Source organism: Cyclopterus lumpus, chromosome 7 (assembly GCF_009769545.1).
Source record: "Cyclopterus lumpus isolate fCycLum1 chromosome 7, fCycLum1.pri, whole genome shotgun sequence".
Classification (NCBI taxonomy): domain Eukaryota; kingdom Metazoa; phylum Chordata; class Actinopteri; order Perciformes; family Cyclopteridae; genus Cyclopterus; species Cyclopterus lumpus.
In genome coordinates, this window is record NC_046972.1 from 1,870,878 (window position 1) to 1,990,254 (window position 119,377).

General features: G+C 43.5%; 6 protein-coding genes and 4 non-coding genes across 19 annotated transcripts; 7 read left to right on the forward strand and 3 right to left on the reverse strand.

Moving 5' to 3' along the window:
* Window positions 1-600: 600 nt before the first annotated feature.
* Window positions 601-4,332, reverse strand: haus7 (HAUS augmin-like complex, subunit 7). 2 transcript variants are annotated; one of them, XM_034538129.1, is made up of 9 exons: window positions 4,212-4,332; window positions 3,451-3,566; window positions 3,305-3,375; window positions 3,130-3,191; window positions 2,545-2,735; window positions 2,025-2,136; window positions 1,683-1,895; window positions 1,304-1,415; window positions 601-1,213 (listed from the first exon to the last, which is right to left on the reverse strand). In XM_034538129.1, exons 1-9 carry the CDS (start codon window positions 4,266-4,268, stop codon window positions 1,116-1,118), a joined length of 1,032 nt encoding a protein of 343 aa, XP_034394020.1. In that variant the 5' UTR covers window positions 4,269-4,332; the 3' UTR covers window positions 601-1,115. The 2 variants fall into 2 exon arrangements, with proteins under 2 accessions (XP_034394020.1, XP_034394021.1); XM_034538130.1 differs by having other exon boundaries at window positions 603-1,213; window positions 2,545-2,585; window positions 4,212-4,308.
* Window positions 4,333-5,333: 1,001 nt separating this feature from the next.
* si:dkey-93l1.9 (uncharacterized protein LOC562339 homolog) lies at window positions 5,334-14,551 on the forward strand. Its single transcript, XM_034538225.1, has 4 exons — window positions 5,334-5,435; window positions 6,367-6,601; window positions 13,741-13,876; window positions 13,959-14,551. Exons 1-4 carry the CDS (start codon window positions 5,373-5,375, stop codon window positions 14,041-14,043), a joined length of 519 nt encoding a protein of 172 aa, XP_034394116.1. The 5' UTR covers window positions 5,334-5,372; the 3' UTR covers window positions 14,044-14,551.
* A 765-nt stretch (window positions 14,552-15,316) lies between these two features.
* Window positions 15,317-21,341, reverse strand: emd (emerin (Emery-Dreifuss muscular dystrophy)). Of its 2 annotated transcripts, none has more exons than XM_034537324.1 (7): window positions 21,227-21,341; window positions 20,694-20,772; window positions 20,449-20,544; window positions 17,910-17,944; window positions 17,803-17,822; window positions 17,079-17,138; window positions 15,317-15,604 (listed from the first exon to the last, which is right to left on the reverse strand). In XM_034537324.1, exons 2-7 carry the CDS (start codon window positions 20,770-20,772, stop codon window positions 15,427-15,429), a joined length of 468 nt encoding a protein of 155 aa, XP_034393215.1. In that variant the 5' UTR covers window positions 21,227-21,341; the 3' UTR covers window positions 15,317-15,426. The 2 variants fall into 2 exon arrangements, with proteins under 2 accessions (XP_034393215.1, XP_034393214.1); XM_034537323.1 differs by having other exon boundaries at window positions 21,141-21,309.
* A 2,323-nt stretch (window positions 21,342-23,664) lies between these two features.
* On the reverse strand, window positions 23,665-71,548 carry flna (filamin A, alpha (actin binding protein 280)). Of its 5 annotated transcripts, XM_034537322.1 has the most exons (49): window positions 71,283-71,548; window positions 66,058-66,529; window positions 55,875-56,126; window positions 54,725-54,822; window positions 52,953-53,100; window positions 52,495-52,613; window positions 52,054-52,131; window positions 51,161-51,323; window positions 50,853-51,053; window positions 48,293-48,430; window positions 47,575-47,701; window positions 47,358-47,494; window positions 47,050-47,246; window positions 46,328-46,441; window positions 45,805-45,948; window positions 45,593-45,716; window positions 44,497-44,657; window positions 44,319-44,409; window positions 43,930-44,099; window positions 42,178-42,295; window positions 41,805-41,917; window positions 41,449-41,598; window positions 41,023-41,341; window positions 40,470-40,643; window positions 40,218-40,380; window positions 39,372-39,532; window positions 37,030-37,197; window positions 36,791-36,914; window positions 36,546-36,702; window positions 36,260-36,449; window positions 35,379-35,402; window positions 34,490-34,737; window positions 33,784-33,858; window positions 32,989-33,088; window positions 32,765-32,905; window positions 32,563-32,691; window positions 31,846-32,019; window positions 31,132-31,293; window positions 30,840-31,043; window positions 30,557-30,709; window positions 30,301-30,423; window positions 29,551-29,817; window positions 29,339-29,476; window positions 29,042-29,157; window positions 27,942-28,074; window positions 27,656-27,832; window positions 27,355-27,573; window positions 27,067-27,264; window positions 23,665-25,045 (listed from the first exon to the last, which is right to left on the reverse strand). In XM_034537322.1, exons 2-49 carry the CDS (start codon window positions 66,425-66,427, stop codon window positions 24,861-24,863), a joined length of 7,635 nt encoding a protein of 2,544 aa, XP_034393213.1. In that variant the 5' UTR covers window positions 66,428-66,529; window positions 71,283-71,548; the 3' UTR covers window positions 23,665-24,860. The 5 variants fall into 5 exon arrangements, with proteins under 5 accessions (XP_034393213.1, XP_034393208.1, XP_034393210.1 ...); XM_034537317.1 differs by lacking the exon at window positions 71,283-71,548 and having other exon boundaries at window positions 32,569-32,691; XM_034537319.1 differs by lacking the exons at window positions 35,379-35,402; window positions 71,283-71,548 and having other exon boundaries at window positions 32,569-32,691.
* A 28,784-nt stretch (window positions 71,549-100,332) lies between these two features.
* Window positions 100,333-104,836, forward strand: rpl10 (ribosomal protein L10). Its single transcript, XM_034536289.1, has 6 exons — window positions 100,333-100,488; window positions 101,568-101,626; window positions 102,130-102,237; window positions 103,816-103,954; window positions 104,152-104,314; window positions 104,637-104,836. Exons 1-6 carry the CDS (start codon window positions 100,466-100,468, stop codon window positions 104,790-104,792), a joined length of 648 nt encoding a protein of 215 aa, XP_034392180.1. The 5' UTR covers window positions 100,333-100,465; the 3' UTR covers window positions 104,793-104,836.
* Window positions 101,006-101,138, forward strand: LOC117734232. The gene has a single exon (XR_004609803.1). It is a non-coding gene; the product is annotated as a small nucleolar RNA SNORA70 (small nucleolar RNA).
* On the forward strand, window positions 101,831-101,963 carry LOC117734233. Its single transcript, XR_004609804.1, has one exon. It is a non-coding gene; the product is annotated as a small nucleolar RNA SNORA70 (small nucleolar RNA).
* Window positions 103,323-103,455, forward strand: LOC117734221. Its single transcript, XR_004609792.1, has one exon. It is a non-coding gene; the product is annotated as a small nucleolar RNA SNORA70 (small nucleolar RNA).
* LOC117734231 lies at window positions 104,407-104,541 on the forward strand. Its single transcript, XR_004609802.1, has one exon. It is a non-coding gene; the product is annotated as a small nucleolar RNA SNORA70 (small nucleolar RNA).
* Window positions 104,837-105,725: 889 nt separating the features above from the next.
* On the forward strand, window positions 105,726-116,804 carry dnase1l1 (deoxyribonuclease I-like 1). 4 transcript variants are annotated; one of them, XM_034536285.1, is made up of 11 exons: window positions 105,726-105,892; window positions 108,279-108,357; window positions 109,134-109,301; window positions 109,565-109,653; window positions 111,674-111,763; window positions 111,864-111,976; window positions 112,059-112,171; window positions 112,319-112,476; window positions 114,319-114,415; window positions 114,603-114,611; window positions 115,778-116,804. In XM_034536285.1, the coding sequence occupies exons 1-11, from the start codon at window positions 105,741-105,743 to the stop codon at window positions 115,808-115,810; spliced, it is 1,101 nt and encodes a 366-aa protein (XP_034392176.1). In that variant the 5' UTR covers window positions 105,726-105,740; the 3' UTR covers window positions 115,811-116,804. The 4 variants fall into 4 exon arrangements, with proteins under 4 accessions (XP_034392176.1, XP_034392175.1, XP_034392177.1 ...); XM_034536284.1 differs by having other exon boundaries at window positions 114,603-116,802; XM_034536286.1 differs by lacking the exon at window positions 105,726-105,892 and adding an exon at window positions 108,072-108,088 and having other exon boundaries at window positions 114,603-116,802.
* The last annotated feature ends 2,573 nt before the right edge of the window (window positions 116,805-119,377 follow it).

Genomic DNA, 119,377 nt, shown 5'->3' on the forward strand with positions numbered 1-119,377 from the left:
AGGCTCAGTGCTGTTCACTTGCAAAGCATGATTGGCATCATGCTTTGCACGAAGATGTCTCAACATGGATGAGGTGTTACTATTGTAGGACAACTCTTGCGTGCACAGCAAACAACGCACCTGGAAATATATGTTGTCAAAAGATCATAATGTTATCATTGGCACATAAAAGTTGAATATCAATTATCAGCTTACCTTATTCTGTTATCAGACCAAATTACTCCCAAACTGGTGTATGCCGTTTTCCTCCAATACTCATAATTCTCTGTCAATCTCCTCTCTCAAACCCCATAATGTTGATTGACACTCAGCAGCATATGTAGCAGAGTTAGGCACCAAAACGTTCAAGCTGTCAAACGTGTCAAACCAATGAAACGCTTCGTGAGGCACCAGTGACATTCGAAGCTTCGGACGTCATCAGTCATGTGACCGTTGTCATTTGATACAAGCTCCGACACTTGAGTCGACACACGGCGGTTCAGTAGACGGACGCAAGCTTCGGAGCGCTGGTATCGTTTGCCCATCTCTACCATATTCACAAAATGAAAGACAAAAAACAAGAAATGGCACTTCACAATATCAAACCTGTTGGAATTACAATTGAAGTTTAAAATGTTTACATTTATTCATTAATACAATGTGAACATTTACATTGAGTACAGCAAAAAACAAAACAATACAAGTTAGGTTGAGTAGGAATGTTAAATTATTTAGCATCAACAGACCCACTGAAACTCTTCTGCTCATGTTAGTTACATAGATGCTGCCAGCATTATGATGTGTTGGCACACTGAAGCTACCAGAGGCCGTCACTAACTACTTCTTACTGTAGTGCTGTTCATTCATCTAGATCGTTTTTGAGAGCTTAGCCATCCTAATGTCCCTAACATGGGACTACATGTCCCAACGCACCACAAATACAATTACAAACCTCAAAAGTCTCTTCCCCGAAACCGAGATCCAGTTAAGCTCAACAGGTGAGAGGAAACATGGGCTGAACTGTCAATAAATACTCTTTTGGGTCCCAATTGGTTTGACGTTTATAGTAAACACAACAGATGGGACTCTCATTAGTGCCACACTGTGGTCAGGGCTCTGCTCACTTCAGCTGACATTCAGCTGATGTTTGGAGGGTTCTTTGGACCGAGGTCCAGGGAGAGCAGCAGGGGAAACAAGTCTTGGACTCGCCTGGTGAGTTCCTCCAATTGGTCGGCTGAAAAAAAAGAAAACAGGAAACAAAGATTGAACCACGTGCAACAGCTTATATATGCGAGTGTGCATGTGAGAGAGAACATTCACGTACAGAACTTGCGCTTCTCCCCTCGGCTCCAGTAGTACGGCTGCGTTTGGAGCTGGTTCACTTCCTCAGTCATGGATACAGAAGCGTCTGATACTTCCTTTAGCATTTCCAGCTCCTGAGAAACGAGACGAGTGTCAGTATGGGGTTTCTCTACAGGTCAGGCTTGGGTAGAGACAGATATCTGCATCCTGTTTCTACAGAAATGTAGATTTAAAATTGGACCAAACTGTAATTTAACAACTTTAAACAAGTAGATACAGACCAACTTCTTCTATGAAATGGTGAGAGAAATTGAATTTTATGTTTAAATCCGTTGGATTGTATTTATCAAGGAGGTGCTCTTGGAATAAAAAGTCGGTTGTTGATCTTCTATGTGGAGTACCGTGATGGAGGCCAGCAGTAGCCGGTGTGTTCTCTGGAAGACTTCGGCCTCTGCGCTGAAGCTGGGGGCATCTCGGCTGCAGTTCGCTCTCAAGTCGGTTTCGAAGACGTGGCTGAAAGTGGCCATCAGCAGCTGGAGGTCGCACGCCGCCACGCGCAGCGAGCTGGGAGAGAAGACGCCAGGGCTCTGCGGCTCGCTGCTCAGGAATTCACACTGAGGAGAACAGAGACATCACTACTACCATGACATTCAGGCAAGTCCAGACATATCTATGGACATTAGCATTTATTACATTATTTCTGCTCTGAAAGAATAAACTAGCTCAGAAATGGAGCCCCGTACCTGTGACTGTAGCTGCTGCAGTGTTGACTGGGTCAGCTGGAGGAGGGCGGCCACGTCAGCAGCCTCCTCTCTACTTGGCTTCAGGGATGACTTGCTGCCCATGCGTAAAGCCCTGTGAGGTAAAGAAGAGCAATAAGAGACTAATTAGACTCATTGTAATTCTGCATTAATCTGTATGGAGATCCACCAAACCAGTCTTTGTTGGAAATGCTCTCAGTACGAATCCAATCTTTGCATTTGATTGGACCACTAAAAAGTGGGCGGGCTCAGTGTAGCACAATACAGAGCTACAGAGGACAACACACCTCCCATGTTGCTGATTGATTAATTCATGGTGTCATAATATTAATTGGTTGGTACTATTAAGCACACCTCATAATTTGATGTACAAAGACATACAGGTTTTGTATTTATTGTTAAATAGGGGCATAATGACTGGAATGTGATGGAAACTTTGAAAAGACAGAATGACAACATGCAGCAGATACAAACATACAAACAGAGAGCGCAGCATGCGTACTTGATATGTGCAGGCCAGGGGTCCAGTGTGGGTTTGAGCATCTGTGTGAGGAGAGGCAGATTCTCATCAGTGAAGAGCTCATTCAGCAGCATCTCTTGATCCAGGCGGTTTCCAGCAGACTTCTTGCAGCCAGGTACTAAAGTCAAAAGCTGCTCCAGGAACAGAAGCTGCCGGTGGGGACTCGCTTCACCCTGGATGAGTGGTGGGATTTATTATACAGATGAAAAAGGAGGTTTTCATCTCTATACATGTCAGTGTATCCTTTACGCATTCGGAGAGACACAACTCAGGGAGGAAATGAACAAACGTACGTGATGGTAAACAAAACGTTGTCACACATCGAAACATACAGATTACATCAACTGCTACAGAAGATTAATTTGCCTTTATGTTACATTACGTGGGAGGTTATCCATGGGGGATTACCGGCTCATTAAACAAAAGAAATTCCATGACTTTTCCACAACTTTCAATGATTTTGACTAATTCCAGGCCTGGAAAATGACATTTTGAATTTCTGCCACTTCTTCCATGCCCATGTATGCATCACAGTTACATGTCCACTAGCTTGATGCGTCCTCTCACCCTGATCAGGTCCAGGTCATCTGCTCTGCACAGCATCAGCTCCTGCCCAAGCCCAGCTATTTCTATGTGTGCCAGAACAGACCAGAGTGGTGTAAGAGTCCAAGTGTCCATCAATAGACATGCAAGAGTGTGACACTGTGTAGAAAAGTGAGCCTTTGGCACGCGACAATGTTACCTTTAGTCAAAACATCTGGGCCACTGGATCTCACCGCCATCGTCTTGGAGTTGGCAAAGTTTGGGTTGACGCTGTAAAGTGACAGGTAGAGGGATTGAGTTTTCATAGGTGAGAACAGGGCCGGTGTTCTGTGCATGTTATCCTACCTGCTGCAGATCCAAGCCAGTATGTCGGTGCGGTGCTGAGAGGGAACACACAGCAGCTGCAGCATGCCGTCGGCTTCCTGCAGGTACAGGCCTTCCACCAAGGGACAGGACACAGCCTCAACACAAACCAGACAGGATGTTCAATATACTCCATTAATCCTTCACGAATATCCACAGCAAGGTACAGTAACAGCAGTGATCTGCCAGGACTAATATAACTATTTTATGCATTAACTGCAGCCATAATAACACACATACATATATATTATGGCTGCAGTTAATGCATAATTAGTTAATGCATAACATAGTTATATTAGTCCTATATATATATATATATATATATATATATATATATATATATATATATATTATTATTATTATTATTTTATTTTTTTTTTAATTTAATTTAATTTTTATTTTACAATCTTGTTAACATAACAACAAATGTATCCACCACGCCCTCAACGTGAGCATCAATGACTTTTCTGATTTTGGAAAATAAAGCCTGGTCGGATTCCACCCACGGACCCACTGACACCGATCTGTGAAGTAGCTTCTGACTCCAAACTGACTGCAGCTATAACGCGTGATTTCCCGGTTTTGTAGGAACCGTTGAACGTCTCGCGTCAGTAACCGATGGCGGGGGAGCAGCCCAACTTCTCTGGAGCAGTAGCTCCTTGTGCGAATAAGCATTAACATTAACTAAACTTCATTCTGTTATTCATCTAAAATATCGTCCCATTACGTTATGCTTTTCTTACCTGTAATTCAGCATAAACATGTCGAACAAGTTGTTTTTCTTTCAAAGCACCCGCCATTAGCCAAGAGGGTTCCTCTTCCTTTTCTTCTTCTTTAGCTTTTTATGGCGGTTGGCAAACAGCTTCCGGTCGCATTACCGCCACCCACTGATCTGGAGTGTGGTCTTATGGAAAGTAAATCCATCCATCCATCCATCCATTTTCAATACCGCTTATCCTCATTAGGGTCGCGGGGCGGAAAGTAAATCTATTATGCTAAAACCAAACAAACATAAAAATAAAACGAATTCTCAGAGTCTACTCATTAGTCTTGTTGCCTCTAAATACACAGAATAATGTTCCAGGATTCATCACTAAAGCTTTTCCTGAGTACATTAATTATGTTTCCCTCTCCCATCTCTCTTAGCCCATTTCTTTAAATATCTCTCGCTGACTCTGACAGCACAACAACACATGGTCCACCGTTTCATCTTCTTCACAGAAGTCTCACTTTCCATTATTATGTTTTCTAATAACTAAATAACAGGGAACTATGAAGCTTCATTTTCTTCTTCTCTTGTTTTCTATTGGTGGTTGGCAAACAGCTGTGGGCACATTACTGCCACCTACTGATCTGGAATGCTTCGACAAATAAAATCATATAAACAAGAAATAAGTCAAGGCAAACGGGAACAAAAAACAATGATAATAATACTCAATGATTATGAAGATGATTCATAGTATTAATAACAATATTTTATTCAAACAATTATGGAATTCTGAATAATAAGTGTAACTACTTACAGTCTCTCTGTAATGTTCTCTATTACAAGACAATGTCCATGAAAGAATCTATGAAAGAAGCAATTGCTTCTGGAACAGTATTCTTCTTCTTATTGAAACATCATTTCAATCAACCTTAATGATTATGATTGTTTTTGTCTCACGTGGAGGGGACAGAATTAGAAACCTTTGTCTTCTGGGGAGAAACTGAAACCCTAAAAACATAAACATTCTTATTTATAACCTATTATTACTTGTTGTATTGAGTAGTGAGGTGAGAAGTTGAAGTGTAAGCTCAACAGAAGAGAGAGCCACAGTGGGAGGGATCTCACTAAAGTTGCCTGACTTGTTGAGCGACTTGTCTGGAGAACACAAGCTCACATCCAGCAACAAGGAGGGAAAATGGACCCCGAGAACAGACTGAACGGAGAGGACATCGCTCTGTATAAAGCCGGTGACATAGAGGTGAGCAACAAGCCCTTTAAGATGACTGCCCTCTTCTATTCTATTCAGTTTCTTTTCTATTTTCTGTTCTATTCTGCTCTATCCTATTCGGTGTCTTCTCTATTTTCGGTTCTATTTTATTTTATTTTTTATTTTATTGTGTTTCTGTTCCGTTCTATTGCATTGTTTCTTTTGAATTCTTTTCAGTCCTATTTTACTCTCAACAAAGGGGCTACCAACAAACCCATGAACCCTAATCTGTCCTTGAGGACCATGAACAGATCAGTGGCAAAAAAGTTGCATTATATTGTAATTACATGCATACGAGTATCTTATAGCTGTACACTGTGTCCGTTAAGAAATGTCTTTCATTTACGATCATGAAGGATTTAATTGCAAATGGCCCCGCAGTCAGACACAATAATACTACATATATGTGTGTCAAGGAAAGTGAACTGGGGGCACCCCTGTTAAATACTAATCTGTAATGTACACACAGAAACCTCAGTGTGAAATCAGTGTGCCAGCTGAGCGTAGAGATGAACGAAGGCTGCATAACTCAAAGAGAGTTGCTCCAGGGTGTGGCCTCTCGTCTACCTACAGGACCGGGCACATCCCTGAGAACAAGATATGGTACAAAGGAACCCACAGAACAACAGAGAACCTGACGTCTGACACTTGAGTTCACTCTCCCTACAAGGTTTCTAGGTGTCTCTCTCTCTCTCTCTCTCTCTCTCACCTGCTGCTCTGCCACTCCCACTTGTCCTCTGACAACCTGAGTACACAGAGATCATAGTAAATAGCAAACGCCTGTGTGTGGACGAACCCCAGTGACACATGTACGAGGCTCAGCGCTCTGAGGGAGAAGGAAAGAGCAACAGTGTTGATCACAAGCTCCACAGCCAGAGGCAGTAGAATAGCCCCTCAGACCTCATGTCCTCTCAACCCTCAGGCACCGACTGCCCCCTCTGGAAAGGTGCGTCGGCCCATTAACATGAATCACTATGCCACGAAGAAGAGTGCGGCTCAAAGCATGCTGGACATCGCCCTGCTGATGGCCAACTCGTCCCAGCTGAAGACCGTTCTCTACGTGGGGCCTGACTACCGTTTCTACATCCCCCTCATCGTCCTGCTGTCCCTGTCCATCATGCTGCAGGTTGTAGTGGGGCTGCTGCTCGTCTTCATTGGCAAGTCACCCCGACTCTTTGCATCTCCTTTGATGTCATTCCTCCCGTGTTGCACCTTTATTACATTCCTCCCATCTGGGAATCTGTTTTGAGGTTTTTTAGGAGGCCGATTGATTGTGATCAATCAAGAGAATACAATCCAATAAGCTGTAGCCTTGTATGACTGATCAATGCTAAATAGAACATTTTCCCTGCTGACATCTACCAGTTGGCATAAAGCTGTGAGATGATGTCACAAGTCCAGGTTCTTTGATTTGGGCTAAAAAGTGGACAAAGTTGTCCCTTTGTCATGTGGACAGGCGGACTGAGGATGCCAGAAGGTACCAGAGACCCAGTTCCACTTGGCATGTTAGTTCACACATGTACTGTAAGACACATGTTACTGCCAGCTGTGAACCACCAGGACGTCCAAAGGCCTTTACACATTGTTGTTTTCTTCCTTTGTGCAATTAATTTGCACAATTCTAAATGTATGTTTTTGTCACAAGAACACAGAACATGAATATTAAAAGCAGCACTATATATGTACACTAGTGTACACCAACAGGGAGGTTCCATAGTCTGAACAGAGACTGTTTTGGTTGAACCATTTTACTGTTGAAAAAATCAACTGGTTTCCTCATAGACTTCTATACAATCAGACTTCTTTATGAAACCAGAGGAGTCGCCCCCCGATGGTCAGTAGAGAGAAAGCAGGTTTTAGGCACCTGAGCATTGGCTTCCCTTTTGAGTCCCACAGGTTGCCACCTGAGTCTGAACCTTTCACAATAAAAGCCTGAGACATTTACACTGTGTGACTGTTAACCAGAGATACCTCCGATTCACTCAGAGCATTATGCTGAAAGTCAACACCATAGCTCACAGTAGATACAACAGTTTACCTCAGGCAGACTGCCACATGCTGCTCCGGGCCAACAGGATCCGATAGTCCATCTGCCTGTGAAAATCAATCAAGTGTTGCACCTGAAACAATAGTTTTTTGAAAAGTTTTGATGTGAAATATTCACAGGCGAGTATTTCACATTGTTGTGTCGTTCTTTAGTTTTTCTCATTTGCCCTGAAGGGCAAAGCCAGAAGTTCAGGGTTTACAGGGAATTCTGTTTCCTGCAGTAACGTCCAGTAGAAAGTAGTAATCAGTGTTTGGGTGGATTGTGTCAGAAAGAGCCAGTCGTTATAACTCAAACTTAAACAGGCTGCTGGCTGTAGCTTCATATTTCAAGAGTGGTATCAATCTTCTCATCTCTCTCAAATAAGTGTATTTTCCCCAAATATCAAACTGGGCCTTTAACTCTTCATTAGTGTTGATGGAGTGTTACATTTTCTTTGAGCTGCCATTTTAAGATCCCTTCTTTACTAAACTAACTTGTCAGACTTGCTGTACTACAGTTCAATCAGGAGAGACCAGTCTGATTCAATTCAATTCAATTCAGTTTATTTTGTATAGTCCAATATCACAAAAAGAAAATATCTACTCTGATATTGATGATAACTGTGTCTATTAGTAGTAGTACAGTCATAATAACTGTCTTTATTAATATTAGTACAGTGAGGATAACTGTGTCTTTATGTACAGTGATGATAAATGTCTTTATTAATATTAATACAGTAATAACTGTCTTTATTAGTATATGTACAGTGATGATAATTCAATTCAATTCAGTTTATTTGGTAATGCCCAATATCACAAATTACAAATTTGCCTCAGAGGGCTTTACAATCTGTACACATACGCTATCCCTCAGGATGAGGACCTCAGATAAAGAAAAGATAATTATTTATGATTAACAGATGATATGTGATGATGAAGTCTCAGAGTCTTTGGAGTTTGGACTCTACAGGGAGATTTGTAATGAATTTGTAAATCTCCCCGTGGAGTCCATACCTGGTGGTGCTGATGAGGCTGATAGAATGGTGAGTTGATGAAGCTAATGGATCTGATGATGACTGGGGAGGTGGAGGGGTGTGTAACAGCAACATGAATGACAGTCATATTGAAAAGAGACCGCAGCCAGATGAGAGGATAATCTCATTTTTTCCTTGTGCTTATTGGATAGAGGAGACCATCTGATCTAAACAGCTGATTTATTTTTTATTTGCACAATTCAAACAATAAAATAACAACAGAGATAAATGAATATCACAGTGCAGGAAGAGACAAAAAACCAACTGGGCTTATTTGAAGCCCCCACCTATATAATATTTAACATTTTACAAAATTACAAACATGAAATGAAAAATGCACAAGATAGACAACAAAAGAAAAAAGAAAGAAAGAAAAGAAAGAAAAATAATGTAATTATATCGACTCTGAGTAGGCATGTGTGTGCATGTGAAAGTGAGCATGGCTTGCGTTTGTTCAGGGATGTTGGATTCTACCCCTGTGTGGCATTTCCTAAGCAATGGTAATGCTACAAGTCCCATGAGTGAAACAGCTCAACATGTTGATACAACAGCTAAAACAAGTAAGACATGAACTCTAATCTCTTACAAAACAGCAATTAGACTTTCTTTTAGGCAATTTTTGAAACATTTTATAGAATGACATTTCTTTGTTGGTGGGAAAAATCATTCCATAATTTGGTTCCCTGAAATCTAATAGAAAATTGACCTCTGCTAGTCAGTAATTTAGGAGGATGAAGATGTGAAGATTGACTAGTTGAGTATGAATGAATCTGTGAATTAACTTTGAAGAAGGTCTTGAAATGATCAGGAATATTTCCTTCACCTAAAAGTATCTTACTCATGAAAATGCAAGTTAAAGAAATGTTAATGTCATAAATAGTAAGAATTTGCAGTTAAAGGAGCAGCTGAGATGTGAGACTGTGATCGGGTTGCAATCCTAACAAAACGATTCTGGAGGACCAACATTTTTTTCAGAGAAGTAGGAAAAGGAATTGCACAAACTATATTGCAGTATGAAAGATACGGATAAATTAAACTGTAATAAAGAATAAGGAGACAGTTTGCAGAGACAAGATGTTTAACCGTCTTTATGATTCCAATAGATTTGTTTATTTTTCTACTAGCACAGTCAATATGTTTACTCCAACTTAAACTTTCATCAATAATAATTTCTAGAAATGTTGTAGATGACACTTGAGGCATCTCAAGAGATTCAATTTTAATTTTAGTTTTAGAGTAAGATTTTTTGCCACTGAAAATAATAAAATTAGATTTTTTGATATTCAAAGATAGCTTATTTAATTTGAACCACGTAGCAGAGGCAGTTAAACCAGCATTAGCTTCCATAATCAGATAATTGAAATTTGAATGAGAGAGAACTAGGGTTGTGTCATCAGCAAACATTATTGGACAAATATTTTTTGACACGTTGGACAAATCATTAATATAAATTAGGAATAATAATGGACCAAGAATGGACCCCTGTGGAACCCCACATATTAGTGTAGCTTTGTTTGAGTAACAACCTTTAACACAAACAAACTGTCTTCTGTTGGCGAGATCACTTTTTAACCATTTGTATGCAATGTCATGAAATCCATATTCATGCAGCTTTTCCAATAGAATATTATGGTTTACTGTGTCGAAGGCTTTGGAAAGGTCTATGAAAATACTGCAAATAAATTCTTTGTTGTCAAGTGCAGAGATAACTTTATCAACAAGGTAAAGTAAAGCCATATATGTTGAATGATTTTTACAGAAACCATACTGGTGTTTGTAAATAATTGAATTATACTCTATATGAGACAATATCCTTTTTTGTATAATCTTTTCTAGTATTTTTGAAAAACAAGGCAATATAGATATGGGTCTATAGTTGTTAAAACAACATAGGTTTTCTGCTTTAAACAAAGGAATAACCTTCGCAATTTTTAAATCTTCTGGCCCTGACACCTGTTTTTAAAGACAAGGTGAAGATGTGAACAAGTGGCTGCAGTAATGACTGTTTCACCTGTTTGACCAGACAAGGTGAACAAGTGAAAGGAGAGGAGACAGGAAGTGGAACAGTGAAAGGAGAGGAGACAGGAAGTGATGACTGTTTCACCTGTTTGACCAGACAAGGTGAACAAGTGAAAGGAGAGGAGACAGGAAGTGGAACAGTGAAAGGAGAGGAGACAGGAAGTGATAACTGTTTCACCTGTTTGACCAGACAAGGTGAACAAGTGAAAGGAGAGGAGACAGGAAGTGGAACAGTGAAAGGAGAGGAGACAGGAAGTGGAACAGTGAAAGGAGAGGAGACAGGAAGTGATAACTGTTTCACCTGTTTGACCAGACAAGGTGAACAAGTGAAAGGAGAGGAGACAGGAAGTGGAACAGTGAAAGGAGAGGAGACAGGAAGTGGAACAGTGAAAGGAGAGGAGACAGGAAGCGATGACTGTTTCACCTGTTTGACAAGAAATGCAGAAATGTTGTCATGGCCAGCCAAAGAAAAAATCAATTATATCACTTATTTCTTGAATATCTGGGGGCATAAAATTAGAGATAATAGGGATATTTGTTGGAATAAAATCCAGTGGATTCCCATGACAAGCCGGAATATTGTTGAATTCATTAAATTTTTGAGCGATGTCAAATGGCTTGTCAAGAGAATTGCCACCATCCAAAACGACTGAAGGAAGCTCTTTGGTAGTCTTTTCTCTTTGCAGCACCTGATTTATTACTTTCCACGTGTTTTTTATATCATTTGAACACTTCAGAAATGTTTTACTGAAATATTTCTTTTTTGCAGATCTAATTGTATGGGTATAATTATTTCTACAGAATTTATAAGCACCATGAGTAAGAGGTGTAGGAGTTGAATGATATTTTCTGTACAGTTTATTTTTTGTCTTCAGTAGCTTCAGTAAATGTATTGTGAACCAGGGTTTACTAAATTGATTGCTTTTCTTGGTGGATCTACAAATTGGAAAACAATCATTGAAACTAAGGTTAATAACTTTCATAAACTTCTGATATGGCAAATCAGCGTTATTTTCCACATATAAATCTTCCCATGAAATACTGGTAAGAATGTCATTACATTTTGAAATATTTGATTTGCTCAAAATGATCAGGCAAGTCAGAATACAAGACTCCAGATTTAGTTCCTTCACTCAAAGAATTGGTTAAGATGTTATTAATCAAAGTCACGGAATTTTCTGTAACTCGTATTGCTTCATGAATAAAAGGGAAAAAATAACTAGGGTAAAGGATATTAAGAAAATCCCCAGTAGGAGTATGTAGTTGATTTTTTAGAAGGTTTATATTGAAATCGCCTAAAATGTAACAAAGTTTATCTTCATTGTCTATCAGGTCAAGAGAACAGGCCAGACTGTCATTAAAAACTTTGATGACAGAGTCAGGTGGGCGATAAATAGCACCCACAATAACATTCTTTCCACCAGGGATACCAGAGAGCTCTAAAAAAATAGATTCCACCGCATCCTTCTCTGACTTCAAAGTGAGATCATCCCTAATTTTGAAATCATAGTCACTATGAATAAACAGAGATACTCCACCTCCAGATCTATTTCCTCTTACAGGATGAACTGAGTTGTATTTTGGTATTTTAAAGAAGTCTCTTGAGTCCTCAGTAAGCCATGTTTTCTGAAAAATCATGCTTCAGTAAAGATAAATAATGAATTAATTTGTCATAATTGTTCGGAAGACTTCTTATATTCAGATGAAAAGTAGAGAATGTATTCCGTGGCAGAGAAACACATAAGTCATTAAACTGAGTTTCATCATAAAAACTACAGAGGTTAGAAACATCAACATTATAAGATTCACAGGTAAAGGAATCAAAAGGTGTAAAGGTCTGGCCTTCCAGATCAGATGTGTTGTAGATCATAGTGTATGTAAAGAATCATGTCTACAGATAAAAACAATATAAAAAGTACTTAACATATTCCTACGGTTGGAGACTAAGGAGCCTGACATTTCTTTGTTGATGTGGGCTTTGAGTAGGTGGATGGACAATAAGTTTGTCGTATCTCAAATATGCAATGTCACCTCTTCCTCGAGCGGCCTTCATTGCTGGGAGTAGTTCTTTTCTTCTTTGGTGGATGGATTCAGGGAAGTCCACGTTGATATACTTCAGATGTTTAGCTTTATGTAGAACAGAGAGTTTGTCCTGCAGCCTTAGAGATCTGATCACAATGGGTCTATGTGCAGATGGAATCAGCTTTCCAACCCGATGTCTCCCATCCAACTCTATTTTCAGATGATCCAGTTGTAGTTTTTCACTGAAGAGTTTTCTCACCTTTTCTTCAGTCAGTCGGGTTTTCTTTACCAGACTCTTTAATGCCATCCACCACAATATGATGGCGTCTGGACTGGCCCTCCAGATAGTCTGATTTGTCTGAGATTGAGATCAAACTTTTGCAGATTGTGTCCAAATCTGTCTTGTTTCATTAAACATTTTGAAACAGTTTTACATGACATTTTGAAATCATCAAAATCTTTTTGAGTCATTTCTAGACTCACTTTAACATCATAGGCCTGTTTTGACAGATCATCAATCCTCCTGTTTGAAGAATCAACTATGATCTGTACACATGTTTTGAAGCTTTTTCTTGTTGTTCAAGCAGAGATTTATAGAAGTATTTTTGCTGATCCAACAATTCACGCACTTTAGCCATGTTGACATATTCCTCAGTGGCATTGTTAGAAGCTTTGGGTGGCATGGCACTGTCCTTAGGCTTCACGGCCTACCAGGCCCAAAGATCAGCAGAATGAAGCCAGAAACCTCCACAAGACAGCAATAGATGTCCACAGTTTTGCTGTAAAAATGATTGGCAGCCCCAAACAATGGCCACAAATAAATAGTGAGTGAGCATGCATGAGGAGAGATTGGCAGATGTATGATAAATAAATTACAGCAAGAATATGGTCTTCAGACTGAATTTACGCAAGAGCTTCAGTCACATCAAACACTAAACTCTCTGGTGATTTCAATATTCTCCCTATTTGTAATATCCTTATTTGACATTTCTATTCAGCTACAAGCATTTGGCACCTGTGACTTTTAATTTGAGGTTTGGTCATTTTCTAACAGCACATTATGTAATCCATAACCAAGATCTCCTTTATTAAGTCTATTAATAACTTCCTTAAATATAAAAAGGTCTCTGGCTCCTGTTGGTCCTCCCTGTCTTTGTCCTTTTCTCTGTCATCATCTTCTTCTTCTGCATCGACAGTGAAGTACGATCTGAACGACGTGAGGAAGCACGCCAAGCTGAACTGGATGAACAATGTGGCCACCGTGTTCGTCTTCTTCACCGTCCTCATCAACATCTTCATCACCGCGCTGGGGTTTGAGGGCTATGCTGTCAGGTAGCGGCTGTTCCAGAACACACAATGAAGGCTCTCGTACTGTTGTCAACTCTAAGGACCTTAGTCTTGCTTTTCTTCACAGGTCATTGGTGTCACCGGCAGCTGTGGTATCACAGCCTCATCTTTCCATTCTGCCCAACGACCTCAACATGACCGGTGGCCTTTAGACCAGGTTCCCCTGTCGTCTCAAAGCCTTCACACCTGAAGGTCCTTTTGTAACTTCTGTACCAGCTCCCTGTTCCAATGACGACTTTGGGCAAAGATTGTCCAGCTGGAACAAGCTTTTCATTCCTCATTGGATTTAATGGGTCCATTCATGGTGAGAGGCTTTTGTCGATCCAGGTTGGGGCTCAAGACTCGTCAAGCAAAACCTCAGTGACCTTCGACCACAACCTCCATTCAGGATCACAGCTGGTATTCAACCACTGCCTCATCTTCTCTCAAGTCCATAGTGAGTTTTCTCCTCCAAACTGTTGCCAGCTCCTATCTTGTAAATATTATTCAGCTGTTGGATTGGTGGAAAAGAGCGCTGCAGGAATGAGTTCTAAAACCTGGGGATGAGTCCTGGTTCCCTCCGTTTTTGGTTAGATCTCTGAAATAAGGTCTGTGGATGTTAAGAGGTTTTAATGTTTTTTTTATAAATGTTGTACCTAAATAAAGGAACTCATGACTTCATATTTGACTGTGTTGTACTATTCTCTATATACTCTAACTTCCACCTCATTAACATTGTTTGCTTCCTTTCGGTATTCATCTACAATGTCATGTTTTACATCAATTTTAAACACTTTATTTCATTAGTTTGTATTCATAAAGACATTTAGACAGACAACAGCCTTTAGTTTGAGTCTGGACATGACGAGGACAGCTTGGAAATAAAGAGATTCGGTTGTGCTTCAAGACATCATCTCAAAAATAAGAGCAACGTGTGACAGAACAGCTGCTTAAGAAATCAAATGCAAAACCTCCACATAAAGGAAAACAATGAAGCAGTATTCGTTACTTCTCTTATTGTCAATAAACCCCATGAAAAAAAACTAAACTCAACAATCTTCTTACTTCCTACTGGAGATAGAAATCTTTACTGGCTCAAAAATATCTACGTTTCTGTAATAAAACAGGAGGAGATAGTGCATTTATTGGGGACTATTTTCAGCAGTTCAGTGAGACACACACACACACATACATATACATATATATATATATATATATATATATATATATATATATATATATATACATATACACACGCACACACATATACATATATATATATATACACATACATACATATATATATATACACATACATACATATATATACATACATATACATACATACATACATACACATACATACATACATACATATATATACACACACAAACATCTGTTATGAGCTTTAATCTCATAACAGATAAACATTCAGAGACGCAAAACTTGAACTATACAAGATGAATTTATTTCAGTGACGTGGTGACACTAAGAAATAGAGAGCATTTAAAAGTCGATGTGGTCAAACTGTGTGTTCTCTCTGCCGACCAATCAGATCATTGGATGTTAGAGGGAATCTCCTCCCTCCTCATCACTTGGCAGTAGGCGTAGTAGAGGCCAGCTGCCAACACCGCTAACAGCAGCAGCAGCCGGATCCCCTTCCACGCGCCACCTCCGGCCCGGGATCGCACTGCGCTGTGATTGGCTGTTCTGTTGGCCATCTGGACAGGGGGCCTGAAGCACAGGAGGGGAGAGGATATTTATTATTAATAATAATAATAATAATAATAATACATTTTATTTGTATAGCGTTTTTAAAAAAGGTACTCAAGGCTCTTTACATGGTAAAGTCAGAAACAATAGAAGCAACAACCATGTAAAACAAGAGAGATGACAATAGTGAGAAACTAAATACAAATATAGTAAACTAGCATCACGGGTAAAAAGCTGATTTAAATAATTGAGTTTTAGAGTTATGGAGAATGTCTGAGGTGATGGAGAGAGAGTTCCAGAGGGAGGGGGCAGCAATGGAGAAGTCCCTGTCCCCCCAGGTCCGATGCTTGGACAGAGTAGGGGGGGGGAGGGGTAAGGAGGTTGGGGTCAGTGGGTCTGAGGTTGTGGGTGGGAACATGTCGGTGCAGGAGGTCAGAATGTTATGCAGGGGTTCAGGGTTGTGAAGGCCTTTGTATTGGATTGTTTGCTGTTTGGGGAACCAGTGGAGATCTTGAAGGACTGAGGTGATGTGATCTCATCTGGATTAGGGGATCTGGTCTCTGGTGGATTGAGGGGATGTGATCTCTGCTGGATTAGGGGATCTGGTCTCTGGTGGATTGAGGTGATGTGATCTCATCTGGATTAGGGGATCTGGTCTCTGGTGGACTGGAGTGATGTGATCTCTGCTGGATTAGGGGGATCTGGTCTCTGGTGGCCTGATGTGATGTGATCTCTGGCGGACTGAGGTGATGTGATCTCTGATGGATTAGGGGGATCTGGTCTCTGGTGGCCTGATGTGATGTGATCTCTGGCGGACTGAGGTGATGTGATCTCTGATGGATTAGGGGGATCTGGTCTCTGGTGGCCTGATGTGATGTGATCTCTGGCGGACTGAGGTGATGTGATCTCTGGTGGATTAGGGGGATCTGGTCTCTGGTGGCCTGATGTGATGTGATCTCTGGCGGACTGAGGTGATGTGATCTCTGGTGGATTAGGGGAATCTGGTCTCTGGTGGACTGAGGTGATGTGATCTCTGCTGGATTGGGGGATCTGGTCTCTGGTGGCCTGAGGTGATGTGATCTCTGGTGGATTAGGGGGATCTGGTCTCTGGTGGACTGAGGTGATCTCTGGTTGGAGAGGACACGAGCAGCTGAGTTCTGGATGTATTGTAGTTTGTTGATGGTTTTGGTGGATGTGCCGTACAGGATGCTGTTGCAGAAGTCCAGTTGAGAGGTGATGAAGACGAGGATGAGTGTTTCTACGCCTTAAGAGGAGGGGGAGGGGCCTAGACGGGTGTGTTTTTAAGTGATGTGCTTGACGTGGTGTTCAAAGGAGAGGGTTATGTGTGGAAGCAGGAACAGAGGGGCCATCGAGGCAGAGGGAGACGTTGTGGTGGGATTCGTTTACTGATTTTAGCCGATGATGATTATGATGTGTTGCTGTTGAGTTCACTCCTGGTGATCAAACACACGCTTTGCTAATACAACACACTCACTCTGGTTCTTGGTCCGATTCCTCGTCCTCATCTGGCTCCATATTGCCTCTTCGTTTCAGCCTGAATGGACGAAAACTTAAAATTTCAATCTAGCGACATTTTAAAAACACTAATACAAAGTAACCACCGCTGCAGTAAAGTACTGCCAGGTGTACTTTACTGCAGTACACCTGGCAGTACTCCCCAGTGTTGTTACACTGCTGTATACTTCTTGGTAATGCCTTTTATGTTCCCATCATGTTACCATTAGCATAGTTGGCATCCAGATGTTGACATGTTAGCATGTAGCTGCTAACGTGTCTGTAGACTCTTGTGTCGGGTGACCGGACTCCCAAACCAGGACCCATCAGGGTTCCCTACATTCATGCAAACATCAGTGTTTTCACCAGGATGGAGGGCAATTATTTCATCACAGAGCACACATGCTTTGCTATTTAATTCAGTTTACTTTGTATAGCCCAAAATCACAAACTCCCCTCAGAGGGCTTTACAATCTGTACACATACAACATTCCTGTCCCAGGACCTCACATCGGATCAGGAAAAACTCACAAATAATAGAAAAAAACCTTTCAGGGGGAAAAAAGTGACATAAAAAAAAAAAAAAAAAAAAACTGTTTTTGGAACAGGCTTGATTTATACAGAGAAAGATTGTTCATGTCTGGAAGATACATTTGAAGACAAGACATATATACATATATAGTGTACTTTAAAAGTGTACTCACATGTCATAATCTTGTCTAACCTGTGGGAATGAAAGCAGGACAGTTTGAGAGATTATTTACGGAGCAGAGGAGTTTAGAGCAACACAGGAAACGGCATCAGGACTCACCGCACTGTGGTATGTGATGTAGGTCATTTCCTCTGCTGTAACCAAACAAAAAGATGGCAGGTGACACCTCCTGATGACGTGGTTCATATTTACAAACTGGCCTGTAATTCTAACAGATTTGGAATAGTTTGAAGCTTCAGGACAGACAAGGGGAGACGTTCACAAACATGGTCGACATAATGAGGAAGAGGAGTGTATTCAGGGTGGGAATAAATATGACTTTTACTTCAGCGGTTCACCCTTAAATACCACTCGTTTATTTGTCTCTTGTCATAGTTCATGACATCACCTCCCTAAATTAAATAAATATGTCACAATGTGCAATTCAATTAAAGTGATTCATCCAATTGAATGAGTTTGTATTTGTTTTATTAAATTGACTTTCTTTAATGAAGAGAACTTGTCAGTGGTAGCAAGAACTTGGTCTGTGTAGCAAGCGGGAGAGACAACTGTTTTTTGAGCACCAAATATAACTATAAACTATTATGACCGGCGGTGCCACCACCCTCGTAATAATCCTAGATGAGGGTGATGGCATCGCTGCTAGAGGTGAGGTGTTATCGTAAAAAAGCGTTAATACGCGTCCAAGCCAGGTATTACAGTCTTAGAAGGCTTCTCATAATGTCTGTTCTGAACACCTGATCTAACATCCTTCAAGCCCTGAAGACTTGACATGACTTGGACATGAGGAACGTGTTCTTCAGGGGGAGAGGCCTCAGCCCTGCTCTGCTGCGGAGCTGTCTGCTGGTACGTCTCTCGGTGTATTGCATGTAAACTTCTAATAACGGTTTCTACTGCTGATTCTCTTTGGAGCCGTGTTAAAAACAACACATTGACTGGTCGGTTGCTTCCAGTTGAACCGTTCTCAGAGTGAACAACAACAGGAGCCAGGGTGCTCCTTTAGATTGGGCACCCGAATTAACCCTCACGGCTGGACTGGCACTTTCCCCAGTGGGTCGACATAAATACATTTTTGGGGTTTTGTTGTCAACAACTCATCGCACACGCACACGCACACGCACACGCACACGCACCTACACCAGTGGTTCTCAAACTTTTTCTGTCGCGCCCCACTTCGGAGGAAGAAAAATGTTCGGGCCCCACCCCCCGAACAAAATTGTAACAAAATGTTTTTTGTGACTCCTCCATCTGTGCTTTTTCAAATAATAGAATAAATAAAATTGCAATCACTTTTAATTAAACCAGATTGCTCCATCAGACAAATACAAATAAAAACTGCAATCACTTTGTTAGAACAATGCAAATAAAGTTGAGAAAGCAAATAAAGAACTAATATTTGGCAAATAGCTTATTGTGGCTGCAATTAACATGTTTTACACTGAATATATTTTCAAGATAATAACAATAACGTCCAACCTGTGAAAAACTAAATAAAACAAGTTCAAATATTTGGCAATAAAGAGTTTTACACTAAATATATTTTCAAAACAATAACATGCAACTGGTGCAAAACAAACTTAATGCAGATATGTGTGAGCCATCAAGCTGTATTAGTATTAGTTCAAATTCACTCAAATTCTCAAAGGGATCAATATTCCCTTGATCTGTCCCACATCTCCAGCTTCCGAGTGAAACCACTAATCTTGCCAGCTGAGGAAAGTGCTCGTCTCTGCCTTGAAGATGAAGATTTAATTCATTATGCTTTCCAAATATGTCACTGAGATAGGCCAATTTCATCAGAAATTCTTCATCAGAAAACTTGCCTGCAAATTAATTATTATAATTGAATTAATAAATTTGACTCCAAAAAGTATATGCATGTGTAAAAGATAAATAAATGATGAACTGAGTCCACCTCCTCTTTGCAGAATAATATGTGTACAATTTCAATTATATTGTACTGTCCTGTATGACATGTCATGCATATGACGGATGTTTAATGTCTCTGAGCTCAAAGACTCGCGACAACACTTTCCCTCGTGAGAGCCACCGAGCTTCGTTGTGAAACAGCTGAAGGCTCCGCTCCCGTCTCTCCAGAGTGGAAAACAGTCGTGCTTTCAGGGGTCTTGTTTTTATTAATTGACCACGCTGATAGCATCGGTTAAAACCTCATGTAGTTCACGGCACATCTAGCGCCTCTCTGTGAATGACAGTGTGTCTATTGCACATTTGGAGAGGCCCTCTTGATCAGCGCCTGAAAGCCCTTCAATTTCCCTGCCATGGTCTGCGCACCATCTGTGCAGAAACCCACACAACTCTCCCATTTCAGCCCGTGTTCTGTCAGGTAACTGATCAGAAGCCTAACGAGCTCTTCATTTAGCTAAGCTACTAAGCTACACGGGAGTCGCAAAGGATCTTGGACGTCGCGATCGCGCATGCGCAAGCGTAACCTGTGAACGCCGTAACCGTAGCGTAAACATTTACACGTACTTTTTTAATATGTGAAGTTCTCCGCACTGCCCCCCGCCTGTAATACCTCGGCGCCCCACAGTTTGAGAACCACTGTCCTACACGGACATGTATAGACCCACCAGGAACCAGGAAGTAGGTGACACACAGATCCTGTGACGGCGCCTACCTTCCTCCCTGTAGTAGGTCTTGTCAGACAAGGGGGCCACTGGAGCACTCGCCATGGCCACTTCAAGCTTCTTCTCATACAGCTTTCGAGTGGAGTCTATGTTCACACAAACACATTAACAGTGCTTCAGTATCCTGAACGCAGTCGACAGAAATGAAATAATATAAATGTAAGGAGTTTCATCATGTGAAACATTAAAATGATATGGCGTACTCATAAAGTAAGGCGTGAGTGACCCGTCTTACCTACGATGGGTCCATGTCTGATGGCGTACTCAGCAAGCAGCTGGCTGATCTCCTCATCACTTCTCTCACTCAAAGACATCTGGGGGACATGCAGAGAGACAGGTCAAATAGACAGACAGACAGACAGACAGACAGACAGACAGACAGACAGACAGACAGACAGACAGACAGACAGACAGACAGACAAACTGCCAGCCTGTCATCCGGCTGGAAAACTTCAATAAAAAACGTTCTGAGCGCAAACTACTTTACGTAGTTTAAAATGTGTCAAAGCAAACATTTCGACCCTAAACCCCATTTATATTGCAATAATGTGATCGCTACACATGCTGCCGAGTTAAAGGAGCAGAGATTTGGGCGTTTTTTTGTTATTTGTATGTACAGTATGTGGCGCGAGCAGCAAACGCAAGCAGTTCCAAAAAGAGGACGATAGATCCGTTCACTCACCTTAGGGTTAGGGTTAGGACGCGACTTGTGGGCTGACAATGTGCGTGAAAGCAGGACGAGGCGAGCAGGCGGAGGGTGGAACTCACCTCCGATCCTCCGAGGACTCACAGGGTTCTGCTGGCGAAGGGACGATGGCTGAGTTCCATTTCGCTGCCTCGGGTTTTGCCTCCTGCCTCCTGCTTTTAGCTATAGCATAGTTCATGTGAATAGCATACTGTGACACATGAGAGCACTTCTTCTGTAAAGTTCATGTTGAAGACATAATATGTGACATATAAAGTCATATCAATTCCCCAGAAATAGATCACTGCTCTCTTGGATGCCCCATGCTATAGAACATGATAAATGGCCTTATGGTGGCCCAATGTAAGTCAACACGGCTTGCCCTCAGGGAGAAGATGGGACACAGGGCCGTGTGGGCCGATGCTGGGGACTTTAGACTGGACCTCTGTAGATAGGAGGGATCCTCCTCAAGATTATGGTCAAAAACAAGCTCTAGTTTGATGCTTTTTCATGCACTCTGGTACCTATTTACAAAGTATCTTAATGCCTTAGCCTTTGAAACATGTAAATGCGTAGGACCTAAAAAACGGCAGCTTACTCTCCAGATCATTATGATTAGAAGTAGGCCTATTAGTAGGCTAATTGATAGTAATTATTATTAGTACTGAGGAGAAACTGCTATCATAAAACATGTACTGACTAAAGAGAAAAACAGTGAAATGTATTCATGTTTTATGCAGTTTGTGCTGTCGTGAAATGTGCAGTGTTCACATCTCTATCATCTATCTGTTTCACTCTCTAGGGTTGTCAAATTAAATAAAAAGACACCTATGATGAAGAGGAATCTACATCAATGAATAAATCAACAGCAAATATCAACCATTATTGACAAATGACTGCAGACGCTAACCTCTTACACTTCCTGTGAAAGGTTATTTTTGGGGAGTTTTTCCTGATCTGATGTGAGGTCCTGGGACAGGGATGTTGTATGTGTACAGATTGTAAAGCCCTCTGAGGATAATTTGCAATTTGTGATATTGGGCTATACAAAATAAACTGAATTGAATTGAATTCCTTCTGTTTTGGAAGAAAGAGATTGAGTTCTCATGTGTTCCTTAGAGCGTGTCCAATGTCACCGTGTTGTCCTGCTGCTCTCGTGTTTGGTAATCCTCTTAAGATCCAAATAACCTGTTCCCTTTAACACACAAGCAAAATATCCTCTTCAGTCAGACATTTTCTGCAGTACAACTCCCTTAAATCAGTTTATGGTTCTCAGCTGTTTGGATTATATTATACCAATGCTGGGATCCAACGAGGTGTGTAATTTCAAATTTGGGAGAGTATGGGGAGAGTGGTCGTCCCGTAACCTCAAGGTAGCCGGTTGGATCCCCACTCTCCCCATAGTTCATGTTGAAGTGTCCTTGAGCAAGACACTGGACCCCCAGTTGCTCCCCGGGCGCTTCACTGCAGCCCACTGCTCTTTAATAACTAAGGATGGGTCCAATGTAGAGAATAATTTACCCATGGGGATAAATAAAGTGTACATTATATTATTACTGTCTCCATAGAATAAAGGCAGACAGCAACCAAAAATACCACTCGGCATCAAACTTGTGGCATCCGCCTTCATTGCCAAAGGCTTCGGCATGAGTATTGTTCCTTTCCCACTCGAGCTTGGGGATATGCCCATATAGTGGCCTCTCGTGCCCAGTGCAACTACACCTTTTTAAAACTCGTTGTTTCATGATAAATAACATCGTGCCAGCACGTAGGTTTTTAACCGCTTTCGCCAAAAGGACCCATTGTCTCTAATCACACTTTTCATAACCCCGAATGTAGTACTCACTTTTAAAATACTAATTGGAAATGAATAATGTTCAACCAACAAACTTCCAAAATATATTATATTTCTGAATCCTTTGGATTTTGTTTTACTGGCACATAAGAATAAATGTGAATGTTTAACATACTGGGATCAATGTGGAACATTCAACATTAACTTAGACATTTATTAATATAACTTTAATGAAAAATACCAGTTAAAGAATGAGAAGAGTCCTTACTCTGAAGTCCTACATGTTCAGAAGAAGAAAAAGTTACCAGGAGTATGATCATAAACAATGCTTTGAAGGCCTGTTTTTGACTTTTATATTCTTTTATATTTTTGACATCAGTGTGTACAAACCAAACCATTAGTAATCTAATGATGTCATTAAAACAAAAGGCTTCATAAGGCGTGTTGCTGCATCGCCCTCTGGAGGAATCGAGTCGGGCCTAATAAGGAGTTGGAGTTGTCCAGGAAGGGCGGTGGCTGCAGACCCGTAATGTGGTGCACTGGAAACCAGTGGAAACCTCTGTGGTCGCACACTTAACAGCACTACAAGGCAACTGTGTGCTGAGCAATAACTTCACATTTAAAGAAAAACATTGATTCAATTCACCGGTTTCACATTTGTCATAGTTTAGAATCTTCAATGTGAACCGGACAAAGTTTAAAAACACAAAACAAACAGACATTGGATTGACAGAAAAATACTTAGACAACTTTATTGTGTATCAAAATACTGTCTTACAAACACTTTAAAGCCTTTTTTATTTAGGAAAAGAGTATTATTTTTTGTTCTGAAAGATAGACTATGCACAAAGCGAGCTGGAAGGACAAGGGGGGGGGGGGGTAGAGATAAACATTGAGCAACAGCTGTTGTCTTTGGTTTTTTGGTCGATCAGGACGTGACTAAACCCACAACTTCATCTTCAGCCCGTCCGTCCAGCACAACGTTAGAAACTTCCCTTTTTAAGAACCTTTTATTGTGTATATGAGAGAGTTCCACACTCAAAGGTGAACCACCACAAGCGCATCGCATGTCACTGTTGACGTAGGTTTCTGAATCGGACGCTTTGTGAGTTTTACAACCTGATGAAGATCACATGTTGTGTCCCATTAAAACAGCAGCAGTGGTGCTGAGCACGTGTGACAAGCCACCAGTAAGCTACTGTGAAATGTGTCCCTCTTTTATTACTTCCCTATTCTAATCCATATCGCGACTTTAAGACCAGCAGTGACTAACCTGGATCCAACAGCAGCCTGGTTAGTCAAAGAGCGCCATGACAACCACGTGCTGAAGTGGCCGGTTATAAGTTAACAGTTCATCGGACTTTTATACGAACAATTCAAGACCTGGTGTCAAATGTGTGTCCGCTCACGTGGGTCAAGAAGGCCCATTACTTCGGTTCAAGTCCTGCGACTGTTCATACAAAACTAAATCCATCGTTTCTGTATGCAAGAGAAGCTCCTCCAGTGTAAACAGTAACCTTCCATCCAATGCTACGCTAAGCTATCCTATCATTGTACACAAGTTTAGACTAGTTAAAACCTCTTTTTCATCCCTAAATGTACTCAATGATACGATTCGGCAGAAGAATAAAACAAGGAATGGAGAAATTGATCAGAAAGAGAGCAATACGTGTCCATGCATTCATCTTTGGGAGATTCAGGACTTAAAATATTAACTGGTGGGAAAAACACAGATATCTGGCTGAGGATAAACACTGAAGCTTTGTTTTCTAGTTGGTTAAATAGTGATAAGACACAGAAAAAGCCAGAAATCTTAATTTGTAACAGGAGCAACTTTGAGTTGTAAACAATGATCGGTTAGACTAGATAGACTTTCAGTTGTGTTAAACAGTGGTTTAGGTTTGTGATGGTGGAGCTGGTGGTTAGACAGTAATGTGGTAGGGGCTGCCGGGGATGTGCTCGTCTCCCCACTTGACCACCAGGATGTACTCGCCCTTCTCTTTCAGCTGGTAGCTGACGTTGTACAAGCGGTTGCCCAGATGTTTCACGAGGATCTCCTCACAGGGGACCTTTGGACCATCCACACCGACTAGGAGCATGTTACGACCTGTGGGTAGAGACGGAGAACGTGAGTATAGACGCCAGTTTGAACGGTCATACCCGCCAGGCGTAGGCTGTGGGGCGATCATGCCGTGTGTGTGTGTGTGTGTGTGTCCGTCTGTCCACAGCTATTCTCTTATGCTACTGGACCCATCAGCCTCATCTTTCTTGTGCTCATTTATGACTACATGCTCAAGGACCTCTGGTGGTTGAGGGGATTCATTATTCCATGGATTGTTCATGCCAACTCATCCCTCCTCCTAACTGGCTGTATGGACTGCAGGTGATCAACAACTGATTCAGGAACAAAAGACATCTCCGGCAATAGGCTAGGCTAAAAAAAGAAGCCTTACGTAGTTTGTTGCCTTTATTGTGGCTCAAAAACTGACATATATTGAAATAGTTGGTCTCATGTTAAACCGGAGCATCTGGAGATTAATTCTAATCTGTGTGCAGCAAGACAATGGAGATGTTTTACCAGTCTGTTGGACCAGTGCTCTGAGATGTTGGAGATGTTCTACCAGTCTGTTGGACCAGTGCTCTGAGATGTTGGAGAGGTTCTACCAGTCTGTTGGACCAGTGCTCTGAGATGTTGGAGAGGTTTTACCAGTCTGTTGGACCAGTGCTCTGAGATGTTGGAGATGTTTTACCAGTCTGTTGGACCAGTGCTCTGAGATGTTGGAGAGGTTCTACCAGTCTGTTGGACCAGTGCTCTGAGATGTTGGAGAGGTTCTACCAGTCTGTTGGACCAGTGCTCTGAGATGTTGGAGAGGTTCTACCAGTCTGTTGGACCAGTGCTCTGAGATGTTGGAGAGGTTCTACCAGTCTGTTGGACCAGTGCTCTGAGATGTTGGAGAGGTTCTACCAGTCTGTTGGACCAGTGCTCTGAGATGTTGGAGAGGTTCTACCAGTCTGTTGGACCAGTGCTCTGAGATGTTGGAGAGGTTTTACCAGTCTGTTGGACCAGTGCTCTGAGATGTTGGAGATGTTTTACCAGTCTGTTGGACCAGTGCTCTGAGATGTTGGAGATGTTCTACCAGTCTGTTGGACCAGTGCTCTGAGATGTTGGAGAGGTTCTACCAGTCTGTTGGACCAGTGCTCTGAGATGTTGGAGAGGTTTTACCAGTCTGTTGGACCAGTGCTCTGAGATGTTGGAGATGTTTTACCAGTCTGTTGGACCAGTGCTCTGAGATGTTGGAGATGTTCTACCAGTCTGTTGGACCAGTGCTCTGAGATGTTGGAGAGGTTCTACCAGTCTGTTGGACCAGTGCTCTGAGATGTTGGAGAGGTTCTACCAGTCTGTTGGACCAGTGCTCTGAGATGTTGGAGAGGTTCTACCAGTCTGTTGGACCACTGCTCTGAGATGTTGGAGAGGTTCTACCAGTCTGTTGGACCAGTTTTTTTATTGTATTGTATATGGATGAATAAAGTACATATCTTATCTTCATCTTATCTACCCAATATGGGTATTATTATGATCCACTAAATGTTAGGCACAATACGAGATGAACAACTCCCTGTTTGTTATATTTGCCCCCATCTTGACTGTAAGGGAATTGAGGGAGATTCAACTCTTTCATGTTTAATATCACAATACCCATGAGCCTCAGCCGCCATTGCCACGGAGATAAAGTAGAGGTCAATCAGAGGAACAAATAAAGAAAGGTCAAAAGTTAACAGACTTAAGCTGCATATTATGTTTTTCTTTAACTTCTGCCTGCCGTGAACGACGAGCTAGAAATTATTTTATTCTTGGACATTTCTATCCATAATGCATCTTGTAGCAGAGAACCAGAGACCTTTTACCAGTTATTCATATTTTGGACTGATGAATTTCATGTTGAGTCGAGCCATACAAGTGCTTCAACTGGGAGTCACAGAACAGTCTGTGGGAAAACTGAACGAGATATTTGCTTCTTCCAGAAAAGGTTACCTCCCACTTCACAACTAATTAAAATACATTCATGCATGCACACATTAGGTCACAGTTAGATAGAACGCACTTCTTAACGTCACAATGACACACACCTGCTTTACTGCAGTCAACACTGAAGCTGTTCTTCTGGCCGATGAAGGCCTTGGTCAGGCCCTGGCCCTTGGCCATGACCTTGCTGGCATCGGACTTGGTAGGAGCTCCCTGCTGAGAACAGCTGATGGCCCGGGTCACAGGGTCGACCATGACAGAAGAGGTCTCGTGCATGCTGTGGCTGGACACGAGCTTGGAACCTGGGAGATGGAGGCGAGAGTGGAAGTTGATCTCGGGGGGATTTACATTCGGTTTTGAGCTCGTTGTAGAGAAATAAACGCGTTGTTCACCCGTGATCTTGGCTTTGAAGGGGCTTCCGACGATGTGGTAGGGGCCGCCGTATTTGATGGAAATCAGATAGTTACCAGGAGCCATTGGGGTGTATGTGACCTTGTAGCCCTCGGGGCACTCCACACAGTCCATCTTGACCTTGGAGGGCCCGTCGATGGTCACGGCTAAAGCACCAGGGCCCGCTTTGCTTGTGTTCACCACAAATTCACACGCAGTTCCTGGAGGACAACGAGAGGAGTTTTGAGGAGAGGATGGGGACACATGTAAGGTTCAGTAGGACTGAGAGGGGCAGTACGTTACCTGTGGTGCCTCCCTCCAGTCCTGCCCCGTAGGCCGACACCATCCCAGGGTCTCCGGCCTGGCCCGTTTCTCCTACTCGGATCTTAAATGGACTACCAGGGATGTGACTTCCATTGAACTTCACATCAATCAGATAGAGGCCGTTCTCTCTGGGGATGAACCGGACTGCATACTTATCTAGACACACAGGAAGGAGGGAGAGGCGAATGACAAGTTGTTCTCATGTCCAGCAACACGTTAAAGATCCCTTCAGTGTGCTCAGTCTGGACTCCATCCCTGTGGTCACCTTGGTCTATCTCAGTGACGCAGCACTCCTCCAGAGCTCCAGACGGGCTGTGGACCTTTGCGTCGATCACCCCCTTCGCTCCGTTCAGGCTGACGGCAAACGACGCCGGCTGGTTCACCTTCAAACCCGACTCCTGCTCGACAACACACACTGACACACTCAACACTGCATCATCATTATGTAACAGCCAATACTCAATACTGTCCACTTAAGAGCATCGAGATCACCACAGTATGGTCTTGAGACCACATGTGCTACTGTTTACCTCACCTGAAGGTTGCTAACAAGGCTAAAGAGGAGGGCTGTGCAGTGACAGGCAGAGGAAAGCAAAGAGAAAGAACAGAGATAGAAAAAGTGACTTCTTTTGTGAGAAGGAGCCCGTTTGGAGCCCGTTTGGACCGTTTACCTGTGTGTTTGTATGTGTGTGTACACGTGGAGGCGGAGTCTGTATTGTACTGCTAATGTATGAACGTCAGCGTTGTACAGGGGAAGAAAACAATAGATGGAAAGTCGTGCAAGATGAAAATAGAAATACTCGTGGTAAATTGACATGATGAGAAAGTCACATTTTGATGAATTATTAGAATTTAAATGTTTACTTAGTATCTAATCATTTTCACTCAACATGTAGAAAAGAAATGGGTGAAATAAAAATATTAACGTTTGTACTCCATCCATTTGTTTTCTTTTTCTGCCAGAAGAGTATGTTTCCACAGTATTCTTTGTTTGTGTGCAAGTGAGGAGAGAGACAGAAGAAAAATAGCCCATGTCAGACCTCTTTAACCCTTTAGCGCCCCGTGTCACTGTTAGAGGTGGGAGGCTGTTGGCAGCCTTTAGAATGAGGCACGAGAAACACACACAGTCCTCTAGTATCCCAGAAGCCCTTGCACTGCCTAACAATGCAGCAGCAGCTGTTGGGCAACCACAACCACATTGGCCTGCTCAAACATCCACTTCTCGGTTTTATACTTGAAACTATGACAACCTGTAAAACTGTTACCAACACTAACGCAGAACATATTGCTGCTGCTGCTGCATTGGAGGCGGGGTGCTGTGGCCTGGCGTGTGCACACGGATGTGTGTATGTCTCAGAGCCTCACCTGAAGACTGGCAACAGTGAGGCGGCGGGCGTCATCGGACGGCGAGGCCACGGGGACGACGAAGGGGCTGTCGGGGATGTGCTCGTCGTTGAAGCGGATCGACACCTCGTAGTCTCCTGCAGGGGTACGGGCGTCCAGTCACAAACTACAATAGTCACAGCAATACCAAAACAGTGGCAGGCCTCCTCGGCACACACAAAACAAACATGTATGGCAAAACAGGAAAAGAATGTGAAAACCTGCACTAAAGAAGAGAAATGTGATTCTCCTCCATGCATAAAGCCCCCCGTCTCTCACCGGGCTCCTGCACGATGTAGGACACTCCACTGGACCCGTCCTTGCGGTCCTCAAAGGCAATTTCAGCCTTGCTCGGCCCCTCCACAGCAATACTGAGACCTCCGGCGCCAGCCTCCCTCGTCCAGATGCTGAACTCAGCTACACACAAAACACGAGTCAGGTGTGCGGTGTAGAAGAACACACAGACTAATAATCCTAACCCCCACACCAACCTGGTACTCCTGCTTCTGCTCTCTCCAGGCCCGGCCCTCCGGCACGGACCTTGTGAGCCCCGCCCTCTCCGAGGGGGCCGACAGTGAACTGGAATGGGCTGCCAGGCACATGCACACCGTTGTATTTTACACACACGGTGTGCACGCCGGTCTCCGTGGGGACGAAGCGAATGCAGTAGGTGTTGTTCTCTCCCTCCATGATGTCAGCCTTGTGGACCTGGCCAGACGGGCTCGTCACCTGGGCCGTCATGTCCGCGATGCTGATCTCTGGAGGTTTGGGTCATAACACATGCAGTGAAGCTATGTAGCGTTTCATTTGGATATGACAATGGAACAATGTGGAAGAACTGTCAGTCAGTTATAAAGACATAGCTCGCTAAAGTTGGTCTCCATAAACGAGTGGTCATAACAGACCAAGAAACACGGGAGAAGCAGAACCCGGACTCAACTGAGAACTGAGTTTACTGCTTATGAACTTTGACTTGTTTGTAACCGTTCATCCATTCTACTTCACTAGGCGCCTGTATTGCTGTGGACTAAAGATGTGGTGCAGTTTGGCCAGATGGTGATGATGGAACCTTTGAAGTCACAAAACTGAATGAATTTCCTGAATCTGCGGGTCCAGACGAATCTATCCATTTAAGCCACGCCCATTTGCTTCTCAATTGTCTTTCCGACATTTTGAATTGTGTCCAAATCTGTTTTTTTGCTACTCCTCCTACATATTTTAAGCAATAGTCATGAAATTACCTGGAATCTTGAGGCTGAGATCACACTGGCTGCCGACGTTGGCGACCGATGCTGCTCTCCTCTTCCTGGTGATGCTTTCCTTCATCCTGCCCTCTCCCGTTACCTTCACTGTGAATGCACTCCCTACACACACACACAGAGTTTGGACTTGCCATCCTAACATCAGATGCTCTACCGTGCAGATGCACTGGGACACTATTGACATTCCATGAGCGACATATTGCAGCATAATCCCTGTCTGTCTTTAAGTAAGCACCTGGCACATGTTGGTCAGCAAACTTGATGTTGATGATGTAATTTCCTGGTTCAGTGGGAGCGTAGGTGACCTTACAGGTGCCGTCCTCCTGGTCCTCAGTGTTGATGTCCACTTTGCTTGGCCCCTCAATGGACAGGCTCAGGCCGCCATAGCCTGTGTGTGTTATGTGTGTGTGTGTGTGTGTGTGTGTGGGTGTGGAAGAAACATGAGAGAGAGCACATTAATAAGAAATATGGATGGCTGACAAAGAAATGCAGTAATATTCTTTGAATCCAGTGTATACCTGCTTCACGCGTGTCGATGATGAACTCGGCGGGTTCGAAGGTCCGGGCCTCGTTCAGGCCCTGTCCACTCACACGCACGCGGCTGGCGTCGCCGATCTCCGATTGGTTGATTATGACAGAGATGGGGCTGCTGGGAATATGGCGACCGTTCTTCTTGATGTTCACAAAGTGCTCTCCGATCTCCTTAGGAACAAACGAGATGCCTGTGACAGACAAAAAGCAAGAGGAGGGTGACAGCGTGAAACAAGGATGAAGAAGCGTGACAGCGTGAGACTTCCACCACTCACTCACCAACATGTCCGTTACGCAGCATCTTCAACAGGCAGGGCTCCTCGCGGCCCGAGGGCGTGGTCAGGGAGGCGGTCAGCTGGCTGAGGTCAAACTCCCCGATGTCCAGAGGGATGTCTGCGGCTGAGCCCACCTTCAGATGGGACATCCTCATGGAGTCATCACCTGAGGACACAGCAGGAGAGAAGACACACCTTTTACAGCACCCCCCATTGACTTGATCAACTGGTAAGGGTATTTGGGAAACTAGGAGGTAAAAAGGAGTTAAAGCATGACCCCAGCTTCGGTACCAATGGAATAAGGAGTTCTTCTATGGGCTTCTATGAGTGCAGGTTTAGTTTAAAAAGATCTCGCCAGAATTTAACGTATTCTTGTCCTTGGGTTATATGTCCGTTCCATTCTCGGGAACACCTGAAAGGAGTTATTTTAAATCTGTCACAAATGTCCACCTGTACTCAAGGGCCATTCATTTTATATCTCCTTGAGCGGATTTCTTTATATTTGGCTGATTAGATTTTGCACATTTTTGGCCATAACTCAATAATTCATATGCATTTGGCCAGAGCTTATTAATATGCACCAAGAACTGCACCTTTAATGTGTTATTCTTTTGTTCATGTTGTTACAAAGAGATCCAATCAATGTGAAAATGTCTCCAAAATGGTGGACTTGGTACTTCCAGTTTATAATTAAGGATCCGAGGACCGGTGATATTACCAGTAATCCTAGCAGAGAAGGGGCTGCCGGGGATGTGCTTGTCATTGTATTTGACCAGGATGCTGTAGTCTCCGGGCAGGACAGGCAGGTAGGACACGGTACAGGTCCCGTCCTGGTTGTCAACACAGCTGATGTCTGCCTTGGATGGACCCTCGATGGCCAGAGACAGACCCCCTTTCCAGCACACGATGTGAGCAGACAGTGTTTAGTGTGGTGGAGTTACTATTTACACACACACACACACACACACACACACACACACACACACACACACACACACACACACACACACACACACACACACACACACACACACACACACACACACACACACACACACACACACACACACACACACACACACACACACACACACACACACACACACACACACACACACACACACACACACACACACACACACACACACACACACACACACACACACACACACACACACACACACACACACACACACACACACACACACACACACACACACACACACACACACACACACACACACACACACACACACACACACGTGTGTTTCTATTCATTTCTTATTTTCCTTAAATCGTTATTTGTTTTTAATTGTGTAGTTTCCATTGCATCTTGACAATCAATTATATTGGATCACAACAAAAACAACAAATAGATGAAGAAAATACTAAAAAGTAAAAGGGTTAAACATTTATTGGTACAGTCAGTACATACCCTCACCGGCATCTTTGGTGTTGACAGTGAAGACTGCCGGCTTGTTGACGGTCCCGTGGATGAGGCCTGGCCCGTAGGCACTGACATTACCACTGTTCATGTAGTCCACATAGAACTGTAAGGGACTTCCTGTGAATGACAACAGATTCATCATGTTCAAAGTTATTAATTCCTGTTGGAAACAATGGACTATAAGTCGTACCAGGGATGTGGATGCCATCGTATTTGATGTCCATCTCGTGCAGACCGGCCTCAGTGGGAGCGTACTTGACCGTCACAGTGCCATCCTTGTTGTCTGTGATGTCAGGCTTGGCCACCTTGCCCGATGGCATCCGGACCTCACCTTCATCAGAGGACAGACACGCAGCGCACAGTGAGACGCCGACAGCATTGCTAAAGAGTGTGCTCACTATAGTGCAGACTTACCTGTGATCTCTCCCTTCTGGATGGTGAATGGGATGACGAGGTCAAACGGCCTCAGCCCCGCCACATCCAGACCGTTCATTCCCATCGGCCTGTCGGTTGCCTAGGAGACAAGAGGCCGGAGGTCAGATATGCAGCCCGTGGAGATGGGTGTGGTTACATTAACAGTCAGGGGGGGTGGGGGTAAAGGTTCCCAAACACCAACACAAAGACAATCACGAGATGAATAGGTTGAAGGTGGAGGTGACAACAGTGATCATGGTCAGGATGATGACACCGACACAAAACTGCGAGAGAGGATGAGATGAGGACAAAAACACTGCAAGGTCAAAGGAGGCTGACAAAGCACAGTTGGCCATTTTGTAAAATGTGGAGCGGCTGACACATTGATCGTTCTCAAAATGGATTTTTTTGGTCTCCTGAGCGAATCGACATGGAGCAGTGCTGAACAGACGGCTGCACAAAGAGTTAAATGTTTCATTCCTAAAGTGGAAGGAGAAATAGTTCCCATGTTGCCGAATAAAACCTGTGTGCACACTTTTGGAGCGGCAACACTCAGGAGAAGAATATCATTTAATGTTTTTTTAAACGTTGTATTGTGCAGCTCTGTTGCACTGTCCATGTGTTGAAGGAATCCTGTTTATGAGCTGGAGGAAGAAGAAGTCCCCTCAGAGGTAAAAACACCTGTAAAGAGAGACACTGATGCAGGCTGATGACAGGAGGCCATGTATGATGACGTGGAGGAGAGAAAGGAAGACAAAAAGGATGAGAGAGGCTGGAGGCAGAGGTTTTAGGTACCCAGGGCTGTTGAGCGTAGTACTGGGGCATTTGGCTCTGCTGCATGAGCTGGTCTGATGGAGCTCCTTCCAGCGCCTGAGGGGGGTGGGGTAGGTAAGGGTTGTGTAGGGGAGGGAAAGGGTCAAAAAGATGGAAGGGGATTGGAGGGAAATAAAACAGCAGTCAGAGTGAATTAGAAAATGTCTGGCGCAACCAGGACCCAATCACGAAGCTTCTGTGGATAGAAACAGCATCAGGGAACTTAGCATCCCTCACTCACACCTTTCTACTAAATACAAACAGAGCTGTGTGTAGGTTTATAATCCTAGTACATCTTGTCCTGTAATCACTGGCCAATATCCTGCTGAAGGGATTCCTCGTAAACCAATGCTAACGATAGCTTAAAGGGACAGTTCACATGTTTAGAAGTGTGCTTGTATGAGCTATTCTCCATACTCAGTGTGTATGTATATATATATATATATATATATATATATATATATATATATACGCACACACACATATATACAGTTATATACACTACCGTTTTTTGTTTTGTAAAATATTAAAGAACACTTTAACTTCAAGACTATTCTTAATAATTGCTCTCTGCCTGCAACTCGACCAGTTTTACTCTGTTGCATTTGTTCCTGTTGTCCCACTAAACAGTGCACAGGGCATTGCGGTGAAAGAGCATCCGCGTGTAAGTAAAAGTAAAAACACTCACCGTGACTTGGAAGGGACTGTTAGGGATGTGCTCTCCTCCGAAGCGGACGCAGATGACATACTCGCCAGGCTGCGGCGCCGTGTAGAAGATGTCGAACGTCCCGTCCTCGTTTTCAACGACGTCCACGTCGAGCTCCGCCCCCTCGGGCGTGCACACGCTGCACGTCACCTTGCCTTTCCCCGCAGCCTTGGCGTCCACAGTGATGACGGTCTGCTCGCCAATCTGGATAGTTGGGCCGACACCAGCTCCTGAAGAATCAAGAAGAAAGGGTCAGTGGTGAGATGTAGAATGCTTTATCTTATTCACACACACACACACACACACACACACACACACACACACACACACACACACACACACACACACACACACACACACACACACACACACACACACACACACACACACACACACACACACACACACACACACACACACACACACACACACACACACACACACACACACACACACACACACACACACACACACTACAGTTAGCATGCACATTCCAGAAACATGAGACCGAGATGACGCTGGATAAGGTCCATTCTTGTTATTTCCATCTACTGTATGTTATTACCAATGACTCATAGGTTGTTATCATACAGTTCCAAGTAGAACTGACAGCTATATTAGCCATTCCACCATGCCATCCTCTGTTAGTCCATTAGTCTGTCCAATCAAAAATGAGAGCCGTTATGACAGAGGAATTGGAAAAAGAGATGAGTGGAAGAAACTGCACTGGGAGAGAGAGAGATATAAGAGGAGAGGTAGAAAAAGAGAGAGAATGGGATGTTGAAAGCTAGTGCCACTATCCTCCATGCTGACAGGAAAGAGAAGAGGTAGAGCAGGTCCTCTGCATTACAAAGTCGTTCAATAGGCTTACCTAAACCGTGACCGCCGATTGAGACTGACAAAATGAACGGTGAGAAGCAGGGGAGGAGCGAGAGAAAACACAAGTGACAGTCAGGTGGGCGTGGGGGTGGTGGGAGGCAATAACTGTGCTCCAAACACTTGGATGAAAACAAACGGTGATGGTGGAGTGTGAAGCAGAGAGGGAGGGTGTGTGTGTGTGTGTGTGTGTGTGTATGTGTGTGTGTGTGTACACAGCGGGGAGTGTAACTGAGGAGCACAGCGTGAGGAACACAACATAACAATGCGTAATAAAAATGAGATAAGAGCAGCAGTACACCGAGAAAGGAAATCTTTAATGACTAAACCGAAAAATTTCAGAATTTATTTATTCCCATTTTGCAATCTCAGATCTGGTTGTATAGAAGTCTATGCTTCATGTGTTAAAGCTGCATTCTCTCTACTGACCACCAGGGGGCGACTCCTCTGGTTGTATAGAAGTCTATATAAATGACTCTACTTCTTTCTTGATTTATTCCCTCAGTAAACATTGTAAACATGAGTGTATGGTCTCAATCTCTAGTTCCATGTTGTTTACTGTTTGATTGTTAATAATTCCTGGTAAGTACATTTAGTTTTAAGCCTGTTTTTTCCTAGCCAAAATTAGCATCCCTTTTAATATCACGTTAACCTGAATTACATAACCAAGCCAGGTATCTAGCATCAGCATTATTTATGCTAACGGTACCCGGCGGTGCCGGACCTAGCTTCACCCTCTCATTCAATTATTGTCACTTCGGGCTCCAAAAAAAACAAACGGAATGATCTAAAATGATTGCAGAGGTAAAAAATGAAATGTATGAGTTCATTTTTCCAACGTGTGTATGAGCAGTGGTCTGACCGTCCGGTACACACCTGTGACAGTGCACTTGCTGGCGTCTCCGGTGGGCAGGGCCCTGATACGGTAGGGGGAGTATGGGATCTCATCCCCTCCATACTTAATGAGGATGGTGTATCTGCCAGTCATGTCCGGCACGTAGGACACCAGATAGGTCCCGTCATGGTTGTCACGGATATTGGCCTTCTTTGGCTTCCCCTCCGGGTCCTGCAGCAGGGAAAGTGACCAAAGTAGTTTTTTTAAACAGTTAACCAAAGTAATTGTTTCTTATTTTCATGATTTGCATTACATGTGATCACTCACAGTGATCTGCACCGCCAGCAATCCCTCTCCTGCATCTTTGGCATCAATGGTGAACTCGACAGGCAGAGAGGCGGGCACCCCGGTGGTGTTGAGGCCAGGTCCGCTGGCACGCACCTTACTGGCATCGTGGGTGGGGAGCACCTTCACCTTGTAGGGGCTGACGGAGGGATAGATGAGAGGGTGCATGAACACAAACTGAAGCGAAAGGGGAACATATTGACTGTACACAGATCTGTGTGTGTTACCTGCGTGGGATCTCCTCATCAGCATACAACACATTAATGGAATAGGGTCCCTCTCTGGTGGGAACATAGTTGACTGTGTGAGTCTGATCGCCGTTGTCCACCACTTCCACTGGCTCCACCACACCTAAACACATCAAAGAAGTGCAATACCTCAGTATTAAATATTTAGATGTGATTACACAAAATACCAGCTTTAATCGTGAATAAATATACACAGAAACGTTACAACACACACTTACCTTTGGGTCCTTGTACACGGACCTGCAGTGGGGCGACTCCAGCTTTGGAGGCGTCTACTGTGAATGCCTGGGGGATGTTGGCTCGGACATTGTTCCCCAGGCCGGAACCCAGGCACTTCACCTTGGTACTGTCCACTGTGTCACTGACTGGCACAGAGAACGGACTACCTGCAGACAAAACCTCAGAGAAGTTAGAACATAATTATTTTAACCTGTCTTTGCAGGTTAGCAAGCTGAAATTGTAACATTTTAAAAACCCTCACATTTGTCCTCTCATCGTGTCCGTCTAAAGAGTCAGAAAGTCTTGCTGTGACTTTCTGACTCTTTAGACCTGGGGTGTCAACTCATTTTCACCGTGGGCCAGATCAGCATCATGGGTGCCCTCAAACTGTAACACTGTATGATTGTATATAGAATTTATAATTGTAACTACTCCCGAACATATTGTTCAATTACTGTCTTTGCATTTGATTATTGTTTATTCAAGTGTAAAAATAGTGTACAAGCATTTATATAAATGTAAAAAGATATGTAAACCAATTTATCCATTATTATAAACATAAATCCATTTAATTTAGGGTTAAGAAAGACGCATTACTGTATCAAACGCACGTTATTACATTAACTTTGACATAACTCTGGTCCAACAAATAGTGAGCTGCTAAGTACATGTGACAGACGTGGTCTGGGGCAGTGGTTGTCAACCGGTCTGAGGCAGTGGTTCTCAACCGGTCTGAGGCAGTGGTTCTCAACCGGTCTGAGGCAGTGGTTGTCAACCGGTCTGAGGCAGTGGTTCTCAACCGGTCTGAGGCAGTGGTTGTCAACCGGTCTGGGGCAGTGGTTGTCAACCGGTCTGGGGCAGTGGTTCTCAACCGGTCTGAGGCAGTGGTTCTCAACCGGTCTGGGGCAGTGGTTGTCAACCGGTCTGAGGCAGTGGTTGTCAACCGGTCTGGGGCAGTGGTTGTCAACCGGTCTGGGGCAGTGGTTGTCAACCGGTCTGGGGCAGTGGTTGTCAACCGGTCTGGGGCAGTGGTTGTCAACCGGTCTGGGGCAGTGGTTGTCAACCGGTCTGAGGCAGTGGTTGTCAACCGGTCTGAGGCAGTGGTTGTCAACCGGTCTGGGGCAGTGGTTCTCAACCGGTCTGGGGTCTGGGGTCTGGGGCAGTGGCTCTCAACTGGTAACTTTAGCTGAGAATACTCACTCACTGAATCTATAACAACCAACAATACCATGGAAACAAGTCAGTGTCTTGAGGAGCAGCTTTTATCCACAAACTCAAAATTAATTAAACAAAAAGTGCAGATTCAAGTATACAACAGTAACTTTTCTTCTGATTACCTTATTAGTAGGTAAATACTGAACAATATTAAGCAGCACTCATCCTTAGTGTACCAGTGACAGAGCTGAGGGAGGAATTCATAATGGGAGAACTTGGGATGTTTTTAAAAGTCAATGCACAGACGTATGGATGCGATTAACGTGAAAACTTCGAGCTCATTCGCACAAGCTGAATGTTTTAACTCGGGCGAAACATGTGAGGCTGTGTCGTCACAGCCAATCAGCATTGAGATGCTCCGCCTGACATCACTGACGTCATGCTGTTGTTGAATCAGACAATATGGAGGATAAGTTGATGGTCTTGAAGCGGCCGTCCTCCAGACGCAGTTCCTGGAGAAGCTGCGTGCGTCTACAGATAATATTGTATATAATATATAATATATCATATTAATATTATGAACCTAGACACGAGGGCTTGATGGTCCGGCGTTTGTGGGCCTTGCACAACATGTACAAAGCAGAAATAGTGCTTATTTCTCTTATTAATTAACTGTTTCATTATATTACATGTCATTTAGCTGACTTACAATAAGTGCATTCAACCATGACTACAAACTCAGAACAACAAGAATCAAGTAAGTAACTTTTCTTCAAGAAAGCCAAAATGCTATCTATGGCGATAAGCCAACGCCTCCTCTCCGGTGCTTCGAGCGCGAATGATCACAAATAGTCCGGCGAGTAAACTCACGCAAGTAAAGCGATGTGAAAATTCACTTCTCTTTTTGAATGCAAAAAAGCACAGGATCTTTTTCTTAATATTTCTTTGCCCAGGCAAAGGTGATCATATGTCTTTCAAGCTGTCGCGGGCCACATAAAATGACGTGGCGGGCCGGATTCGGCCAGCGGGCCTCGAGTTTGACACCTGTGCTTTAGACGGACACTATGAGAGACACAACAGTTGCTCACCGTCTTTCATTAGAAAGCAATTGTTTCTTTAAAACGTGAAACATAATGGCAGTAAGATGTAAATGTCTGTTTGACATCCAGCGGGAGCCGTCCCGTACCTTTGATGGGCTGTCCTCCATAGGTGATGTTGAGGTTGTACTTGCCGGTCTCGTATGGGATGTACTCCACACTGCAGCTGCCATCCTTGTTATCAGTGCAGGACATTTTGGCCTCTGAAGGACCCTCCATTGCCAGCCCAAGACCACCAGTACCTGCTCCTCTGCAGAGGGAAGACGATGGACGTTGAAGAAACAAGCAGGACAAACGTTAGTGACATTTGCCTTTTCCACTTTCAACTCTTCCAAAGTCCCGTTTCCACCAAAAAAAGCTCCCGGTAATTTTGGTCCCGGGACTATTTTTCAAGGAACTAAAAGATTCCTCCATTTGTCTGTTTCCACAGCGGTCTAAAAACCAGCAAAGACTAGTCAAATTAGTCCGCTAACGTATGAAAAAGAAAAATGACATGGGACACCGGTAGCGTGCCCGTTTCATCTAAAACATAGAAGAAATGCTCACTGCGACGACATTTGGTGTTTATTGATTGTGAAAAGAAAATATATTTTCTTTTATATACTTTTCCTCATCAGTCTTTTTTTAGATGAATCGGGAAGCTGACAGCAAAGCCTAACTTTACTTTTAATGTCATCAAACAATACAAGTCAGTCCTGCTTGACAAGTCAGTCCTGCACTTTCAGAAAGTACTACCCCCGAACACGTGTTTTTTTTAATTCAGTTCAATTCAGTTTATTATATCCCACATTTGCCTCAGAGGGCTTTACAACCTGTACACATACGTCATCCCTGTCCCAGGATCAGGAAAAACTCCCTTTTTAGGGAGTGACATGTTCCTGGAACTTAACTTAGATAGTTCCCGCGGTTGAAAAGGGACTTGAGTGAATGCTTACCGGGTTTCCACAGTGAACTTGTTGGGCTTGTTGGTGATGCCGCCTTTCAGGCCGGGACCATGCACACGAACGCGAGCTGGATCGCAGCCCTCAGTGACGGCGACACGGAACGGACTCTTGGGTACCAAAGAGCCGTCGTAGCAGACCTCTACACTATGCGGGCCTGAGGCGTTCGCACAATACAAGGTCAGCGTTAGAGAATCTAATAACAACCCAGAGACACTCTGCACACATTGTTCTGTTTGAACTCACCCTCCTCGTACGGAGTGTACTCCACGTTGTAGGTTCCATCTCCAAGGTCGGCGATCAGGGCGTCCGTGCGGCTGCCAGACGGGTTGCTGATGAGGGTTTTGATGTGGTCACCTCCGGTCTGTGTGAGAGCACGAGCATCCACGGTGAAGTCTGTGGTCGCCTCGCGGAAAATCCCTAAAGCACACAGGACACGGGATATGTTTACAAGCTTAAACCGATTCAGATACTCTTGATGTAGACAATAGATGACGGTGCTCTCTCTTCTTTTTCTTTTTCCAAGTTAGACATCTGTAAACCACCGTGGGAACTCATTGGAGTCATTCAGAGAGGGTAATATCAGGTCGAGGGTTGCTGTGGTGCAAGAGACGAATTTTTCTGAAGTGATAGCAGAAACACTGTACTAAAGTGTATTTCAATGTGGATCAGTCCCTAGTGGCCATAGGATAAAGGGATAGGGATGAAAAATAAAAATCATACACAAAATACATCAAATCTAGTGCCAGAACACAAAATACTGTGCGAGTTAAACCAAATCTTCTACAGGAGATTTTACCTTTGCCGTCCACTCCTGGTCCGAACACACGCACTCCGCTGGCGTCGACCGCAGGCTCCACGGTGAGCCGAGCGGGGAAGTTGGGCACATCCTGACCGCCGTAGCGGATGGTGAGGGTGTACGAGCCGGGGTAGAGGGGGATGTAGGTGATAGTGTAGGTCCCGTCTCCGTTGTCCTGGATGTGAACCTCGGCCTCGGTGCCGCTGTCCGAGATGATCTCGATGGTTAGCTCGGCCGGGCCGGCGTTGGTGCAGTCCACGATGAACTCCCCTGTTTCCCCGACCTTGGCGCGCTCCAGGCCTGGGCCAGAGCAGCGGACCTGAGAAGGGAACGGACAGATATACATGATTAATAACTTTTTACATGTTAAACACATTGTATTATATGGATGTGCAACACCACCGTCGGTCAGTAACTGTGGCTGACCTTGGAAGGATCGGAGACAGGATAAGCTGTCGGGTTGAAGGGGGATCCAGGGATAGGCACTGCATCATAGGTCAGTTCAACCTGGTATGGCCCCGCCTCTCGGGGGATGAACTTCACCTGACTGGTCTCTGGGCTCAGCCCTGGCTCAACCTGGAACAAGACATTAGGAACAGGTTTATACTCTAGATAAAAGCACATATTAACAGCATCATATGTGAGAGAGGCCAGATTTAGCTCTAAATGAAAGACATTTAGAACTTAATGGAGGCAAATGAGAGGAACACACATGTCCTTTCAAAAATGGCCACCAAGCTTCTAGAATGCAAATCAGCAAATCAGTAAATGATGTGTCACACCTTGCTGGTCACTGGCTTCCCTGATGGTGAGGTCACCTTGGCGGCGACCTTCCCCTGACCCCCAGCACCTTTTGATTTGACAGTCACTTCCTGGTCTTTGCCTACAGTCATCTCTACAATGAGACAGAGCAAAGAGGTCACTGTAAAACAAACTATTCCAGATATTAAATGGTTTGGTTGAGAGTTTTTTTTATATGGGCAACTGCGAAAAGAGAAAGGAAAATAATGAAAAGACATGATTCAAATATTCATAGTAAGGAAAAATCATCAATTAAAATAAAACAGGTCTAACATTTCACTTCCACCCTGAAACGTCCTATGAGGATCAACTCAAAAGGTGCAGAAGAAGAGTGAGGGCAGGAAAGGTACGCACTGTCTCCCAGGCCTGTGACGTTGATCTTGCTGAGGTCTAGTGTGGGTGCCACGGCAACGCTGAAGGGGCTCTTGGGAATGTGATCTCCACCATAAGTCACAGCAACTCCCAGAGGGCCCTGAGGCAGGAAGGGGAGATAGATGTGATCACACCAATTCATATGTAGGAAAGGGTGCACACTAAGAAGCATGCGGTCTTGACTAACAGCATAACATATTAAAAGGACCAACACAAATCCCGCCTGTTTATGACTGACCAAGCAAATGACAGTTCTAAAATGTTCTGCACAATCAATTTATAAATGTTCATACTTTTGTGATGAGAATTATTCTATATAACCCTTTTTCCCATGACACCATACAAAATGTGTACATGATTGAATCCATTTTGAGGAATAGTTTGCCATTTTGGGAGTTAAGCTTACTCACTTTCTTGCCAGTCAGATTACAAAATCCATACCGCTCTCACGTCTATCCATTAACTATGGAGTTAGAGCCAGGTCAGGGAGACTGTCCCATAAGCAAAAGGCCGGTCTTAAAACAGTCCAGGGTCTGGGTTGCCCCCACGTGGTCAGGGGGCGGAGCTTGTTGTTGGGGACCCGGAGGAGCGAGCTGTTTGTGGAGGATGCGGGTGGAGGTTTGGGGACTAGTAGGTACGGAGGTGCATTTCCATTTATGCATTTCTGGGTGAGTAGTAGGACATTGTAGTCCGGAATGAGACAGGGAGCTAGTGGAGAATGGGTGTTATGTGCTCATATTTCCAGACTCATCAGGATCCTGGCAGCGCTGTTTTGAATGTATTAGTTTCTGGATGTTCTTGCCAGTGATCCCAGTGAATAATGAATTACAGTAGTCCAGTCTAGAGGAGATAAAAGACAAGCTTCTCTGCATCCAACAGGGTTAAAGAGGGGCAGAGTTTGGAGATGTTTTTGATATGATAAAAGGAGGTTTTGCACAGGTATTTTATACGATCATTAAAGGTCAGGTGAGGGTCAAACCTAACTCCCAGATTAGTGACTGAAGGAGAGGGGTATGACCTGACCATCAAAGGTGATATGAGTTATGCAGGATGACTGAACCTGGTGTGGAGTGCCAACAAGGAGGGCTTCGGTTTTGCTACTGTTTAACTGGAGAAAGTTGTTGCTCATGCATTTATCTCCCCAAGACAGACAGTGAGACATGACATGGCTGCAGAGGGGCTTGGGGCAGTTTTGATGTAGAGCTGTGTGTCGTCAGCATAACAGTGGAAGGACATCCTATGTTGGCTGATGACACGACCGAGGGGGAGCATGTAAATAATGAAGAGGATGGGGCCGAGGACCGACCCTTGCGGAACACCACAGGAGACAGGGAGCAGTCTGGACTTGTATCTTCCCAGTGACACATTCAGTTCCGCCAGAAAGGACTGGAACCACTTGAGTCTGACAGTCCAATGATGGTGTGGAGGCGCTCTAGGAGGAAAGTGTGATCCACTGTGTCAAATGCAGCAGTCAGGTCCAGGAGGATGAGGAGTGAGGTCATTAGCATTCCCAAAGATTGCTCTGTTTGTAATCCTAGTATATCTCAGGTGTTCTCACTGGTCCAGCTGAAGGCATTCCTCGTAAACCACTGCAACTTAGAGGGCTAGTTCAGATGTTTAGAAGTGTGGTTTCAAGAGGTCCTTCTCCATCGTCAGCATTTTATTGCAGTAGATGAGTTTGAGATAGGAGTACTAGCACTGCTGTAGACATATTTTAGACATCTAGAATCTCACCTGCTGCACAGGTGTGTACTTCACAGTGTGCGTGTTGTCATGGTTGTTGATGATCTCAAAGTCCTTGACAGCCTCTCCTTTGGTTGGGCCGCTGAAATTGCAGTCCAGGTTTGCCTTCCCTGCTGCTTTGGTGCTCACAGTGAAATGAGTGGGCTTGTTCAATTCAACGCCTGAAAGATAACGGGGATGTTAGCAAGTTGTGACTAAAATGAAAAAAAAACAATACGTCACAACATTTCCATCCATCCAACATTCCCAAAATGATCCATCTCACAGGAAATCTATTTTTTTTTTCTCGGTTTGATTGCAATAAACAGAACACAGGATGTTGGTATGAGCTGTGATCAACACAAGAGCACAGAATTGAACTACTGGATAGGTGTCCTCACCACTGCGGCTGAGTCCTGGTCCCTCTGCCTTGACTTTGCTGGCATCGTGAGAAGGATCCACTTTGATCCTGATGGGCGTCATGGGAATAGCCTAAGTAACAAACAGAAGCAATGCTGTGTTACCAAATGGAATACAGTCAATGTTGGATCCTACACACTCTGCAGGATTCAACCTCACCTGGTCAGCAAACAGGACCATGATGGTGTAGCTGCCGGCTCCAGGAGGAGTATACTTGACAGTGAACGTGTCGTTGTCGTTCCGAATGATGTCAAAGTCTATGTCGGCCTCTGCGGGTCCCACCACTCCGGGGGCACACTTGATTCCTATACTGATGTCACCTGAGGAGGGCAGGAGATCAAAGTGATTTCTGATGCTTCACAGTGCAGCCATTTAGCTTACTTACTTCAACTAATGAGTTAAGGGGAGGTAACTCAAATAAACACACATAACAGAAGGTTGGTCACTAGTGGGCGGTGGAAGCAGATAAAACACAACAATGACAGATTCTTCTCCACAGTCAGTGTATTACTACAGTATATGAGTTTGAAGGAACAGCACGGGAACAAAGCAATGAACTGCTGTGGACGTATCTTAGACAACTAAAAGAATACTTTCACCTTCACCCTGTTGTCAGACGGGGAACTGAAGCAGTAATAATACACTGACTATGAAGAAGTAGCTTATACAACTACACTTTAAAAACTATTCCTTTAAGACAAATGTATTAGCATCCAAAACCCATTTACACATCCACAAGACACAGAGCAACATTAGCTTCTATCTGGAGTCACGTCTGTCCATCAGATGAATGAAAGACTAACTAAGCTCGATTTGAGTTGAGTGCTCTCCACCAACTCCTGAGGCAAACATCTGGCCCACTAGCTGCTGAACGCTCCACTTTCTCCACTTGCTAGTTGGTAACTGGGTCATCAGTATTAGTCATTGGGCAGGTAGGTACACTGGGCTACGTTCTAGAACAGTGAGCGATGTGTTTACAGTCTGGGAAAAACAAAGCAATGAGCTGACAGACGCTCACTTGCTCTGGAAAGCTAAAAATAGCTAAGAAAATAAGTTGGATGATGGTCATCTATGGTGTGTAACTACAAGTAACCCCTTTAACATGACACATAGGAACTGGCATCGTTTTTGATGAACTAGTATTACATTCTGCAGATCTCCTGTCTAAGCTACGCATGTGGTTAATAAAACATTCATTATACAGTGGCAGAACATACTGAGATGTATTGTGTGAAAGGATGCTTTGTGTCTTTACCTTGCCCAGCCTCTGCACAGTCAACTGTGAAGTATGTTGGCTCGAAGGCCTTGAGGCCAGTCTTGGCCACCCCTGGTCCTGAGACCTTCACCTTGTTTGGATGACAGCCTGCTCCGATATTCATCTGTGATCAAAAAAACAAACACACAACCGCTTAGGAAGCTTTCCCGTGATGAGATACCCTTTGTGAAAGTGTGCGTCTGGGGACTCACTCTGAATGGGCTGTCAGGGATGTTGACTCCTCCCCAGGAGACCATGGCGGTGTGTTTTACTGGTTTACGAGGGGTGTAAGTACAGGCGTATGTGCCGTTGCCATTATCCTTAATCTGTACCTCCACAGGCGCACCTTCACCGTCCTGTGGGGATGTGTTCAGAAGATGAAGCCAGAGGCACACACACACACACACACACACACACACACACACACACACACACACACACACACACACACACACACACACACACACACACACACACACACACACACACACACACACACACACACACACACACACACACACACACACACACACACACACACACACACACACACACACACACACACACACACACACACACACACACACACACACACACACACACACACACACACACACACACACACACACACACACACACACACACACACACACACACACACACACACACACACACACACACACACACACACACACACACACACACACACACACACACACACACACACACACACACCTGAGCTGCAATCTTCAGAGGAGCTTTTCCTCCTTGCTTGGCATCAACTGTGAACTCGGTGGGCTTTCCAACAGCCAAACCGCTGCTTTGAAGGCCTGGACCAAATGCTTTCACCTGGAATAAACGCATTCAGAGCTTCAGGAATACAGTTTAACACTTGAAGGGCTCAGTTGGATGTTTTACAACATGGAAGTGCACTTGTACTGTATGGAGAACTAAATCTGTCATTAATAAATAGCATTTATTTATTTATTTGACAAATTACTTATTTTGTAAGCAATTAATTCATATTTAATTATTTCCAATAATGCATTTATTGTTTCTGTTCACAATTATGTCTCCATTTCTTCCCTCATGTTAATCAAGGGGTGTGGTTCTTGATGGAGTCACTTTACAGCCATTAGTTAACGTATGTGAGAGTTCAGATTGATTACTCCGGCCTCGCTCCCCACTACGTGGCCTCATTAACATATGGTTGAAGAAATACAGAAATATATGTTGAATAAAGAATAATTAAGAATTCATTTATAACAATATATGGATAATCAAATACAATAACATGTATACTAAAATAAGTAATTTGTTAAATTGCACATGTATTTGATAACTGAGGCTTTTATGTGTTCAACTACTTTCTTTATTATTGTATTTATATATTCATTGAGTAATGTATTATATAGTCAGCTTTAGTCCTCCATACTCAACCCTGGGTGTGTGTGCACCTTGTCGGGGTAGAAGTCTTTGGCTGGTGGGTTGACAATCTCAGCCATGAAGGGAGAGTGTTGGATGTCTTCGCTGTTGCACAGCACGTGCACTGCATACTCCCCAGGTTCTGTGGGCCAGTAGCGCACGTCACAGGATCCATCGCCCTTGTCGTCACATTCTATCTTGGCCTGAGATGGACCTTCCACGGAGAAGCCTGAACAGGGAAACAACAGCGAGCTTAGAAGAGCCGTCGGTAAGGAAGTGAAGGCCAAATTTTCAGAATGCTTTTACAGTGTGCGTCGTCTCGTCTCTCCAGCGTACTCACCCAGTGTACCGACGTTGTCTCCAACCGCCTCCACCACAAAGTCAGCAGATTTGCCAACAACGCCAAACTCCAGCCCCGGACCCCAGGCCCTCACCTTCTGCTGGCCGGCCTCGGCGCCAATCTTGACCTCAATGGGACTAAACGGAGCAGAGAGCGATCAGTCACAGGTCAATGTGGTTCAGGTGTGGTCCTGGTTTCCATGCAAGTGTGTGCGTACCTGCGGGGGATGTGCTGTCCTCCCCAGGTGATGGTGATGGTATATGTTCCAGGTGTGCTGGGGTAATACTCAAAACCGTACGCACCATCTCCAAGATCTTTCCTTTTACACGGCTCCTCGAGTCCCTCTGCAAATGCAAAGATGACCATCAATATCCCTTTTTAAACAATTTTTTATCAACTGACAATTTTAGGAAGCAAGGAGCCCCCCATTTTACCAAAATGTGGCGTCACGGCTGGTGTGATCTAGTTTTAAAGCTATGATTCATTCTAAAAACCCTTCTAGTCTTCTTTTACAGAAGACTAGAGGGACATGTCTTGACACTTTTTTGGACAGACATTAGCTATTTTAGCTTGAAGAAATGTATTGTTATTGATAACAATACCAGCTAATGATAAAGCTAGTAAGAGTCTGTGTGACTACTTTTGTACACATGGCACATGGAAATAAGCACTCAATGGCTCTAAACGACCTCTCAGCATTTTTTGAGCAAGCTACGGTTGCTTTGGCAAAGGTTATGGCAGAAACAGGAAATATCTTGCCTTCATTTGGAATCGTTTTTTGGGCTACCTGATGGATTCCCATCTTCCCTCTTCTTACAGCTCTGCGTTGGTCTCCACCAACTCCTGAACAAAACCTCTGGCTCTTTGGCTGCTCAACACCCCACTATGTTCTCAAATGATGAGTTTCCATAAACGGAAACAACAAAGCGACTCACTGGGCCCCTTGATGTTGACTTTGAGCTCCCCAGTGCCGGCTCCTTTGGTGTAAACCTGGAAGTCAGCCGTCTCCTTCACCCTCAGGCCCTTCGGCTGCAGACCACGACCCTTAGCTTTGCACAGGCTGGGGTTGCATGCTGTGGAAAGAAACACACAATGAAACACAGAGAGAGAGAGAAACACACAATGAAACACAGAGAGAGAGAGAAACACACAATGAAACACAGAGAGAGAGAGAAACACACAATGAAACACAGAGAGAGAGAGAAACACACAATGAAACACAGAGAGAGAGAGAAACACACAATGAAACACAGAGAGAGAGAAACACACAATGAAACACAGAGAGAGAGAGAAACACACAATGAAACACAGAGAGAGAGAAACACACAATGAAACACAGAGAGAGAGAAACACACATTGAAACACGGAGAGAGAGAAACACACATTGAAACACAGAGAGAGAGAAACACACAATGAAACAGAGAGAGAGAGAAACACACATTGAAACAGAGAGAGAGAAACACACATTGAAACACGGAGAGAGAGAAACACACAATGAAACAGAGAGAGAGAGAAACACACATTGAAACAGAGAGAGAGAAACACACATTGAAACACAGAGAGAGAGAAACACACAATGAAACAGAGAGAGAGAGAAACACACAATGAAGTGTGGGGAATGAAGCGGGGGAGTGATGAAAGAAAACAATTTCCAATCCATCGTTTAGGAAGAACGAGGGTTGCTGGAAAGCTTTTCAGTGCGTTTCAGTCATCCTGTCCCACCTGTTTCAGTCATCCTGTCCCACCTGTTTCAGTCATCCTGTCCCACCCGCCCATCTATCTAATCCCACAGAGTGAATTCACAAACCACAAGACATATGTCCTGATTAAAAGTGCATCAAATAGGAGCTGCTGAGTCACAGCTTGATGCCCTGCAGGAAGCAAAGGAAACCCACAGGAAGAGAAGCCGGCTCCAGATATGTTCCAGGAAGTGGACTACGTGGCACTCTAAGAGGAAGAATGCAGATATATGTCATTTTATTAAAACCTATTTTAATGTCAGCAGGTGACCTGGACAGGTTCCTACAATTAACTTACAAACTTATTTTTTCAAACTGTTGTTTTAATCATGAACACTTGCACACAGAACGGGAAAATTACTTGGCGAATAAGAAATATTCTCAGATATATTTATATGTATTTCTTTGGGCTGCCATTTCTGATTAATCGCACCAAGAAAAAAGGCATCAACCAATCACTGACAGGTTGAGTTGCGCCTATATTTATGAAGCAACGCTAGCTCTTGACAAAGGCAGCGCAGATCAGATACACTCCTCCTGTTCTTACCTTTCACAATAAAAGCACTCAACATTTAATAACCGCAAGCGAAAGTCCAACGTGAAAGTCCTAAAGAAGGCCCATTTATATAGGTTACACATAATAATTGTATTAATGGTTAATACATTACTTACTTATACTTTATAGGTTATAAACCATTTATAAAAACAGTTTTAGAGAAGAGCTACAGACTATGTGAACTAAAATTTATTAACAACTAATTAACATAAATGCAGACTTGATGATCACACTCTTAATGACTTATTAACACTTAGAAATGGACACTTGGTTGTGAAGCCCCTTCAGAATAATTGTGATTTGTGTTATTGGGATATATAAACACAAGCATTTATCATCATCAGTATTTGAAATGAGAAAGAAAGGTTTTGACATTTGGTCTGCTTCTAGCAGCATCTTACGGAGGCTAATATCAGCTAAAATCATATAAATATTCCTATGTATCTGACATTACTGACTCAGTTCTGTGACTTTAAGACTATTTTTATTAACCTGTGCCACATTTTAGCATTCATTATTATTCTAACATTTTTAAAAGCCATTAGTTACACATGTTAAGACCTTGTTGTCACCGATATTACAGCGTTTTCTTATATTGCATTAATAAAGCGTTCTATGCTTTTAATACAGATAGTCACCCCACGCTTTTTCCAACCCTTCCACAAATCTGTTATTTTAATTCCTAGAAATCCAGAATCTTAGTGCTAAAAGCTGTATTTTTGTGTTGGGCTACTGTGTCTGTGTGTAAACCTACGACTACTCGTGAGCTGGAAGGAATTAAGCATCTGTCATTTAGAGTTTACAGACAGAGGACACACATACAGTATATATAGCAGGCACATATCTACACACAGTCATGCATGCAATCGCACACACACAGTGGGTACCCAAGAGAGATCCCAGGAAACAGGAAATGACAGCAGAAGGAAGAGGCCGTTCCAGAGAGAGGAGAGATACCATCAGGCCTCTATCAAGGAGAAGGAAGAAAGGACACAACATCCCATACAGTGGCAGGAGAAGTCAAGAAAACATTAGACGCAACTGAAAAAAGAACATGTCATTTTGCCTTTAAGACTGACAGTGAACTAGCTGATGGTTATTAGAGAAGGAGATCTTAGACTTTAATGTAACGTTGCTGACTTACAGAACACATTAAAGCTATTCCTATCCTAATGATAGGACTACATGTAGAACTCCTACCCTCTCCCACGGTGACCATGAAGGGACTCTTGCTGATCTGACCACCGGCGAAGGTGACGTAAATGGTGTGCTGGCCCTCCTGGGTGGGTTTGTAGGTGCAGCGGTAGCTACTGTTGCCCTTGTCCTCGATGGTGCAGGTCACCGTGGTGTTCTTGCCGGCAGTGTCAATGATCATCACCTCCACCTCGCCAACACCAGCGCCTGAGACGGACATGAGAGGGAAGAGGGAATACTAGAGTGGGTAGAAAGTCTGCGTGGACTTCCTGTGCAGAGCAGCCGGACCTCACCCCCATCGCCCATGCCATTACCTGCTGTGTAGACGTCAAAGTAGGTGGTCTTGTTGGCGATATTTCCAGAGGGCTCGAGGCCTGGTCCCTGGGCCGTGGCCTTGCTGGAGTCTCCCTGAGACTTGCCGATCTCCACGTCGAAGGGGCTCTTAGAGATGTGCTGCCCTGCAAACAGCACCGTCACCTACAGAGCAGAACGGAGAGCGAGCTCAGTGCCTGGAAACCCCACGTGTTAGATACTGTTCATCATAGAATTATTACTGACGGATTAATTAATGAGCAGTATTTGTGTTGTGGCCGCTCAAGAGCAGACATTAAAACTATGATGCACTGATTCAGATATCAGGACGATACTGACTCAAAGAGCTGGATCTGGTATCTGTGACAGTGGGGCTCATCCATTCAATACAATTCTATGGTTTTATTTATATGTACATTATATCCTGCAAAGTTAGGAAAGCAAGTTTTATGTTGCTTGACACAAAAGAACAATCCCATGTTCTTCCACACAGTGAGGCTACAGCTTCTCGATGAACCAGTGGAATCAGATTGCTCCTCTTTCTGCAGCTATCTGTATCAGCACTGAACAATCTGATTACTGCACCCCAAACTCAATTTATCATACATTTCTGTCTCATTGAGTCCTTAAATCCCAAAAATTGCATTGGAGAGAAAATATTTCCATCCAAATGTTCTACAAATTGTATTCTACTGTTTATATTTTCAAACAAGACAGAATAAGGCAGGTCTGCGTAACAACTCTTGAAACAGGTTACATTATTTTTGTCATAGAACAAAGCACCCAATAGGTTTCGTACACTACAGGACAAATAAAATGCAAAATGTACTTTCCACCAGCGACCTCCAGCATCTATGCTGGAGTCATATGACAGCAATGTAAGAAAGAAGCTCACCTTGTGCATGCCTGTGACTTTAGGGATGTAGAAGACCGAGGAGGTGCGGTTCTTATCATTGTTGGCTGTCACTTTAGCCTGGAGGAAGTAGTTCAAAGCATTAACAACACAGTAACACACTTTAAGTATCTCAGAAGGTCTGAACTACAAAGGCATATTAGAGCCATTGTAGGAACAACAATGTATTACGGCGCCAGGGGAGCGGGGTAATATTCAGAGAAAACATTTAAGATTAAATATGGATATTTTCAATGATTGAAGTTGCAAATTCATGTCTTTATAATCTAAGAGAATATTCAGGATTTTTTTTCTCAAAAATGCACCACTTTAGTCTGGGAAATTCTTATTTTTCTCAGGGAACCCAACCCATCTCCTCCAGCTCTGCAATTGTTTCATTTTTGATGGCCCAAATACGCGTGGTACTAAACCCAAGTGTCTCACCTCCTCTCTGTGTCCTGCAGGGTCCTCCACATAAACCAGCACCTCTCCCATTCCTGCGCTGATGGTCTCCACGGTGAACAAAGCCTTCTTCATCACAACATTACCGAGAGGTTCCACACCTTCAGAGAGGACATTAGAAAGAATGATCCTAGACTGAGCCCCACAGCGCTGTAGATGCATACCTAAGAAGTGCTGTCTCTCACACACACACACACACGTCACATTTAAGTCAGTTTCCAGAACAATCAGAAAGTGCTGATCCTCATCCGATGTGAGGTCAAAGGTCAGGGATGTCGTATGTGTACAGATTGTAAAGCCCTCTGAGGCAAATTAGTCATTTGTGATTTTGGGCTATACAAAATAAACTGAATTGAATTGAAAGTCACTCTTACTGTTCGAGTCCAACCTGTGTGTGTGTGTGTGTGTGTGTGTGTGTGTGTGTGTGTGTGTGTGTGTACCTGGCCCATAGGCACGGGCCTTCTTGGGGTTGAGTTTGGGTCGTAGAGGTGCGCCAGGCTTCAGCTTAGCTTTGGGGAACTGGGACAAGTAGGTCATCACTGAGTGTTCGTCCACATTGGGGTCCACGATCTCTTCAGGGGTTATCACCTAACAGGACGGGACATGAAGACAGATGTTCTTGTTAGCATGTTTCCTGGTGAAAGGGAAACCATGCAGCCAAAAGCAGGGCTCTATTAGTTGCCATGGAGACTGTACTACCCACAAAGAGTGTTGTGATTTTGCATTCAAAACCACATAGCGGCCTCTTCTTCGGCTCAGAAAGTACCTGAGACTCTCACACGCCAAGCGGCAGGCGCCCTCTCATTCAGACATGCTTACAGCCCGCAGACACAGCAGGGGAAGGGCCAGGGACGGCTTCTGAGCAGAAACCGAGCACAAGGCGGAAACCGCAGCGACCACAGAGCCAACTGCAGGCACGCTATGCTGTGCCAACTGCCAGGCTCAGTCTGCTGCCAGGCTGTGCCTGCTGTGCCAGGCTGCCAGGCTGTGCCTTCTGCCAGGCTGTGCCTTCTGCCAGGCTGTGCCGGCTGCCAGGCTGTGCCTTCTGCCAGGCTGTGCCTTCTGCCAGGCTGTGCCTTCTGCCAGGCTGTGCCGGCTGCCAGGCTGTGCCTTCTGCCAGGCTGTGCCTTCTGCCAGGCTGTGCCGGCTGCCAGGCTGTGCCTTCTGCCAGGCTACCAGGCTGTGCCGGCTGCCAGCCTGTGCCGACAAAACACTGTCAGACCTTTACCAGAGCGGCCCAGGCGAAAGTATATTTACAGTCTCCCTGTGTAATGTGTAAACTGTTCCACTCTGGACCAGCACGATGGCGGGTAGAATGTTGGAGTTGATTCTCCACATAATGTGCAGGTGAGCTCACCACCAGACGGCATTGTTTATTAGGTTCTGTCCCGTGCAGGAGGAAACGCTCAGTGATTTCAAACAAACCTTCTCAGTAGTTTGTTTAAAAAAATTATTTTCTGGGGATTTTTTGTCTTTATGTAACAGAGCACGGTATTGAAATTGGGGAGACAGAGAGGGTTATGACATGCAACAAAGGTACTACGGCCGGTATCAAACCCGGTGCGGTTGTTTGGCTACCAAGGCGCTCAATGAGCTCCTTAAAGGATATGTCTTAATCTTTTTCTTATTGTCAACAAAATCAAATACTCACTAGACTCCAGGGCACCAAATGTGTATTAATCTGCAGCTAAAAATACAATATTTCCCACAGTTTCAGTAATATTTGCTGTCCCGATCAAGGTTTTCTTTGGCCTTTATCCTAAGTCTCATATTCAGCTAAATGTTGTTTAAAGATGTATCTGACATTATGAAATAACAGAGTTAAAAAGCTTAAATGATTGATGTGCTTAAGTTGAAAGTTTAACTTTGAGTAGACATCTTGGCTTGTTATTAAGTTACTCAGAATGAACATTAATTAGTGTCAGCTGACATAACCTGCCACCTGAATGTTTACAGCGCTGCAACAGCCTCATATCCATAGTCTTATATCCTCAATGCATGGTCCCCGTTTCAAGACCGGTCTGGAAGGTTGTCGACATCGATGGAGACCCTGACACACTGAGGACATTAAACTGATCAACCGACCCAGAGCCGATCGCAACCACCACTGAGAATGCGCGCCTCACGGGGGCCCAATGAACAGGGGAACGAGCACATTCCTTACAAAACTGTGGTGAGAAGCATTTCCCAGACTTCATGGTTGTTCTCTTACCTGTGGGATGCCCAGCCAGTCGTCAGCTTGCTGCATGGCCTCACGGGCGTTGTCCACAGGTTTGGTCTGATCCCACTGATCCCAGTCAGGACACAGACCTGCAGGAAAGAGAGTGGGTGAGTTGACCATCTCATGACAATACAATTAGATTATAAAGACGGCAGGCAAGTTCTATCTATTGTATTTAAAGCCGTTTAGTAAAACACAATGAACACGGATATATGTACAGTAAGATAACATTCTGTGTTACTGCCCTGCAAAAAGAAAGGAGCACGAGCACGCACAATCACAGTCTCACATTTTGTCTCGCTGAGTGGGCGCACCAGGAACTGATTTGCAACACTTGACCCATGTGTCAGAAAGTGAAGCGCCTTCAGTACAGAGTAGCATTTCTGTTGGAATAAGGGACGTGAACGTCTCCACACAGAGAAACTGAAAGCTTCTCGTAACAGCCAACACGTTGCAGCCTTGACGCCCCCCAGCAGATACAGCAAGAATGCCAAGCACGTCTAATCTTTATTTGAAGGTGAACAGGCAGCAGTGATAATTAGGTGTGAAGTCACTCATCTGTGTATGTGTCTCTTCAACGTCTGCCCTTGAATCCACCCACTGTGTGTTAGGATGTTCCGTCATCTTCACACACTCGCATCCTGGCAAAGTTTGTCAGCGGCTGTTCTTCAACGGGCTTGTTCTTAACTGACTCAGAGTCCGAGGGTTTGTTGTTTTTGGACCCTGCTGGAGGGAACTAAAGCCGACTCTCCGGCTCAGGGCTGTGAGGGATTCACAGGTATGCCAAACATCCCGAGTGTGTAAACAGAAACCTCCTTTGAGCCTCACTTTCCTTCACCAACGTCCCCACCCATTCCTAGTCTAACATGGGGAGTGGGAGTAATGTCCGGCCCACAGATGATAATTGCACGCCGATGCCTCCACTGACCTGACCTCAGATCTGCAGCTGTCAATCATTGTCCTATGCAGACACTCAGGATGCTAAAAGACATGCGAACATCTCCAGAAAAAGCTTCTAGCACTTTGTACTTGGCTGGTGGTCATCAGACCTTTTCCTGTCCGCACGCACACTCTCTAGTACTTCACCTCCACTGACCCATGACACACACATAGGACAAGGAACACAAAGGTGTGCACTTACCTGGAGCACAGCTGTCGACCAGGGCCCCCAGGGCCCGACCGGTCTGCCAGTCCCTGTGGAAGTTGGTGATGGGAAGCTCGGGCAGTTTGTTCTGGATCCAGCCCAGCAGCCTTTGCTTGGGCGTCTTCTGTTTGCCGGCATCCGCCTCCTCATCCTCATCCCACATGGGCATGGAAATGGAGTAGTGCAGGATCAAGGTCCAGATTAAACCCAGAATCAGCTTCAGGTTCCCATCCACGATGGCTTTAGAGTCTGGAGTCCAGAGGAAGAGAAAGGAGGGACAGATGTTAAGTCATGTTACCACCTCTTTACCTTACCATAACCACAATCATACACACTCATAGACAAACAGATCATTTTATTTAGAAGAGCTTCAGTCCGATAAGAAGAATGGAAGCCGGAAGGGATTTCAACATTTCCAAGGATGGTTTAAAGATGCAGCGCTTCTAGAAAATTTAATATACTGCCTGAGAAACGGTTGACTAGAGTCTGATCTTTACTCCTCCACTTCAGCCTCTGTGTTTCAGAAGTAATGATCGGAGTGTCTGTTATTCAACGTCTGATGGCTTCGTCTCCCGGGAGGAGTGGGATGCATTCCTAGAAGTCCTGGAGCATGGTCTGGTATCTGGTAAACCTCCCACAGCACTGAATCTGCGCCGATGAAGCTTTTAAATGACTTTCATCTAAACACTGATTCTGTTTTAGTGCAGCCTTTAATACTGTTGTGTGTTTAATACTGGCGGATAATTCACTATACGTAGATTTAAACTTGTAGCGACAGAATGACCCAACCAACACATCTAGCAACATGTGGTTGCTCCAACAGTTGAGGCATTTGTCTGTGTTCAGCGAGAGCACACAGGAGAGAGTGATGCAACCAGAAGCTAGCCCTGCCATTTGTTTAGTTATTAATGTCTAGACTAGAATAATAACTCCAACAACAATAAAAGCTCCACTCCTGAGGGGGTTATTTTCATGGTTGTTTTGCATGAGGGTGATGGGGCTGCAGTTGGTGGACTGAATATTTAAGGCCAGCAGTACGAGGGTCTAAAAGCTGTTTGTCCCAGAGCTGCAGCAAGAGTTTCAGGAAAGGATCGGGATGAATGGGGGTCTAAAGGGTGGGGGTTAGGAGGGCCCTGTCTGGAAAAGAAGGCTGTTAAGACTTGAATAAAAGCTTTACATGCAGAGCTACAAACTCAGAGGGCTGCTCTTCTGAGGTTGTGTTCCAACAGAGAGATGGGCTCACCAGCTCTGCGATACACGACATGTCCCCGTGGATAACACAACTATCACCATGGGAACTTTCAGCAGAGCTGGATCGCTACAGAGTGCCAGCGCAGGAATCATAGGAGAAAAGAAGAGGCGAGCCGAGACACAGGAGATAGGAAAGGAAAGACAACAAGAGATAGAAAGGTTGCCTGAAGACCGAGAGAGCTGAAGTCAAGTCCATTTTACTTATGTAGCCCGATATCACACATTTGCCTGAGGGCCGTTATACGACGGGAGGGGGAGTGCACATGTAGCTCAGGTTGGCACTCGCAGCAGGAATGTTAGTCAGCTGAAGTAGAGGTGTGTGTCATAGTGGCCAGCAGCCCGACCACAACAAAACCAGAACAACCCGTGTTCAACTAATGAGTATTATAAGTGTTGATTGTCCCCAGTTCATGACAGAGAAACTGCAGTCAGACGTTTCCATCCAGTTCCATCGTGTGTGTCTATGTGCTGCTCTTTGATTCCAACCTCTCACACACACACAAAGCCACTAAACATGCAAGGAATCTGTAAGCATTCCCGGCAGACCACAGCGCACCAAGCCTGACTGAGCCCATATACGGACACAGACGCGGGTCAGACTCCCCCTCCGCTGACTCATAAACACCCCACCAAGATATCGAGGGGCAGAGTCAACCCGGGCAGAGTTAACCCAGGCTACCGTATGGAGAGTGTGCATGTCTGTGATTTATGCTCCATCTGCCCCCAAAAACTCCCATGACTCATCTATTTGGCTCGTTGCTGCTGCCCCCACTTATGTGCCATCGCTATGACATCATTGCAACCCTTGACCCACAGCCTGACCTAATCCCAGCATCTCAGGGAGGGAGAGGGAGGAGAAAGCTCAGAGAGGAGCTCCAGCAGGAAGAACAATATTCAAGCTGCATTGCCACATCTGGTGCACATTAGTCCTGAGATGTTGTAAAGCACCAAACAGCACAGCAGGTCTACATGGACCCGAGGACGGACTCTCCCTGTCCATTGCGCATGATGTCCTCATATTTATATAATATATGCACCATGCATGTGTGACTGGGATTTTACATTATGTATTCTAGAACTAGACATATATATTTTTCATGCTAAAAAGATATACTATTGTTTATCATTACTCGATTTTAAACTCAAGTGTCTGGCTATATATTAATACGAATGTGTAAATGTCTCCTGAAAATATATTGTGGTAACTGAAAATAGTAAGTATAAGGGGGAAACAAAATCACTATTTTTCATGCAGTGGTCAATTTTGAGATGTCATACTACTGGAGAAAAAACATCCAAAATACACATTCAACTGTTTATTTAACTGCTTTGTCCATTTGAGTCTCTGGTGTTCTCCTAAATTCACCAAAAGTTTCCATTAGATAATGCCTCATTTGCATATTTCAACATTTCATTTCAGAACACTTACACAACAAATACTGTCATGGTGAGATTCACTGGTTGAATGTTTTTTTCCCAATTCAACTGTACGGTCTCCATTTGGTACATTTTACATTTTCAGTTCTGTAAATAACATTCTGTCAAAAACTGGGAGGGACAACATTTTGATGTAGCTGACTCGTCATTATCATAGTCCCCAAGACTCCTCTCAACATTAGCATTGTTCCCAAACTCTGCTCTCAACATTAGCATTGTCCCCAATACTCCTCTCAACATTAGCATTGTCCCCAAGACTCCTCTCAACATTAACATTGTCCTCAAGACTCATCTCAACATTAGCATTGTCCCCAAATTCTCCTCTCAACATTGTCCCCAAGACTCCTCTCAGCATTAGCATTGTCCCCAAGACTCATGTCAACATTAACATTGTCCTCAAGACTCTCCTCTCAGCATTAGCATTGTCCCCAAGACTCATGTCAACATTAACATTGTCCTCAAGACTCTCCTCTCAACATTAGCATTGTCCCCAAAACTCTCCTCTCAACATTAGCATTGTCCCCAAGACTCCTCTCAACATTAGCATTGTCCTTAAGACTCCTCTCAACATTAACATTGTCCCCAAGACTCTCCTCTCAACATTGTCCCAAGACTCCTTTCAACATTAGCATTGTCCCCAAGACTCCTCTCAACATTAGCATTGTCCCCAAGACTCCTCTCAACATTAGCATTGTCCCCAAACTCTCCTCTCAACATTGTCCCCAAGACTCCTTTCAACATTAGCATTGTCCCCAAGACTCCTCTCAACATTAGCATTGTCCCCAAACTCTCCTCTCAACATTGTCCCCAAGACTCCTCTCAACATTAGCATTGTCCTCAAGACTCTCCTCTCAACATTAGCATTGTCCCCAAGACTCATCTCAACATTAGCATTGTCCCCAAAACTCTCCTCTCAACATTAGCATTGTCCCCAAGACTCCTCTCAACATTAGCATTGTCCCCAAGACTCCTCTCAACATTAGCATTGTCCTCAAGACTCTCCTCTCAACATTAGCATTGTCCCCAAGACTCATCTCAACATTAACATTGTCCTTAAGACTCCTCTCAACATTAACATTGTCCCCAAGACTCTCCTCTCAACATTGTCCCAAGACTCCTTTCAACATTAGCATTGTCCCCAAGACTCCTCTCAACATTAGCATTGTCCCCAAACTCTCCTCTCAACATTGTCCCAAGACTCCTTTCAACATTAGCATTGTCCCCAAGACTCCTCTCAACATTAGCATTGTCCCCAAACTCTCCTCTCAACATTGTCCCCAAGACTCCTTTCAACATTAGCATTGTCCCCAAGACTCCTCTCAACATTAGCATTGTCCCCAAACTCTCCTCTCAACATTGTCCCCAAGACTCCTTTCAACATTGTCCCCAAGACTCCTCTCAACATTAACATTGTCCCCAAGACTCTCCTCTCAACATTGTCCCCAAGACTCCTCTCAACATTAGCATTGTCCCCAAGACTCTCCTCTCAACATTGTCCCCAAGACGCCTCTCAACATTAGCATTGTCCCCAAGACTCTCCTCTCAACATTGTCCATAAGACATTATACAAATATTTGCTTTATGACTGACATGAATTCAGCTTATAGCCTCAAAAGCTGAAAATCATTGACCTGGAGCTCTCTTCTTTCCCTCCTCCCTTCTCCAACTCCATGCAACAAGCCACACTGGAGGTACTTCACTTCCTCCTTTTTCTTTCTACTCCTTCCAGTCCTCCTCCCTCCCTCCCTCCCTCCCTCCCTTCTCTCTCTCTCTCTCTCTCTCTCTCTCTCTCTCTCCTCCCTCCGCTGGAAAAAGTTCCTCCTGGTTTTTTAGCCTTAAAAGGGCAGAAGCAAACTGGATCCTGGCAGCCCTCCCATTCCCCGGGCTCTGGTTACAGACGGAGGGAGGACAGCACAAGGGAGGGGAGGGAGAAAGAAAAGAGGAGAAAATATATATATATATATATATTTCTTTTAAAGATATGGAAAAGTGCTGTGTGGGACATTTTTTAAAAGCCCACACTGACAACAGCACCCGCTGGAGGATGGACGCGCAAAATGTTGAAGGCAAAGGGAGAAAAATCAAAAACATGAGGAAAAGTCGGAGCAGCGAGTATAAAGGCAGGCTAAGAGAGGCCGAGGAGGTGAGAGGAGGACACGGGCATCACATAAAACAACGAACAAACTGAAGGGGGGGGGGTGTTAACAAATACCAGGCGGCGTTGATCAACTGTTTGTTTCCTGGAAACCTCTGAGAGAACTGCGATGAACCAGAAGAGCAGAGTTTGGGTTTCCGAGTAATTGGTAGTTTTCGGCCTGGCAAAAATAATTCAGGCAAAGTAGATCCCCACCAGACGTGCTGTTGGAACAAACAACCAGGCTGAGTGTATTTGGAGATAAAACCTTGGAACATAATCGACAAACAACTGCCCCCATCCAAAAATAAAGAATGTTGTGAAGTGGCCAATTTATTGAAATATCTAACCTAAGAATCACAATATCTGTGAGTGAGTTAAATAATATGTTGCTTTATGTGTGCTCGTTTAGTCTGAACATGAGGGATGGGGTGTTGGGGCATGTTTCCAACTTGGACGTAATGCAATAGCCTGAATACCACTGTACTGAATGGGAAAGCGCACTCTGCTAATCCTCAGTATCCATTTGACCAGTCCTCTTTCGCCTGTGCAGACAGGAAGTTATGCTAATGCATGGGCGGGAAGTGATCCATTTTGACCCAACTGAGTGGCCAAACTCTGTTATCTCACTTTGCCCCACCCTTTTATTTCCTTTAAGATTTAATTTGACATTCTGTTTAGATTTCCCCAGTGGGTCTATACAGTTTCAGTCATTATCTGATGACGACTGACGTCTTGGGGGATGCTTTAGCATTCTTGCTGTAATGGACCCTTGGCAAAGCAAAGCCCCGCCCCTGCTGCTGCTTCGTCAAGCTGTCAGAGCTACGTTACCACACTCACTAAATGCACTCCCTTTTCATCACAAATCATATCTATTTTTGGGAGAGAGCGATTTAATGGAGAAGCAGACAGAAAGTTCTCCAATATGTGTTTGAAGGCTATATCACAATGTTAAAACTGAATCAGCAGTGAAAACAGAACAATAAGATAGACAGAGGCTAAAGCTACAGATCAGAGTGTGAAAGTGAACAAGCACATCAGGTGGTGATCGAGACAGAAGACAATGAGTTATGGAACCAGCTTCCACTTTCAGTCCGGGTGGCAGACAGTCACCACATTTAAGAGTAGACTTAAGACTTTCCTCTTTAACAGCGTGTGTTGATTAGGGCTGAATCAGGTTTGCCCTGGTCCAGCCCTTAGATATGCTGCTATAGGCCATTTTAGGATACACTGAGCTCCTCTCTCCTCTTTTCTCTCTCTCTCTCTCTCTCTCTCTCTCTCTTATGGATACATTTACGTCTCTTTATTGCACATTACTAACTCTACTTCTATTCAATTCAGTTTATTTTGTATAGCCCCGGAGTCTTTGTGCCCACTCGCCTCACAGGGTCCATTGGACCTTGCTGTGCCTGAAGCTGGTCCTGGCTCCTGGTTCCTGCCCCCTGACTCCTTGACCCTGCCCCTGTCTTCCTCATTATTCATAATTTCTGTCATATTCATTGAATCTATTGCTTCTGTCCATCATGGGAGAGGGATCCTCCTCTGTTTCTTCCCTGTGAAAGGGTTTTTTCGGCAGTTTTTCCTGATCCGATGTGAGGTCCTGGGACAGGGATGTCGTATGTGTACAGATTGTAAAACCCTCTGAGGGGAATTTGTAATTTGTGATTTTGGGCTATACAAAATAAACTGAATTGAATAATGAACAACACTTGTACGAGTAGGTCTTTCTTCACTGTTACAATAGTAGCTAGCGTACTAACGCTAGTTAGTGGTGTGCTAACGTACTCTGCTAATGTTAGCTGCACAGGTTTTTAAGTAGAAACATAATGTTTTAGAAACGTATACCTCCTTCCAATGTCTCCTGGGAACAAGTGTGTCACTATCACACAACGTTTAACCCGGAGGGTTGTCGTTACCTGGTAAGAGCGGTCCACTGCTACGTTATGATTGGCCAGTTACGAGGGGTCAATTACTCAGGGACCTAGTTTAAACCTGCAAACAGGCTGTAAACACATTGTTGTCATATCATCATCTTATAAAATGATATGGCAAAGTTTTTAGCAAACAATGGCTTATTTACACATCCAGCACAGGCATAGCAATATTAGCATTCATTTGGAGTCGTGTTCCTAACAACCTGATGAATGGAAGTCCAATAGTCACTCTCCTTTTAACTCTGTTTTGGTCACCAACCTCTGAGAAAAATAATTTTAGCTTAAACCGATAAGAGCGAGAGAGCTAAAACAGTAAAAAAAGACTTTTTTGCAACCAGAGCTGTCGCCCCCTGATGGGCAGCAGAAAGAATGTAAGTTCTAGACACTTCTACTGACTCAACTGTGGCAGTTACACAGCAATAGCAAAAAGTTTGTTAACATTAGCCACAACACAGCAGGTGAGACTTGAGCTTCAAAACCACCGTACTGTACTGAAATGGATATGTCGAGGATGCGTTTTATTGCTTTCCATTTTTTCCAGTTGTAAGAGAAAAATTATATTATCACATCTCAATAAAGTTAGTCTCACGTTACACTACCTTAGATGAGCAAACAAGGATAACTTCTTCTGTGAGCTTGTTTATCTCGTTATTTCAGGAATATAACAGGAGTCCTTGTCACACAGGAGTCTCTCAACCTGCATTTCTCTGCTTCCAGGTTAAGCACCGCCAGGTACAAAGTTACACCACAGCTCTGTTTATTTCACATCTCGCCTCCTGACCTGAATTTATTAGTAATCATGTGTATGCTGCCGGTGTCTGATCATATACCACGTCTCAATGTGAAGGAGAACTCCTGTGCTAACTTTAGTCCGTCCCAGATCGATCATCTTGTCGATAGTGCAGCAGGCTCACTGAGAATGACACTAGACTCGATAGCCCCTCTGAAGAAGCGACTTAAGTGCATTCAACCATTTAGCATTTTGATATTCAATTCATCATTTTAAACAATAGTTTATCACTTTGGGAAACGTGTTTATTCGCTTTCTTTCTGAGAGTTAGATAAGGAGAATGATACCTCTCTCAAGTCTGTGCATTAGTGTAGCATAAAGACAACAGGGAAACATCTAGCTTTGAGCTCTCCAAACTAAAGACAACAAAATCCACCTGTCAACATCTATAAAGCTCATTAATTAACACAATATATCTTCTTTGTTCAATTTATACAAAACAAAGTGTAAGAAATACAAGTGGGGCTATGTTACTGGGGGTATGTGAACTATTTCACAAATACCTAACATTTGGTGGTCCCAGCTTGTCAAATCCGTTCAATATAATTGTAAACGTTGGGCCTGAAGTCACCTCAAGCTGTCAATTTTTGACTGGACACTTTTTACTCTTTCCAGACATTTTAGAGTATAAATCACCAATATTTATTCAGGATTGTTGTTTGCACCTCTAGTCCACTTTTACACTCCACCACTGTGGCCTCTTGGATGGAGAAAATGACTGGCTTGTCTAAAGTAACTCATGATAGTGTAAAACTGGGTACTGTTGCGTATGAAGCAAAGGAGAAACGAAAGAGGTATGAACATCAAGGTCCACAACGGTCAGAAAAGTTGAAAAGCTTAAGACCGAAGAAAGAGGGAGGGCCCCCGTGCATCAATGCTGCGCAGTGATGGCAGTTTTGTAATTTGTGGTAAGGGTTGCTGGCTGGGTGTGCCCACTTTCTGCAATGAAAGGAGGAAGTAAAAGAGGAGAGCTGGCTGCTTTCTCATCTTCAGATTAAATGACTCAACAGGAGCAGTTAGGATGAGGGTGAGTCAGCTGGAAGCACAGACAGACAGTGCTGAGTAGGATGGCTCACTGGGACCCCAGTGCAATGCCCTGAATACTCATGGTGTACATGATGTGATCCGTCCTCAGCAGCTTCACCTCTCCCTGAATGCTAGGATGAAGTTTGAAGTGCAATCGTATTTGACATGATGCAAGAACAGTTCTGTCGCCTGTTTGAGGTGGAAACCGTGGAGTGAGCCAGACATTCCCCCAGCAGGGGATGACAGGGACTCACTCATGTCTGATTCACACTGGCTCGGCCATAAACCTCTTTCTTTCTTTCCAACCACAGACTCTCTGTTGATGAAGGTCTTCTCAGAGAGCCAGGTGTGGACAGGGTCAAACATCTAATCGGCTTAGTCACTTTTATGTAGACTGGGTCCAGTATCGGGTACCGCGAGTATGTGAGTCTATTCACCGATCTGATATCACGTCATCAGCTCATTCATCAGCCAACTTACATTACACAGGAACAACAGTACTGATTCCCGCCTGATTGGTACTGAGCATGTCAGCAGATGTGAGAAAGAAGAGAGATAGCTCACTACTCAGCTACCTCCATCATCAGCTGGATGTGCCTCATGCACAGTGCCCATCCGACAGGTGCTCGCAGAGTGTAACGTTAGCCGGAGCAAGAAAAAAAGTTATCATTTCACACCGCTAAAATCTCTCCAGTAAAGCGGCAACGCTCTGGTATCCGATCGCTACTCTGTATCGACCAACACACAAGTTCAGGTATCGGGAAGGAACATGCAATCTCAACTATGAATCAAATTAACAGCTAGATTGGATAGCACCCTCTTGAGCGTGCCACTCATTCACTGGAGTGGGGCGATCTATTCTATATGGGGAGATGAACACAAGAAGGCTAGGTCCTCCTTGTTCTGTATTACAGTTCAGCAGGAAAACAAATACAGGAGTTTACTTGCAGTAGTTGCAAAACGTTGTGAGGTACGAGGTACGAGGCTACGTGCAGGAAAAGCCCATGAAACCCAGAAAGTCCTCTCTAATGCTGTGGAGATCCAGCCACAGCCCACTGCACAACATGAGCACAGACAATAGCCTTGTGTGTGTGTGTGTGTGTGTGTGTGTGTGTGTGTGTGTGTGTGTGTGTGTGTGTGTGTGATCCGCTCAAACTAGGCCCAATCCCAGCCCACAAAGTTTAGCCCAGCTGGCAGGGGAACACAGAGAGCCTGGGGCCCCCTCTGCACAGTCAGACCCCTCCTCCCAAAACGACCCACCTCAACTGTGGACCGCCGGAGACAAAAGCCCTCCGCCCCAGGGAAACGCCTGAAAACACTTGGTAATGTCCCCAACCCTTATTTAAACACCGCTGCACAGCAGAACCCTGCACTCCAGTGGGGTTTTACCTCTCTCTCTACAAGCGGACTGGTTTTATTTTCATTATATTTTTTTACTGGGCAACTTTGTTCGACCCTGCAGGCATACATAGACTGCCACCTAGTTGACATGCACTCCAGTTTGAGCTGCTGCTTAGCACCACAAGAAAAGCGAAACACAGAGAGGGGGGCCCCTGAATGGAGGTCGAGGTGCAATAGACTGCTCACATTCATTACCCTTAGACTCACCTATAGACACCAGCTTAATGTTCTCCTTGTCCAGGAACTCCAGGGCCACCGACACGTTCTCCAGCTGCATCTGGCGGAAGGTGGGCCTCTGGTTGTACTTTCTGAACATCTTCTTCTGGGACAGGACCTCCAGGAGCCCGATGAGCCGCAGCCCGTCGCCGAGGTCCGTCTGCAGGTTGCCGAGCCTCTTGTTGACGCATTTCAGGTGCTCGTTACACCAGCGCGTGAAGGTGTTCTGCTGGATCTTCTTCCACGGCGCATCCTCGGCCAGGTCCTTCTCCGTGGCGGGCATTTCGGCGTCCTTGTCGGTGGAAAGAGCGTTGGGCGCGGGCGCGGCGCTCTGGTGGAGCCGGGGGTGTGAAGCGCTCATTTTTATGGTCTCGGCTGCCTCTTGGTTCGCTGGCTGTCTCTCTGGGTGGAGTCTGCTCGGCCGCTCCCTCCTTCTCTCCCTCACTTCGCCGCTCGTGTGTGTCTGAGAGGAAAGAAAGAGGAAGGAGAGGAGTGAGACTGACTTATAGCCCGGAGATAGATATTTAGCAAAGAAAAGTAGGCGGTTATGGCAAAGCAGAAAGGGAGTCTTTCTGGACGGGCTGAAACGCACGTGATATGCTCCTATAAGGAGCTGCAGCTCAATGACACCCTGGTTCATATCCAGCAGGAACAGTGGAGCTCAACCCGAGAAGATAGCCTCCACACAATAAGTAACATGGCTGTAAGATTGTGTTTTAGTGGGCATTGTCTGATAAATTAAACTTCATATTTATAGTGTTGAAAGGATTTTCTTGTATTTGTTTACCAGACTATGGACGCTATGAAAGACGATTAGGACCACGTGACACATGTATTTGAGTAATAATAATAAAGATAAAAGATAATCCATGCGCCCCCAGACTGCAGAGGCAATTGTCAAATAATACTTCAAAAACAGCATCATTGAGCAAAATGTAAACTTAAAATAGTTAATATATTAAACCAGGTGTGCAATATGGCCTCAGCTTGCATTTATCTGAATTATTTTTGGGATGTAGCTTCTATTTTTAAACCTCAATGTTAATGTAGTCTTTTTGTCTAAATGTAATATGTCCTTTTGTTTTAACATCACAAAGCTGAACCTCTGGACCTTCTACAGCACTCACATCCACACACAGTAGAACAGCTACGGGAGACATTTTGTGTCTGGCCCAAGGACACATCGACATGGACTAGCGGAGCCGGGGATCGAACCGCCACTGAGCCACAGTCGGCCCCAATTCAAGGGTAATTGCCTCAGGCAAATGGAAAGTGTGCCTAAAGGGGTGAACATGTCGGTGATATGGACACTGGGATGTGTCTTATAAGATGCTGGATAGTACAAGCTGACGTATTACAGTCAGAGTTGCACTGCCTGTCTCCTAAGTGGGCACTTCGGTCGGATGGATTTAGATTTTCTAAATGAGTTTGCTAGAGCTTCAAAATGTCGACACAGTTTGGCTAACGTTAACACTAGACTGGTGCCACAGTGTTGCTGAGACACGCCAGTCTTGAACTTAATAATAATAATTCTGACTTTAAACTCTAACTCAAATATGCGGCACTACGCTGCAGGGGGGTTGTTTTCTGAGCCGGTAGAAACAAGGTGGCACTGTAGTAGACGTAGGTACAGAGGTCAAGGCCCCATGGTCCGGGTCCCTGTGAGTATATGAGCTCATCTAATGCTCATTGTTGATGAGTCCCAGGGAGCAGAGGAATACATATTTGTGAGATCCAGAGATATATGAGTAGCGACTCCCCAATAAGGTCACACAGATATGTTTGTTTCTGTTGGTCTGCATTCAGCTTTCTTCAACTTTTTGAACATGGACCGTGTGCTCATCTGTGCATCCACTGTCAGAGAGACTAGACGTCCTCCTTGTGTGTTTGAGTCATGTCACAGTGTGTGCAGCCTGATCTTTGCAGAGGTCACAATGTCGACCTCCTCTGTTAGCCTACCCAGCAACCAGCCAAATGAGATCACACTCTAAGTATGACGGACAAATGGCAGCTAGTTTCTCAGAATGTCACCAAGGTAATCATTTTTTATTTATCTCCACTTTCACTGAAAGCTTTTTGAGGCTAGCTTTATAATAATGTGTTAAAAAGTCCTCCTCAGTGCATTATAGACACATGTTGATTGAATGAGGTAGATGAGGTGGCAAATATAATAATCCAGATGTCTTGCACATGTTTCCACTGTAACTTCTGTTCTGTTGTCATACAACATAAAGCTCCTGGGAAGGTGATTAGAAGGGGGGGGGGGCACCAACGTCTGACAGTGTGCGTTTATTCGCCCCAAACAGCCAATGTATAGACTGTACCAACATCATCTGTAAGCCAGCGAGCAAAGTGCTCATCGGCTGTGTGTGTTGTGTGACAGCTGATCAGTCTGATCTCAGAGCTTCTTTCTGTCTCTCTTCCTTTCCCTCTCATCTCCGTATGTTTTACATTTGCTTTGCGTTCCGTCTGAACACGTCAAATATTGCACAGAAAACCTGTGTTATAAACTGGGGGCATGGAGTTGCATTCTGGGAATTGTAGGATCCAGCCTTTTTTAAACTTGACTCATATACTCATATAGGGGCTTAAAGTCAGGATATCTCCACCTCTGGTGCTTCCCTTTTGATGAGTGTTCTGTAAATCTATTATTCCATAACTTTTCAGCTGGAGTGCCCCTTTGGAATGACTAGATACAAAAAACTAACTTTCTTGATGGGAGTAACAGAACAGCCGTCACTGTAAAGACAGAAGGAGAGCTGGACTCTGCTGCTTTTCTGACTAAAAACTCTGAGATTCTTGGATGAAGAGTGCCTTACAAATAGAATGCATTATTATTATTATTAAACAGGGAGCTTAGTGCCAGGAGCCACACTGTAGCCTTGAGCTTTGTGTGTGTGTTTGTGTGTGTGTGTGTGTGTGTGTGTGTGTGTGTGTGTGTGTGTCTGGTGAAGGGAGAATCTTAAGAATGCCCCTCAACCCCATAACAACCCTGGAGCCCTCAGCCTTAATGACACCCCAATAAAAGAGCCCTAAAATTGTAACAAACACACACACACACACACACACACACACACACACACACACACACACACACACACACACACAGATACAATCCGGTACCAGCATGCTTTTCCATTACCTGGGTCATTTAAAACAATAGAAAACTCATTTAGGTAGTTTGGAGTAATTTTCCTTCATTACTTACATATGTGTAACAGTTTACAGGCTATGGCCCTAATTAAAACGGTTATGATGACAGTGGATGCTGATCGAGGCCGTGAAGGACAGCAGCACCGATTACCAGCAGCAGGATTGATTGTAAAGTGAGGAACAAAGGATAGAAGAAGTAAAAGGGTCATCCATGGGTTCTGATTCAAACTGAACTTCAGAAAGCACAACAACGTATTGCCTGGAAGTAAGAGTGAGAAAACCGGTGAGATATCCACTGCGGAGTGGCCTATTGTTTCAATGGAATGTGCCAAAACACGGGGGCAGGGACATAAAGAGCCAGCCAATCAAATGTACTGGCCTCTCTGGTTAGTCATCGGGCTCCCCCTAGTGAGTTTATATGGTACTACATCTTCCAGTTCCAATCTTTGAATTAGCTCCACTGCTTCTTTTTCTCTCCTCCCTGTTTCACATGCACTCTTGCTTTTCTAAATGTATCCACTTGTTATTTGTCATCACCCTTTTGTTTGTAATCTGGTCTCATTCTGGACAACAATTCGGTCCTTTTTCGTTTTATTTATGAATAATCACTAATGTTTTCATATGTGTTCATGAAATAATGGCTAATGTGTAGATGTTCACATTTGCTTCTATTTAGAGGAGCTTTACACTGACCAATAAGGCTATTTTATTTTAGTGTTGTGTCAGAGTAGGCTCGTGGCACCGATGTTACTATTAGTACAGTACCGGCTTGCAATGATACTACATTAGTACAGTAATTGCCTGCAATGATGCTACTATTAGTACAGTATCTGCCTGCAATGATGCTACTATTAGTACAGTAATGGCCTGCAATGATGCTATGATTAGTACAGTATATGCCTGCAATGATGCTACTATTAGTACAGTATCTGCCTGCAATGATGCTACAATTAGTACACCAACCTGCAATGATGCTAGAATTAGTACAGTAACAGCCTGCAATAATGCTACTATTAGTACAGTACCGGCCTGCAATGACGCTACAATTAGTGCAGTATCTGCCTGCAATGATGCTACTATTACAGTAACGGCCTGCAATGATGCTATGATTGGTACAGTATCTGCCTGCAATGATGCTACAATTAGTACAGTACCGGCCTGCAATGATGCTATAATTAGTTCAGTATCAGCCTGCAATGATACTACTATCAGTACAGTACTGGTCTGCCATGATGAGGTTAATATCAGCCTGCAAGGGTGCTGCTATTAGTACAAAAACAAAACCTCAGGAAATATGTTTTTTTTTCTTTCACGTATGTCAAGCACATCGCGACTTGTTTTGAAAAGCGCTTTATAAATATTGGCATTATTATAATATATATTTGCATATAGTTATATAACGTTACATATATACACGTATACAGTAAATGCATAGGCTATATAGACACACATCTTTAAACATCATTGCTTCTATAGAAATTACAACAAGTTACCTTATTTGAAATGTATTACATATAGTATGGCACTGTGCCATATGTGCTCTGTCATTTGATCGATCAGAAACGTCATATGTCATATAGCAGAAGTTGCAACAAGCTAAATACTTGTATGAATGTGAGGCTGTAAGTCGTTAACGATAAAAAGCTTCTATGAAGGAAGAAGACCCGCAGTGTCATGAACGAGGACCGTCGGCCAGCCAGCGGGGGGCGTCAGCGGCCATGTCCCGCTGGTCAAAAGCTCCAGCGCAGTCAGTGTGTTATTACCTTATTTGGTGCGGAGACCCTAATTGTAACACCGGAGAGATGCTCCAGTCCGCCGCCGCTGCTCGTGCTCGAGCCCATGAACAAACTTCATGGTGTCGGAAGTGAGATGGCTGGATGAGCTCGTGCCGCTTTACATCATCACCGCGCGGGCAAACTGTCCCACGCGTAACTATGTGGCGGCATTAAAGAGACTCTGACGTCATGGGAGGCTACACGCCTAATGAGAACCGTTAGTGCTGATGACAGAATACATGACAGACACGCGCTCACCGTGTCACTCACTCAACAAGATCCACTTACATGAGTCTGGAGTCTGGAGTCTCCGGTCCGCTCAGTGCAGCCTGCGTCCTCTCGGTCACACGGTCGGTGTGAGGCCGGTGTGTGTGTGTGCTGCACCAACGTCCCGGACCGCCCTCCCCACGCGCAGTCCCGGTGGGGGAAAAAGGGTGGATTGGCTGTGCTGGCGGCGGAGAGGAGAGGGGGGGAACAGAGACGCTCTTCCTCTCTTTTCTACTCGGTCTCTCTCTCTCTTTTCTACCTCGGTCTCCTCGGTCTCTCTCTCTCTTTTCTACCCCTGTCTCCTCGGTCTCTCTCTCTCTTTTCTACCTCTGTCTCCTCGGTCTCTCTCTCTCTTTTCTACCTCTCTCTCCTCGGTCTCTCTCTATATTTTCTATCTCTGTCTCCTCGGTCTCTCTCTCTTTTCTACCTCTGTCTCCTCGGTCTCTCTCTATCTTTTCTACCTCTCTCTCCTCGGTCTCTCTCTCTCTTTTCTATCTATGTCTCCTCGGTCTCTCTCTTTTCTATCTATGTCTCCTCGGTCTCTCTCTTTTCTACCTCTGTCTCCTCGGTCTCTCTCTATCTTTTCTACCTCTCTCTCCTCGGTCTCTCTCTCTCTTTTCTACCTCTGTCTCCTCGGTCTCTCTCTATCTTTTCTACCTCTCTCTCCTCGGTCTCTCTCTCTCTTTTCTACCTCTGTCTCCTCGGTCTCTCTCTCTTTTCTACCTCTGTCTCCTCGGTCTCTCTCTCTTTTCTACCTCTGTCTCCTCGGTCTCTCTCTCTTTTCTATCTATGTCTCCTCGGTCTCTCTCTTTTCTATCTATGTCTCCTCGGTCTCTCTCTTTTCTATCTATGTCTCCTCGGTCTCTCTCTTTTCTATCTATGTCTCCTCGGTCTCTCTCTTTTCTATCTATGTCTCCTCGGTCTCTCTCTTTTCTATCTATGTCTCCTCGGTCTCTCTCTTTCTCTCCTCTGTCCTCCACCGCGAGAGCCTTAATTGGTAAACGGGTAAAATAGAAGAGGTCCTGGGGGGTGTGACTCTCTCTGTCTCTCTTTCTACTCTATGCCTCCTGGTGACGTCATGCCCGCCCTTCGGGATTTTAAAGTTATGACGTGCCTGGCCCGTGCAGAGCACCTCTACCAGTGACGTGCGGTGAGGCTCGTGGCTGGTGAGGCATTGACTCGTTCAGTCACATTTACACAATTACTTGAATCGCCATTCAATTGGCAGCTTGCACATTGACTGTTGTTTGTCATATTTCATATCAGCATTCTTTACACATGTAAGGTACATATCTGATTCCATCAATTAGGAGCTCAGAGAGCGCATTTCCCATTTTAATTTGCCATCGCAATTCCACAATTCATACTCATTCAATAAATAAAAAAAGCCATATGTCTCCCCTGACCGCATGTCCCTGATCTCTACCATCTTCTTTCTATTTTACCCAGTGTGTGTGTGAGAGAGAGAGAGAAAATTGAAAGAGAGAGAGAGAGTTTGGGATTTTTAGAAAAACTTTATTTTACTTAAAACAATATGAACGAACAGAACATCGTATTCATGTCAAACTTTAACAAATCAACAAACAAAGAAAACCAAAAACACAAAAAAAAGAAATAAAGGCCTTTGCCTCTACAATGTCGTCTCTCTGGTCCAGTTTGTTCCCGTTCAGCACCTTCACACATCCCGTGTAGATCGCCCTCCCCCTCAACATGTGGAGGTCCAAGAGCATGCGCTCTGCCCCCCGAACAGTGGTCCTGAGACCCCACCCAGTCCCGGAATACATCCTAGATCCGGAAAAGGATCTACAGAGTCGGGAGCTTCCTCTCCTCCCTCGTACTCCTGCAGCATCTCGACCTCGTCCTCCGTCAGTTTCCCCGCCCATCTCCTCAGGAACCTCATGGTCTGCTGGATGGATGTCAGCCCGAGCAGAGAAACCACCACAGACGCGTCTCCCAGTCCAGGACCGGCCACATCAACCGGACTCCTCAGGGTGGTGGTTCCGGAGGAGCACAGCATGCCGGTCAGACCTGGTGCCGTGCCGTCCTGGATGTCCAACCTGGCTCCATACACCAGCGGCTCCACCAGCAGCCTGCCCTCCACCACCTGCTTCTTCGGGGCAAACCTTTTAGTGAATGGGATCGCCACCCCCCCACTGGTGGTGCTCTTGCTTAAAAGACTCATAATTAAATTAAATAAACCCAAGAAACAAAACGTCATCTTTGACTTGCAAAAGACCCGTGAGATCTTAATGTTTGTCATCTCAGTCATTAATGCCAATTTCTTTGTTTATCTTTGAAACTACCTTCCTTACTCTGAAGACTTCCTTCGGTGTGAAGCCTCTGTCTCTGCTGCTCAAATGTGTCTTTAAAACATTAGAGAGCTTCTCCTCGTCAGAGAAGTAGTCTCCTAACTCGACTCTCCATTCCCCTTTTGTTTTCTGTAAAAGAGACTTCATTCTCTCCACACTGTATCTTTTGGTGCTCTCACGTCTATCAGGCCTCACCCCACTTGCCTCCTCCTGTTGTTGCTCTTGGCCGCCCTGCTCGTCCCCTCTGTCCTCCTCAGTGTCTTTCTGGCTCTGGCTTTTCTTGAGGACAGGCTTTGCTCTGGTGTCCCTCCCTACCACAACTAAAACATTTCATGTCATCACATGTTTCGAAACAGACATAATCAAAGTCATCCGCTCTCACTGTGAATGAGACATTCAAGTCCTCATCCCTGTCAGTGGGACGTTTGACACTGTGACTTTAACTGCCGGTGTGCACAGAGGAAGAACAGGTACGTAAGTGTCAAACACCACAATCCCATTCTCTACCACCGTATTGGCCTTGTATGCTATCTGTGTGAGTACTTACCCCAACCAATAAGCCTCTGGTGATGTAACTTCAACAAGCTGCATACAGATGATGTCACTGACCGCCTGGACGAGTTCACTAGCACAACAGCGAACATCTGGCTCTTATTAATACATGCTGATTCACACACATGCACATAGATAGAACTTTCTTCAGCCCCTCTCTCTATCTCGCATTTGTCTTCTCCGCCTGCCTTTTGTCTTTGCTCCACGCTGAAGCCTCCTCTCTCACTCAAAGAACCATGGGTACTTGTACGCTACACATTTAAGGAAATTAAAGAAACATTGCAGAATAAAAGCTTCTATAGCTCAACACTTTAGGCAGCGTTCTCGTTCACTGTGTTGCAGAGAGTTAGATGAGAAGCTTGATGCACTCTCATGACTGTGCAGTGAATGAATGACCGTGAACTTGAAGTGCACAGTAGTGGTAAGATCTAGACATCTTAAGATAAGATAACCCTTTATTAAAAAACAACAACAAAAACCAAGTGATATAAACAATAAACAGTAATACAAAAACAGTAAGAATCTACAGTAACATTATACAGACAGGCAGAATAAATATAGTTGTTTTCCACTGTGTATTAATATTGCACAGGTTGGGTGATTAAAGTGAATAAGTGTTTTTACCGGTGTTTTTGCCGGTGGCTGAAGGAGCTACAGAGCTGCCAGGGTGTCCTGCATGGGGTGGGAGGTGTTGTTTATCAGCGATGATAGCTTAGCCATCATCCTCCTGTCTCCCACCACCTCCACCGTATCCAGTGGACATCAGCACACTGCGGGCCTTCTTTACTAGTTAGTTCAGTCTCTTCCTTTAAGCTGTTGAGATGCTGCTGCTCCAGAAGACCACTCCATAGAAGATGGCTGATGCCACCACAGAGTCAAAGAAGGTCTTCAGGAGTGCTCCCTGACCTACAAAAGACCTCAGAGTCTGCTCTGTCCCTTGTTGTAGAGTGCATGTGTGTAGTCAGACCAGTCCATTATTGTTCAAGTGAACACCCAGGTACTTATTAGATCTCACAATCTCAATACATTCCCTGGATGTCCACTGGTTCCTGGGGAGAGCGTTTACCCCGGTGGAAGTCCACCACCAGCTCTTTGGTTTTACCAGAATTAATCTGGAGGCGGTTCCGCTGGCACCATCCTATGAAGTCCTGGTTCAGTTCCCTGTATTCCCTGTCGTCATCAGTGGAAATGAGGTAGACGATTGCAGTCGGAGAACTTCTGTATGTGGCAGTTATCAGAGTTGTATTTGAAGTTCAGGGTGTGAAGAGGAATGGGGCCAGAATGGTTCCTTGTGGGGCCCCCGTGCTGCAGGACACCAGGTCTGACTCACACTCCCGTATCTGCACATAGTGTGGATGGTTGGTGAGGTAGTCCAGGATCCGTGCAGTGAGGTGGTGGTCCACCCCGGTCTGCTCCAGCTTGTCCTTCAGAAGCAATGGCTGGATGGTGTTGGAGGCACTGGAGAAGTCGAAACACATAATAATCCATTTAATTTATATAGTGCTTTTCTAGATACTCAAAGACACTTTACATTATACACCGTAGACACAGCTACGGGGAGCAATGCAGGGTTAAGTGTCTTGCTCAAGGACACATCGACTAGGGCGGGGATTGAACTGCCAACCCCTTGATTGAAAGACGGGCATGTTAATCACTGACCCATAGTCGCCCCAAACATGACACATGACTCTCACAGTGCTTCAGCCTTCTTCTATTCAGTAACGAGACTAGGCCAATAACATTAAACATGATCATGGATGTAACTCTAGTCCTCATGCGTACATGGGTCGCCCATGGAAGCACAGACATACATCATTAAAAAGAAATTACACACCACTGAATATCAACCTGTGAACAGTAATTATACTATTGAATACATAATGATGAACCTGAATTCACAGCTTTGAAATATATTGATCCGAAAACCAACCAATGTATAGGAATTAATGTGATTTGAATGCTTGTCTTTCAAACTTCTACAATGCCGCTGCAAGTTTGTCCATTTCAAAAGACAATTATTTTTACAAATTCAGACAATATTTTATTTTATAATACAACATTTAAAAAATGTCTTTCCTATGTGGCAAATTGGGACTACAACATACATGTTGTTGTGCACCTCGGTCGTACAATGACAAATAAAAACCCTTTATCTTGTAACCTTGTAAATTCAAGCGACCAATTTTCAAGAAAACTTAATTAAATTGCTCAAATTTAGTTGGTAATTTTTGCAAAGTTTCTCAAACGGAATCATCACATATTATGCAAAATGCACTTTGTCATGAGTGCCCCTGGAGGCACTTTATTCTAATGGAAATATGCCCACTACCACCAGAAAACTCATACAAACCAAACAAAATGGCAAACCATTTTTTTCATATTGCTTTCTCATTGAGGGCCAGTCAGTACACAGGATTTTATTTGGGATTTTATTTTATCAAGGATGGATCGATACCCACCGTCCAAAGCCAACTTCAGACCTAGCAAGCTAGCTAACTAGCTGACTAGTTAGCATGTTAGTTCCGTTCCACTTAAATGCTACACTGGTTATAGAAAATAAGATGAACAAAGTTTTCGGTGGGAAAAGATATTATACAGTACAGTCCATTTACCATTCTTCTCTGTGATCCTCTTCAGTATGTGCGAGCATTGCTACTGTATTGTGGGAGATTAAGTATGAGGACTTTTGGATACAATGATTCCTTTGCTTGACAACGTTGTGTAACTTGGATTAATGTTTGCAACCAGTCTAATTTGCTCCTACCTGAAAGTGGCCTGCTCAGTAGAACGGGTTTTCCACTGGGTTAGCGGTTTGATGCATAGCTCCTCCTTGTGCAAAAATACTGAACCACAAATTGCTTCTGTGTAACTGGTTGAATAAGAGGCAATAATTGTAAAGGGCTTTGAGGAAAAAAAGGACTTTTCGATGTTTCAAATAATGCACATGAAAATAGATTGTGCGTCATAGAATTACTATCACTGTAAGAGCCAAATGTGGTAATTAAATTGATTGACTCTATATGTACACTGGGTGGCTGTGTTCTGGGGTCCTGCGCTCGCCTATATAATCAATTAGATAATTATTGACATCAGGTGTTGGACCCCAGAAAGGGTTTTGACTGCTTTCGCGGTAAGAGTGAGCTGCTTCCATCGCTATGTTGAACCAAGCGACCGGATTATGTACCCACAGCACAAAGGAATAAACCCGTATCCATACAACATTGAACGTGACGGTGGATCATGTCTGCAGTCAAGGTGAACGCAGAGGTAATTGAGGTAGAAAGAACAGCGCGTCAGCCACATCAATCCGGAGAAAACAACACCTCAGTAGCCCAAGTAGACTCCATTAACAATCACACTAACACTTTTATCACGCTACAGCAACACTGAGAGGGATCCTTATAAAATAAACATTTTGCTGTAATCTTTGAATCACCTCGAAATTAAATACATAGTGTGGTGTACAAAAAACAAGATTCAAGAATGACCCATTTGAAATGGGTCACTTCACTGATCACAAAATCATGTCCGATCATTTTGGTTTCTTCTGTAATCACCTTGAAATTAGTACTCTGCTCACCACACCTTAATACATACAGTACATGCTGCTTCTCCATTCATACCAATTGTATCTGCTTGTACATGGTTGCCCCATCGGAATTACATTTTCCATGGCTCTGAAAAAACACGACAGAATAATATAACACTGAATCTGTCATTTTTACAGATCGGAGTGACCTGAAGATTCCACCAGAGTCTCTTTCCAGTACGAAAAACCATCTGAGGAGGAAGTTATTGTTCATGAAAAAGTGAAAAGATCTGCATTGATCTGTGAAACATGGACACAGTTTGGACACAGCTGCTGATAATTCAGTTACTGGGCAGTTTTTCAACAAAGACAGTTACTTCACTTCAGTATTCACCTTCAGTTATATTGACATGATCCAGGATGAAGTCTAATGATGCAAGGTTTGGCTCAGGCACAAGAATGACTCGGTTAGGTTTAGAGTTTACAGGAGCTTTGTATGTTATGTTAGCAAAAGAAAGATTATGGTTATGAATTATGTTATTTTATAGATTGTTTGTTTAATCTGTACAACAGTGTTATGCAGTGACATGTTTATTTGAATTAGTTTAACTTTGATTCAGATCAACAGTCTGAAACAGACAGCTTTATAAACTTATCTGCTTTGCTGTCATAAGTTAGATGAGATAATTGATAGTACTATTGTCTATCCTTAAGACAGGCTGGTAACAGGAGAGGCAGGCTCTCAACCAGCATCTCTACATTTGCTATGGAGTCAACAAGTCTCACCCAACCCTCTGCAAGAAAGTGCAGGCTGTAATCCAAAATGTCCCAAAATAACATTAAAAGTGAATTGCGAAATATCACAATATATTCAAAAGATGTTAATGTATTCTTCAATCTGTCAATCCTCCACAGCCTACCCTCTCCCTTCATTTGCTTGATCAACTCATCCACTCTCGGCATAGGGTAGGCATCACATTTTGAGATTTCATTCACTTTTCTAAAATCATTACAGAATCTCTCAGTCATGTTGGATCACATTGGTGCATCCAGGTAGGTCAGAGAACACATCCTGGAACTGACTGTTCAGTTCCACCATGTTTTATCGGTGGGTGGGCCCATAGGTACCTGTGACGGAAGAGAATCTGGGATTTCAACGGTTAACATTGGTATCGGAACACCGTCAGGGGCATGCCATTTCTTCAAGAGATTGATGTGATTCATTTGACAGGGTTTCCTTCTCCCAGGTTGTCTCACCTTTTCCATCACTTCATAGGGCTCATGCCACTTGGCCAGGAACTTGCATTCAGCCGTTGGAACCAGGACCAGTACAAACTCACCGGGCTGTGCTAGTATACCTGACAACTCTGCTTCAGGCCACCGCTCTCTCTGTAGTTCTCTCAAAAACCTCCAGGTAGACTTCAATGTCATCTTCCCCAGTCTGCTTGGTGAGCACTTTACTGGGTTCCGTAGGTCTCTCTGGTCTTATCAGGTGCTGGCCCAGAGTTGTCATTGCGTCCTGTAATGCTCTAAGTCTCTGAACCTGCTGGGTTTGAGTCTGTATGAGCTGTGCTAGTGCGTTCTCCATAGCACTGCGGGCCGCTCTCTGAGTACATATTTTATTCTGACTCTTTAACGACGGATCCCCGCGCTCGCATTCTCCACCAAATGTGGCAACCCAGGGGACTGGGAGGCAAGATTCAGAACAAAAACAGGAGATTCAGAGACAGTGGTAGCGTAACAAAAAGTGTCCTTTAATAGATTGGATAGGGAAAAGGGGGGATGGGGGTCAAATGTCAACAATTGATTCCTCCCGATCGGGGTCTTTGGGTTGGGAGACCGAAGGCCCTTGATCACCTCCCCCAACCTGAGCTCTGTCTGCTCAGCTTTTCCCCCTGGTTTGCCACAATACACACACACACACACACACACACACAAATACACATTCACGCACACACATACATACCAATATGGAACACTCTGATCCGTACAAACCAGTGAAATGAAGAAGGCAACTTACACCATCTACTATCTGATCTTGAAATGAAGAATGTTATGTTGGATATTTGAAGACTGTCTCCAGCTAAACAAATGGAAAGGAAAGGAAATAACTTTCCTCCAAAGTCCACACAGCACATAACTGAATGTGTAAACAGGTGAGTCGGTGGAAAGGGAAGGTCAAAGGGCATCTGGTGGACAGGTAGAGAATGGCAATAGCTTGACGCTCTCTGGGTCCCCTTTACAATAATTTCTGGACGTTTCCGTTTGGTTAGATTTTTCATGCAGTTTCCTACGAAAGCCAGTAACAATCAACTTCCAATTGTTGCATGCTTGTAACTGTCTTTTATAACTGTCTTCACAATTAGGCAACATAACTACTTAGTTAGGTTGAGGAATAGATTGTCGTTTTGGTAAACATAGTCCCGTTACTAAAGTAAATAAACTTTACTTGCATAGTACTTTTCTAGTCTTACGAACCTTTAAAGCTCTTTAACACTACATGTCATCATTCACCCATTCATACACTGATAGGAGGAGCTACCATGCAAGGTGCCACCTGCCCATCAGGAGTAACTAACCATTCATGCTCCTTCACACACCGCAGGACCAGCCTGCAAGTTACGTGCCAAAAACATACTTCTATTACTACTTCTAACGATGACTTCAAGCCGTGGTATGTTGTGATTTGATCTCAGCTAAGCACCACCGTTTGGGCCCAAACTGAATATCAGTCGGAGGTGCTGTCAAGTGAATGGAACCTCGATTCTACTTAGTTTTGACATGAAAGGTCAAACAAGCAGTCCAAGTCTCTGCAAACCTGTCTATCTTGGGCTAAACCGTTTGTGTGACTGCTGTTTGATGTTTGAGCCTTCTTTTAAGGCAAGTCATCCTTATTCATCTGTTCCCTCTGGTCAAACCTTTAAAATAAAGTTATATATGTGACAGAGTGGGCACAAAGGTGAGACAGAGTAATAGAAAATCAGACTGATGTTTAACTTGTTGCAAAAAGTAAAAGCCGAGACTGTTAAATGTGCAAAGTGAGATGTCAAAGTGCAATGATGAGACATGATAGACAGCAGTTCAAAGTCACAAAGTTTCTCTGACAGACAGTTAAGGTGCACAAGTGGTAAATTGTTTAACTGAGATTAAAAGGTTCCCTCTGCACTCACTTTCTGACTCCCGTTTACATTCGCACACTCTGAGCTGAATATAAACGTACATGCTGTAAGTGACACATTGTTCACATGCCCAAACACAGACCCGAGGCTCTTACATACGACCCATAAACAGCACATTAAACCCCTCTTGCAGGTAATTCAACAAACATGTCTCTTTCGCATTCCTTCATCTGACTCAACCCAAAAGCCCTCACACGTGCACATAAAAGTGGCTCTCATATGACAAAGTAGAGTAGTTATGGAAAAACATTACTCATTAAAAGGAATGTAGGCGAATAGTTCTTTTTGCTCAGGAAGGTTTTAATGGAGTGAAATGACCCGGAAGTATCTAAGTGGCCGCCATGATAAGTGCTGGACGAATTCTCTAAATGCAAAGGAAAGGAGCTTCAATGCGTCCTTTCTTAGCTCCTTTAGCGTAGGAAACACTGGACCTTCCATTGCCAAAAGAAAGGAGATAATGCCACGCAACAATTCCTTGTGGCAGCAACATTTAAAGTGATGCACCATTCGGTCGTTCACGAGAACAAACGATCATGAAGACAAACGCAGATCATGTAAAACATCATCTGTGAAAGCTGCTGGAAAACTACAGATGTTACATTGCTGCTGCAGAAAACTGCTGTAACGTGATCAAACTGCTGTAACGTGATCAAACTGCTGTAACGTGATCAAACCGCTGTAACGTGATCAAACTGCTGTAACGTGATCAAACCGCTGTAACGTGATCAAACCGCTGTAACGTGATCAAACCGCTGTAACGTGATCAAACCGCTGTAATGTGATCAAACCGCTGTAACGTGATCAAACCGCTGTAACGTGATCAAACTGCTGTAACGTGATCAAACCGCTGTAACGTGATCAAACCGCTGTAACGTGATCAAACCGCTGTAACGTGATCAAACCGCTGTAACGTGATCAAACTGCTGTAACGTGATCAAACCGCTGTAATGTGATCAAACCGCTGTAACGTGATCAAACTGCTGTAACGTGATCAAACTGCTGTAACGTGATCAAACCGCTGTAACGTGATCAAACCGCTGTAACGTGATCAAACCGCTGTAACGTGATCAAACTGCTGTAACGTGATCACACTGCTGTAACGTGATCAAACTGCTGTAACGTGATCACACTGCTGTAACGTGATCAAACCGCTGTAACGTGATCAAACTGCTGTAACGTGATCAAACTGCTGTAACGTGATCAAACTGCTGTAACGTGATCAAACTGCTGTAACGTGATCACACTGCTGTAACGTGATCAAACCGCTGTAACGTGATCAAACTGCTGTAACGTGATCAAACTGCTGTAACGGGATCAAACTGCTGTAACGTGATCAAACCGCTGTAACGTGATCACACTGCTGTAACGTGATCACACTGCATGTGTGATTGCTTTGGTGGAAATTGTTTGTTTTCGCTCGATGACTAAAATTAAATCACGTAAAACCAGAGATGAGATTTCATAGAGAAAACTATTAGAGACAAGATTAATAATCTCCTGCCCTCAACCAGTACAGATCCTCAGAGTAGCCACAGTAAGGGTTACAGGTACTGGAACTCACAAGCACGACTCAGAAGCGAAACACCTTTACTTAGTTTCAGGCAGAGTCAAAACCGAGAGGTCAGTCAAAACAGGCAAACAAATCCGAGAAGGCGCAAAATCCAGAGTCGACGGGACAGGTAGAACAGGCATGGGCCATGGGCGAGTATGGCACTAACACACAAGACAATCTGGCAGAGGGCAAGTGAGGGGACCTAAGTAGTGAGGGACTAATGAGGAAATGGGCAACAGGTGAAATGGGCAACAGGTGAAATGGGCAACAGGTGAAATGGGCAACAGGTGAAATGGGCGTGAGGACCAGGTGACGCGAATGAGGGATGATCAGGGGACACAGGGAAGACACATACACAGGAAGCACACAGGGAAGGTGCAGGTGATTAGACATAGGAGGAAACAATCAGGGACAGGGCAGACAATCACAGGGACAGGAAGTGTAGGGAAACAGAGGACACAAGAGACAAGGGCTTCAAAATAAAACAGGAAACAAGAGACAAAAAACCCAGACCGTGACAGCTGGTGTGGGCTTAGAGGCAGCTGTATGCCCTGGTGTATATTTGGATGGCTTTTCGCCCATCAACCTCGACCAATTGTCTTCAACGGTTTCTACTTCTAAACCTTCTACCTGTCCCTTGGACCCCATCCCAACGAGGCTGCTTAAAGAAGTTTTACCTTTAATTAGCACCTCTAGATATCATCGATGTGTCTTTACTAAGAGGCCATGTACCACATTCCTTCAAAGTATTGCCTTTAGTTCGTATCTCTCTACTAGGTATTATCACTGTGTCTTTCAAACAGGCTACAGACCTAACATGGACAGGGAAAATGGTGCATTATGATAATTATATATATACTATGATAAAAACAATATTTTATGTTATGAAATTTAGACTGTGTCCCTATCCCACTCCAAGGTTCTGTTATCAGAATATATATAGTTTAAGGTTGGTTGTTAAAGTAAATACAACTTGTGGTTGTCTCAGTCCCTGCGAAGACCTGGGAGCCTAACCCCTCTGTGTAAACTGTGAAGATTAAACAAACACTTTGACTTCGGTCTAGTTTGGACAAGGAGGTGAGGAGTGAAGATAGATGGACTCCAGGACAATTAGCTGCTTTGCTCCAATGTCCAGCTCTGTCTTGCCTTTCACCCCCTTTTGGGCTATATTAAGACAACCGCTTCGATTGGAGGAGAGCGTCGCTGACAAATCAAGAGAAAGAGAAAAATCTGGAATACCTCCCAGATCTGCAGTTCCTGTTGGGTAATGAGTACATGGGGTCTGAGGCAGATTGAGAATGTGTCAGTGCTCATGCAATCAACACACGCACACAGAGTTACAGTCAACGTAGAAGAGCTGCTCGGTAACTATGCGTGCGTGTGCGTGGATATTGAAATTAGACAGGGGTGTTAAGCATCATAACAACACACTCACAGTCTTTAAAAGGAGACCTGACTGAGCGGAATGAATCAGAACACAGACATCTAATGGGAGTAGCCACTGGCCATGTTGGAAAGACATACACACACACTCCCACAGTTATTAGTGATGGGAGTCCAGCTCTGAGGAGAGGGGTCTTTCTCCAACTAAATCCCCTCTGAAGTTTCGCCTTTACTTTGGTCTATAAAGCCTCTTAATCCCCTCCACCTTTCTGTTAATATAGTTTGGAGGCATTTAACAACCTGGGAACGCACAAACACAAGTACATTTAAACACTCCGACGCATTCTCCATCGACAAACACAGCCTTTTAAGGCAAGCTCTCTCCCTTCCTTTCTCTCAGTCTTTGCTTCCTCTGGCTGACTCTGTCTCTTTCAGCCGGCCTCTACACACACACACACACACACACTGACACACACACACGCACACACACACACACTGACGCACACACACACACACACCACCGCCACTTCGCTTTGTTTCTACTCTTCCCATTTCTTCTTCTGTTTCTCTTTTCACTGACAAGCGCTGGCAGACTCCCCATGAGCGGCAGCGGGCCTCTCTCTGGGCCCTCTGCTCCTCTGAACCCGTCTAAACAGGGGTGGACTGAGAGTGGTGGCAAACAGACCCAGTGAGGACAAGAGCAGAGCAAACAAACAGAGGCTTGCAACGACGCGGAGAGATGGACTCTAGATATCGGTGTTTTGTCTTGAGTTCAGCGTGAAAACCGTCGTTTAGCGTTTTTTTTTTTGGAGGGGTGGGTGTAAAGTTCATTAGATTGAGGCACGAGAATGCTTTCTAAATTTGGGGCTGATAAAGATGTTTGTAGTTTAGTGGCTTCGGCATTTGTGTATGTGTGTGGTACAAGGTTGGAGCGATGGGCTCCAGTAGTTTTCTCCATATAAGGGAGAAGGAATGTGAAGAGAGAGCAGCTATGAATGACTGATCCCCCACACACTCCTCAACCCCCCTCGCTTCCTCCCCTGAATCTAGTTTTCTTGAGCTACATCTTCCAAATTTTTGTTGCTGCTTTCATGTGTGCATCAATGTGAATGTCTGTCTAGTATGCACACTGTGTATTTCACATATGCATATGGAGTGTACTACTTGTATAAACACACACACATGCAGAGATACACACATATACACACACGCTCATACACGCACGCACGCACACACACACACACACACACACACACACATACACACATACACACACACGCACACGCACGCACACACACACACACACACACACATACACACATACACACACACGCACACACACATACACACACGCACATACACGCACGCACACACACACACACACACGCACACAAGCACACACACACGCACACACACATACATACATACACACACACGCACACACACACACACACACACATACACCACACATGCACACACGCACACACACACACACACACACACATACACACATACACACACACGCACACACACACACACACACAAACACACACACACACACACACACACACACACACATACACCACACACGCCTCTCAGTGAGCCAGTGGGGTCATGATGATGTCATAGGGATTAGACAGAGTAGTATTTTAGAAGCTGTCATCATGACATCATCATTACCCCACTGGCTTACTGACTCATCAGTTACCTTTGCTGTGTGTGCGTGTGTGTATGTGTGTGTGTGTGTGTGTGTGTGTAATTCTGTAATAATTTGTTATTGTCTATCATCTGCTCCAGCATGTTAGATGACAGCTGTCGTCTACACCTGCATCTGGACTGAATAATCTGGAAACAGATGTTAAAGGAAACAAATAGTGATGTCACCCCAGACTACTTTGAGCGCGAGTTGCAGCAAGACTATGTGTGTGTGTGTCTGTGTGTGACAAAAGAGGGCAGGGCAGAGAGAAAAGAAAGAGTGTTTTGCCAGTGGACTAGTTGACCACTGGGATCTGTCTTTTTTTGCTTGACACCTCCCCTCCATCCTTCTTCACCTAATCCTCCCCTCTGTTCCTTCTGCCTCTCTTGAGGGATCTTTTATGGAAGGTAATGTCCATGAGTCGGTTGGTCGTGGATTCAAGGCTATGAATCAAGCTCCTCTTTTATGGAACCAGCTTCCACTTTCAGTCCTGGAGGCAGACACAGTCACCTCATTTAAGAATAGACTTAAGACTTTCCTCTTTAATAGTGATTATAGTTAGGGCTGAATCAGGTTTGCCCTGGTCCAGCTCCTAGATATGCTGTTATAGGCTTATAGGCTGCTGGGGAATGTTTTAGGATACACTGAGCACCTCTCTCCTCTTCTCTCTCTCCTTATGGACAAATTCACATGTCTTCATTGCACATTACTAACTCTACTACGAGTCGGCCCTGTCTCATTGGCCTAGCCTCCTTCGCGATGCCTCCTCCTGTCTCTGTGGCCCTGCCTCCTGCCATGGACCTGCTGATGGCCCTCCTCTCTATCTCCTTCTGGTCCCGCCTGACACCTCCACCTTTTGCTGCTATTTTTGGTAGTTGTAACTTTTTCATCATTTCTACTACTTTCACTTCTGAAGAGAAAGAAGAGAAAGATTTATGCGAAGGGAAGGCAAATTAAAGAAGATGGGAAAGTGAATACATGTTTGTGCTTCAAGGAGACAAACCGGTAAGTCTTCTGTGTTATGAGGCAGTGTTAGTGATGAAGAAATACAAATCACGTCAGCGTTTTGACACCAAACACGGAGCCAAGTACACTAAATTTAGCCTCCATGAAAAATATAAAATTGTCCAAGAATGAAAAGGCATACTGCAATTGAATAAACAATAATTAAACCCAAATACAGTTATTTAGCAGAGGGAATAGTTCATACAGTGTTACAGTTACAACCAGCGCTTTGAGGGCAACCATAGTGCTGATGTGGTCCAGGGGAGAAATGAGTTTGACACCCCTGCTCTAGTGTAAATGGTAAATGGACCGGTACTTATAAAGCACTTTTCTAGTCTTCTGACCACTCAAAGTGCTTTAACACTACATGACATCATTCACCCATTCACACCCATCATACACTGATAGGAGGGGCTAAGGACCCACCTGCACATCAGGAGTAACTAACATTCACAAACATTCATACTGTAGGCACAACTAGGGGAGACATTTTGGGGTTAAGCTTGTCCAAGGACACATCAACATGGGCTAGCGGAGCCGTGAACCGCCGATCCTCTGATTGAAGGACGAGCCTGCTCACCACTGAGCCAAAATATCCCATTCCAACCAACTGCACTCTGTGTTTAGTGCAACCTTAATGCTGCATGTTCGCATTGTCATTGTGAGCATATTAGCACGCTGACATTAGAATTCAACCTCAGAAATTACGTTCTCATTCAACAAATCTGCATTGTCAGTAACATTTCCAGGGAAACATCCTGGATTGCAATTTGTTGTTGTTGTTTATGTTGTTGTTAAATCGTGGAAGTCGGGGGGCTGGTCATATAGCAAAAATTAATGAGGAGATCTCAGATGTTCCGAGTGTAACAACAAAGAGGAAGAAGGTGGAAGAATCACTGACAGGAGCAAAGGAAGGGAGGAGGGAATGTGGACCAAGAGAGGGATAAAAGGTGAAGGACGCACTGACAGGAGCAGAGGAAGAGAGGAGGGAAATGTGGAGCAGGCAGCAGCAAAAGGCCGACAGGTGACCAGAGTCAGGCTGCTGGTCCAGAGGTGAGAGGGGAGGCTTGTGTTGTGGAGGAGGAGATGGAATACGAGACGGACTCTAACTGTCTCTCTGTCACCGAGTCCCAGGCTCACAGTGGAGATACATGTATGTACAAGCTGGAGGACATTAATAACTTCCTGGATGAAACGTTTGGAAAATCTGTAAAAGTTTTAGAGCATTTTCCAGAAGCAGAAAAGTTTATGAAAAGTGTTTTAGCAGTACAGAAAGCGGTTGGTGTGGAGTCATTAGATGAGAAGAAACGTTTCCATCTTAAAAAGCACATGACGAGTCTCAGGAAGCTGTTGAAGAGGGATGAAAGTTCCAAAAGGATGAAAACCTTTAAGTGAGTCTGTCATGGATGTGCTGCACTTAATCTTTCTGTTACTGTTGGCTGTCTACATCACCTCTCTTTTTAATTTGTCAATGCACAAGGTGAGGGTTGGCTCTTTAAACATTAACGGGGGGAGGGAGCGAGAGAAGAGAGAGTGTGTGTGTGTGTGTGTGTGTGTGTGGGGGGGGGGGGGGGGGGGGTGATTATGGAATTGCACCATAGATGCCTTAGTGGACAGAACAGGAGAGGAACCTCACCTCCAGTCATCTGCCACTTTATCTCAGATGATTGCAGAGTAAGGTGTAGTGGACCTATGGAGGGTCAAACATCCCCTAGGCAGTACACATGGTTGAATGTGTTGGATGGGAACATTAGGGCAGCCAGGCTGGACAGGGTTTACATATCTCATAGTTTTAGTAACCGGTTATTGTCACATCTACCCAGTAGGATTCACCAACCATCACTTAGTCACTTTAGATGTGCACACCTCACCAACCACCAAGGGTAGCTCTCACTGGTACTTTAACATTCAGGTGCTTCAGGATAGTGATTTCTGTCAAAAGTTTGAGGCTTTCTGGGGGATCTGGAGAGGGAAGAAGAGCGATTTTGAGTCCCTGAGTCAGTGGTGGGATGTAGGAAAGGCACACATACGTGTCTTTGTTCAACAATACACAAGTCACTCCAGAGTAAAAGTCAAAAGGCTCATTGAGGATCTAGGGAATGAGATCAGGGATTTGGAGCACAGTCACTCACACCAGGACAGACACTCACAGGCTTCAGCAGAAGAAACAACAACTAGGTTCATTTTTACAAGAACGCGCTAAGGGGGCTTTGGTCAGCTCAAGGTTCACCAGTGTTAGGGACATGGATGCTCCTACTTCTTATTTCTTCAATCTGGAGAAGTCCGTCTCTGGGACCAAACAAATGGTGTCTCTTCGCCTCCCTGATGGAGAGATGACGACTGACTCGGTTGAAATGAGACAACATGCCCTAAGCTTCTACAGCGCCCTCTTCAGGAAGGAGGACAACCATGGAGAGAGTGTTGTCGAGCTGCTTCAGGACCTTCTTCAGCTAGGCCCCAAGGACAGAGCTGTCCTGGATGCCAGCATCTCCCTGGAGGAGCTGACCGCTGCTGTGGGTCAGATGGCTGCTGGGAGAGCTCCTGGACTGGACGGCAGACTTCTAAAAGCACTTCTGGAAGTGTTTGGGAGTCGACCTGTGGGAGGTGCTGCAGGAGTGTTCACAGACAGGCCTGTTACCGGCAACATGTCGGCATGCAGTACTGTCACTGTTACCCTAAAAACTGGAAACCGGTAGTGTTGTTATGCACAGACTATAAACTTATTTAAGCTAACCGGCTTAAGAACGTTCTAGGGACTATAATCCACAAAGACCAGTCTTACTGCGTACCGGACAGGTCCATCATGGACAACATTTTTCTCATGAGAGACTTATTGGATCTTTGTAAACTGTATAATATTGATGGTGGTGTTATATCATTAGATCAAGAAAGGAGGAGGATCCTAATTGTCAATAACTTGGTTGCCTCGACCCTTTGGCACAGACTTGTAGTCCTACCTCCACCACAGGGCCTGATTGAAAGAATCCAGAGGGCAGTTGAGGACTTCTTCTGGTCCGGGCTTCACTGGCTGAGATCTGTGGTGCTGTACCTACCGGTTCAGGAGGGATGGACTGATACTGTCTGCTGCTGTTGAAGAAGGCTGAAAGCTTAGGGTATGACAAATACCTGTTTCTACTTTAGCCCCATTCAGTAGATTTAACTGGTCTGACACCATTTTACCAGTCCGTCTTACAGGCGTGGCAGGTTTTTACAGTCCACCGGAGAGCTGTGACGACAACAGGGATGTGGCTCTTTGAGGAGCCGCTGTTTGGGAGCAGCTACATGGAGCTGATCAACATCCTGTTCAGCAGGCTGCCGCTCAGGCTGGTGGAGGAGGTCTGTGCTTCTCTGCCAGAAGCCCTCAGACCATTTGTTGGGGACCCCACAGTATCTGACCAATGGGACGATGAATGTGAGTATGTCTTCCCACCCCTGGTTCTTTGTCCTGCGATTGGACAGTGGAAGGAGGAGGAGGACACCCTGCTGTCTCTAAAGACACCCCAGCTGGGGGACTTTGAGACTTTGGGGAGGAAAGCAGCGTACCAGGCCAATGTGAAGGTCTCTAACTTGCGTTCTCTGGCAGGGGTGAGGGTGTCGAGGTGGACCGAGGTAGCTGTTGGCGGTCCCTGTACAAGCCCCCTGTAGACAAACTGACAGGAGACCTCCAGTGGAGGATTGTACATGCGGGGCCATAGCTACAAACAGGTATCTGGTGCACCTCAATCCTGGTTGCTCTGGTTCCAAACTCATGAGTTGTGTTTTTTTCTTTACTAATGATTTCTTGGTATTGTTTGTTTGTATTGCATGATTTAGTGTTTTTTTTTTTTTAATGAACAGAAAAACTGTAAACTGATTTGATTGAGAAATAAAGACCCTTAACAATCTCTCTCTCTCTCTCTCTCTCTCTCTCTCTCGGATCCAGCCAGACTGATCGGAGGGCTGCTCCTGCGTGAACTGCATGACATCATATGATCTCATTACTGAGGCTGTTGAGCCTGACGCACAGACCTGCAGAGACATGACCTGCGGAGAGGGAGATCAAAGTATTGCAGTATTATGTGATTTAAGATACAATACATAATTATAAATAATACATGTTTTATACATTGTAGGTGATTTTGTGTCTTTGTCTTTTCTGTCTTTTGTTCCCCCTGCATCTTCTGTCTTTGCTTTGGCAACACATGAATGCACCAAAATTGAAATCGGGAGTGGGGGGTGGACACGTCTCAACAGATTTCAGAAGACATAGTTGGGTTCTAAGACAAGCTTCCTATCTACAGTTTACTTAGTACACTGCTAAATCTATGAGGAAGCACACCATGGCAGATGTTTCGCCCAGATATCTTTTTCTGGATATTTCATGTTTACTGTAAACCTGTTGATAATGGCTGGTGTGAGGTCATCATAGTGCAGGAAACTCAGAGAATAAACAGAACAAATCAAAAGGAATAAGTCAGACTCACTTGCTTAGGTTTTCCGTGGCCATGGCATTTTCACTTCCTCATCAACAGTATGGGCATCAGATGCCACCGCAGCAAAACTGAGTTGCACAAGACACATCAGCTAATTCTGATTAATGTGCTTCTCCTGCTTTAAAAAATGGAAAAACAGAATTGCCTAACATCATAGAACATCCACATGCTCACACACTGTGTGATTGAGAGTCCAGGCCTGGACTTGTGGCAGTATTGATAAGGCTGGCATTATTTTCTATTTTACCTATTTTCCTATAAGACCAAAACCCCCAAATCCGTCTCAGAATACTTTCCAACTCTCCCATCTCAAGCCCATTGGTTCTTCCTGAAGAAGGATATCTTTAAACACACCTCAACCTACTATTGTTTCATATAAAATGTTTTTTTTTTTTAAATGTTAAAACATTATTCAAACAGGAGGAAAGAGTGCAGAAGGGATGATGCATTTTGTTGGCCAATGAGGAAGTTAGCACTCCCCTGGTTCCCTCCATTAAAAGCCATTGGGATTTTTTTTCCCTTGTCAAACATTTTGGCAAATAAATGTTTTTCACATGTTTTCTTCAGCAAGATCATCTTCCCAAATGAACACATTATGATATTTGAAGTGTAAATAAAATCAACATAGTAAGTGAAAAGCTAATATTGAAGGGTATCTATGATGTATTTTATATCAATAAAGCTCTTGTTAACCACAAACCTTATTTCTAACCAGAAACCCATTAAAAAAACATTGGTATTGAGACGAGGGAACTGGAAATACAAACATGCTGACTTGTTTCTGGGTTTTGGACTCATTCCTGCCGCAGTTTTTGTGCATTGGTTGGGGACTATTTTCATCGGTGTATTACCCCATGTTTGGTGCTCTAGTGCAGAGGTGGGCAACATTTGACAGACATGCCGAGCCTGTATCAGATGGATGGAGAGGGTTTGTGTGAACTAATATAAATTACAAGTAAAAGCCATTAACTATAAAGTAAAGAAAACTTACATTTCATTTCAGTTGGAACAGTGTTGTTGGTCACCCTTTTTTTGCCATGGTGTCAGTTTGGTTGTGGCAATTCTCAGGACAGATCTGAGGTGTCCATCAGTTAACTGGGATCTGTGGCTGATTTGTTGATGTCCATCACGCTGAACGTCTGCTCTCACACAGAGGTGGAGCCAAACAACACCTGCATCCTCTGTGCCATCCTCCTGATGTTTTTAGTTACGCATAAAACTCATCCAGTTTAAGGGAGTTGAACTTCTCCTTTAAGACAGAATCCCATTGAAGATTGATCGGTCCCAATTGCAACTCCTGCGGCGCTGTTTCATAGTCTGGTGACAGCGAACATGACACAAGCTGAAGTGAGGGTCTGATGCGCGTTCATTGTGCCGAGGAAAATAACTCTGGATTCAGCTGTTAGTTAATGTCCAGCTCTGAACCTTATTCTTGGACCAGTCAATGTGGGAATTGTGGAGTTTTATGAAGAACTATGGGGGTTTGAGGAGATGGTATAATATGAAACTGAATGACTTCATACCCAACAATACCAGGGGTAGTGGTTCCGTGATGTGGGTCACATGAGCGAGAAGTCCTCCGTTTAGAGCATGAGCACGGAGAGGAGTGTTGAGCGGCTGGCAGGAGATTCCGGTTTGAGAAACGAGTTTGACGTCGATAAAGCTGTCATCCGCTCCCGAATCCACCAACACACGTAGGGAGAGGGACTGTTGGTTCTGAACGAGAGTGGAGAGTGGAGTGGAGTTTACCACCCAGGAGGGGGTGGTAAACTAAAAGGGCGGCTAGGTCTCTTCTTCCTAAACTCATTAAGGCGACCCTCCAGTCTGGCAGCAAGAGGGCCTCAATACTCTCAGAGTCATCCCTCACTACCAGTTCCTCTCTTATAGGGTTATTAAGCCCTCTGATTAAGACCCCCTGTTGGGATATGTCAGTTATCAAGCTCCTCTTTTATGGAACTAGCTTACACTTTCAGTCCGGGGGGGCAGACAGTCACCAAATTTAAGAGTGATAATACTTTCCTCTTTAATAGTGCTTATAGTTAGATATGCTGCTCTAGGCCTATAGGCTGCTGGGGGACGTTTTAGGATATACTGAGCCCCCCCTCTCTTCTTCTCTCTTCATGTCTCTCCATTGCACCTTACTAACTCTGCTTCCTCCCCGGAGTCTTTGTGACTTCACATCTCATAGGGTCCATCAGACCAGGCCTCCTGCCTGGTGAGCCGGCCTCCTGCCTTGCCCCTGCTGATGTGCCCCGCCCCCCCTCCTCTCTACCTCCTTCTGTTTCATGGATTGGAGTTCCATTCATACATTGTCATATTGATGTAATGTGTTTATGTAACTCTGTAACTCTGTTCATTCTGTACACATGACATCTATTGCTTCTGTCCATCCGGGGAGAGGGATCCTCCTCTGTTGCTCTCCTGAAGGTTTCTTCCCTTTTTTCCCTGTCAAAGGTTATTTTTGGGAAGTTTTTCCTGATCCAATGTGAGGTCCTGGGACAGGGATGTCGTATGTGTACAGATTGTAAAGCCCTCTGAGGCAAATTTGTAATTTGTGATATTGGGCTATACAAAATAAACTGAATTGAAATTGAATTGAATTGAATTACTACTGAGGTCTATATGAATACACGGCTCCACAGAGCTGTGACTGTGTCAGTCTGGCTACAGTGCTAAAGAGAAACCTGGGGTTGTTCTTATTTTTCTCTATTACTGATGAGTAATAGGCTGCTCTGGCATTATCATATGTTTTAAGGCTATCTCACCAAACTAAGCAAGATTCTTCGAAATTGGTGGAACGCCATATGCTTTCAAGCTTTCTCCATGTTTGCTTTAATTTGCGGGTCTGAGGATTATATCATGGAGTCAACTTCCTTTGTTTTATTATCTTATTTTTTACCACCAACCCATCAACCTATCCATCCACCCAACCACCCACCCATCCATTCATTTATCCAACCATGAATATTTCATTTCAGTATTAGACCTAAATTGTATATTGAAAGGACTTAAAAGCAGCTTTGAAAAAGGAGCCGACGCGCTGCCCTGGTGCTGTTGGAGGGGTCTTGTCTCGTAACTAAGAAGCTGGTTTGTTACTCTCAACAAAATGACTGAAATGTAAACAGAGACCAAACCTGGCCAGAGTCTGTTGCACAATTCCAAACAGAGAATACTTTGCTGTAGGTGACAATTGAATTGATATATATGGAGACACACACATACAGATATACTGTATAGAGACATATGCTTGACATTAAATGTGTGAGCAGTACTTTATGACCCCACTCATCTCTCCATACATTCTCTTTCACTGTGTTCATGCAGCCCTAAAGACGCCATGCTCTTGTTTTATTCTCTGTCCTTTGCTTAGTGGACAAAATGATGCTGTTCCTGACGTGAACTTCATTAAACACACACACAGGCACTGCCCACACACACTCACAGCGATAACATGCACCTCCCAAACACATTTCCATATTGAGAGTAACACACCACGCCCTCATCTGTCACACTGGTCAGTGAGGTTAGTGTGTGTTTGTGTGAGGGTGTGGCTGTGGCAGTGGAAGTATGAGCCATTCACTGTTGATGTTTTGTTTTATTTCTCCATTTAGGTTGTCAAGAGAGCAGAAGTCATTGTTTTAACCATCAGGAAATGTGTTTGTTCTTCCACATTATTCTACATTTAGAGTCGCTAATCTGCATACTTATCAGGCATTTAGTGGATGATCTTCGAAAAGGAGACTACAATAGATAATTAAAGCTGCGAGCAGCAATGAACGGGTCCACACTCATCTGCGCCAGTCGGATGTCGCCGGCCCACTCGGCCGAGAACGCAGGGCCGCCGGTTGGACGTTTTACCGTTTGTCACTTAACGCTGATTTTCTTACGCCAGTAGGTGGCGCTTCGACTATGAGGGAAAATAAGCTTCTCTATATCCTCAGGCCGTGACTTGTAACAAGCACGACAAGTTTGGGGCAGATTCAAGCAAGTCCAGTTGAGCCAGTAGGTGGCGCTGTGACTATGAGTAAAAATAAGCTTGTTGATTTCCTCAGGCCGTGACTTGTAACAATAATGACAAGTTTGGGGCAGATTTGAGCAAGTCCAGTTGAGCCAGTAGGTGGCGCAATGAGAATGTGAACAAATACATGCAACGTCAAGTGAGAAGCGGTGAAAAGTCTGTTTTTTTCGGAATAATCATCTTCAAGACCTTTAGATCATCCTGGAAAGAAGATTGAAGTTGATCGGATCATTTTTAATCGGATAACCTTAAATGTGTAATGGCGAAAAGTGCCAAAAACAAGCAGAAAACGCCCAAAACGCCCAAAATTCTGCAAATTATTGTAGCGCCCCCTAGTGTTCAAATCGTACAATTTTTTTGCATTTTAAGGGTTGCAATATGCACAAATGCGCAAATTTCGAGTGATTAGTCCCAATAGTGTTGAAGATATGAGCATTGAAAAACAAGACACGCCCCTAAGATGTTCATTGGGCCATAGATCCTTACCACAATGAGATATCATAAAACGGTTGACATATTCTAGGTCATCTGGCTTCAATGATCTGATTGATGTCAATTATTGTATGGTTTGGACCCAGCATGTAGTAAAGGCGGTCAATTATGTGTTTTTCACACAATTCAAAATGGCGGAAAATCTAATCTAGGCGGCCCTTAGGGGTCTGAGAAGCTTTTTTATAGAGCAGGTAGAGATGGACATGTGTGAACAATTTCAAGTCAATCGGGCATTCTGGGTGAGGGGCGTCGCCAGTCAAACTTTGAGGGGGGCGCTATAGAACAACTAAAAGATTTAAAAAATTGACTCCTTTATCATACGTCTATATTCATTTGGTGACTTTTCGACATTCGCAGATACCCCCAAAATGCGCACAATGTACAAAAATAAAGATCAGAAGAAGAAGAATAATACCCCTAACAATTTCAATAAGAATCCTAGCAATTTCGTCAGTCGCTCAGACCGTAAAGATCAGAAGAATAAGAATACCCCTAGCAATTTCAATAGGGTCCTCTTGGACTGACTTCATCAGTGACTCGGACCCTAATTAGGTGCAGTCTTCCTCCAGATACGTTTTTGACACGATATAGGTTGTCCGAAAAATAAACCTTTTGTTTCAACAATATTCCTGTTAAAGAAATAATTCTATATTTTGGGAAATAAACTAATTTGCTTTATTGCATGAGTAAAGAAAACAATATATTTTAAGTTAAATCCAAGAACGGGGGGCAGCTAGCCTGGTTATGTCCAAAGGTACAAAATATCTATACAATCTCCTCACTCACTCATTAACATCACATTTTCTGGAGTTCCTGGAGAAACTTGATGCGCCTACCAAGAAATAATCCAACAGAAAACCCCATAAGCAACAAATCATCTAACCTCATGCAGAAATATTTTGGCATTCTTATCTTAACTCTCTTTTACTTGTTCTGTTGGCTCATACCAGTGAGACACATCAGACTCAGAAGACTCTCCTAACCTCAGATAACTGTGGAAATGACCAGCGTTAACATGTTGAATGCCACCTGTGTTTAAATGAGAGTTAAGTAGCATCATTTATGCATACCATATGAGGCTACAAATCCTGCTCTCAGAGATCCATATATGAAAGTCTATCATTTTCATCAGCGTCAGCAGCAGAATAAAGAGACCTGCTAAACATAGGAATGAGGACAGGCTCAGTATGAAAATAATTAACATAATTTAAGATGTTCATGTAGATATTGTCATGTTACACAATAGAATCAGTAGCCAGTTTGCTTTAATGGTTAGAATATTGTTAGCCTATAATTCAAATTGCAGTGTCAAACAGGATAATGTCAACATAATTATGAAGTGTAATTTATAAAGGGTTTTCAAACTCAACATTATTTCAAAGTTATGACATAATTAATTAGTGAAACACTTGATAACAGCAGTCTAGTGTGAAAGGTCAATTGTGTTTGTACCTTAGAGACAGATGTCCTGAATCACCAGTACAAGCCATTTAAGACCCAATCTGTTCAGCAAAAGAACATTCAAACTCAAAACATCCAGACCATAAAGAGGCCAATAAAAAGTACTGTGTTGCCAATGTGTAGTGTTTGTGAGGAACCAAAGCTCTTTCAAGTCTTTATGCTAAACTAAGCTAAGTCTCCTGGTTAGCTTGGTATTTAGCTTACAGACACAACAGTCGTACTGATCCTCTCATTTAACTTTAGGCAAAGAGTAATAATAAGTGATTTCCCCAAAATATCAAAACACATTATTTATCACTACCTTGTTTGTGTGTGTTAGTGAAGGAAATAAACTCATTTATACATATGAGTGCCGTCCTGGATTTAAATTGGAGAATAGTCCTGCTTTTAGCTCTTGTCTGGAAAAACTAGCAGGCTATTTCTGTTGCTGTGTGTGTGTGTGTGTGTGTGTGTGTGTGTGTATGTGTGTGTGTGTGTGTGTGTGTGTGTGTGTGTGTGTGTGTGTGTGTGTGTGTGTGTGTGTGTGTGTGTGTACGCGTGTGTGTGTGTGTGTGTGTGTGTGTCATTGGTCACCAGAAACAGGCCCATGCTGCAGGACCATTTTTGGTCTTTGCTCCCTTTCCATCGTCACACTGTCATCGTTGCCCTTCAGTGAGGTTTAGTCAGACGCAGAGACGTCTGGCGGAGATTCAGACAGAACGGAAGGACTGGACAAGATAGGGAGGAGGAGCACAGCTGGTAGATGACCTTCACATACAGGGATCACAGTTCAGATGCTTATCCTGACAGATATCCGCTCTGCCACTCACCAAGCAGTGCCACTTCCTAATCAGGGCTGTAGTGAACTGACTGTGTTTGCACAAGGATATCATTTATTCATTTGTAGACTAATCTGTAGATTAAGTACCTTTACTCATGCAGGTCCATTTACAAATGTAAAAGTTTGATGGAACAGCAACGTCTTTCACAAACTAAATTTAAAGATGACGTTGTGATTTATTCGACACACGTACATAACCCTCATAATCCTCCCGGGGCCTCAGATATGTTTCACAAACCTTGGTATGCTGAGTGATGTCGGAGCGGACGTCTGAACTAAGTCAGGATTCCTAACATTCCCCAGCGAAAGAGCAACACATGTTCTGCATTTCAAGAGTTTTGATATGAGCTCATTGTTCCTTTTTAAGAATTAGGAAAGTAGGGCACAGAGAGGCAGGGTCTGTATCTATATTTGGTGCAATAGGGACGTCTAGAGGCCATTTTGTAGAGTGCATTGGGTTCTCCAAAGGACCACTGCGCCTTAAAAACACAAGTCTAAGCTTTCATTGTATTTGTTGATTTAAGTTCAGTGTTTTATACTGTTGAAATCTATCTGTTTTAGAGGAGTTAAAGGATGTAAGTGATAACACCACCCTGATTAGATGGTTTTATTCTTTTTTAACTGATGGGACACAGCAAGTGAATGTGAATGGGACGCTGTCAAAGATCATACAGCAACACAGAGGTCCCACACAGTCGTGTGGTATTACCTCAGTCGTGTGAAATTACACCATCGCAACTATGCAATTCACTGATAATACTGTGGTTGTGAGCCTTGTCCACCAGGACATGGAGTCATTTCTCTGTGTCTGTCTGTCTGAACACAATAGTCAGATGCCCATTTGTGCATTGAACCTGATGGTTTCTGCTGTTTATAACCATCCTTCTCCTGTTCATATATCACCTGCTAATATGCTTCCAGTGTGGATTACAGATTCAGTGTGTATGCAAAATGTATCTGAAGTTAATAGTCGGCGTCAGCAGTCTGAATTAGAGAAATCAAGTGGGTGGCTTCCAAAATTAGTACACCACTCCCTCTTAGTGTCACTAAGGAGGGAATAAAAAATGTAAAAAAAGATAGAATAACGACTTTAACTCATATCATCTTGAGGTCAACCTCTGAACCTGGAATATTGACCCCAATCACTTAAATTAGAATAATGTATGGAAAACGTCTTTTAATGGCCATAAAAAGTAGGAATGAAGAAAACAAGCAAAAAAACAACAACTATATGACAATGTATACATACAGGCACCATACTGTTTAAAGACAAAATTGAACAATGCAAACCTATACTTAAAAAGCAAGAAATAGTTATCTAAAATAAACTAAACATGAGTAATTCCGTAAAATCGACAATGAAAGCAAAGCACTTGTAAGGGAGTGCTGTGGAGCTCTTGGTTGGTGTAAAATGAAAAGGAACAGGGTGCATTTTATTACTTAGATGAATTTATAATAATACTGTATTACTGCTATATTGTTATTATGGTGTTGTTTTTTTACTGTTTGCTTAATTTTTATATTATTTATACTTCTATTATACTTCATAGTATTATATTAGAGTGATTTGGAAGACCCAAAGAATGTTTGTTTTCTTTTTTATACCCACATGAGCTTTAATGCAAAAGGCGATATATGTGCATGTGAAAGTTCATGAAAAAACAGGCGAACGCGAAGATGCAAAGATGCAGATTTGTTTCACCACCGAAAGCAAATGTTTTGTGCGCGTGTGTGACCTGCCTTTATTCTACTGTAGTGTTCTCAGTTGTGAAAAAGAAAGTGTACCCATATACTCAGAACAATGCCATGGGGGCTCTCGGTGTCATTGGTAACATATTTCCCAATTTGTTGTCTTTGGAGCAGTTCCACTTTATACTTAATGACATCAATCATTTTGATATTAGCACATTAGTCTGGGATTTAGGACAGTGTTTACTATTATTTTTGGACACTCTTAGACCTTAGGATTGTGTATTACTTTTGAAAATATAGGCGTAGTTTTCCTTTAGGAGTAGGTAGGCCTTATGTAGCCTATAAAGTATAAGAACCTCACATTTTTACTTGTATGTAAATGTTCGTCTTTGCTGTCCCCCAATGGAAACTTGAACTTTGAACACAGCTCTAAATAAGATTACACTTGTGTTTGTGTATAGTGAAAAGGGAGATGGCAAATGCTGCTCTTATGGAGTTATGCCGAAAACGGTTTAATACAGAGGCCTAATATTTCAGAATTATTTTGTATTAGTCAATTAGTTTTGTACGGAATCAATCAGATTCGTACAAAACTAATTGACTAATCAGATCAATCAGACAAAAGTCACGGTTCAAGTTTCAGTTTACGGTGAATGTAAGGGAGACTGCCGGCAGTTTGGTCATATAAAACTACACTTCCCAGCATTCAAATGCATTTGTAGTTTGGCAATACATTTATTTTACAATGCTTTTTTTATACTATATATATATATTTGTTATACAGACCCTTTTATATCACCGAAATACCTACCACAACAAAAAACAATACCTAAATGAATATAAAATATATGTCGCACAGGCAAGCTTATCCATATGAGGAAGCGGAAGTCAGCTCGTCTTTCTTTCCGCCATTAGGTGAGTACGTGGTGGGAGCGTGTTTTCGTCGGCTCTCCGTAAAATTGACGGATTTAAACTTCTAGAACAGAAATATCTGCCTCGTTTCAACGAAATAATACATATTCTATTCATTTATAGATCGCAACAATGGGCCGCCGACCAGCCCGATGGTAAGTTGTAGCCATCGTTTGAGAACAGTTTAGTCCCTCTTGAGTAAAATGGCAGCGGCTCCGACTCGCACCATGTGCACGATGCTAACACTCGTACTAGCATCGTGGATTCAATGAGAACCGTGTGTCATTGTAGGATTCGAAAACATGCGTCTGCTACATAGTATGTATCGCAGTTAAAGCTCGTCTTTATCTCGCATGTACATAAAGACGCTCCTGCTCAGCGCCATCTTTATCACGTTGAAGGCGTCCTAAGCTAACCTGAGTTAGCATTGAGCTAGCGCAAACCGGTCCACTCAAATGGGGCTCCTTTTTTAAATAAGCTCTTTATTAAATTTAACCTGAGTTACTAGTAGCATTGTACTGAGTGCAGTTTTCTTGGCCATATTTTAACGTCACCGCTCCGCTGTAATGTCAGCGGTCCCGAAGTCGATGTAAACATTAACAAATGATAAGAAATATGTTTGTTACGATTTAGGGCTAGTCTTTTTTATTACAAAGTAATATGTCTATAACCCTGCAGCTTATTAAGCCGACCAGTTGTACTGCAGTGTGTTTCTGGTGTGCAATGGCTGCAGACAGTGACTCTGTGGTTGTGTATGTCCTCAGCTGGGAGGTGCTGAGTGCTTTAAGGGACCACTGAGACAAAATGTTATCAATGATAATAGATAATCCACTGCCTCCCCCTTTTGGGTGATACAAGTCACACTGGTATGGATGTCTCCGTCCCGATGTTATATTAAAGTTGTTCCATCAAATTCACCTTTTGTTATCACTTAAAAAGCTCTTACACCTTTTATAAGTATGCATTTTGATTTAAACAACTTCTCAGCGTTGCGATGTCTGTTAAGGGGCTTTGGTGTGAACGCACCATTAGTCAGAAATGGCCCGAGCTATTGCTGGATGTTATGTTTTACTAAAATTTATAGTAGCCAGCTGTGTTTGGTCATTCCTGAAAATGCAATTATTATACGTCTCCACGACATGCAAAGAGTATTACTAACAATAAAAAAGATGGCATTAAAAGGCATCTGAAGTCCTGTATGGGTTAATGGTAACATTTAACACTGTCTCCATAGCTATCGTTACTGCAAGAACAAACCCTACCCAAAGTCTCGCTTCTGCAGGGGTGTGCCTGGTAAGCTATACTCTGTTGTGAGAATGTATGATGTCAGGGCAGCAGCCTGTTTTAGCACTTAAGTTCTTATGTTTGAAATGGCAGCTGTCTTTTTGAACCTTGGATTTAGGACAAATCATTTTGATTAAAAAGTAGTATGTTGTAAAAGTTTAATATTTTACAGTCTTTTTTATTACAAAGTAATCATGTCTATAATCTATAACCCTGCAGCTTATTAAGCCGACCAGTTGTACTGCAGTGTGTTTCTGGTGTGCAATGGCTGCAGACAGTGACTCTGTGGTTGTGTATGTCCTCAGCTGGGAGGTGCTGAGTGCTTTAAGGGACCACTGAGACAAAATGTTATCAATGATAATAGATAATCCACTGCCTCCCCCTTTTGGGTGATACAAGTCACACTGGTATGAATGTCTCCGTCCAGATGTTATACTAAAGTTATTCCATCAAATGTGCCTGTGATGGCATCACTTCAAAGCTTTTATAACTGTTTTTTCCTTTGTGTGCAGATCCCAAGATCAGGATCTTTGACTTGGGGAGGAAGAAGGCCAAGGTAGATGAGTTCCCCCTGTGTGGCCACATGGTCTCTGATGAGTATGAACAGCTGTCTTCTGAAGGTAAAGAACCATGACTTAACACATACATGTACATGTCACATTGAGGGTCAGAGTATTTGGAATGAGCTCCTATGTTGTGGAAACACTGGACCCCCCAAAAAAAACCAAGTTGCATGGTAACACATCCAGGTTGGATGATTAACTTCAGTGGCTGAATCTGTATAATGTAAGTTACATTACTATATTAAATATAAGTCGGTGCTGGCTGCTAACTGGTAGTTCTTATGATAATATTCTATATAATTTTGTAATTTCTAAGCACAAAAGATTATTTCATCGATAAGTTATAGCTGGAAGCTGCTTGTCTTTTAAATCAGAATTTCACGGAGAGGAACAATATCAGCGTCTGATGTGATCCCTGTCTGTCATACCAGCTAGATCATCATTGGAAATATCCTGACAAATGATTTGTAGAAAAGAGTGGGAACCCTGTTACACTTAATCTTATTTGTAGATTATTTGTAATTTAATAAATAACCATCAAAGTTTGATCCTAGCTTCACCCTGAGCAGAGCTGGAATAACTGGAAACCCCTTTGGGTGAACGGAGGTCTCGATATGAGGGAAAAAAACTGAAATCTGATTTTCCCTTCTGCCTCTGACGTCGCAGATTTCTGTTTATACATTGCTTTCTGTTGTGCACATGGATGCATATGTTATAGGTAATTACGTGCATGTATGTAGGTATGCATTTTGTTTTAAAGGGTTACTTTTGTTGTGTATATTGCTGAGGTTTGGCATGTGTATGCACATGTATGTCTGATGAACCATGATACTGGAAGATGCATTTATCTGTATATTATATTAAGAGGGTTTGCTCTAGTCACGGTCTGTTCATCCACCTGTGGACACTTTATACAGAAAAAACCAGAGGTGCACTAATGGCACTTTCAACAACTGATCAGTCGTACTAATGACAGCGAGGCTCCAGACTGAAGATTTTAACATCACTGTTCTGTGAAATAATTTCAACGGTCCCGAAGTCAATATAAACATTAAAAAATTCGAATGATAAGGAAATGGTTTCTTTTAGAATTTAAAACCAGTCTTTCTGATTACAAAGTAATATGTCTATAATCTATAACCCTGCAGCTTATTAAGCCGACCAGTTGTACTGCAGTGTGTTTCTGGTGTGCAATGGCTGCAGACAGTGACTCTGTGGTTGTGTATGTCCTCAGCTGGGAGGTGCTGAGTGCTTTAAGGGACCACTGAGACAAAATGTTATCAATGATAATAGATAATCCACTGCATCCCCCTTTTGCGTGATACACGTCACACTGGTATGAATGTCTCCGTCTAGATGTTATATTAAAGTTATTCCATCAAATTGGCATGTGATAGCATCACCTCAAAGCTTTTACACTCGTTTTATTATAAGTATTGTGTACAATAAGCTGCTTAGAGCTAGTCCTTGCTAATATCTATATTGCATCTCTAGAAATGACTATGCCCTCAACATAGAGGGAGGTGCACAAAAGGAAAGTAATCACCCACTAATGCTGGACAAACTGTCTCGGTACAAGCTGAGGTAATTACACTAATGTCTGGTTGACTCTGATTTCTCACCACCCTCTTGTAGCTCTGGAGGCTGCTCGTATCTGTGCCAACAAGTACATGGTGAAGACCTGCGGTAAGGATGGATTCCACATCCGCATGCGTCTGCATCCCTTCCATGTGATCCGCATCAACAAAATGTTGTCCTGTGCTGGAGCTGATAGGTGAGTCTGATGGACAATAACCAAATCATAATCACATGCAGATAGCTGTCAAAATGTTATAAATGGGAATTTAGAATCACTAAGTAATTTAGCGTGGAGGCTTTGTTGTACTGGGTTGATCAGATGACTGATCTTATTGAAAGATAAAGGTTTTTGAGCCAAATCGGGCATCATATCGGCTCTCCTCTGATCCTCAGGCTCCAGACTGGAATGCGTGGGGCTTTCGGTAAACCCCAGGGCACCGTGGCCCGTGTGCACATTGGTCAGGTGATCATGTCTGTACGCACCAAGGCTCAGAACAAGGAGCATGTGGTGGAGGCTCTGCGCAGAGCCAAGTTCAAGTTCCCGGGGCGCCAGAAGGTAAAGCAGCACATCAACACTGAAGCCTCTGGCTTATATTTGTCTTTGTCAGTTGTGTTGACATGCATCCCAAAAGGTGTCATGGCACAGCTCTGCAGCTTATTAAGCTGACTGGTCTCACTGCGGTGTGTGTTTCTGGTGTGCAATGGCTGCAGACAGTGACTCTGTGGTTGTGTATGTCCTCAGCTGGGAGGTGCTGAGTGCTTTAAGGGACCACTGAGACAAAATGCACCATAGTGTCCAAGTGTCTTTCACAAGCTTGGACCTGTAGTTTTACTTATTGTAAGTCTGAACTGACTTCTCTCATTGTTCTCCCCCTCAGATCCATATTTCCAAGAAATACGGCTTCACCAAGTTCAACGCCTCTGAATTTGACGACATGATGGCTGAGAAGCGTCTGATCTCCGACGGCTGTGGCGTGAAGTACATCCCCAGCAGAGGCCCCCTGACCCGCTGGAAGGCTCTGCACGCCAACTAGAGGTGTTCTGTGACAGACCAATAAAAGTGTGACTACAAAAGTGATGGTGGCTTTCATTTAGATTAATTTCACAGGTTACTACATCAGGCAACCATTTCCAATTGGGCTACTTTTTGTACTATTCCATGTAGTACGCTATGGACAGGGGAGTGTTGTCTCGAACCTAATAGCTCTTGTGCTTTCACAGGAAAGATCGATCACCGCTGTAACAAATCATTCCTGCTAGATTAAAATATACCATAATCCATAAAGTGATCGGGTCACCAGACCTTTGAGGATGAGAAGTGTCCAGCGGTCCACACTAAACGTTTTGTCTGGTACTGCATGGGTTCTATATGTTGAAGGTACTAGTGCACTCCATATATTTCAGAAAAGGGTTTGTCCATCCAAGTTGGCAAATTTAATTTTGGTAGTTTGTACTATTAAATGCATTAAATATCCAAACTTCATAGATGACATGAAATTCCAAAGTTTGATCTCACTTTGATTTGATCATAAAGTAGGTATGCTTGTTGCCCATGAAGTCCTGTATCTTCTGAAGGGCAGCTCACGTTGGATCCCCAACAGGAGTGCTTATTGTCCCAACCCAGTGTGGCGACTAATTGGTATTATAGATGTATAAATGGTAAAAATCATATAAATAAGTTAAAATCTGTGTGTATATATATATATATATATGTGTGTGTATGTATGTATATATATATATACATACACACATACATACACAAGCATAACCATAAAGGTACATGCATGTCACTGGCCAGAATACAATCCACTGAAAACATTAGCATGTTTGTCTGACACGGCTGGAATAAAGAGTGGACATTTGAGATTGGTCAACTTTGTCCTGTAGGTACTGTAAGTTTGAACACAACAGGACTTGAAACATGTTCCATCTGACGTTGACATAATGGCTGAAAGTATTTGTTACACATTGCTTCACTGCACATGTATCAGTGTTCAGCAGCTTGGTGCAAATCAGCGTTAGCTGTGAGCACTGGGTTGGTCTTCCCAAATAGAAAAAAAACCTTTCAGGAGAGCAACAGAGGATCCCTCTCCCCGGATGGACAGAAGCACATCAGCTCCATTCAGCCTCTAAGGTAAAGTCTCTGGTGGTGTGTGTGTGTGTTATCAGGTGAAGCAGGTTGTCCATGTGGACGTCTGAGTAGTGATGACAGCGTGTCACAGAAAGCTCCGTGCTGTGTTGGATCTCTGGCGGCGTCCCATTCACCTTCGGCTGCTGTGTTCTGATTGAGCCTTTATGCTTATGAACATAAGCACCACAAACATCCTGGGAAAGGGCATCCTTTCAAAGACCAAACCACAGTACAGTAATCTGTCAATAGAGGAATCTACCTGAGATGATTTGGTACAGATCCATAAAAAAAGTGACAATTCAGAACAGGGCTTATCTATAAACCACGAGGAGAGAATTAGTGCCTAAAGGATTGTTCTCACATCACCTTATATTACCGTGTTATGGACTTTTGATTAATCACAACTTTGTTACATGCATGTGTTATTGAAGAAATATGGCCAAATGAGTGCATTTAGACGGTTAACATTTCCTCTTGTCAGTTAAACACAATGTTTTTATTCGATTCTACTGTATGTTCCAAGTAGATTACAATGAACAGAACAATAACATTTAGGCCACCTCGTGCTTGAAGAATTACTGGTAAAACTGGTAATTAAATGAACAATTAAATAACTTTAACAACCATAATCTCCTGAACAAACGTCTCAGGGAAGGATATTAGTATCATATGAAACGGGGGGGGGGGGGGGGGAACTGGTACCAGATAGGTTCTCTGGTATTAGATGGGTTGTACCAGATGGGTTCTATGGTACCAGGAGTCCCCCCTTTACACACTTACCCACTGTATGATAATCCCTCGCAGTTTGGGTCCAAATCCAAGCAGTTGTTTGCGTACAGTATAAATGATATTTTTGCCTTTTCTACAAATAGAACAGTCTTGGAATTGCATAACTGTGGTATGACTATTCAATTCAGTTTATTTTGTATAGCCCAATATCACAAATTACAAATTTGCCTCAGAGGGCTTTACAATCTGTACACATACAACATCCCTGACCTTTGACCTCACATCGGATCAGGAAAAACTCCCCAAAAATAACCTTTGACAGGGAAAAAAGGGAAGAAACCTTCAGGAGAGCAACAGAGGAGGATCCCTCTCCCCGGATGGACAGAAGCAATAGATGTCATGTGACCAGATGAACAGAGTTACAACACATTCAATGAATATGACAGAATGTATGAATGGACCTCCACAATCCATGAAACAGAAGGAGGTAGAGAGGAGGGGGGAGGAGACTAGAAAGCATAAATGCGGTATGGCTAGAAAGCTGAGACTTGTATTCTCACTGTATTCACGTGTGATGATGTTGGTCCTCACAGAAGTGAGACTACTGACGTCACTGTATACAATGACATGTGACCTCTGGGATAATCAGACTAAACTGAGATCTTCAGAGCATTCAAAGGATGCATGGCTTTAGTAATATTGACAATAAGGGGCTTCAAAGCTCGCCATCCAAGCGCAGAAAAATGCAATCCATGTACTTCAATCCTCGTGTTCTAGAAGCCCTTATACTCTAACTGTCAACATTAGAAAAGCTCCGAACAAAAGTTAATGTTTATTACAGATGTATGACACAAAAACTTGACACAGCTGCATTTCATTTTAATCTTCAGGTTGATGAACACCACTTCTATGTGGCATCTTCTGCTGACCTCCTATCTCCCTCTAGAAAATACTCTGCCTCCATAAAAAAGGTGTCTATGTGAGTTAAAGTCTCACAGTTTGATACTACAAAATACACCTGAAACCACTTATTATTTATGCTGAAGATGATGATGATGATGTTTATTATGATAACGTTGTTATTATTGTTTAATCTTGTATTATTGGAAACCAGTTAAATACTGGACATGACATGTGACCGTGAATCTTGTCTGATGCAGTTCTTGCTGCAATATAAGGAAACATATGAATAAGAGGGTATATTTAGACTCCACCCATTTTCTGCCCTAACTACTTTGAACCTCCTCCACCCCATTCTGTCAAAGTAAACAGGAAGTAGAGAGAAGTGAGAACGCCCAGTCCTGCTTTCCACCACAGTCGACTCCCAGTGTCACAACTGCTTTTGCTGGTGCTACCAGTCCAAAGTGTGCATGTGTGTGATTGTGAGAGAAAGAACGAGGAAGCACACTGTTTGTACCAAGAGTACGGAAACAGAAAGACTAAAGATGGAACAAGTTGTACTGTCCAAATGTACACATTGCTTAACACAATAAAACACCAAATCTCTTTGTATAATCACTTAGTTACATGAAAGCTGATTAATGTTTAAATATGAAAATCTGAATAAAAGAAACAAAAGTCAATACTGATCTTATTATTAACTGAGGAAACTGTCAGCAGAGTATCTGTTTATCTGCAGTCAGATAAATCCCTCCCACAGGAAACCCAGTAGCCCAGTAACAGCTTCCAGTTCCACCAGAGAAGGAGGTGCAAGGAGCAACACCCGGAACAACAAGCTGGTAAGTCGCTGGTGCCCCAACCAGACTTTATTCTTTAAAAGAGTGAGTCAAGGATACAAACGGCTACGGGGAATCTGAACTGTAACCGGAGATGTCTGAATGTTAACTGTGTGTGTGTGTGTGTGTGTGAGAGAGAGAGAGAGAGAGAGAGAGAGAGAGAGAGAGAGAGAGAGAGAGAGAGAGAGAGAGAGAGAGAGAGAGAGAGAGAGAGAGAGAGAGAGCCCTACAAACAGAACACATGCTTGACTGTGACTGTGCTCACTGTGTTTTTATACTCACATAGGAACAGCTTTACGTATGGATTGTGTAACGTTAAGTGTGTGCAGCTGTGAAACCCCACAGGGGGACACTGTAAATGTATATAGCGATGATATTGTTTGTTTTAAACCAACCCTGAATAAAGAGGGCGGAGCCTCTGCTGCCCTTTGACCTTTCGCACAGGTTTCTGTTTTCATGTTGACTGTGACTGTGTGGTGTGAATGAAACATTGTCTTGTATCTTTGTGTGTGTGTCTGTGTGGTGTGATAGCAGTGAGTGGGCTTTTCCTGTTGTTTTTATGATCAACATGTGTGAACGTTAGATAATCCTGATGTGTAGGTGGAACCGTAGCTCCTCCCGTCAGTGTGTGAATGATGTCATGTAGTGTTAAAGAGCTTTGAGCGGTCAGAAGACTAGAAAAGAGCTCTACAAGTACAGGTCTGTTTACATTCTATTTGTCCTCAGCTCATTTTGTACAGGACGTGTGATCCACAGTGTAAATCTCATTTCTGTTGCAGCTCTGTGCCATGAGGTCCTCTTCCCTCCTCCTCCTCCTCTTCCTCACCTTCCTGGTGGGTGTGTGTGAGGTTCAAGGAGCCTCAGATTTTCGAATCTGTGCCTTCAACCTCCATCACTTTGGGGACTCCAAGTCCAAGAAGAGCAATGTCATGCACACCCTCACCAGGGTGAGACACAGATAGCCGGAGATGTTGTACCTGTACCTAATATGTAGAATAACTTATTTGCTATATTCTATCAACACAATAGGTGCCACTAAAAAGGAACAAATGTTGAGATGTAATTGGTCAAGTAGGACAAATTGGCAGCAAGGCTCACTGCATGGTATCCACACACCATAACATAGCTAGGATCCTCATACCCACAATGCAACATTCTGTGTGTCACCATGAAAATCACTTCATTTTTCATTGCTGTGATCTGTGTCCAGATCATCGCTCGCTGTGATGTGTGTTTGCTTCAGGAAGTGAGAGACACACAAGGGAAAGCTGTACCACTGCTGCTCAGCCGCCTGAACAGGTGATTGATACACACACACACACACACACACACACACACACACACATAGAGAAACAGACACACACAGACACACAGAAACAGACACACACACACACACACATACAGACACACACACACGTAGAGAAACAGACACACACACACACACACACACACACACACACACAGAGAAACACACACACAGACACACACACACAGAGAAACAGACACACACACACACATAGAGAAACGGACACACACACATAGAGAAACAGACACACACACACACACACACACACACAGAGAAACACACACACACACACAGACAGACACACAGAAACAGACACACACACATAGAGAAACAGACACACACACACAGAGAAACACACACACACATAGAGAAACACACACACACACATACAGACACACAGAAACAGACACACACACATAGAGAAACAGACACACACACACACAGAGAAACAAACACACAGACACATACAGACACACACACATAGAGAAACAGACACAAACACACACACACGTAGAGAAACAGACACACACACACACACACACACACACAGAGAAACACACACACAGACACAGTAAGCAGACGTGACTGCACGGTGACATACATGATCCTCTGGTGGGGCCCTTCAAGACCCTTCAAGGCCCTTCTGGCCGTTCCAAAGTCAAGGCTCAAAGGGTGACCGTGCTTTTGCCATCAGAGCCCCTCGACTTTGGAACGACCTACCTGAGGGGATAAGACTAGCAGAATCATAAGCTTCTTTTAAATCACTTCTTAAAACCCATTTTTATAGAACTGCTTTTAAGTGATGTCGTCCTTTTATGCAGTTTCCCCTTGTTTCCCCTATTTTAGTTTGTCTGTTCTGCTTTATTTTGTATTTGTAATTTTCTATTCCTCTATTGCGTTCATTGCCTCATATATTTTCTGAAATGTTTACTTGTATTGATGTTATGTTTTTACCTTGCTTATATGTAGAGCACTTTGTAAACTCTGTTTTTAAAGGTGCTATATAAATAAATGTATTATTATTATTTTTATTTTTAATTTTTATTTAACCTTTATTTAGCCAGGCGAAACAGATTAAGAACAAATTCTTATTTTCAACTGTGGCCTGACAAGAGGCGAAAACCTCTTGAGGGAAAGGAGAGGAAAATAAATAAATAAAAGTTTTAAAAAGTGCCACGGAGTGAAGAAAGCAACATGCTAACAGCCTGAGAAACAGCTGCATTCTTCTTTCAGCAAGTCCGTGATCTTGGCTTTAAAGGCCGACTTGGAGACGTAGGAGTGAAGTTACAAGTATTTCTGTAGTTCATTCCAGGTTGTAGCTGCGGCAACATTAAACGAAGACAAACCAAGTGCAGAGAAACTCTTAGGGACATCCAACAAAATACGGTTAGCAGAGCGAGTGTTGTAAGCAGGGCATGAGATGTGCAGCAGCTGACACAGGTAGGGCGGAGATAAACCAAGGAGAGTTGTATAGATTAACAAGAACCAGTGAATTTTTCGACGTGTACACAAAGATGGCCAGTTTAGTGATGAATATAGAGTGCACTGGTGTGTTCTGAAGGGAGCATTTGTTACAAACCGGATTGCAGAGTTGTAGAGAACATCAAGCTTTTGTAGCGAACCCTTGCATGCTGATCTGTAGACGCCATCCCCATAATCAAACATGTGAAGGATGGTCATTTGTACAAGTGTTTTTTTAGCAGAGGCGGTGAAAGCAGAGCGCATTCTGTAGAGGAACCCAATTTTTGATTTGATTTTGGACAGCAGTTTATCAATGTGGATGGAGAAGGAGAGAGTATTGTCTAGCCAGATTCCTAACTATTTATATTCAGTAACCTGGTCTAGAGGAGCCCATCAAAGGTAGAAATGCTAGGGGTAATTAAGGGTGCACGTCCCTTCTTACCAAACCACATTACTTTGGTCTTAGAGGCATTTAATTGCTATTATACGTACAGTGAGACAATAGTATTCAGAGTTGCATCACTTCCCTAACTTTGTCTCTTCAATATTCAGGTATGACGCTCAACACGACTATAAAGCAGTGGCCAGTGAGAGACTGGGCAGGTCTTCCTCGTACCAGGAGCAGTATGTGTTTGTTTACAGGTGAGCAGAACTCCTGTCACTCTTCAACGCGTCACCAAAATGTTGAGACAGTCTAAGTACAGGCAGTACTGTTTAATGTGAAACATCTGAACGTGTGCAGGACTGACACAGCGACTCTCACTGGCCAGTATCAGTACCCAGATGATCGACCAGGAGATGTTGACGCTTTCTCCAGAGAGCCTTTTGTTGTCCGCTTCAAAGCCCCCAAGACAGGTCAGTACCCTCAGGATTCTCTTCTGTAATAATGGTGTTAAACATAAACACCTTATGCTGCATCCCCCCTTCCTATATTCAGATATAAAGGAGTTTGTCCTCATACCTCAGCACACCACTCCAACCAACACCACTAAAGAGCTGGACGCACTGTATGACGTATTGGAACAGGTGAAGACGATGTGGAAAACTCAGGTAAAAGCTTGTTTTGCTGAATGCCAATAGCTACTAGAACTGTGAGACACTCTTTTAAATAACACCGTTTTAAAGTTCAGCCAATTATGATTTTTTAGCCTCACAACAAATGTTATTGTGCTTGTGTGTGTTTATGTGTTTTTGCAGAATGTGATGCTTCTCGGGGACTTCAATGCTGATTGCGGCTACCTCGCTAAGAAGAACAGGAAGAAAGTGCGCCTGATTACAGGGAAGAGCCTCTACTGGCTCATTCCAGAAAAGACCGACACCACTGTGCGATTGAGTACCTCCTGCACCTACGACAGGTGAACTCACACTCCTTAGAGGTGCAATGTGTAGGATCTGGTCATAATTTTAGTCTAAAACATAAACAATTTACATTGTCAAGATTTATTTGACCTGTATTTAACCAGGTGAAATCAGTTGAGAACCAATTCTCATTTCCAATGATGACCTGGCCAAGAGGCAGTAGCACAGTCCAGACAACACAGATACAATACAACACAGATACAATACAGTATGACAAACACATGAGAACATGGCTAAAAACAATATGGGTAAATTAATAAACACTATGTACACACAAAAAAAAAAGGCGGATTACTGGATGTTCTTTGTAAAAAAAAAAAGGAAGAGAGAGAGAAGTGATGGCTGGTCAGCAAGTACAGCTGTCAACTTGACTTGTTGACAGAAATGTGCAGAAGATTTCAGTCTTGACGTTATGTCAAAGACATCTATGTTTTGAGGTAGCTAGTGAAATAAGAATGCTAACCAGCTAGCCGCGGCCCTTCCCATCTTGTAATACCACTTGTACCTAGAGAAGCGATAGTGAGTAATTGTATTGTCCAGTCTGGACGAAGAAGTAGAGCTGGCTTGAGAGCTTGTGGTACATACATCCCAAATCTCCTAATTGTTGCTCCTCGCTCGAACTTGAACCTGCCATATTGACGGCCGTCCCAAAGCTCATGGCTGCAGTCCAATAGTCCTTTTTGCTCAGGAAGATTCTAACAGAGTGAAATGACCCGGAAGTATCTATGTGGCCGCCATGATACGTGCTGGTTGAATTCTCTAAATGCAAAGGAAAGGAGATTCAATGCTTCCTTACTTAGCTCCTATAGCGTAGGAAACACTGGACCTTCCATTGAAAGGAGATAATGCCGCCCCACAATTCCTTGCGGCGGCAACATTTAAAGTGACGCACCAATTGGCAAAGTATCTAAGATGATCTTTTTTGTAGTGCATCTCCTAAAGATTGTAGTTTCACGCTGCAGACTGATGTCACTAATATGCGCTTGCCAACGCATCATTACGTAGTTTAATGAAAGTGGAGTCGGATTCTCTAAACACAGCGCAGTTGTCTTTTCCTAACTCCTCATTCAATTCAATTCAGTTTATTTTGTAGAGCCCAAAATCACAAATTCCCCTCAGAGGGCTTTACAATCTGTACACATAAGACATCCCTAACCTTTGACCTCACATCGGATCAGGAAAAACTCCTGAAAACAGAAAAAACCCTTTCACAGGGAGAAAAGGGAAGAAACCTTCAGGAGAGCAACAGAGGAGGATCCCTCTCCCCAGATGGACAGAAGCAATAGATGTCATGTGTACAGAATGAACAGAGTTAAGGAGTTACTACACATTCAATGAATATGACAAAAAATTATGAATAATGAGAAGTAGACATGGACCACAGTCCAGACCTCCACAATCCATGAAACAGAAGGAGGAAGAGAGGAGGGGGGGGCATCAGCAGGGCCACGGCAGGAGGCTGGTCCAAGGAGGCATTGCGAAGGAGGCCAGACCAATGAGGTTGGCCTTTGAGGCAGGCGGGACAGAGAAGGGGGCAGGGCCATTGGTAAGGAGGCCAGGTCTAGGCCAGAGGCTGGATGCAGGAGGCGGGGGCAAGGACCCAGGACCAGCATCAGACACCTCCAGGTCCAATGGACCCTATGAAACCTGAAGTCACAAAGACTCCGGGAGGAAGCAGAGTTAGTAAGGTGCAATGAAGAGATGTAAATAAAATTGGTCCAAGCACAGAATGTAGGTTTGAACAGGCTTTAAACATGCCCTCATATTTTGATTGAGAAAAAAATAAGAAAACATTAGTAACACGTATATTATGGTCTGTCCTGTCTGTGATACAACAGGATCGTTGTGCATGGGGAAAGGTTTGCCAGGGCAATTGTGCCCCTTTCAGCCAGCCCATTTAACTTCCAGCTGGAATACCGACTCACAGAGGAACAGGTAACTGTAGCATTTCTTTTTACAATCTACACTAGAAATGACGAAGGCACTTGCAAATGACATGGTAGTACAACATGTAAACCATACATCTGGCTAAAATATGCAAATACCCCAAATAAGACCCAGGCTCTATTCTATAGATGTGTGCTGAGGTTGCTAAACTGTTTCTTCTGTGCTTTCCTTTCAGGCGCTGGAGGTTAGTGACCATTACCCTGTGGAGGTCCTGCTGAAGGACAACGCATACAACGTCTCCTTTAATGCTGCCACTTCCATGTCCCTTTATTTGTTCCTCCTCAGCCACTTTTTCTTCTAGATGTTGACATGGTAGTTATTATTATCAATCTCAGGACATCCTCAGAAAGGCATCCGTCAAGAATTCTAATAATTCCCCAATGTGTAGATTCCAACTTTACAAATATCACTGATTACACTCCACAAGAATGGGTCTCCATGTTAGGTTCAGGGTCAGGAAAAACAACAGAAAATTACACAACTGTTGATATTTACCAATATGTAGCTCACACAATAATAACCTCATGTGTATATGCGGGAGTATGATTTAAGTGTAAAGGTTCTCCATATGACCAGCATTAATATAGCAGCCAACAACTGTTATCTATATAAAAATATAGTGATGTCATGTCTACATGAGCAGAGAATGATGTCCCTCTCCCTCCCTGTGTGTTATAATCCCAGCTTCTTATCTCTGTTATCTCTGTTTGTGTGCCCCACTGGCTCTGCACTGCCACTCTTTCAGCAGTTACAGCTGATGATGCTGTTCCGACCGACAGCAACGTCGTGGAAGCATATAGAACATACCCTTGCATCGTTAGCACTGTTAGCTACGAGCTGTTGCAATGTTGAGAGCCGTGTGGAGGCAATCCTCTCATAGATTCGCACTGAATTCCATATCTAGCTCCTTTTAAAATTGTGCTTCACTGCACTGCAGAGAAAACAGTACATATGGTTGTCGATGAATTGTTTCCTCAAATGAGTAATCTGTTAACTTAATGTAGTTGATTTGCTCCCTCAGTTGTCCCCTTTTATTCATCTTCCTAAATAGAGTGCTGTGAGGATGACATATTGTTGTAGGCAAACCATGGGGGAAAAAAAAATGTCATAGACATTTTTGATTATAAAGAAGTCCAATAATCAGAAGCCAAACCATGAAATGTGTTTTGTTTGTACTCTCATCCTCTTTCTTCTTCCTTCTTTTTCTCCCCATTCTGATTTTCATAAATTGTATTATACTATTCTCTCATTCTCTGTTTGGAGCAAAGAGTTATTCCTAAAGTTCTCTTTTCTCTGATCACTTTGACATTTTGCACAAAAAAACCCATTATATTGTGGAACTGCGAAAAGGGAAGGAAGCAACAAGTTCCTGCTGTAACCTGAACACCTGGTTGATCATAATGCCCGCCGTCTCCCGGGCAGAGGGGAGCTTGGGCAGAGCGAGGAAGTGGGCAGCTTTGGAGGAGCGGTCTACCACCGTGACGATGACCGTGTTCCCCTGCGAGGGTGGCAGGCCTGTGACGAAGTCCAAGGCGATGTGAGACCAGGGACGATGTGGCACCGGGAGTGGTTGCAGTAGGCTGGAAGAGGGTCGATGTGATGACTTGTTGCGGGAACAGGTAGAGCAGGCCAGGACAAATGCTCTGGTGTCTGCCTCCAGCGACTTCCACCAAAAAGTCTGCCAGAGCATGTCGATGTTACGCCTGATGCCCGTGTTACAGGAGAAACGAGGGTTATGAGCCCATTGGAGCATTTGGGAGCGTACAGGCGGGGGAACAAAGAGGTGGCCGGGAGGCCCGTCTCCGGGGACAGGAGACAGGGAGAGTGATCCTCGGGGGAGAACTGGCGAGAGAGCGTCAGGTTTAGTATTTTTGTGGCCCGGACAGTAGGAGATGGAGAAGTCGAAACGTCCAAAGAATACAACCACCGCGCTTGGCGGGAGTTTAACCTCTTGACCGTCCGGATGTACTCCAAATTGACAACATGGTCTACGGTGGAGGTGATACTCGTGAGGGGGGCTGCAAGCTTGCTGTAGTTCCTGATAAAACGGTGGTAGAAGTTTGCGAAGCCCAGGAACTGCTGGAGCTGTTTCATAGAGGAGGGGGTCGTCCACTCCGTTACCGCCTTGACCTTCTCCGGATTAGCCCTTACCTGACCCGTCTCAATGATTAACCCCAGGAACCGAACAGAGGTTACGTGGAACTCACATTTCTCTGCTTTAACAAACAGCTTGTTCTCCAGTAGGCGCTCAACTTCAATCTTCTTTCCAGGATGATCTGAAGGGCTTAAAGATGATACAACAGACTTTTCACTGCTTCTCACTTGACGTTATGTGGACCCCAATAAACGCACACTTTCTGTGTTTTGTTATGTTATAGACTGTTGCTTTAACTGATCCAATCTTTCCAAAAATAATCATGCATGATGCCAGTCAAGGCCTGAACACATTTACATGAAACATTCGAAATTGTCATAGGAATACCTACAAAAAAAATTAAGTTGGAGACCATAATATATATCTAAAATATATATATATATAAATACATATATATATTTTAAATACATATTTGTTCTAAATATAAACTATATATTTATAGACACATATATATAATTATATCTGTATCATATATATATGTACACACATATACACATAAATATATATATATATATATATATATATAGATATACAACAGATTTGTATAGGGCAGGGAAGAAGTTTACTCAGATGATGATTTCTTTTCCAGCATTTATTTGCTCCTGCAGAAGACAATTAAACACACATATTGTCTTACAAAAGGTAAGAACAAATTAAAATGACACGTTTTAGACACTAATATTTTCTAGCTATACGAGTTGTCACACAAATGGTGACTTTTCACCAAACTTGACTTCTACTTAGACCGTAATGTTATCTTCTTACTCGGTAAAAACATCAAGTTTTTCATCTGATTGGTGGTGTAACGCTATAAGTGTTTGCCTTATGACTGGGAGACCTGTGTTCAAATCAAAGCCAGGGTTAATTTTTGAGTCACTTTTTTTGTTACCTTTAATTTACATGACGTGGTCTAGACTTCACTAGAGACACATGATGCATGTATATGTTCACATTCTCAAAGCGCCACCTAATGGCCAAAACAAATAAGCCTAAAATGCATCAGATTCACATGTAATTTACACAACCTGGTCTACACTTCACGTAGAGACACATGATACATACACACACATATATATATATATATATATATATATATACATATATATATATATATATACACACAAACATATATATACACATACATATATACACACATATATATATATATATACACATATATATATACACATACATATATATATACACATACACACATATATATACACACACATGTATATATATACACATATATATATATACATATATATTCACACACATGTATATATATATATATACATATATATATATACACATATATATACATACACAATTTATTTTTGTTTTATTTTGAAAGTCAACTTGTTCCTTCCCCTGTGTGTTTCTCCTCTGGTCTGATTGGCTGCCTCCCTTTGTCCTCGGCCAGTTCTTCTTGTTCTGTGAACTAAGAGAACTCGCGTTACCAGGCCATGTGCAAGTTCGATGTTCCAGGTCATGTTATTTTGCTACTTTGTTTCTAGTTGTTTTTTCTCGCTATTTGCCAGGTTGAGTTTCTTTGTTACTTTGTTCACGTTTGTTTGTTCCAGTTTATTAAATTGCGCTTTTTGTTGTAACTTTGCCTCTCGAGTTGTTCAGTCGTGCGATTGGGTTCAAGTCCATAACTGCAGTCGTGACAGGGAGAAGCTCAATTGACTTACCGGCGCAAGAGGAAAAAGAGACTTTGTATTTGCAGAGAGTATTTAAAGTAGGATTCATCCTCCACCAGCAGAATAAGGTTTAAGGAAGAGCTGACTCCAGTACTTATGAACTTCTTTAACTGGACCCTTGAAAAAATGTAAACTGGAGTGAAGCCATAATTTTCTGAATAAAGAATAAAATGTTATGCAGTTCATACAGACCAATCTGGATTTTAAATCAAGATTACAAACTATATGCATCCATCATGTCTAGGGGATTGGAATCCTTCATCCCTGAACTAATTGACAGCGATCAAACCGGTTTTGTCCAGGGACGGCAAACCCAAGATAATATTAGATGCTCTCTTCATATTATAGAAAATATCGGGAAATCCAAATCACAGGCTGTGTTAGTCAGCCTAGATGCTGAAAAAGCTTTTGACTGCGTGAGCTGGGAATACCTGTTTTTGGTTTTAGAACCATTTGGTTTAGCTGAGAAGTCAATTAACAGTTAAAGTCCCAGACAGGAAGAATACAAATAAATGGACGTCTCACTGACCGAATAAAATTGGAAAGATCCACCCGTCCGGGGTGCCTCCGCTCCCCAACTCTTTTTGCACTTTACATGGAACCCCTGGCACAAGTAATAAGAGAATTCTACGATGTAAAAGGAATTCTGATAAATAAGAAGAAACATAAAATAGCATTATACGCCGACGATGTATCCGTGACCCAGATTTCTGCCTCCCTAATCTCTTAGATCTCCTAGACATATTTGGTAAGGCCTGTCCCCAGCAGAAGAGACCACACCACATGTGAACTGGAATTGTTGGCTTTAAAGTGGGCAGTCACCAACAAGCTGATTGTTGGTTGATTACCTCTATGGAGTCAAGTTTGAGGTACACACTCCTTACAGGCCAAATATCTTGGACCCAACCCAAATAGTCTGCTAACAATTCATGGAACAAATCAAGCTAATACAACAACTTTAAAAGGCTCAAGTCAGGCTTAAGACAAAATAAAATCCACTTACAGTTGAACAAGCAAAAACATGATGTAATGCACCAGTAAAAGTGAGATCCAATACGTCCTGGACCTGCGGACAAAGCTCCACATACTGGG

Bases quoted from the DNA above. Each gene is read 5' to 3' on its own strand.
- haus7 (XM_034538129.1), bottom strand. From the start codon at position 4,268: ATGGCGGGTGCTTTGAAAGAAAAACAACTTGTTCGACATGTTTATGCT. The intron at 2,736-3,129 runs GTGAGAGGACGC...CCACTCATCCAG, and splicing joins ATGACCTGGACCTGATCAGG to GGTGAAGCGAGTCCCCACCG. The intron at 1,416-1,682 runs GTACTCCACATA...CTCGTTTCTCAG, and splicing joins TACTGCTGGCCTCCATCACG to GAGCTGGAAATGCTAAAGGA.
- si:dkey-93l1.9 (XM_034538225.1), top strand. From the start codon at position 5,373: ATGGACCCCGAGAACAGACTGAACGGAGAGGACATCGCTCTGTATAAA. The intron at 5,436-6,366 runs GTGAGCAACAAG...CTCAACCCTCAG, and splicing joins ATAAAGCCGGTGACATAGAG to GCACCGACTGCCCCCTCTGG. The intron at 13,877-13,958 runs GTAGCGGCTGTT...TTTTCTTCACAG, and splicing joins TTTGAGGGCTATGCTGTCAG to GTCATTGGTGTCACCGGCAG.
- emd (XM_034537324.1), bottom strand. From the start codon at position 20,772: ATGTCTTTGAGTGAGAGAAGTGATGAGGAGATCAGCCAGCTGCTTGCT. The intron at 17,945-20,448 runs GTAGGCGCCGTC...GTTTGGTTACAG, and splicing joins GACCTACTACAGGGAGGAAG to CAGAGGAAATGACCTACATC. The intron at 15,605-17,078 runs GTGAGTGTGTTG...CCTGTGCTTCAG, and splicing joins GAATCGGACCAAGAACCAGA to GCCCCCTGTCCAGATGGCCA.
- flna (XM_034537322.1), bottom strand. From the start codon at position 66,427: ATGAGCGCTTCACACCCCCGGCTCCACCAGAGCGCCGCGCCCGCGCCC. The intron at 46,442-47,049 runs GTGCACACACAC...CGTTTATTCCAG, and splicing joins AAGACTTCTACCCCGACAAG to GTGAAAGCATTTGGTCCAGG. The intron at 28,075-29,041 runs GTGAGGCTCTGA...GTTGTCGAGCAG, and splicing joins TCACTGTTGCCAGTCTTCAG to GAGTCGGGTTTGAAGGTGAA.
- rpl10 (XM_034536289.1), top strand. From the start codon at position 100,466: ATGGGCCGCCGACCAGCCCGATG. The intron at 102,238-103,815 runs GTAAAGAACCAT...ACCCTCTTGTAG, and splicing joins TGAACAGCTGTCTTCTGAAG to CTCTGGAGGCTGCTCGTATC. The intron at 103,955-104,151 runs GTGAGTCTGATG...TCTGATCCTCAG, and splicing joins TCCTGTGCTGGAGCTGATAG to GCTCCAGACTGGAATGCGTG.
- dnase1l1 (XM_034536284.1), top strand. From the start codon at position 105,741: ATGTATCAGTGTTCAGCAGCTTGGTGCAAATCAGCGTTAGCTGTGAGC. The intron at 109,654-111,673 runs GTGATTGATACA...TTCAATATTCAG, and splicing joins CTGCTCAGCCGCCTGAACAG to GTATGACGCTCAACACGACT. The intron at 111,764-111,863 runs GTGAGCAGAACT...GAACGTGTGCAG, and splicing joins CAGTATGTGTTTGTTTACAG to GACTGACACAGCGACTCTCA.